General features: G+C 41.5%; 2 long non-coding RNA genes across 2 annotated transcripts in view; one reads left to right on the top strand and one right to left on the bottom strand.

Moving 5' to 3' along the window:
• The first annotated feature begins 17,342 nt into the window (after positions 1 to 17,342).
• LOC137657868 (uncharacterized) lies at positions 17,343 to 108,727 on the top strand. Its single transcript, XR_011047231.1, has 4 exons — positions 17,343 to 17,755; positions 80,367 to 80,653; positions 94,460 to 94,597; positions 104,572 to 108,727. It is a non-coding gene; the product is annotated as an uncharacterized lncRNA (long non-coding RNA).
• A 12,456-nt stretch (positions 108,728 to 121,183) lies between these two features.
• The window catches only part of LOC137645270 (uncharacterized), an 86,678-nt gene continuing 82,958 nt past the window's right edge, over positions 121,184 to 124,903 (bottom strand). The window contains exon 3 of the long non-coding RNA XR_011045297.1: positions 121,184 to 121,864. This is a non-coding gene — a long non-coding RNA (uncharacterized lncRNA). The remainder of the gene's footprint in view (positions 121,865 to 124,903) is intronic.

Here is a 124,903-nt window from a genome sequence, read left to right as displayed (position 1 = left end):
ACTAATAAATTAATCCGAGTGAAACCTAGTTATCCCTACTTATCAGTGAACGTTAAGTGTTGTCCAATATCATTTCACAATTTTAATTTTGAATATTCTTAGTAAGTATCATTTTTCCATATTAGAATATTTTTATGGTAGATATCAAAAACAAAATATTTTGTGAATTTGAGTATTCTTTCTTTCTTAAATGTTTCGAAAGAGTATTTTGTTCCGTTAATTGAATCAATCATTTAGTTAAAATTCCTTGGACTTATTATTTGGACTAAAACTAAATTAATTGAGTTGAACGTCCTGCATGCATCAATTCACTATTGCAAAATCAAGATTTAAGTTTGTAAAATATGAGTATTTAGGTTAGTTTGTTTGTATTAAATGTTTTTTAATTTTTTTCTTATCTCAAAATCCATTACCTAATAACTTAGTAAATTTATATGGAGTGTTGCTAAAATTTTTTTTGAAGCTATGGTCAGTCACCATGTGTGATATAAATTGAAGCTACCAGAAGTGCATCCTTATAAAGTCAATCTTAATTGTAATTCCATATACTGTGCAATGGACTTCCTTTGATATACGTCTCCTTTCAGTAAAATTCTTCTACAAGATTTCTAAAACATTAAATGTCGCATATAAAACCGTTGAAGAGGTAAGAAATGCACCTTTTTAAGTGTATTATTATTGTACACAATCTGAATATATAGCCTCCAAATTATTTGTAAGTGTTCTTTCTACGTTAATAAGGTATATAATTTCCCTTACCCATTGATTATAAGAATTATTTGGAAATGGGGAATATTTTAAGGTTTTGGGGAAATTTTGACATTATTTTCGCGGAATTCTATGCAAACCGATCTGGCAATACTGAAACTCACTAAACTGCTGAAGCTAGAAAAGGAAGGATGTAAAGGTAAGATTCTTGGTTAACAAACCACGTTATCAGGTTAATCTATATTTAATTTATATTTGTGATTCTGTAAACGATAGTGGTTCGATTGACCATTTGGAGCCTTACAATTTCTTGAAATTCGAAAGTGTGGCCATTTTCGACAAAGGCTGGTTGGTAATCGGTGATTTCTCGTAATTTTTGGTCGGCCATTGTGACACTTTAAACAATTTCGTTTTTAATTCGTGTGAATTGGGTGTTGATAATCGGATTTCATATCACGTACTGTAGAATCGTGAATCAAAGTTAGAACGCTTTTATGCTTCACTTTATTTATTTTATTTTACGAGCGGTTTTCTGTGGTCCTATACAGCAGGGGGACCCTACTCAACAGGATCTCCACGGTCAGGCGTTCTAATATATCCTCCCCGTCTGTAGAAAATTGATCATATAAAATAACTTGATTAAAAAAAAATGAAACGTGTTCTATTGTATCTTCCCTATCTGTTGAGAATTGATTATGAAAAGTACCTTGATTTAAAAATTAAATGACATGCGTTGCCAGAGCCTAGATGGATCCTCCCTGTCAGTAGAGTATTGGTCATAAAAACTATCTTTAAAAAATTACGTGTGTTCCAGATGGATTCTCAGTAGCATTTCGTTTAGTATGAAACAATTTTGACGAAAGGGTGCGTCTAATAATCAGAAATTATATTGTTTGGAAATGTTCTTTTGCATAATGTTATTAAAATGCAGACTTTATTTGCATTTCCACTTTTATTCTAATAGCAGAACTATTTTTCAAGTATCATTTGTTTTTTCTTTATAACACGAGAAAAGTTATTGAAATAAAGTTGGGAGAAATAATTACACTTCTTGAATTGTAGCTAAAGATATTTTATGAAATATGGTAGCTTAATGTCTGTAAAGTGGCATGTGGCCCGACTAATTCATCAATTCTTATTCCCACTGCCCATTGAGATCTGGTATCACTGTTTGCCTGTTGGGCAAGCCCTGTAAAGTGGACAGGCTTTAAGGCATGCTCTACTGGGTACCCTTCTAGTTCTCAGATATGTTCAGATATTTTTTTACAGTAATTCTTCCTAATACTTTTTTGGGCTTAAGCCATGACGTCCTGATGGAAGGTTCCTTCAGTATCTTCCTGAGAGTATATTTGACTACAGTAGATATTCCCAGAGAATTAAACTAAAGGTTTCACATAATTCTAACTTCTGGCACGAGTACCCTAAAGGTTTCCCTTTAGGATATCGTTTATCAGCAGGGGACGTATGTTTGACACACCAAATTGCTATTTGCACCCCACATAGCGTTTACACTTCGAGGGGGATAAGAGGGCAAGTTATAGGAGGAGCCGTTGCAAAGTTATCCTCCGGCGTTACTGTTACTGTACCTCGCGACGTAAACAAACGGCAGCCATAGCTGTCCGCCATCTTGACTGATGTCACGTCCGCCCGCCCGCTTCATTCCTATTTTGTTGCATCATGTCACAATCTTCAGCCTCGGCTTATTCTGGAAAATTGAGTACCATGTTCTTGTATTGTTTAAATAAGCTCTGGCCGTAAAGTAACGATTTTTATTCTTAAATCTTATGTTCAGTGGCGGAGCTGTGCCTCGACCGGAGGCGTCATGTTTCGACACTGTTGTTCGTCTCGCATGCTTTATTTAGTTAGCCAGAACAACGTTCCCGGTCTAATAACTAATTAAATTATCATTAGTTATTTAGTCTTCATTGTTAGGAATTAGTTATATTATGCTGATAGTATTCTACGGCGATCTGCGTTAGCCGTATCCTATGCTAGCCTACTAGCCTAACCCTAGGCGCGACGCCTAAGTGTTCATGTTTACTTCCTACATGATATAATAAGTGTTCCTAGTGTTATTTTATTTACGAAATGAAGATTTAGGCATTTATTCATACAAGATTCAGTGATTGCACATGCGCTATTTCGCCTTCTAGGGACCGTACAAGGGGTTTTGGTGGTCTTACCATCGAAACACTTGCCCCTAACCTAACGTTGGGGCCCTTGTATGCTTCCTTACCTCCCCAGTTACCTTATTTAAAGTAATCTCCTCCCTCTGTGGTAGCCTAGGCTACGTCCTAGCCCTCTTTACCTCGAATAGCATTCGGGTAGGTTAGGCTAGGATTGTTCTTTCCTTCTCCTTGCCATTGTTCATGGCTTGAGTTGGGACAGAACCCCAGAGTACTAGTCGTTCACCCCAGATCATCTCAGGAGAACGTTTTTTCTCCTTCTGGTCCTTGCTGGAGGCTGAAGGTGGAAGGGCTCTGCCCTTCCCCCATAGTCTGCACTTGGTTGGGTCACGACCCTTCCTCCCTGTAGCCTAACGATTTTACCTACCCCTGTCTTGTCTAGTCTGGGAGAATGGTTCTCCTAGCCTAGGTTGGACAGTCAGTGGGATTCTGTTTATAGTTTAGGTCAGGACACTAGTGCTGTACCCAAGTTGAGCTAACCTATCCTAGGTTGGAGAGCGTTCTCTCCCCCCTAGCTAGGCTACCCTACAAACAGATTCCCTTCTCTTGGGAGTGTAAGGGGTGCTACGTCTCCCCCCCCCATCACTCCCTCTCATGACCCTTTCCCCTCCCCCTCTATCCCTTTGTGTTGGCTTGCCATCAAGGCTGGTAGTACGTTATGGTACGGAATGTTTTTCCGTACTCCGTACCTGGCTAAAATACCGTACCGTAATTTTGTACCGTACTATCAATAATTTTTCCGTACCGTACTGTACGGAAAAAATACCGTACCGTAATTCTGTACCGTACTATCAATAATTTTTCCGTACCGTACTGTACGGAAAAAATACCGTACCGTAATTTTGTACCGTACTATCAATCATTTTTCCGTACCGTACTGTACGGAAAAAATACCGTACCGTAATTCTGTACCTTAACCGTACTAATATGGCTGCTGCTAAGGATATTTGTAGTAATATTTAATACTGTTCCTTTGTTTTTAATACAAGACCAAGAGTATTCACTTTTGGATTCATAAAACATGTTTTGCCATGAAACTATACCTTATATTTAGTACATGAAATATAGTGTATGAAATATTATTCAAAATATTTCCCAGTATTATGACTCTTTGGATAATAATATTGTTAAAACCATCACTTCCTCTTTTAAGGATTTTATTATGAAAAAAATATAAAATAATCTAACCATTAATAGAACTTAAAAGCATTGCCTGGTGTTACCATGTAATAAAATAAACTAATTTTTTTCTCAACATTCAAAAGTTACGATGTAATAAAATAAAAAAAAAAATTTTCTCGACATAGATAAACTAAAGTTACGATGTAAGAAAATAAACTAAATATTTTTTCTCAACATTCATAAACTAAAGTTAAGATGTAGTAAAATAAACTAAATGTTTTTTCTCGACATTGATAAAATAAAGCTTGTAGCCTAGGCTATAGGAAAATATCTTGCAATAGCAACTTCTTTTAATCAAACATAAGAGATCAAATTGATTATGTATTGCATCTCAGAAACATAATGGCATCTATTATATCATCCTTCATAGGGCTTTTCTGGGGAAGACTTCCGAAGCACAATATAGGATTATATTTGTGATGCTTCAAACTTTTGTTGGTATTACTTCAAGAATTAGACACAGACGTCACATGTTAATTAAGGAATTAACACATGCATAGTATATTACAAACTGAAATATAAAATACCTTAGTATTCTACAAGTGAATTTTTTTTAGTCCAGTCAATTGCTGGTGTCCAAATATGCATTAACAGCAATTGCGTAGTGATAGATATCCAAGCCTAAGGTAAGGTACGGTACGGAATTTGCCTATTTTTTTCGTACCTGAACCGCACCGTACCGTACCTTGGTAAAATTACCGTACCGTAATTCCGTACCGTACTTATAGGCTAAATATCAACCATACCGTACGCCAGCCTTGCTTGCCACAGGCAACATAGCCATCTGCCGGCTCTCTGCCGCCGGATGAAAAGTGTATCCTCCCCTTTCATCTGAACACTCCTTCCGGAGGAAGACTAGATTGGGTACCGGGTATTACCCTTCCTTCTCTTCCCTCCTTGCCTATCTCTCTTTCTAACTTGATGTCGGTCCACTGCCGCCTCTGTCCTGTCGGCGCTAGCCGCCGGCATCTTCGGTAAACCTACCTGTCTCATTGAATGATGTCAGTGATGGTCTACCATTGGCAGTTACCTGCCGGCAAACTGCCATTGCCTGAAGTGTCCGCAGTTCACCTACAAGGATTCCGCAACGTGACGGCGGACGCTTTATCGAGGACAAGCCCCATAGAGTCGGAATGGTCCCTAGACGCAAGATCATTCTCCTTCATCTCCTGTCAAGTCTCGGAATTGCAGATCGACCTCTTTGCGACGAGCGACAACAATCAGCTTCCTCTGTACGTGGCCCCATACGAGGACCCCAAAGCGGAAGCAGTGAACGCCATGTCCCTGGACTGGAACAGATGGTCCAAGATTTACCTGTTCCCTCCACCTAATCTTCTGCTGAAAGTCCTCTCCAAACTGAGAACCTTCCAGGGAACAACAGCTCTAGTGGCTCCCAAGTGGTCCCGGAGCAGTTGGTTCCCCCCAGTCTTGGAGCAGCAGCCCAAGCTGATCCCTCTGCTGGGCACAGTTCTCTCCCAGCAGGTGCAGAAGTCGACTGTCTTCGATTCATCAAAGAAAGTCCGAGACCTTCATCTCATGATTTTTTCTCCCTAGCCGTGAAGAAAAGGTTTGGAATCTCAAAGAAAAGTTTAGACTTCCTTGAGGAATACAAAACGAAGTCTACCAGAAGGCAATATGAATCATCCTGGAAGAAGTGGGTGTCCTTTGTCAAGGCGAAAAATCTTACGTAAATCTCCATAGATTTTTGTATGTCCTTCTTTATTCACCTTCATGGACAAGGCTTAGCAGCCAACACGATTTCCAATTGTAAATCGGCCTTGACGAGACCACCACTGTACGCCTTCCAGATAGATTTGTCCAACGAAATCTTTAAACTTCCGAAGGCATGTGCTAGACTCCGTCCTGCACCCCCACCGAGATTCATCTCCTGGTCTCTGGATAAGGTGCTCCATTTTGCCTCTAGCCTGGACAATGAATCTTGCCCTCTGAAAGACTTGACTCAAATAGTGATTTTCCTTTTTGCTCTCGCCTCGGGAGCCCGAGTCAGTGAAATAGTGGCATTATCAAGAGAAGAGGGCCAGATACAGTTCGCCGACACGGGAACTTACCCTCTTACCCGACCCTACGTTTCTCGCTAAAAACGAACTCCCCACCAAGAGATGGGGACCTGGGAGAATCTGCCCTCTGAAGGAAGATGTCTCTCTATGCCCAGTGGAGAGTCTTAAGGTCTATCTTCAAAGAACTTCAGACTTTGGCAGAGGACAGCTTTTTAAAGGAGAAACATCGGGCAGTGACCTGTCACTTGAACAACTAAGGGCGAAGATCACCTACTTTATTCGCAGAGCGGATCCTGACAGTACACCCACAGGTCATGATCCTTGGAAAGTCTCCTCTTCCCTAAATTTATTCCAAGGTATGGATTTCGAAAGCCTCCAATCTTTCACAGGCTGGAAATCCTTGAGGGTGTTCTTCAAACACTATGCGTAGCAGGTGCACGAAGTGAAGCGATTCGTGGTAGCCGCAGGTAGTGTATTGAAACCTGCTGCTTAGTGCTGCATAGAACAGCGAGTTATTTCGGGACTCTAACTCAACGGGTGCCTGTGTTGACCCTAGTGCGATACATAGTGATTTCAGGGACACTTAGTGTCAAAAAAGACTGTTCTTCCACAAGGTAAAGTGACATAGACTCTAACACGTGTGCCACATGTTTATTGGACATGAAGTGTATTGTGACTCTCAAAGACTTTAGTTCCCCTGGAACTCATGTGTATAAAGGCAAGTTCTTCCCTTTCAGATTCCACATCATCGTCTTTTTCAGTTCATAGTCTATGTCTATTAATCAATAATTTTGTTGTAAATTAATTACCTTATTTTACTCTATTGCAAATTTTCTTGAATAAGATAGAAAATTTAATTATCATATGCATCTTATTTTGCCCTTCCATATAAAAATAAACTACTGTTACAGAGTTATAATGCCCCTCATTATTCTTTATTATATTCATGTATAATATTACTCCTGTCTGAGATATGCTCACCAAGCAAGTGAAATAATGTTCCTACACAAATATTTAACTTTCTGATCTGTCCACGAGACCAGCACGATCCTCACATCCAGGTGAGTTTATCTACATCAGGGTACTTCGAGATGTTCCTCTTGTCCACACAGGACCTCCCTGCCAGGGGGTCAGGAAGCCATGTCATTGTTTATGCCACTGGTAGTGACATATAACGGAGATGTCACGGACTCTAAGGTCACCAGACCAAAGGAATATTGTTTGAAGTAGAAGGCACTTTTGAATTTGGGAAAAACCACGATACACTAATTCTCTGGTACACTTCCATCAGGACGTCATGGCTTGAGCCCAAAAATCTATTTGTTCCGTAACTGAAATACAAACCACGCTATTTACATGGGGTAATTACTTCGGCGTAGCTGAACGTCGAGCCCTAAAAGTTTTAACGAGGGTTTCCTACCCCACTGCTAGTTACTGCTAGTTAGGGGAGGGGTAGCTAGCTCCCCGCCCCTCACACACACCGGTGAAAGGCTCACTTTACCTTTGGCTTGGAGAGACGTCAGATGTGTCTGCGCTCTCCTTGTTTTTGACTGCCATAATTTTGTTTGCTTTCTCTTTTCAGTGTGTGTGAAGTTGGCCTCTATTTCTCATCATGCGTACGTGCCCTGGATTTTCTGGCCGCCCTTGTGGGACCTTTATGTCGGCCTTGGACACGGATCCTCACTCCTTATGCTCGCAGTGTAGGGGCCAACGGTGTGATAGGTCTAACGTGTGTATTGAGTGTAGGGAGTGGTCTACCTCCCAGTGGGAGAGGTTTGCCCGGCGACGCAAGAAGGAGGCTAAAAGGGATCTTTCTCCTTCGGAGGTGTCTCGGAAGAGATAAAATCCCAAGACTTCTTCTTCCGTCGCCCTTTCCTCCTCCGAAGCTCCCACTCGAGCGGCCTCTCCCGAGAGGCCGGCGCGTGGTAGCGTAGACCGCAGTGCTGTTAACCGATCCCGGGGTGAGGGAGAGGTAGTTGCCAACCATAGCGAGGCGGCTGCCCCTCCTCCCCCGGAGGAGGAATTTGTGTCTAATAATGATCTTTTGCAGCTTTGGGCTTCCTTGGGGCTACAGGGTTTGCCCTCCAAGGAAGCTCTGTTTGACATGATCAAACTGGGTGTGGCCGTCAAACAATCGCCAACTTCAGCGGAGATAGATCCTCTGTCTGTGGTTGACGTTGTGGTGACGGAAACATCCCGTGGGTCTAGTCAAACGCCCGTTCCTGTGGCTGAGGTAGCTGAAGGCTTGGACTCCCCCTACGAACATCCTTCGAGTGAGGAGCTAAGTCCCACGGTCTCCCCTGCCGGTGTTTCTCCCTCTCGGGGGAGTTCACTAACAGAGACTCCTCTTCGGAGGCCCATCGATGGTCAGCTTGCTGATCCCACGGCCCCTCGTGGGCGTATAAGGCGTAAGGCTCATCCTCCCCTTCGCCGTAGAGGCCTTCCTTCCCCCTTCAAAGGGGTTAAGAGGCGCCTCTTCAGCTCGTCGTCGCCAGTCCTCTGCGGAGGAGACGAATCGCCGTTCTCCTGTCCTGCCAGCTACCAACTTAGACCTCTCCAGGGATCGTTTGCGATCCCCTTCGGAGGATGGTCGTCCTTCGGGACATTGTGACCTGGCCCCCAGACCATCCTCTTCCCGTGACGTGCCACCTGATACTGCCACTGCGCAGTCTCCAAGCCCTTCGGGGCTGAAGGGTCTTGAGCGCAAAACTGCGCCTCTTGCCCTCAAGCGCTAGGCACCGCCTGAGCGCTCGCCTGCCGATGTTACTGATGTTCCTGATTTAGCTCCTCGGCGCTCACCCTCAGGCGTTCGCGCCACCGTTCCTGTTACGCGCCAGGGTCCCCCTGCGCGCCCACGCCCTTTGGCACCCCGGCGCCCTCCAGCAGTTCCTGAGGTAGCGCGTCAGCGCTCACCTGCACATACGCGCCCAGTTCTTGATACGGCGGTCCAGCGCTCACCTGCGCATACACGCCCACCGGTGCCCCAGAGGCCACCTGCGCCATCGCTCCCATCAGCAGTTCCTGATGTAGCGCGCCAGCACTCACCTGCTCATACGCGCCCAGTTCCTGACACGGCGCTCCTGCGCTCACCTGCGCATACGCATCCACATCCACCAGCGGCCACTTGCGCTCACGCGCCCTCCAGCGCCTCGGTGCCCTCCAGTTCCTGCTTCGACGCGCGTGGTCCACGAGGCACCTAAGCTGGCGCACAGGCGCCCACAGGTTCCTATGGACTCGTCGCGCCCGTCTGGGGAGACGCGCGGTTCCAGCTCCAGCGCCCACGCGCTCACCAACGCGCCCTCGCGTTTCTACATCTCAGCGTGTCGCCCAGGAGGCTCCCAAGTTAGCGCACGGGCGCTCACGGCCGCCTCTGTGCTCTCCCTCTAGACAGCGTGAGCTTGCATCTGATGCAACCGCGCACGACGCTCCAGTAACGCGCCCCGTTCCCGCTACACTCCCCGTTCCTGTATTCAAGGCGACTAAGGTTGCCCTTCAACGTACACCAGAGCGTTATCATCCAACGGCGCGCCCTGCGAGGCCGCCACAACAACGCACTCCGGTGCGACCGCATCCTGATACACGCCATGTGCGACCAACGCGCCCACAGGCGAGTATGCCGGTCTTATCCGACCAGCGCCAACCGCCGCGACCCTGCTCCAGCGCTAACGCGCCCTCGGCCGGTTCTTCCGGACACGCGCTCAGGCGCCCCCGTTATCTCGCGCCCTTCAGGGCCGCACCAGGTCGCTGCGCGCTCGCACGTTCTTTCGCCTCGTGCTCCTGCTCGCCATACGCCCTCACCTACGCGCTCTAGCGACGACGCTCCCGCTCCATCTGCTGCGCGCCCACGCGCCCGCACTTTCACCAGCACGCCATCGCTCCTGAATCCCCGCCTGCGCACCCGCCCCCGCCCGCGCGAGTTTCCAGTATCGCACCAACCATTCACGCGCGACCCTGACCAAGGCCCGGCTTACGAGCCCCAGCACGAGCGCCGCCAGGCAGACTCCTCGTCGTCGCGTTCCCCTCCCCGCAAGCGCTGACCTGCGCGCTCGCCGGAGGAGGGCCGCTTCCCGGACAGGTCTAGGGACTCTATTCTTTCAGCCCTGCTGGCGAACCCTCGTTTGTCGACTCCTCCTAGGGATCCCTCGATCCCCTTCCCTCCAGAGGGGGTGTCTGACAGCACGACTGTCAGAGCAGCCCAGGTTCGGCACCCTAGTCAGAGCCCTTGTGCATGCTATTAAGCCCGCCCTCTCTGCTCGAGTCCTGTATCCCGCCCAGGAGGGAGCCTAAGGACTCTAAGACGATTCCCAAATCGTCAGCGAGGATCAGGCAGGAAATGTCTAGAGCCGTCGAGGATGTCCACGTGTCCCCCCAGGAAGAGCCACTGGGGACGGGAGACTTCGCTGCAAGTCCTTCGGGAGGAGAGCACCAGGAGTCAGAACATGCGTTCTGGCAAGTCCTGACCCTCATGAGGAACCTTAATGGGATCCCTGCACTGAGGTCCCACCCCGTGAAGGGAAGGACACGGTCCTGGACCGCGTCTACAGCACCCAGAAACCCTCTAGGGCCAGTGCAGCTTTGCCCTGGTCTCAAGGGACGAAGAGTGCCAGAGACAAGGTCGAGAGCCAGCTCTCTGAGCTTGCCTCCTCCAGCAGATCGAGTGCCGGTAATAAGCTCCTCCCTCCTCCTCGAGTCCATCAGAGGAGGTACTTCGAGATCCTTGAGGAGTCTTGTCTGAGTCTTCCCTTACACCACTCCGTGGAAGAACTCACTGGGGGAGTCCCTCTTGAGAGACTCTCCAACCGGCACGTGTCCTTCTCAGCCACTGAGATCCTGAGCCAGGAGAAGGTCACCAAGTGCGCCATGCAGGCGACTTAGTGGCTTGACATCTGGCTGGGGTCTCTGGGCATCCTGGTGCGGTCCGAGGACCTCTCCAAAGAAAGCACCAGGAAAGCGCTGGAAACCTTTCTTCTCTGGGGCACACAGACCATTGAGTTTCTGGCCCACCAAATCTCGAGCTTGTGGGCCAATACGATCCTCAAGCGTCGGGACGCTGTGGCCGAGAAGTGCAGAAGCTAGCAGGCTCACACTCTTCCGTTCTCGGTAAGAGCCTGTTTGAGCCTAAGGACGTGGAACTCACTGCTGAGAGGTGGAGGAAATCCAACCAGGATTCTCTCATCCACAAGGCCCTGACATCGAGGCCCTACAAACCTCCAGCAGTCCAGCAGCCCCGTCCGGCTAAGGACACATAGAAGACGACCACCGCAGCGAAGCCCAAGGTGTCTAAGCCCTTTCCTGCCAAGAGCAGAAGGGGCAAGAAGTCCTCCAGGGGAGGCAAAACCCCTAGAGGTACCAGCCGAGGCCAGAAGCGCTAGGGTTGGCAATCCCCCTGCATGTCCACCAGTGGGGGGGATGCCTACAGAGTTGCGCGACAAGGTGGCAGCAACTCGGGGCAGATGCCTGGACGGTCTCCGTGATCTCTCTAGGTTATTGCGTCCCATTCACAGACTCTCTACCTCCCCTGACATTGAATCCAGTGTCGTTGAGCTCTTTTGCCATGGGATCGGCAAAGGGGCAGGCCCTCCGGGCCGAAGTCCAGACCATGTTGGAGAAGGACGCTCTCCAGGAGGTTGTAGACGGGTCCCCAGGCTTCTACAGTCTACTCTTTCATGTGAGAAAGGCGTCTGGAGGCTGGAGACCATTCATCGACCTCTCGACCCTGAACGGGTTTGTCAAACAGACTCCGTTCAGCATGGAGACGGCAGACACGGTCAGACTTGCAGTGAGACCACGAGACTTCATGTGCACACTGGACCTGAAGCACTCGTACTTCCAGATCCCAATCCATCCGTCTTCAAGGAAGTACCTGCAATTTTGCCTAGACGACAAGATCTACCAGTTCAAGGTGCTGTGTTTCGGTCTCTCCACAGCCCCTCAGGTGTTCACCAGAGTATTCACCATCATCTCTTCGTGGGCCCACAGGATCGGCATCCGTCTCCTTCGTTATCTGGACGACTGGCTGATCTTAGCGGACTCGGAGGCAACCCTTCTTCGCCACCGAGACAGACTCCTCGAAGTTTGCCAGGATCTAGGGATCGTGGTAAATCTCGAGAAGTCCTCCCGGCAGCCCTCTCAGAAACTGGTATATCTAGGCATGGTCATAGACACCAATCTCCACAAAGCCTTCCCATCAGACGGAAGTATAGCAAGGCTGAGGAAGGTTGCTAGACCTTTCCTCAATCGAGAAGAACTCCCAGCCCAATCGTGGCTTCGTCTCCTCAGCCACCTCTCCTCCCTGACCCGTCTTGTTCCCAACGGTCGCCTCAGAATGAGATCCTTCCAGTGGCGACTCAAGTCTCGGTGGAGTCAAGGACACGACTCCCCCGGACACCTTGATCCCGATGGGACCTGCGGAACAGGCGGACCTCGGTTGATGGGTGGCAGACGAGAATCTATAAAAGGAAGTGGATCTTATCGTCCCTTCCCCGGATTTGATGCTGTTTTCGGATGCATCAAACAAAGGGTGGAGGGCCAACGTTCTGAGCCACAGGACCTCAGGCCTATGGTCAGAATCAGAAAAGTACCTTCATATAAACCTGCTAGAAATGAAGGCAGTATTCCAGGCTCTTCAGAAGTTCCACCAAGTCCTGGCGGGCCACTCGGTGGTGGTGATGAGCGACAACACCACAGTCGTGGCTTATATCAACAAGCATTGAGGTACCTGTTAATATGCATTATTATTATTATTATTATTTTTTTTTTTTTAATGTGCCAATTTGAACATTCATCCTCATTTGCTTATGGCTAAAGTTAAACAAAAAATAATATATATATCCAGTCACACTCCTAGTAAACATATTTTGACGTGTTGTTAATATTTTTTTTTTTAAATTGAGATAGCTGGCCGTGCTTATGTAATAATTATATATTACATGTTTAAAACACATGACCTAATAGGTCACTGTGGAAGTAGAAGCGAGTGTGAGAAGTGCTGTAGTCATATCATAGCAGGATGCGAATACCAAACCTCAGCGATATAACATTTTTCATGAAGAGTAAACACTAACCCAGTCCGTGAGAAAGTTTCCCAACTGAGTATCTTCCGGTATTAATGTGGTGTTTACATAAATCATTATGTGCTGAAATAACTTTAACATGCATATGGATATTTGTAGCAGTTTACTCGACGATGTCATACGGAATGGTCATCCGACCAAACCAGCTATACTCCTGTGATGGAGATGTTAACACTGTTGTTCTTAAAGAATAAACCATTTTAAAGTTAACTTACTTCGACTTTACTTGAAGATGTAACATACCAACTCTAATAATTAACACATTTTATATGACATTTGAAGAGAACCCAAATGTGTGTTAACAACAGTAGCACACTAATATATATATATATATATATATATATATATATATATATATATATATATATATATATATATATATATATATATATATATATATATATATACCACCTCACCAGAAAATGACTACTCCCTCTCTCCCTTGAGTGTGACACACACATATATATATATATATATATATATATATATATATATATATATATATATATATATATATATATATATATAGAGAGAGAGAGAGAGAGAGAGAGAGAGAGAGAGAGAGAGAGAGAGTGGTGTGTCACGCTCAAGAGGGAGTAGTAGTCATTCTCTAGTGAGGTGGTATATGTATATATATATATATATATATGTATATACATACATACAGTATATGTGTGTGTGTGTGTGTGTGTCACGCTCAAGAGGGAGAAGTAGTAGTCATTCTCTGGTGAGAGATGGTAACCAGAGAGGTGCTCTCGGAAACCCCCCACCCTATCATTATGGAACCAGCGGATTGTAGTCAAGAGGGAGGGGCGGGAAGTGTTGGACGTTTTCGCAAGTGCGCATTTCTATCTAAATATTTAGATGTCATTTTCGACGGCTCGATAACACTAGTTCTTCATTTTTAAAAAAGGTATGTATTTGACTTTTTACATGTGGGCTTTCTCGTATTCTCATTTATTATTTAACGTATTATACTAGAGTTCCAGATTTTTTCATACTTAGGCAATCTCTTGTGCTTGCAGTGGATGCTGGAAATAGGGTACCAAGTTGCCATAGAACCTTGCAAACAATTATTTAATTGCCGTATAGTCCAACTTGCAAATTAACCAGTGTAGAAGTTTTATTCCAGCTGTGACCAAGTTGTGGAATGATCTTCTAAACGGGTAGTTGAATCAGTAGCACTTCGAAAGTTCAAACTCGCTGAAAATTTTATGTTGAACAGGCTTACATAAGTCCTTTTAGTTAATATATGATACTCTAATTTCTAGCGAAAATTGAATTCTCTACAAGAAATGAACGAGTGCTGGCTAGTTTGGTATTTTTCTCTATATGTATAATAACTTATGTATCGGGTCTATGAAAATGTGAAGTATGTTTTTCAATCATGAGTGTGTTGTTTACATCTGCGAGACTGGAGGGAACTTATTGTGCATGCGTTCTTTCCCATGGTTTGGGGAGCTTTCTGTCCATTTACAATGATGTATTTGTCAGGTTTTTTTTTCTTTTCTTTTTTTTTAAACCAATTAACAGCTTACAAGTACTTCCTCCCAAGTTCCCGGATGTTGTTCTACAACAGCCATTTTTTTATCACCTTCGCCCAGTGATAATTGCGTTTGTTTGCAATTGATTTTGGTGGAAATGCTCTGCGTCTTGTGTAAAGCTATTGTTTCTCACGTGAAATTTAAAATTTAACAGCGAAATAATGCCTCAAAGGTCCGATTCTGACTTAATTTTTGGGAAGGCCAGCACATTTCTACTGCAAAGCTTCTGTAAAATTTAGAGAGAGAGAGAGATTTTGCGTTTTTTAAGGTTTGTAGGGACGTCCAGGTAAAATAGTTGGAAATGTAGGGACTTTTCAGTTCTTCAAGAAAATATTTTTTTTTTTTTGTAAATATATTTATTTATTTACTTAATTAATAATTCATTTTTGCCCCCAAATGCTTTGTTTCAAAGTAAGCTGAGTCTCACTGGCATTCTCCAAGAAGAAAGCTTGAGAATGTCCAGACTCTTCTGCAAAAACTTCATTAAGCCACAGTATTTAAATGACTTATCCAAAATTGAGCCTTTCAGCTCAACTTATCTGCTCCCTCTAAATAAAATATGTTTAGGATCTGAATGTGAGAATATTCTTTCTACAGAGTCAGGAGGACTGGAAGTTGCAGATATAGATAAATTCAGAGAAAGGTGCCTTATATTTTATCAGGCATGTGGTGAAATTAAGGAAAGATTACCATTATTTGATCCCCTGTTTACTGACGTGAAATTCGTAAAGCCAGCAGTAGCACTAGATCCAGATACTAGGGACAAGTTACCTAGGCTGCATACTTTGATAGCGAAGTATAACCATTTGTTAGAGTCAGGAAATAATGTAAATAATGAGTGGGGAGATATACCTGCTTATTTTTATGTAGATAAGACTGAAATGTTGAAAAAGAAGTGATGAGGAGTTTTGGTCTTATTTAAAGAATCTCTGATCGATATGCATTTAGCAATATTGCCTCTCTTGCTGAATTAATTATAACTTTACCGCATTCAAATGCAGAGACGGAGATGAATTTTTCAGTTATGGTAGATTCCAAGACCAAGACACGTAACAGAATGGGGCCAGAACTCTTGGGCTCAATTTTGCTTGTCAATTCAAATTTAAATGCTAGAGATAAATCCTGCCTAGATTTTGCTAAAGAAATTGATGAAACTCATATTGCTTGTTATAATCAAGCAATGTATGACTTCAAATAAATCTTTCAGCGGAATTTTCTTGTTTTGTTTTTAAGTAATCCCGTTTAGGTTATCAGTAAATAATATTTAAAAGCTCTGTTTTAATAAGTTTGACAACCCTTATTATAATGATTACTCATGTAATTACGGTAGGGACAACATAGGGACATTTTCTTGTTAATGTAGGGACGTGTAGAGACATTTTGATGAATCCGTAGGGATTTTTCAAGCAATAATGGACATTTTAGTTGGCAACACTGCCTTCGCCTGGCACCTGCAGTTTCAACTCTACCACCATCATGTGACGACGTCCCCCAGGCCCCAGGGGGAAGTTAAGTGAAGCACATCAATTTATTTCAAAATTTAGTGTAATTGTGTTTGTTTGCAATTGATTTTGGTGGAAATGCTCTGCGTCTAGTGTAAAGCTTTTGTTTCTCACGTGAAATTAAAAAATAACAGCGAAATGATGCCTCAAAGGTCCGATTCTGACTTAATTTTTGGGAAGGCCAGCACATTTCTACTGCTAAGCTTCTGTAAAGATGAAAGAGAGAGAGAGAGAGAGAGAGAGAGAGAGAGAGAGAGAGAGAGAGAGAGAGAGAGAGAGAGAGAGAGAGAGAGAGAGAGAGACTGTCAATCATAAGGTAAGGATTTATTTGTGATTTGCTTAGTTTTGTGACCTGGAAAGGGGAGTCCAAGTAGCGGTTGTGACTTGGGAGGGTTTGTGACCTGGGAGGGGACCATCCGGACGGCTAGGGGTTGTGACCTGGGAATGGGGGTCCCGACGGCTAGGGGTTGTGACCTGGGAAAGGGGCTCAGGTGCTGTGACCTGGGAACTACTAGGTTAGGTTAGGTGGGTTTGTTAGGTTTTGTACCCTTTTGCAAATCTCAAAAGTTTTAATCACGTTTTGGCCTGTTTTCAGCCACTTACATTATTGCTGCAAATCACTCGTATATTACATTTCCCTACCAAAAAACCCCGGTTTCCCACTTAGGTCCCCCATAGTTGTCTTTATGTAAGGGAGTCCAAAAACTCATGAATGGGTGGTTTGCCCCAATAATCAAGGTCAGAAATGCATAAAACACAAGATTGTGAGTAGGAATAATATATGGTTCATGTATTTGGCTAGAAATTAAAGTCTCATATATTTACCGTCCTTTTATAGATTATATATCAAATATCTGTTTTAACGTTAATGTTTTTAAAATATTTTAATTTTCATTACTTCTTATATCGTTTATTTATTTCCTTGTTTCCTTTCCTCACTGGGCTATTTTTACCTGTGGGAGTCCTTGGGCTTACATCATCTTGCTTTTTCAATTAGGGTTGTAGCTTATAATTGGGCTTATCAAGTACATATTTGTTAATCAAAATGGTATCTTAAGTGAAACGTTAGTACATTTATAGAATTTGAGATTGCTGTAATCTTTTGTAATGATGACTTGTTTATTTTTCAGGTCTTGTAAGATCCAGGCACAACCAACCTCTTGGCATGTGAATGGGTGTCAGCGCATGGCTATGTAGCCAGAAATCATAAATCCACTTTATGGCTGTTGTGGCCTGATTGGTAACGTCTCTGCCTGGTGTTTGCCAAACGGGGGCTAGTCCTGCTCAGACTTGATAGTGCCTTTAGTGTCTGCAACCTTACCATCATTGTGAGCTAAGGCTCAGGTGTTTGGGGGAACCTATAGGTCTATCTGCTGAGTCATCAGCAGTCATTGCCTGGCCTCCCTGGTCCTAGCTTGGGTTGAGAGGGGGCTTGGGTGCTGATCATATATGGTCAGTCTCTAGGGCATTTTTCCGGTTTGCCAGGGCAATGTCACTGTCCCTTGCCTCTACCATTCATGAACGACCTTTAAACCTTTAACGGTGAGTTGACTACCTTAAGACAGTAGTGGTGGTTCCCAAGGAGACATAAAATGAATTTAGATAGTTAAAATCTCTTTAAATACAGTTGAAATCACTATGTTCAGGTTTCTCAATATTTCTATTTCAAATAAATATCATTTTATGTCTTCTGTGGCGGCTTCTGCATGCGGAAACCTGGCGGTGGTACATATTAAAGGATTTCGCCTCCTTTAATGTAACAGCAGCATGTGGCACCACTACTCTTTGAGGTAGCTTTTACTTTTGTTTTTGTAATCACAACATCTTTAAGAGATTCAATACAGTAAAGTGGCCATATACAAACTTTATATGCTATCGATTAGGAATGTTATGTGATTGTTGCAAGGATCCAGAATTAGTGAAGATTATATAAAATATTTGTCATTTTCAGATTTCATTTTTAGATTTCAGTTGATTTGACATTCTAAAGGTTAGCAATAGTCGTATTTAATGAAAAATTAGAATGGACATATTTTGTAATAAACAATGGGTTTTAAGGCAGTTGCCTTAAAGGGAGGAGTATATTGTGCAATGGGTTTTTAGGCATTTACCTTAAAGAAAAAAATACATTGTGCAATGGGTTTTTAGGCAGTTGCCTTAAAGAAAAAAATATATTGTGCAATGGGTTTTCAAACAGTTGTCTTAAAGATAAAATGTATTGTGCAATGGGGTTTTAGGCAGCTGCCTTAAAAATGTTTTGTGCAATGGGGTTTTAGGCAGTTTCCTTAAAAATGTATTGTGTAATGGGTTTCTAGACAGTTGCCTTAAAGAAAAATACATTGTGCAAATGTGTTTTTTGGTGTTAATGATGAAGGAAAAACAAACCAAAATGCTTTAGCCCCTTTAGTGGTTAGTCCTCATTGCACTGGATACTGGAGTGTCTTAGCATGTTTCTCTTGGCCCTTATCAACAGCCACTTTCTACCAGTACTCGTGTTCACACTTCATTCTTGAATAACTAGCTTAGATGGTCAGCACTCTTGAGTGATTTTTTAGTTACTTTTTAGGTTAAGCTAGACTAGATAAAAATTGTTAATCATGTGTTAACTTCGAGTTCATCTTCATTATGATATTAATCCTTTCAGCAGCTGCTGATGAATGTCTTTCACAAGCTCAGTTCTATTATTGTATTGCTGAAAGTCACAGTATTCATACTCTTGTCACCCTCCATTTCAGTAAAGTAACACTGAATTCCCATCTTCATTTGATTTCATGCAATGAGAAAACTTTTTCTAATCTTTTAAGTAGGGATTGATACTTTAGTAAAAGGAACAATGGCTTATTGACCTCTAAACTTTGGGCGGTATTTATTTTAATGGTTTAAGGAGTTAACTATGTTTTCCTCTCCTTTTATCCTGAAACTCACGAGTTGTGATTTTGTTAATCTAGGAATCGCCGTCCCACAACTTAAAAAGAAGAATTGTTTTTGTTGTTAGGAAAAATCAAGAAATTTTGGTCTGTCTCGAACTCTTTTAAGTATATCTGGACCTTTGGCTATAAAAGTTTTGAATGCTCAAAATGTTCTTTCTTTTATCCCAGTGGATCCATAGGTTGCTCTTTTATGGGAATAGCTGCCTTCTACTAGTATTAATATCCAGTCAGATCATCTTTGAGAATTTCCGATTATCTAGGTCATATCTGATCTAACAATATGCTATCCCCATTGTTTTCTGTAAGGTTGATGGGTTTTCAAACATTGGGAAAGTATCTGGCCTGGATTTTAAACCTGGTTCCCAAAGATGTTTGAAAGCTCCTATGTACTTCTCCCTTGGCTACCTTTAAGTGTGTATGTAGAACTGCCAAAGTGCTGAGTGTTGATGTTACTTGTATCATAACTGGGTCTAATCTAGTTTACCTCAGCTTAACTTGTAAGACTAAGGTATTTCTGCATGATGCATAAGGATCATCGTATATTTTGATATAAATATTTTCCTGTTTACCCACTTCATAGTAATTGGATATTATCCTTCACAGACACCTTTTTCTTTTATTGTGAGTATGATTTCAGTGAAGCTGAAAACTTCTGTTTAGATTTATAACAAGGTGTCGGTAGTTGCTGGCAGGTTAAAGGGATTCTCCGCCACCCACTAGTAAACCAAGAAGTCATTTTGACTTAGGCTGATGAGCAGTACAGATATACTCTTGGTCTCCCCAACTTGACTGGTTTAACTTTTCTTTGCTCCTACTCTTATACAAACCTTTTGGTCTTTACTAAGGATGTATTATTCTGGCATAGCTGGAAACTACCCATAAACTTTTTACACGATATAACAACCTGCTGCTTTTTGTTTGGGGTTGGTGGTGGGGTGGGGTTGACACACTCGCGTGCTTTATATCACTTTTGGTTTTGGCTTGGTGGAGTGAAGATGTGATGTATAGCTCTCCCGTAAACCCTAAAATTGGATTGGCTGTAAACTCACTTTGCTCTCTTCTTTCTCTCGGCTGGTGTCTGGTCTTTTGAGGGCTGCCAATATGCGGGTTTACCCAAGCATTGAAGGTCGCTCTTGTGGAACCTTTGTTGACTAGGGAGACGGATCATCGTTCTCTTTACCCCACGTGCAGACAGACGACGCTCCTGCACTTGGGGCTATCCCTATGGAAAGCGTCCTTTTCCCACTGGGCATGGTGTTACGTGACAGAAGGTCTAAAAGTGATTCTTCTTCCTCTGGGTCTAACTTCTCTGGTGCCTCATCCTCTCCCTGCTGACTCTGTTCATTCGGTCTCTTCCGGAGAACGGACAAGTAAGAATGATGACCGTTAAGACCCCCGGACAACCTCTGGGTATGGAGGGTCCTGTTGCTTTCCCTATCGAAGTGAGTGTCCACACCCAAAGGGTAGCCTATCTTTTGATGCTATGAGTCAACTCTGGCCTTCCCTGGGTCTTTTGAGTTCCCTCTTTAAGGAATGGCTTTTGGAGGTGCTGAAGCTTGGGGCATGGCGGGAGCACTCATCTGCCTCCACAGGTGTTAGTCACATCCTTCACTCGAGCCTCTGAAGTGGCGTTCCCTTAAGAAGGTCTCATGCCTTTTGCTTCTCAACCACCTGAGGATCCTGACCAGATCCTTTGGAGTGAACATGCCAGCCAAACTTGTTCAGCCAGCTGATCATACTTAGCTTGCTGTGTGTGTTCAGCAGGAGAAAATGTCTGTTGCTCCATCCTCTGAGGTCTCCCCCTTGATTACCTTACAAGCGGGCATTAAGATTATTCTATGCCTCCCTCCAGCTCTTTGGAGTTGAGTACTTTGGAGCATCCTGACTATAGTGTCAGCCCCTCGCCATTGTGCCCCTAGGGCAATGTGAGTTTCGACAAGTCTCATTAGGCCTGACCTTTTGGGGTTGTTGACTCAGGTTTCTACCTTTACAGGAAAGAACCCACTTGTTTTAATGTTCGTGAACGATGGCAGCGAGCGTTCACAGACAAGCCCCCTCAGCCTTGCTCGCTTGCCTATGAACGGCTGTCTCCTCCGGTAGGAGTGTACAAGGCTACTCATCAACCTACTGCATGTTCCCTGACAAGTGTTCGTGCACCTTTTCATGCTGCTATGGCTGGATAAAACTTGCCATCAATATAAAGTACAATCAGGTTTATTGACAATGTCGGTGGCAGTATCTGCAAAACATGATAGTGGTTAGGAACTGACACCATAGAGTAAATATGATTATATTAATGTGACTTAGTACTAGACAACAGTATACATTGACCACGAACAAATATACATACAGATTACAGTAATTACAATTTGGGTGTTATCCTTGGAATTATTGATATGATATAAAACATGGGCAGTAACAGCCCTGAAATATATATTATACATCAATAACCGTATTCACGTGATTTACACCCTTCACTCATACATATTAAATATGGAAGGCTGGATATACATCGACGGACTTAGTATGATCCCCGATACCTTAATGATAGTTGTGCATAGTTTACTAAACCTACCTAATAATCTAAAGTGAGCAGTAGGTGAAAGATGAGCGAGAGTGAGACTTGGCTTGGGCTTCATGTAAACAGTGCTTTCCCTGCTCAGTTTTACCAAATCCTTAACAATACAGTGTTACCATACCATAACTCTTGATCCCCCTCAAACCTTGTAATTACAGTTACAAGCTCAACTATTCCATTATTCAGTCCTGAGACACCTGCCAACTTTGTTTTTTGGTTACTTAATGAGGGCGTGAGGCAGGTAGTGGGGAGGGTAATGTTGAACACCATCATGTCCGGTATCACATGACTGGCTCCTGGTGGCACCAAAGCATGGGTGTTGCTTGTTGGTTTTGCCTCTTGCTACCTTGATGGGGGTAGCTTCATTCGCATTTGGTTGGGTGATGGCACACTCAAGGGTGGTGTTTCGCCTGTGAAGGGATATTTAGGGGTGCTTGCAACTGTAGTTTGTGTAGGAGGAGGGTGTGACATATGTTGGGTAACGGGGAATAGGGCACGGAGGTTTCTCTAGTTCCGCATACCTAGTTACCCTGCTAGAGCCATTAATCCTAATACTGTACAGTGCGTCTCATGGTCCAAAACCTCTGTGATTGTGCCAGTTCTATCCCAGCACTTTGGATGATAGCCTGCACCATTCTGAAAACACTTGTCCCCAATATGTAGTGGACGAGCAGGCCAAGAATGGGCATCAAGGGGGACTTTTGATTTGGCATACCTTGTGCAAATAGCCAACTCTATTTTCTAAGCCTTTGCTAAGTGGGTTTTCATAATTGTGTTGGGAAACATTTCTAGCTGGTTTACAAAAGCAAGCAAGTCTCTTAGGGTTCTTCCAAAGATAATTTAGGTAGTAGAGAGATCACAGTCAGGGTCTGGTGTGTCTCAGCTGTGGGAGGGCTTGTAGAAAGTGGTCATTATCCGGTTGGTCCTATGTTGGATCTCGGGAGTCTCTTTGTACTTTTGACCGCAACTTCTGCCCTGGCATTTAACTGTGAGTGTTATGGTGATGACATGTGATGTTTGATCTCCATCTTGAGGAAATCTTTAGTGATGTTGGCTGTAAACTCTGGACCACTGTCACTTGAGGGCTCCTCCAGGGCACCAAATATTGCAATTTAGCAAAGGCATCCAATAAAACCTGTAGCATTGGTGCGAGAGGATCCTGGTGGGCATAAAAACATTTCAACCAACCTGATAGGCAATCCCCTATCACCAGGTATTTCTGACCCTCAAATTCAAAACAATGAGCAAAGATTAACTTGAATGAAGTTGATTTGGGCATTGTTGGTGTTACTGGGAGAGGGGCCAGTGATGGCACATTAAGGTTGCAATCTGCACACCTTACACATATTACATGAATATCTGCAGCCATACGTGGCCAAAACACAGTGGCCCATGCATGTAGTTCCATCTGGTAGACTTCTTGGTGAGCTGATTGTAGGCTGTTCAAAACTTTTCGGCAAAGTGAGGGTGGAATGTCAACTCTTGATAGAGGCTGGCTCCATCTGATATGTACAGTGCATTCTGGTATTCCCAGTAAGGGGTGGCATGTGGCAGCTCTTTGTCGGTGTCTTGGAAGCTATCCTGAATTGTCCAAACAAGAGCCTACATATGGTGACCCTTCAGAGTTTCTTCAACAATGTGTGACCATGGGAGTAACATAACCGCAGCAGCTTCCCTCTTGTATGGCAGTAGCTAAGTGCATGTTCCATCTGGTTGCCAGTGCTCAAGGCACCTGTGGGCTGATGGTGAGGGTTGGCAGGATGTTGCTTCTGCAGCCAAATTTGATTTCCCTGGCATATGCATCATTCTGAAGTGCCATTGCAATGTTTGTAAAGGTATATTTGTGATCTCAGTGAGGGTGAGGTCAATAAAAATCTTGACCAGCTGTTTGTGGTCCCATTACTATCAAATTATTGCAACCGTGGGTGAAGTAATGTTTGTTCCAGACTGCAGGCAACTGCGAGTGCGTCTCCTTATAAGCTGTGTATCTTGATTCTGCACTAGAAAGGAAATGGGAGCCTTCGAGGTCAATGCACCATCCACCCATGCAACAATCTGGAGTCTCTGAGGTACAGGTGCAGTGTTTCTGTAATAGAAAGTATCCGATGCCTCTTGTCAATCAATCGGGTTTAAGGCAGGTCATTTTGGATATGTCAAAGATCTTCACATCCTCCTTGATTTCTTCAACGATGGCACCTTTCGAGGCTTGGAATGCCTCTTCAAGCATGGGGGTCCAGAAGAACTTTTATTTTGTGCTGAGGAATGGTTGAATGGAGTCATAAAGTCTCTCAGTTGGGCGTAGTTAGTGACTTAGGTTACTAGACCGAACCAGCTGCAAATATCGGTTGTAGAATTTGGATTAAGGAACTCTTGTCATCAAGGAACTCTCTGATGGCATCAACGAACTTGGCATGTGGTTCAATGGACGTCAATTATGTGGAAACCAGCAAAATCTACTTCACGGTCAGGAAACTGAAATTTGTTGGGGTCGAGTACAATGCCTGCGTCTTCAACAGTGTTCAAGAAATCTACTGTGCACTACCTGTGGTCCTCTAGATTCTTATCTTAAATGATGGTGTCATCAACGCATCTTTCTTTATGCTCAAAGTAGGAGAGGATGGCATCAAATTGTCGGTTGTATCCATCGCTGGACGAAAGAAATCTTTGAAGGGCTCTACGGTAGCGCCATCTGTCAAATGGGGTAATGAACGTAGTCAGATGCCGGTCAAATTCACACAGAGGAGCAGAGTGGTATCCATTCCAAGCATCTGCAAGTGGTTTCCACCCTTTTACTGATAGGCGTAGTGCTAGATGAAAGGGTGACTGCTGCAAATGTTTCTTGCTTACAGAATTTATTCAATGGGGAAAGGTCCACTGTCCTGCGTGGGGTACCATCATGTTTTTGTTTGACTACCATCCTGTGGTACCATGTTGCTGGCTCACGATAGGAGAGACTTTCTATAACACCCAATACCTCATCATGGAATAGGTAGTCATGTACTTTCTTTTGCCAATGTACAGGAATAGGTGCAACAGTGTGGTAAGCTTGAGGAATGGCACCTTCTTCTAGGTGTATTTCCACTGGAGGACGTCCATAACTGGTAAGGGGTGGTGGGGGTATGTGTTGAATGTTGATGATGCATACTGGTCAATCAGCCAATTCCTCATCTTTACATAGTTCGCAACAGCACAGGAATTGGAGCCCTTGTCATTTTGGGGCGAGTAGGCGTGCAAGGCACGTACAGTGGTCATTTCCCTTAGTTCCCTTCCTGCATCCCTTGTTCACTGTCCTGATAGTGCTGACTGACATTGGTGGTCCATTAGTCCATGGGCCAGAGGCCATTTTTTTTTTGACGATTGGTACCAATCAGAGGTACAAAACGAGACTTAATATTTTCTGAAAGCTGATGATGTCTACTTTGCAGACCTGTTTGCTGGATATCTATATTTTATAGCATTCTATGTGAAACTCGCAATCAAAAGAGGACCACCCTGTGCTGAAAATGTATCGGTTTGTGGGCTTTTCGGGAAATTATGCTACATTACAGTAACACCTATTATGATTGAAGAGTTCATATGAAGCACCGTGACTTTTGTGTCACCTAGATCTTTGCTATAATATGAAAATAACCTCTTTTGTGTAACTGAAGATGCCCATAAATCTTATGTTTGAATATAGTATTTTCCTGAACACTTAGGCAATTTATGATTTGCAGTACAGTACACTGTTGTTGTTCAATATTAATCATGTTGTATGTAATAGTATAGGCCTTTCACTAGAAAATTTTTAACAATTAATTGTTAAAAAGTTATTTTTTAATTTCCAGTATTATGTACATTACATAATTTGTATTTTGATTTCAGGAGTAGTTATCCTTGTCCAGATCGTCATTGGAGTTCTTAGAAGTCACTTATTTCATGTCTGTACAGGATTGCAACTTACTGTACACTCTTCTGTGCATGGGAGTCCAATAACACTTTGGAGGCTGACAGATTTTTGCATATTTGCACGAGATGAACTCGTGCAACTTTAGATGACGAGGTGCAGGAGAGCCTGTTAACCATTGTACTTCAAGCTTACCGCTGTCTTGTGTGCACCAACCATGACTATCTTGTGGATGTGATACATTTGGGAAACGAATCAAACTGTGTCGCCAGATGGCACTCTAGTAGTTGGCTCTGAGAGAGAGTTGTCGAAGGCTGTCCTCGCAAGGTGGTAATTCACCTGAATCTACTGTTCCTTTCTTTGCTTACCAGAGCTGGTAGCAAAGTTCATTTATGCAACTGATGTTTGTTCGGGCTGTCTATGCAGTAGATTGCGTGGGAACTCTTGGAGGGCGTCAAATAACTCATCAGTTATATGCCAATGTTCACCAAGTGTAGTGAATGCTTTCTGGAAATTCTGGTTCTGTTGCATGAGTTTCAATCCTTGAGTTTTCCTTGACCAGCAAAAGCACTGACTGAGTCGCAGCTTGTGAATGCATGGAGACCTATTGAAGCATTGCACATATCATGGCCCAGGCTTGCAACAAGTTTGTTGATACTGATCAGTCTTGATTGGTTTTTTGTTCCACATCTCATGTGCATTTGGTAACCAACGTCTGTGCATGAAGCAAGGGAGATGGACATGACATCTGTGTCCTCTGCAATCAGTAAAAGTGACTTGCATCCAAACTCAGCTGCATGGTGAACATGTAACAATAAGCGTGTGTTGGCTTCTTCATGCATGCATTTCAATTCATCAATTTCTGACACTGCATTAGATGTTATCTTGAAGCATCGTTCCTCGAAAGTTACAAAAATTACATTTTCATGAAGTTGGTCCCGTCTTGATTCTCTTGCCAATTGGTGGCAAAGTCATTGGTCAGTTTGGCTTAGCTCTCGAGGCATGCAATTAGGTGGTGGCAATTTTGAATTTTGTGGCCAGGAACAATTTGCGAGAACAATATTCCTCTTTCTGCCCCTCCTTCTGTTCTTTCAGCTATTTTTATTGTCGAACACTACATCGAATAGAGAACTTGATGCTGATGTTTGCAGTACAGTTCTGAGAAGGTGTTCAGACAACTCTGAGAATGTAATGTTGTCGTCTTGCATTTTGTGCACAATCCCCATGCCGTTGATTGCAGCCGAAGGTAAGTGTGTTCATCTGAAGTCACTCTTGCTTCAAGATTACGTGCCATGGCTGTCTTGGTCTTTTTTTTGAAGTGCCTTCTCAATTCACTAACTAGCACAGTAAAGGTCTGATGGGATCCTGGAGAACTTTCACGTCCATTTTCTGGCTACTTGCTATCGGCAGCATTCGAGAGAAAATTTGGTAATCGTCATTCAAGACAGTTTCTTTGTTTCCTGATTTAGCCTTTGCTTTTTTTTTTCAAACTGCCAAATGACTTCAGTTGCAACTTTTTCAATGGGTTATAGAAGCCAGTGCCTTTTATGAGTCTTGAATCGACAAACTCCTGGTATGCTTTCTCTCCCTGATCTTGAGCTGTGAGGAGATCGCTTGCAACACTTGTGGGTACTGGGATACCAGATGATATACTCGTCAGTAGATCGGAAGGCAGTTTGAAATGGTTGATCCAGTTACTTTCCAGCACTTCAATTACAGACTGGACATCACATTCATCCTTCTGAATGCGAGAGGCTACTAGGTCTGGATGGTTGACCATGATCTTTGAGTTCAACCAAAGCACACAATTTTCGTATGCATGTGGTTCGATGTTCTGCAGTCAGGTTGTACTTTGGTACTGCTGTTAGCTTCAACCTAAAACCTCTTTGCCCACCAGGTGTTTGTGTGTCAGGATTGATAGTCTCTTCCACTGTTTGGTCAACTGGGATACGTTCAAATGTGTGTTTCTTACTAAGCTGAATAGAGAATTTGCCTTCCAAAAGGTGTTGGTACCTCACAGGATGATCTTCCTTGAGTTTCGTGAAATCGAAGGGAGAGCAGAACAGTTTGAAAGTATTGATGATGCTATAGACCTACTGAATGGAACTCTTCATACAGCAGGAATCAATTCGATTCCCAAAACCACAGGACTATTCTAAAGGCGACCAGTACCGTGGTGGTCCTCAGAATTAACAGCCTTGCATAAAGCCACCAGAAAATCCCTGACTAGATTGCGCAGACGCCGTACGGATGAAAATTTGATATACAAAAAGTGTAGAGCACAGTTCCGTCGTGCCATGAAAGAAGCTAGACGCCAATCTTGGGTGGCTTTTGTTTCCTCCATTAATAGTAGAACACCACCATCTTCTGTATGGAGGAAAATATAAAAGATTGCAGGCAAATTTACCCCGAACCCACCACCAGTGTTGAAAGTGAATGGTCAGTATGTGACTGAAGGAAATGGTTAGCAGTGCCCTGGCTGACCATTTTTCAAATGTATCTTGCAAGAATGTAGCAGCTCCTGGTCACCAGTACAGGAGCATTGAAGAAAAGAAAATTTTTAATTTTGCAACATTAAGGGAAGAATCGTATAATTCTCCCTTTACTGAAAGAGAACTTGATTCCGCACTCGCTACTTGCAAGGATACAGCCCCTGGACCCGATGGAATTACATATGCAATGGTTAAACATATACATTTTAATACAAAGTTATTTATTTTAAGTATTATTAACACTTTTAACCCCAATCTATTTGGAACTTTCCAACCCTTAACCCCCAGGCGTTTTTTTTTTTTTTCCAAGCACATTTTGCAATATATTTTATTTTTAAATTGCTCTAACAGCCTTAATTTTTGTCAGGGAGAGGTCAGGTTGGTCTCATTCTTTTGGAAAATGCCTGAAGTTTCTCATAAAGTTATCAAAAATATGCAAAAAAAAATGTATAAAACAGTTTTTTGCAAGGACGTACCGGTACGTCCATGGGGGTAAAGGGATGAGTTTTGTGAAACGTACCAGTACGTCCTTTTGGGGGTTAAAGGGTTAATAGAATATGGCATGAGCATAGTTACCCAAGTGTTTGGAAACTAGCCATTATCTTAGCCTTTTTAAAACTCAGTAAGGACAAGTTTTTAGCAGCAAGCTATCAACCTATTGCATTGACTTCGTGTTTATGTAAAATCATGGAGAAGATGGTCAATGTAAGGTTGATGTGGTACCTTGAAAAGAAGGGTATTTTATCACCGATTCAATGTGGATTCAGAAAAATGTACTCAACAACTGATGTGTTAATAAGACTTGAGTCCTCTATTTGTGAAGCGTTTGCTTCCAAACAGCACCATGTGACAGTTTTTTTTTACCTTGAAAAGGCATATGATACCACATGGAGATATGGTATACTTAAAACAATTCATGAACTAGGATTAAAAGGAGAATTACCACTATTTATTCCGTCATTTCTTTCGCATAGAGTTTTTCAAGTGAGAGTGGGGGAAACTCTATCAGAGAGTAAGTGTCAGAAAGGAGTTCCTCAGGGGAGTGTGCTGAGTGTAACCCTGTTTGCACTAGCAATTAATGGGATATCCTCAGTCATTCCCCGGGATGTTCTCTCAACATTATTTGTGGATGATCTCTCAATATCATTTGCTGGCACTAGAATGGCAATGGTTGAGAGAAAAATCCAACACTCTATTGATAAAATTATCCAGTGGGCTGACATGAATGGATTTAAGTTCTCGACAAATAACACTACCATTGTCCATTTTTGTCGTATCCGGGGAGTACATCCAGACCCGGATATATACATTAAAGGTCAATGGATACCATGTGCTAGTGAAGCTAAAGTTTTAGGTTTGATATTTGATTGTAGGCTTACATGGGTTTCTCACTTAAAAGCATTAAAAGCTAAATGTGTTGAAGCTCTGAATATATTAAAAGTATTGTCCCATACATCCAGGGGGGCAGACCGCAATACTATTTTAAAATTATACAAGGCCTTGATTTTTTCCATAATTAGTTATGGATGTGAAATATATTTTTCAGCCACCCCAAGCCTGTTAAAAATATTAGACTCGATACATCATGCAGGTATTAGATTGTCTACAGGAGCTTTTAAAACCTCGTCTATCCCAAGTCTCCTTGTTGATGCTGGAGAGTTACCTCTAGACCTTTATCGAATGTCTTCCATTATTCGGTATTGGTTTAGATTGCAAAGACTCCCTAACTCTCTAGCCTTTCAGACTGCAAGCCTTGTAAGACATGCATTATAATTTGAGTTGCACTCAAAATCTCCTCAACCTTATGGCTTTTGGGTGAAACAATTATTAAACAGTCTAGATATAATTAGAAGTAAGGTACTTCCATTCAAGGTATCATCAACGCCTCCATGGAAGTTACCAGAGATATCTTTTTGTAAATATTTTATTGGAGATAAGAAGAATGTCAGACTTAGAAGCCAGGTCTTTTTTTAATGAACATGTTAAAGAACATAGAGGATCAACTTTTATCTATACTGATGGCTCCAAATCTGATGCTGGCGTTGGATTTGGAGTACATAGTAATGGTTTTAATTGTAGAGGTGCACTTCCTCTGACCGCTTCCATATTTACTGCCGAACTGTATGGCATATTAACCGCTATTGAGAAAATAGCGTTGGAGAAGGAGGGTAATTTTACAATTTTTAGTGATGCAAGGAGTGTCCTTCAAGCTATAGAAGTTTTTAATCCTAATAACCCTCTAGTTTTAAAGATTTTAGAATGGCTTTTTATTATTGGACGGAGAGGTTTAACAGTTCAATTTTGTTGGGTTCCAACACATGTAGGTGTGTCTGGGAATGAGAAGGAAGATTCACTGGCTAAGAAGGCTGCATCCGAGTTGCTGCCAAGAAGGTATCCCATTCCCTGTAATGATTTCTTACCTGACATCAAGAAATTGGTTTGCAATAAATGGCAACAGCAATGGGATAGCCTAGATGGGAATAAAATACGAGAGGTAACAAATGTCATATCTCCTTGGAGGTATAATATGATGCCCCGAAAATGGGAGACGTCTCTTTGTCGTCTCCGTATTGGTCACACTCGGTTGACACACGAGTTTCTGCTGAAGGGCCAACACCAACTGTATTGTGACGACTGTTTAGTACCCCTAACAGTGAGGCATTTGTTGACCGAATGCCCCAATTATAACAACTTAAGGAATAGATATTTGTTTGAGGCTCGAGGTGAGGGTGGCAGGTTCGTCTTTGCCAAGATTCTTGGAAATGATGTGTCCTACTATGCAAGTGGCATTTTTAGATTTATTTCAGAAGCAGGTCTTCTGAAAACTATTTAACTTTTATGACATTCAACTTTTATGATTTTAATTGAATACTCTTTTATTTTTTATTTTATTTTATTTTTGTATACATAAATTAAATGTTACCGGCGTCAATGACCTTAGATGTCAGGATGCTTGAAAACTTTAAATCAATCAATCAATCCTTGAGTTTCGTCATTTGAGCATGGTATGTCGATAGGTAGCAGGCATAATTTTGCTTGTCATAACCAAAACACCAAGGAGTCATGCTGCATATTCCATGAAGGTGTAGTACCCAATTGCCTTCCCTGGAGGCACGAATGAAAGCCAGCAGAATTTCCTAAAGATCCTGATAGGACATCCAAAATTATGCCACTGGTTCATGGATGTTTCGAGGTTCACCTTGATATTCTGCTAAACGGTCAATGATTTGCTTTGTGGATGTGTTGTCCAGGAGTGCAGATAAAGTTTGGTTGTTAGTTTGGGCATATACAACTACTTGTAGCAATGTTTATCAGGCATTGAAGTACTGTACTGGCAAATCTTTAGTGTGATTTTTTTCTATCCACTATTGGAAACCTTTCCACGTTAGGCACATCTATGTTTCATAAATGATCTTGTGGAGTCGAACACCATGGCTGTACTGTCGGCCTTGTCACATTGTTAATTGACCCTTCTGCAATGACTACAGCTTCGACTGCTAAATCTTGAAATCCAGCTTCTACAAATCGCTTGCCCAGAATGGACAGGAGATTGCATATTGTGTGAAAGGTTCCCATTCACAAGATCACGTTCTGGAAAGCTTCCTGATTCTGCCAAACGACCTCCACTGCTTTGGAGTACAAGGCTTGTTAAAAGATGCAGATGACTTCTGGAAGATTGAGTTCAGTCATTATTTTCTTTGTCTGTTCAAGTATTTGGTTCACAGTTGACACCCGAGTTGCTGGGGGAATTGATTGTCGCTAAGTACCTAACTGTCTGGCTTTATGTCCACGTTGTCACTCATCTGCAGTTACAACCATGATAGGTTTTTTTTCTTAACTAAAGTGGCCTTCTCCTGTGCATCCATAGGATGATCTGGAGTTATAGTAGGTGGGGATTTCCTCTCACTGCACTTATGGTGTGGTCGAATAGGTGCTATTGCAAAAAGTGATTGCTTCTCGTCCTTTTGTATGACTGTTTGGCAAGGGTGGGGAAAGGCTGTTGATAACTGTGGTTGTACGATGATTACATTCACACGATGGGATATACCAGCTTCACTGAGTTTCTTCTTGCCTATATTGTCATTTGTTAGTACTGTCAGAACACGAACACGTGTGTCGGTAATAAGACACCCAATCCAGATTGCTGATCCCGTTTCTGCAGACAAAGTGTTGTCTCTTTCTTCCAGTGTTTAGTATGATACTCCATGGTGCAAATGGTTCAGAATCTTTGATAACATTTCGTGTAAGGGTCTTCACAGCCTATGGAAGTAAGATGGGCTTTGATGTTTTCAGCTGTCCCATTGTCCATACATAAGATCTTGGGAAAAGACCATACTAGCTTTTGTGTCGGAGCCATAGTCGCCTCGAAACCTTTGCGTCCTGTCAGAAGGGTGCTTAAAATCATCTGCAACAGATCTGATGTGCTGACATTGCTCAAGCTCATCTGGGTGAGGGGGCATGGTTGTTAATGTTGTTCTGCCTTAATACCATTTCTAAGAAGTACTGCAGATTTGGTTATGGCATGTTCCATACTCTGATTATGAGATGAATATAGGTCAAGTTTTTCTCTTGATGTCATGTTTTCTCTAGCAAGTTAGTGATACTGCCTGGAATGACCAGGAGTCTGTTGTTATGCACAGTCCTAGTTCTATTTCAAGTCTGCGTCGTATGTGCTTCTTAGTATGTACTATATCAGTTACTCCGTTGGCGTGCATAAATGACGCTAGCTTCTCTGTCAAGTTTGTCATGTATGCTGTTTGGTGGTAAATTCTTGTCTGATATAGCCAAAGAGCTGTTGGTAAGCATATGACTCGGATAGTGTGTGCTTTTTCTTCATTGTTTTCATGGTCCTCACTGATGGGAAGTTGTTTTGGTCAATGTCTCCTGTATTCTAGATACCATGATCTGTGGTAGTTTGCTACTAATTTACGTGATATGTTGGCCAGGATTTGTCAGTTTTCTTCTGGCTTTCAAAGCGTTTAGTCAAATATTTGCAGACAGATTCCTGTATTGTTTTATCTGGCTGGAGCTTAAACTGCCCGAGTCGGTTTTTCACGACTATGGCTTCTTCTAAGATATTTGGAGTGTCACAAAATATGCATTTTGCGGAATAAGTGCACGACTTAGTCCAAGGCTCTCGGGATGTGGATGTTGAGAAGTAGACAGTCCGAGATCAACACTTTCAGCTTCTAGCCTATACAAAGATTTGTGTGTGAAGTCATTATGGCATGCTGTTTCATAGTATGTGTTTGGAACTTCTGATTTTGAATCAATTATTATTATTACTTGCTAAGCTACAACCCGAATTGGAAAAGCATGATGCTATAAGCCCAGGGGCTCCAACAGGGAATATAGCTCAGTGATGAAAGGAAACAAAGAAAAATAAAATATTTTAAGAAGAGCAACGAGATTAAAATTAAGGGATTTTGACGAAGGAAAAATCTATTTCTGGGGAGAGACTGTGACGCCAAGTGAAAGGGGTCCATCTTTACACTTTTCTGATATAAACCTTCCAAATATACCAGAGAAAGATAAAAGCATGGAATGCAGAGGTTACTACCCTCGCGCGAGCACCTTGTGGGTGTCGTGTATAAAGCAGGGGCGTGTGAAAGCCACTATTCACAGGCTGTCTTCCATTTAGATAATTCCTTCATCAAAGGGAAGGGCCGTAACAGAGGCCCTAGATACCACACTTGAACCACGCCACCGACGCCTAACACGAGCGCCCTCTAGGACATCCTTCTGCAAGAACACATGGCTTGGAAAGGAAAGGGTGGGAACGTACAAAATAACAGGGAATGGTTTCACCGGGCGTCACAGGTCTCTCCCCAGAAATAGATTTTTCCTTCGTCAAAATCCCTTTTCTGGGTCGACCTGTGACGCCCGGTGAAAATGTACCAGAGAATGCCTTCCAAGCCCAATAAAGTAATACTGTAACATAATGAGGAGAATACAAACACCATGTAACAAAATATTATAATATAATAAAATAGATAAACATAAAATTACAAACTAGCCAAAGGACATAGTGAACGTAAGGCTAAATAAATATGAAGACAAGGAATCATCCGAGTGTCCAAACGCAAAACGCATCAAATCTTACATGTCTAAGAATATCCAAACACTAAAGTAACAGTAAATACAATAACAGTTGAACCATAGGAATTAAACATGGTAATAATCTTAGGGCTAACGAACCACCCAGGAGAGTGGCGACGTGGTGTGATTGGCAGGTAGGAGGGAGAAGAGAAGAGATGGAAGAAAGGAAGAACAAGAAATTAATGGGGAGAGATAAGACTCCCAGCTGCAACCGTTGGGTATTGAAGGGCCTGTAAGTTCTTTAGATAGTGGCGTTTGAAAACCATAGGAGATTTCCAACCCGTATATTTTTCAAGGTCATCAAAATCCATGTTCTGGAAGTAATTGATGGAGGTAGCTACTGACCGGATATCATGAGCATGGGGAAATGATTCCGGATTAGCATGTTTAATGAAGTAGAGGATTTGTTGTCCGATACCTTGAATGGAAATAGTACCTCCTTGTTCCCTGATAAACAAGGGGCCAGACGAGCGGGTGGCAGTTCTAGCTAAAAAGGCCCTGAAAGTAGTGACTGGACACAGAGAAGTATCCTGGGGAAGAGGAATAATCTTCCAAGGGGACCACCTATTTTGTGGGTCCTCATTTTTAGCTAGGAAAGCTCTGTCTGGAGAAAGAAGTACTTCACCTGAAGGGAGGAAATCTATGTTTTCTGAGTTTCGTGAGAGAGCTGCTAGTTCTGAGATTCTAGCACCTGAGGCCAAAGCCGTTAGAAATAAAGTCTTCCTAAGAAGAGTGATATAGTAGCAGGATTCATTGTCCGTGTCTGACGCAAGTTTGAGGACATCGTTCAGAGACCAAGAGACCTTTTGTGGACGAACCGAAGGTCGAAGCCTAGCACACGCTTTTGGAATAGATGAGAAATAGGAATCAGCTAGGTTAATGTTAAACCCAATAAGGAAGATTTTCTTCAAAGCTGACTTGATGGTGGTTATAGTGCTAGCTGCTAGGCCTTTGTCAAATAGGAACCTAAAGCAAGAGATGGCTAAATTCGGAGTCATACGAGTATGGTCTGAATTCTTTAGGAAATCTGCTAGTTTCTTAACGGCCGAATCATATTGACGAATTGTCGAGTCCCTTTTGTCTGATTCTATGAAGAGGACGTTTTCCGGGTCAATGTTTGCATCTCTAAGAGCTGCAAACTTTATGAAATCCACAAAGTTAGGGTTTTGGCTATCCTTGAGGAATCTGACACAGTCCGAGTTTGGACGACTTGGGTCAGTTTGGGGAATGGGATCCGGAAGGGACGGAGTTTCAACTCGAGGAGGAGAGGAAACCAACTGCTCTTTGGCCAGTGAGGTGCTACTAAAGCCACTGCCCCTCGGAAGGAGCGTAGTTTATGTAAAACTTTCATTAGAAGATTCACTGGAGGGAATAGGTAAAACTTCTTCCAATGTTTCCAATCCAGGGTTAATGCGTCCATGGCCTAAGCCTGAGGGTCCAGGTTTGGGGTCACATAACAAGGAAGTTTGTGATTCAGCCGAGTTGCGAATAGATCTAACTGGAGGCCCGGAACCAGCCTGATTATCCACCGGAATGAATTTGTCTAGAGACCATTCTGATTCCAGTGGTTTCGTCCTGGATAGTGAGTCCGCTATCACATTCTGGACTCCTGCTAGGTGAGTTGCTGACAGGAACCAGTTCTTTTCTGTTGCCAAGGCGAAGATAGTGACCAGGACCTGATTCAGGTTGGGTGACTTGGATGATCCTCTGTTAACGCAGTGTACTACGGCTGTGCTGTCTGAAACTACTCTGATGTGGGTCGTCCTCGGAGGGGAGAGTCTCTTTAGGGTCAAGAACACTGCCATGGCTTCGAGAACATTGATATGGAACTGTTTCATGGCGGGTGACCAAGAGCCCTGAAACATATTTTCAATTTAAAATAAATTTTTGAATATACTTACCCGGTGAATATATATATAGCTTACGTCTCCGACGGTCGACAGATTCCAAAAACTCACGAGCGATCGCCATGAAGGTTGCTGGGTGTGCCCACCAGCGCTGACTATCGGCCAGATACCGCATATACTTCTCAACCAATTCAGTTCTTCTCAGTCCGTAGGGTCTCTATCGGGAGGAAGGGAGGGCCTTTAATTATATATATTCACCGGGTAAGTATATTCAAAAAATTTATTTTAAATTGAAAATATCATTTTTAAATATTAAACTTAGCCGGTGAATATATATAGCTGATTCACACCCATGGTGGTGGGTAGAGACCAGTAATAAAACAATAAAGGCATATATGCTCAAGAGTTTTTGACAAATATTAAAAAACAAACTTAAGTATAGGTACCTGATAAAGAAGCTGACTCTGATGATTACTCTGCCTCATTAGTCCGCTATCCTCACGAAGCCCAGCGATCCTCTCAGGATGCTGAAAGACTCCCAGGAGCTGTTATAATCAGGGTGAACACCCCTACAACAGGACCTCATCAATACCCTTAATCTGGGCGCTCTCAAGAAACAATATTTTGACCACCCGCCAAATCAAAAGATTGCGAAAGACTTCTTAGTCTCCCGTACAACCCAAAACAAGATTAAAAATTTCAAGAGAAGATTAAAAGGATATTGGGATTAAGGGAATGTAGTAGTAGAACCTTCACCCGCTACTGCACTTGCTGCCACGAATGGTCCCAACTTGTAGCAGTCCTCATAAAGAGTCTGGACATCTTTCAAGTAATATGAAGCGAACACCGACTGGCTTCTCCAAAAGGTCGCATCCATAATACTTCTAAGGGATCTATTTTGTTTAAACGCTACTGAGGTTGCTACCGCTATAACTTCATGAGCCTTAACTTTAAGCAAATTACGATCCTTCTCACTTAAATGAGAGTGTGCCTCTCTAATCAAAAGTCTAATAAGATAAGACAACGCATTCTTCGACATGGGCAAAGAGGGCTTTTTAACGGAGCACCATAAAGCCTCTGAAAAACCTCGCAGCGGTTTAGTTCTAGATAAATGAAATTTAAGAGCTCTAACGGGGCACAGCACTCTTTCAACTTCATTCCCAACAATCTCAGATAGACTGGGAAGCTCAAATGATTTAGGCCATGGATGAGACGAAAGTTCATTTTTGGCCAAGAAACCAAGCTGAAGAGAACATACTACTTTATTAGCGGAGAAGCCGATATTCTTGCTAAAAGCATGTATCTCACTAACCCTTTTCGCAGAAGCCAAGCTCACCAAGAAAAGAATCTTGAGGGTAAGATTCTTCAGGGAGGCTGAATTTAACGGTTCAAACCTGTCTGACATAAGGAACTGCAGGACCACGTCCAAGTTCCAAGCAGGAGTAGAAATATGACGCTCCTTGGAAGTCTCGAAAGACTTAAGAAGGTCTTGAAGATCTTTGTTATTAGATAGATCCAAATTTCTATGCCTGAAAACAGAAGCTAACATGCTTCTGTAGCCTTTAATGGTAGACGCAGAAAGGGAGCGACCGTTTCTCAGATAAAGCAGAAAATCTGCAATCTGCGCTACAGAGGTACTGGAAGAGGAAATAGAGGAGGACTTGCACCAGTCTCTTAAATACCTCCCATTTAGATTGATAAATCCTGATGGTAGAGGATCTTCTAGCCCTCGCGATCGCTCTAGCTGCCTCCTTCAAAAACCCTCGAGCTCTAGAGAGTCTTTCGATAGTCTGAAGGCAGTTAGACGAAGCGCGGGGAGGCTTTGATGAAATCTCTTTACGTGAGGCTGACGCAGGAGATCCATCCGCAACGGTAGACTTCTTGGAATGTCTACTAGCCATAGAAGTACCTCTGTGAACCACTCTCGCGGGCCAGAGGGGAGCAACCAACGTCAACCTGGTCCCTTCGGGAGAGGCGAACTTCTGAAGCACCTTGTTTAGGATCTTGAACGTTAGAAAGGCATAGATGTCTAGGTGAGACCAGTCCAGAAGGAACGCGTCTATGTGGGCCGCCTCTGGATCTGGAACAGGAGAGCAATAAGTCGGGAGCCTCTTTGTCAAAGAGGTCGCAAAGAGATTGATGGTGGGTCGACCCCAACTCATCCATAGTTTTTCGCACACATCCTTGTGCAGCGTCCACTCCGTAGGAATCACCTGTCCTCTTCGGCTGAGACAGTCCGCTAAGACATTCAACTCCCCTTGGACGAATCTCGTCAAAAGAGAGATGTTTCGATCTTTTGACCAAGTGAGAAGGTCCCTTGCGATGACGAAAAGGGAGTGGGAGTGAGTACCTCCTTGCTTCGAGATGTATGCCAAGGCCGTAGTATTGTCTGCATTCACCTCCACTACCTTGTTTCGAACCAGACTCTCGAAACTCCTTAACGCAAGATGGACTGCTAAAAGCTCTTTGCAGTTTATGTGAAGACTCCTCTGGTCTGTGGACCAAAGACCCGAGCACTCAGATTGTCCAGTGTCGCTCCCCAACCCAAATCCGATGCGTCTGAAAACAACACATGGTTTGGGTTCTTGATTGCAAGAGAAAGACCTTCCCGAAGTCTTATGTTGCTGTCCCACCAAGCTAGACAAGTCTTGACTGAATCGGAGATTGGAACCGAGATCGTCTCTAAACCCTTCTCCTTGTTCCAATGGTGGTTTAGGTGAAACTGGAGAGGGCGCAGGTTGAGTCTCCCTAGAGAGATGAACTGCTCCAGCGACGAAAGAGTCTCTAGGAGACTCGTCCAAACTCTCACAGAGCAACTGCTTTTCTCTTGCAAGAGACGGACTTTGAGCAAAGCCTGCTGCCTCCTGGTGGAAGACGGAAAAGCCCGAAAAACTCGACTCTGTATCTCCATCCCCAAATAAAGAATGGTCTGGGGTGGAGTCAGTTGCGACTTCTCCATGTTCACCAGGAGACCTAACTCTTTGGCCAGGTCCAAAGTCCATTTGAGGTCCTCCAGACAGCGATGAAGGAACTATGCCCTGAGTAACCAGTCGTCCAAATAAAAGGAGGCTTTGATCCCCGACAAATGTAGGAACTTCACTACATTCCGCATGAGCCTTGTAAAAACAAGAGGAGCAGGGCTGAGGCCGAAGCACAGTGTTCGGAATTGATACACCACCTTCCTGTACACAAACCTCAGATAATGTTGAGAGTTTGGATGTACTGTATCGGAATGTGGAAGTACGCATCCTGCAGGTCGAGAGAGACCATCCAGTCGCCCTCACTGACTGGTGCTAAAACGGATTTGGTGGTCTCCATCGTGAATTTTGTTTTTACAACAAACACGTTGAGAGCACTTATATCCAGCACTGGCCTCCAACCTCCTGTGTTCTTCGTAACCAGGAAGAGACGGTTGTAAAAACCTGGGGATTGAAGGTCCGAGACTTTCACCACCGCCCCCTTCTCCAACAACAGAGAAACTTGAAGATGCAACGCCTGTCTCTTTGTCTCCTCTCGATACCTGGGAGAGAGGTCTATCGGAACTTTCACTAGCGGAGGTCTTCGTACAAAAGGAATTTTGTAACCCTCCTTCAGCAACAAAACAGACTCCCGGTCTGCACCCCTCTTCTCCCAGGCCTGCCAGAAGTTGGTCAATCTGGCCCCTACCGCTGTCTGAGGACGTGGGCAGTCAGACTCTGCCACGTGAGGATTTGGATCCTCTTTTCTTACCTCGTTTGCTATCGGAACGAGAGCTTCCCCTACTGGGGGCTCTGCCACGAAAAGGTGGGATAAATCTCGCCGCTGGCGTGTCAAACTTGGGTCTGCTGACATGAGAAGGAGGCAAAACCTTTCGAGCAGTCTTGGCCTCTAAATCGTGCGTGTCGTTCTGAACAATAGATGCCGCGATATCTCTAATAAGATGTTGAGGGAACAAAGTAGAAGATAAGGGAGCAAAAAGAAGTTCTGACTTCTGACAGGGAGTAAGCCCTGCAGAAAGAAAAGAACACAGAGTTTCTCTCTTCTTAAGAACTCCTGCTGTGAACGTAGCCACAAGTTCATTAGAGCCATCCCTTATTGCCTTGTCCATGCAAGACATTATCTGAATAGAGACATCATTGTCCGATGAAGAGACCATCTTACTTGAGGCTCCCAGGGACCAATCCAAAAAATTGAAAACCTCGAAGGCACGGAAAATTTCTTTAATGAGATGATCCAGATCTGTGGAGGACCAGCAAACCTTCGAGTGTCTCATGGCTAGACGACGAGGAGAGTCTACAAGGCTTGAGAAGTCTCCCTGGGCAGAGGCAGGCACTCCCAAGCCGAGAACTTCTCCCGTGTCATACCAGACGCTCGCACGAGAAGCCAATTTGAAAGGGGGAAAGGCAGAAGAAGACTTCCCTAAACCTCTCCTGGTTACTAACCAGTCTCCCAACAAACGCAAGGCTCTCTTAGAAGAGCGAGAGAGAACCAACTTCGTAAACGACGGAGTCGATGAAGTCATGCCTAAAGTAAATTCAGACGGCGGCGAACGTGGGGCCGCAGTAACAAAATGATCGGGAAAAACATCCCTAAAGATAAGCATAATCTTTTTAAAGTCAAGGGATTGCTGGACAACCCTAGGCTCCTCCCCATCTGAATGGATCCCCAAAGGGACATCAGCAGGAAGGGGATCATCAACTTCCTTATCCGAAGGAACATCATCCAACAAAGGTAAAGTCTTGCGACACGGGGAAAACACAGCATGCCGAGGCGGCAAAGCTTGACAGGCCACATCAATATGCAAAGGAGCCGCAGCAAAAGTCGAGGGGACGACGTCACGTCGAGACTGCAAAGACTGAAGGTCTTGAGGTTGAGAGTCAACACGAGACTGCGGCGACAGACAGTCGACATCATGTCGGGACAACGGAGTCGGCCGATGAACGTCACGTCGGGACTGCGGAGACTGCAGTTCAAAGTCACGCTCTGACTGCGGAAACTGAAGTTCAACGTCACGTGACTGACGCTACTGATGAGGAACACGATCAGAATCACGTTTAACAGCACCGCTGACATTAGCGATAACGTCAGAACGACGAGACAAATCTCGCTTAGGAGGTTGAAGACCTGAATCACTCTTGCTGGACTGACAAACCGCAAGCAAAGGTTCCTTACGAACCTGGACATGATCATAAACTTCCATTAAGGATGAAAGTTTTAACTGCATGTCTTGTAAGACACTCAACTTGGGGTCAACAGGACTCGAAACGGACCGTGATGTCGGCAACGTCTGCGCATGCAAGTCATCGTACCGAACGGGACCCTTGAGCTCAATGTCACGTTTGCGCTTAACAGGCGAACAATCATCCGATGACTGAATACGGTCGGAGCTGTCCCAATGACTACAGCCAGGACGCTGGACCTGTCCTGAAGGGACCGACTTGCGTTTCAAAGGTCTTGAAACCTTACGCCAAGGTTTCTTATGAGATGAATCATCGGAAGACGAGAACTTCGTTTCTCCCGTCTTGTGGTAAGGACGTGCTTGAAGAGCAACGTCTGATACCTTTGAGGGAACGTCTGTACGTTGGTTTACACCTCTCACTCCCTTAAGTCCTACGACATACCTTCTCCCTGGGGCAGGGGAGCTTGAAAGAGGTCTCGGACTAGGCAAGTGACAAGCACGAACAGACGAACCCTCCGGCAAAACACTAAACACATTTGATGCACTTTCCACTTTACCACTTTGACCCTTAAAAATTTTAACGTCGGACATAAGCTGATTTCTGTCCGAGGCCAACGATTCGACCTTCTCACCCAACGCTTGAATGGCCAATAACATGTCACGCATAGAAGCTTTATTAGTGCCAATAGGGGGTTCTGAAACTACCACTACAGGAGAAGGATTAGGTTCAGGGGCATGGAAGAGGAAAAATCTAGAGATCTAGAAGAGCTTCTTCTCACCCTATCTCTTTCGAGTTTCCGAGTATATTTCTCATACTCCAACCACTCGAATTCAGATAAAACAATACATTCCTCACATCAATCCCCTAATTGACAAGATTTACCTCGGCAATTAACACAAATAGTATGAGGATCGATGGAAGCTTTAGGAAGACGTTTATTACAGTCTTTCGCACATTTACGATAGACAGGAGAAGGGTCAGCCATTATGAAAATTTCAAAGAAAATCCAAAAGAAAGCCAAGTTCAGCAACAATAATCAAAAAAGGGTTTCAAGAGTTTTATCAAAGATAACCAACACAGCGAAAGCAATAAAACCATGAACAAGTACTTCACCAATCGGTAGAAACTTGAGGTTAAGCGCGAGCGGAACCAATGCTGTCACTACCACCGACAGAGAAGAACTGAATTGGTTGAGAAGTATATGCGGTATCTGGCCGATAGTCGGCGCTGGTGGGCACACCCAGCAACCTTCATGGCGATCGCTCGCGAGTTTTTGGAATCGGTCGACCGTCGGAGACGTAAGCTATATATATATTCACCAGCTAAGTTTAATATTTAAAAATCTGATGTTCGGAGTAACCCCCCCATCCACTCAGAGATGCGTCTGTATGAACTGTCACTTGTGGAGGTGGGAATTGTAGAGGAACTGATTTGGAGAGGTTCCTCGGTTCGGACCATGGGCGTAGTCTCATTTTCAAGACAGAGGGGAGCTTCGAGGTCTTGTCTCTTAAAGGTACTGTAGCTCTCTTTCTACCTCGACGACTGGCTGGTCTGGTCGACATCGCCAGAAGAATGTTAGAGAGCTTGCAGCAAAGTGACCCAGTTCCTGGAACATCTAGGTTTCAAAATAAACACCAAGAAGTCTCGCCTCGCTCCAGCTCAAAAGTTCCAATGGTTAGGAATCCATTGGGATCTTCAGTCACACCGCCTTTCCATCCCACTGAAGAAATGGAAAGAAATAGCCAGGTCTGTCAGAAGACTTCTCAAATCCAAACAGATCTCAAGACGACAGCAGGAGCAAGTACTCTGCTCCCTACAGTTCACCTCAGTGACAAACCCAGTGCTACGAGCACAGCTAAAGGATGCCTCAGGAGTCTGGAGACGAAACGCATCCGTCGCTCGAAGAGATCTCAAGAGACCCCTACTGAACAGACTTTGCTCCCTTCTAAGACTGTGGTCAGAAGCAAGAACCTTGAAAAGATCCATCCCTCTCCAACCTCCGCCTCCATCGATCAACATCCACACGGACGCTTCTCTGGAGGGTTGGGGGGGTCACTCCCATCAACGGCAAGTTCAAGGAACATGGTCTCCCCTATTCAAGACGTTTCACATCAACATCTTGGAGGCCATGGTGGTTTTCTCACCCTGAAGAAATTATCCCCGCGTCCCTCGAGACACATCCGTCTAACTCTGGACAGCTCGGTAGTAGTCAGATGTCTCGACCGTCAGGGCTCGAGATCGCCCCACATAAACCAGGTGCTATTACCCATCTTCCGCCTGGCGGACAGGAAGAAGTGGCACCTATCTACAGTTCACCTACAAGGATTCCGCAACGTGACAGCGGACGCTCTATCAAGGACAAGCTCCATAGAGTCTGAATGGTCCCTAGATGCAAGATCATTCTCCTTCATCTCTCGTCAAGTCCCGGAACTACAGATCGACAACAAGCAACTTCCTCGATATGTGGCCCCTTATGAGGACCCCAAAGCGGAAGCAGTGGACGCCATGTCCCTGGACTGGAACAGATGGTCCAAGATTTACCTGTTCCCTCCACCCAACCTTCTGCTGAAAGTCCTCTCCAAACTGAGAACCTTCAAAGGGACAGAAGCCCTAGTGGCTCCCAAGTGGCCCCGGAGCAACTGGTTCCCCCTAGTCCTGGAGCTACAGCCCAAGCTGATCCCCCTGCCGGGCCCAGTTCTCTCCCAACAGGTGCAGAAGTCGACTGTCTTCGCTTCAAAGAAAGTCAAAGACCATCTCATGATTTTCTCTCCCTAGCCGTGAAGAAAAGGTTTGGGATCTCGAAGAAAAGTTTAGACTTCCTAGAGGAATACAAAACAAAGTCTACCAGAAGGCAATATGAATCATCCTTGAAGAAGTGGGTATCCTTCGTCAAGGCGAAAAACCCTACGGAAATCTCTCTAGATTTCTGCGTGTCCTTCTTTATTCACCTTCATGGACAAGGCTTAGCAGCCAATACGATTTCCACCTGCAAATCGCCCTTGACTAGACCACTTCTGTACGCCTTCCAAATAGATTTATCCAGCGAAATCTTCAATAAACTCCCGAAGGCGTGCGCTAGACTCCGTCCAGCACCTCCACCGAGACCCATCACCTGGTCCTTTGATAAGGTGCTCCATTTTGCCTCTAACTTGGACAACGAATCTTTCCCTCTGAAAGACTACTCAAAAAGTGATCTTCCTTTTTGCTCTCGCCTCGGGAGCCCGAGTCAGTGAAATACAGTAGTGGCATTATCAAGAGAAGAGGGCCAGATACAGTTCGGCGACACGGAGGAACTTACCCTCTTCCCTGACCCCACGTTTCTCGCTAAAAATTAACTTCCCACCAAAAGATGGGGCCCTTGGAGAATCTGCCCTCTGAAGGAAGATGTCTCTCTATGCCCAGTGGAGAACCTTAAGATCTATCTTCAAAGAACTTCAGACTTTGGTGGAGGACAACTCTTTAAAGGAGAAACTTCGGGTAGTGACCTGTCACTAAAACAACTAAGAGCGAAAATCACCTACTTTATTCGCAGAGCGGATCCTGACAGTACACCCGCAGGTCATGATCCTAGGAAAGTCGCCTCTTCCCTGAACTTTTTCCAAGGAATGGATTTTGAAGGCCTCCGATCCTTCACATGCTGGAGGTCACCTAGAGTATTCTTCAAACACTATGCGAAGCAGGTGCACGAAGTGAAACGATTCGTGGTGGCAGCAGGTAGTGTGATGAAACTGGCTGTTTAGTGCTGCGTAGAACAGTGAGCTTTTTCGGGACTTTAACTCAAACGAGTGCCTGTGTTGACCCTAGTGCGATACATAGTGATTTTACAGGACACTTCGTGTCACTAATAGACTTCTTCATCAAGGTGAAGTGACATAGATTCTTACACGTGTGCCACATGTTTATTGGACATGAAGTGTATAATGATTTTAAAGACTGGCGTTCCTCCGGGAACTTGTGCTTAAAGGCAAACTCCACATCACAGTCTTACTGAAAATCTATGTCTATTATCCAATATTATTGTACATAATTTTCCATATTTCCATGCAATTTTCAAATAAAATATTTATTTTATTTACCATGCGTGTCTGATTTCGCTCCTATCTTTCATATGAAAATAAATTGCTGTTATTGTTTTATTGATCCTATTTCCATGGTTAATTATAATTAATATACTTACTAGCTAATATACTCACCTAATGGTATAAATTTGTTCCTACACAAATATTTAACCTTCTGATCTGTCTTCGAGACCGGCACGATCTCTTCATCCAGGTGAGTCTATCTTCCTCAGGTTACTTCGAGATGTTCCTCTTGTCCAATTAGTACTTCCCTGCCAGGGGGGCTGAAAGCCAGGTCATTCTAATGCCACTGGTAGTGACATTTAACGGAGATGTCACGGTCTCTTCGGTCACCAGACCGCAGGAATATAGTCGAAGTAGAAGGCACTTGAAATTGGAAAAAATCCACGATACATTAATTTTCTGGTTCACTTCCATCAGGACGACATGGCTTGAGCCCAAAAACGCTCAAAAATCTATTTTTGGGTGAGATGGCCATGTCGTCCTGATGGACCCGCCCAACTGTTCCAGTTCAGCCTGCTAGGCCCCTCCCTGCTATACTGTATCGCGGAAGCCGGTAGGAAGCTGGACTCAGGAATGAGGATGGACGTGACGTCACACAGTAGAGGACGGACGTGACGTCACACAGTATGGCGGACTGTTTGTTTACGTTGCGAGTACCGTAACAGTAACGAAGGAGGGTAACTTTGGAACGGCTCCTCAGTTACCTCGCCACCTTTCCCCCGCAAAGCGTAAACGCTATGTGGGGTGCAGATAGCCATGTGGCGTGTTTATGCATGCGTCCCCTGTTGATATACGATATCCTAGAGGGAAACCTTTAGGGTACTCGCACCAGAAGGTAGAATTCTGTGAAACCTTTAGTTTAATTCTCTGGGAATACCTATTGTAGTCATATATACCCAAAGGAAGCTACTGAAGGAACCTTCCATCAGGACGACATGGCCATCTCACCCAAAGATAGATTTTTCGCTTCGTTCAAAATCCGTTTTTCATTGATTATTTCCATGTGCTTTTTGACAGTTTCTGTCACTTGTCAAAGTTCATGTGTCTGGTAGGTTTAGCAGCCTATGCGATCTGCCAATATTACCTGCCATTTTTTTTAGCTTAGCTGTTTTTTGTTTGTTTTTTTAACAATGATTACCACCCTAACCTTAGTGGAGTCAGGGATCCCTCTGCCATCCAGTGTTAACCAGTCATTCTATTCCCGTCTGTTGAAGCAGCAGAATGCATAGGCGTTGATCCCACATTTGATGGTCTTTAATAGACATCTTAGTGTTTCTCAGAGCACTTATTTTTTCGATTACGACCTTCAGCCTTAACCTGGATTCCGGATATATTTGATGCTTTTGCTCTTTGCATTTGGACTTGGCCTTGAACTTAGATTATGATGTCAGATCATGCCTTGGATACCTCTGCAGTCACATGCCCTGAGTGTTCTATCTTCCCAATCAGGATAATTAGAAAGCTTAACTTTGACACTTACATATATGATACGTAGAGGAAGAAAAGTGATTTTGTTTTTTCTTGTTTTGAGTGAAAGTCTTGGTCTATATCAGTCAACACATGAAATTGTTGGCGAATAAGCAATCTTAGAGTGACAAGAAATTACCTATGTAGGTTATGGCTGATGAGGAATTTAGTAGAGATAGGTTCACATATTGGAAAGTTACAGATAGGCCTTCTGCATAGAGGGTTGCGTCGGATAAGACAGTTAGTAAGGATGGGTTATCCAGCATGACATCCTACAAGTAGATCAGGCCTGTATTGAATAGAACCATGCTTCTGGTAAGTCCAATTCTACTACTCGTTTCTCCGATAGCAATTCAAGGGAGATTGAGTGCTCAGAGTCCGGATAGACAGCAGAGACAGGAGGCTTCCTTGTTTGTGAGGGATATAGGGAACACTCCAGCTTTTAAACATTTAAACTTACCCGCTGGTTATATATAATAGCTTTATTCTTTCTGACCGGCAGAAAATTCAAAACTCGCGTCCATCGCATCTATATGCCAGGTATACACTAGCGCCACCATGGAGCTAGGCCGAACTATCCCTCCTAGTCTAAGATTTTTTTCTGCCGCCATATTGGCAAGAGCTTTGGAAATTCACTCGCCGTTTATCAGGAATTAACAGTGTTCTTGGTGATGTACAATTGTTTATTGGTTTTGACTTGAGCATTTATTGGACTAGCTTACAGATTCTCTTGGATATCTACTGATTTGAATTATTTTGAATTAATTTTGACCCTTGTTTGAATTGATATCTCTATTTACATTATCAAAATGGCTGACCCCTCCCCTTCATATGGGAAGTGCATTAAAGGGTTAAAACTCGACTTACAAAAGCCTCGGTGAATCAAAAGCCTCGGTGGATCCCCATTCAATTTGCATTAAATGTAGGGGTAAAATATGTAATTTTGAGGATAGATGTCAAGAGTGTTTTGAATTATCCGAGAGTTAGTGGTTAGCTTATGATCGCTACTCTCGTAAATTGGAAAGGGATAGAATTAGATGCAGTTCCTCCCGTTCAATGGATGTATCATTTTCAAATGTCATTGAACCTAATTCCCGATAGTGGTAGATCCTGAACCTAATCCTATTCAATCTGAACCAACAATGAAGGATATGATGACAGCTATCCAGGCTCTTGGTTCGAGAGTGGAATCGCTGGCAGCGGACAGACCAAATTTTGTCCGATGTGAATCTGCTCAAAAGTGGTAATATTATTAGTGATGTGGAGGGTGCGTCTGCGCGTTCTTGTCGTTCACCTAGCCTTAGACCTCTTGCAAGCTCCCGGACCCATGGGAGAAGTAAAGTCAATCGGCGAAAGGGAACGAGAGGCGTCATCAAGCGCGCAGACGTAACTTCGATCGTTCCTGTTGAATCTATTTCTCAGATCGCTCCCCCTCACCATGGGAAAGGTGAGGTTAGTTTTTTATCCTCATCCTAGGATGAGACTAAACAAGGAAAGGGCTGGCGTCAAGCTTCCAGACCCCTTAAAAGAAAGGCGGGTGAAGGCGCGCAGGGTCGCGATCCTTCACCCCAGAGGCCTGGCTGTAGTCATTGGGACTCGCCAGAGAGCTTTCAGCTGCATACTCAATGCTCTCCGCCTAAGCGGTCTAACAAGACGTCAGATATTGACAGAACGAGTCAGACTGAATCAGAAATTATTCCTGAGTCTGAGGTTACGGTGCATGCACCACCGCTTCCATCGGACTGGATTCAATCTCCCACTTATGAGGAGCGTTATGAGAGCGACGAAGAGCGAGAATTCGCTATGGAAGTTTCGCCCCTTTTCACAAACTCTGTCGCACAGGCGACCTAAGCATGATCCTAAGTGGTCTATGCTGCTTGATATGAGACAACGACTATCTGCTTTCATGTATTCTTATCAGCCCGCAGTCGACAAAGCGTTGGTTCGTCACGATTCCGATCGTGACGTGATGTCGCACAGGCGGCCTACCTTTACACGCGATGTTGATTGGGGTGATAGAAGTGCCGCCTTCAAGTCTGCTAGTACTCTTGCAGTACCTGTTTCTGTTGAAAGTAAACGTCAAGCGAATGAGCGTGACGTCGGAGGTCATCATTCTAACCGCGATGACAAGCAGCTGAGCGCGAACTCACACGCCAGGCGCCTGAACTTGACGCGACGCGCATAGTAAAGCTTGACTTGAAACAGAGACCGTGACGTCTCCTGTCAAGCAGACCATGACGCCAAACGTCAGTCTATTTCAGTTCAGCATGCGCACGAACGTGACGCCAAGTGCAACCTTAATGAGCACCAAGCAAGGAAACAAGCTGAGCCACTTGATCACGCGCCTGACGCCCACGTGCGCGAGCGGCGCTTTTCAGAACTAGAAGTAATTGCTCCTGCTGCTATTATTTCTGAAGAGGATCATGATGATCATTCATCCTTGGGTGAACCATTGGACATTGCCTCTGAGGATGAAGGAAATAAAACAACACAACACTATTGATTTCAGGAAAATTATGCTGATTTTCTCAATTATTTCCTGACAATTTTACTCCTTTAACTCTTCGCTCCCCTCCATCGGAGTTTACAGTTGGTTTATCTTCAAAAACATCAAGGTTCACGAAGATGGTTCTCTCACGCTCTTCTAAGAGCATTAAAATTAATGGAGAACTGGATGCGGTCTAAGAGAGTTGCAGGAAAGACAAACTTCTCTTTTCCACCAGCCAAGTTAGCTTCCAAGTCCAGTATTTGGTATGAAACTGGAGGTGTCTTAGGTTTGGGAGTCCCTGCCTCTGCTCAGGGCGACTTCTCAAGTTTGCTGGACTCCTCTCGACGCTTTGCTATGAGGAGAACGAAGATCTTCTGGTCCATAACTGAATTCGACCATCTTCTTAAAGGCATGTATACTGTAGAGCCTTTGAGATTTTTAATTTTCTTGACTGGTCTATGGGTAACTTGGGAAAGAAAGTCTCTGCTCTAAAGGACCCTGAGACTCCTAATCTTATTCATATTATATCCTGCATGGACAAAGCTGTGAGAGACGGTTCAAATGAATTGGCAGCCTTATTCACAGGAGGGGTGGTCAAGAAGCGAGAGACCATGTACTCTTTTCTCTCTGTGGGGGTCACTCCGTTCCAGAGGTCAGAGTTGCTCTATGCCCCTCTTTCTCCTTCTCTTTTCCCTCAGGAACTGGTAAAGGAGGTAGCTTCTTCCCTCACTCAAAAGGCTACTCATGATCTGGTCGCTAAGTCGGCAAGGAATGTCCTTCCAACGTCCTTTTCTACTCGTGGGTTCAAGGATGATTCTACTTTTCCACAAACAAAAAAGTTTTTTCGAGGAAAGACAGTCGGCAGAAGCAGCTTCAGACCTGATAGTAGAAGGACCAGAGCAAGAAGAGGTTCTAGGTCAGGCAGGAGCAGAGTCTGACTGCCTGTACCTTCAGACAGCAGTAGGGACCAGGCTGCACAAATTTTGGCAGCCCTGGTAGGAAAAGGAAGCAGACCCATGGTCTGTCCAAGTTTTAAAGAAGGGTTAAAAAATCCCTTCCATCTCAAAACCCCCGTGATTTCAAACCCGGTGGATCTTTCTCCCAAATACAAAGAAGAAGTAAAGAGGCAGGACATGCAACTCCAAATGTTCATCTTGCTGGAGAAGGAGGCGATAGAGAGGGTGAGGGACTTGGAATCACCAGGCTTCTACAACAAGCTGTTAATGGTTCCCAAGAGCTCGGGAGAAGGGAGGCCAGCCCTGGACATAAGTGCCCTCAACAACTACGTCCAAAAGATGAAATTTACAATGGAATCCCAAAGTTCAGTTCTTGCGGCAGTAAAGAAAGGCGACTGGATGATCTCATTAGACCTCCCGGATGCTTATTTTCATGTTCCAATTCACCCAAGTTGCAAATGTTATCTAAGGTTTTCTACAGGAAGGAAGTATTCCAATTCTGGGCCCTATACTTCGGCCTTACTACTGCCCCTCTGATATTCACAAAGATCATGATGAATGTGGCAAGCATGCTCCACTCAAGAGGCATCAGGGCCTCCCTGTATTTGGACGATGGCTACTATGAGCCCCATCATTCAATCGCTGTCTGGAGGATTTGCGTCTAACAATGAGTCTGGCGAAGGAGTTAGGACTGCTGGTAAATGTAGAGAAGTCTCAATTGATCCCTTCACAGAGGATTCTTTATTTGGGGATGGAGATTCAGGTTTTTCATCACCCGAAAGGATTCAGTCAGCTCTCCTAAGGATTCGTGCGTTTTTAAAGGAGCTTTGTTCGGTAAGGGAGTGGATGAGTCCTAGAAACCCTCTCCTCACTGGAACAATTCGTGTGTCTGGGGAAGTTGAATTTACGACCCCTTCAGTTCCATCTCAATTGTCATTGGAACAAGGGGAACAGTCTAGACAAAGAGAGCATTCCTCTTACGGATCAGATAAAAGAGTGCCTGTGTTGGTGGAACAACTTAGACTCCAGGAGGGTCTCTCTTTGGAACAGAAGAGCCCAGACCTAGTGTTGTTTTCCGACGCCTCGGACTTGGGGTGGGGAGCAACACTGGGAAAGTCAGAGATTTTGGGTCTGTGGACAAATCAACAACTAAGTCTCCACATCAACCAGAAGGAACTGTTGGCAGTCCTATTAGCTCTCAAGGGGTTCGAGAATCTAGTACGAAACAAAATTATCCAAATCAATGCGGACAATACCACAGCTTTGGCATACATAGCGAAGCAAGGAGGAACGCATTCCAGGCCTCTTTAAGAGTTAGCAAAAATGCTTCTCATTTGGGCACATCAAAGAAATATTTCCCTATTAACAAGATTCATTCAAGGGGAAAGGAATGTGAGGGCAGACAGCCTCAGCAGGAGGAACCAAGTTCTCCCCACAGAGTGGACACTGCATTTAGAGGTATGCAAGAAACTTTGGCGATTATGGGGTCGTCCCCTGATGGATCTATTCGCAACCTCAAAGAACAAAAGACTAGAGAATTACTGCTCCCCAGTTCCGGATTTCGAAGTGTCACACATAGATGCGTTCCTTATGGACTGGTCACATCTAGATCTGTATGCCTTTCCACCTTTCAAAGTTCTGCTAAAGTTCGTGTTTCACGCGGGAACCAGATTGACGTTGATAGCCCCATTCTGGACGTCAAGAGGTTGGTTCACAGAGGTACTGGAATGGATGGTGGACGTCCCAAGAAGCTTGCCATTGAGAATAGATCTTCTCAGACAACCACACTTGGCAAGAAACCATCTAAATCTCCCAGCTCTACGTCTGACTGCCTTCAGACTATCGAAAAACTCGTAAGATCTAGAGGATTTCCGCAGGAGGCAGCCAAGGCTATTGCTAGAGCAAGGAGAACTTCAACTATCAGAGTGTACCAATCCAAGTGGGAAGTTTTTAGAGCATGGTGTAAAACAAACTCAGTTTCTTCTTCCAGTACCTCTATAGCTCAAATTGCCGATTTCTTTCCAGAACTTAGAAGAAAGAACAATTTCTCCTCCTCTACCATTAAGGGATATAGGAGTATGTTAGCAACAGTCTTTAGGCATAGACAATTAGACCTCTCGAATAACAAGGACCTTCAGGATCTGCTTAGATCCTTTGAAACCTCTAAAAAAACGTCAAGATTCACCAGCCTGGAATTTGGACATACTTTTAAAATTTCTTATGAGTGACAGATTTGAACCCCTGAGCTCTGCTTCTTTCAAAGATCTGACTCTAAAGACACTATTTTTAGTAAGCCTAGCAACAGCTAAATGGGTCAGTGAGGTTCATGCTTTTAGTAAAAACGTTGGCTTTAGAAACGGGAGAGCAATATGCTCCCTGCGGCTTGATTTTCTAGCCAAAAACGAACGTCCTTCTCACCCTTGGCCAAAATCTTTCGAAATTGCTAATCTCTCTGATTTGGTGGGTGACGAAATAGAGAAGGTTCTTTGTCCTGTTAGAGCATTGGGAGTATTTTTAGACAGGACTAAAAGTTCAAGAGGCAGTTCAGACGCTCTTTGGTGTGCTGTAAAAAAGCCTTCTTTACTTTTGTCAAAAAACGCTTTATATTTTATAAGAATTTTAATTAAAGATGCTCACGCACAGTGTGGTGAGGTGTATCTTAAACTCGTAAAAGTTAAAACTCATGAAGTTAGAGCAGGGGCAACTTCTGTAGCCTTTAAACAAAATCGTTCTCTGCAAAGTATAATGGATACAACGTTTTGGAGAAGTAAATCTGCATTTGCATCACATTATTTAAAACATGTCCAGACTCATTATGAGGACTGCTACACTTTGGGACCATTCGTAGCAGCGAATGCAGTAGTAGGTGATGGATCTACCACTACACTCCCTTAAATCCCTAGTACCCTTTTTCCCCTCTTGGAACTTGTATATATTTTTAGGATTGGGGGAAATTGTTAGACAATCTTTGATCGAGTCAGGTAGTCAATTGTTCCTTGAGAGCGCCCGGAACAAGGGTATTGGTAGAGGTCCTGTCATGTTATAGGTTAGTCACCGTTTGACAGCTCGTAGAGTTCTTCAGCCCCCTGGGTGGGTCGCTGGTTCTCAAGGACAGCAGACTTATGATTGCAGAGAGCCATTGAAGTCAGCGTCCTAAATAGGTACGAACCCTTAAGCTAAGTTTTTGTTTTATAAACTTTTAAGTGAAATTCCATTAATCTTGCTGTCTCTGACTCGCCACCAAGGGTGTCAATCAGCTATTATATATAACCAGCGGGTAAGTTTAAATGTTTAAAAATTATATTTTCATGCTAAAATAAATTTTTGAACATTGTACCCGCTGGTTATGTAACTTAAAATCCCCCCCTTCCTCCCCTCTAGAGACTTATGGGCATAAAAAATTCTGAGACTAGGAGGGATAGTTCGGCCTAGCTCCATGGTGGCGCTAGTGTATACCTGGCATATAGATGCGATGGGCGCGAGTTTTGAATTTTCTGCCGGTCAGAAAGAATAAAGCTATTATATATAACCAGCGGGTATGTTCAAAAATTTATTTTATGAAAATATCATTTTACAACAAGGTGCATCGGCGGTGACGGAGGACCCATGAGCATACTGTAATTGTTTCTTTCCCCCAGTGCTTTCAAGCAATATTCGCTTTGGAATATGCGTTTTTCCTCAGTTTCATCCACCTTAGAGTCTGTTGTTTAGTGTGTAGTAGATTGTTCACTCTCATCAGACTCGGGGTGAGTAGCCTCTCTGGACGACAAGTTTGCTTCAGGAATCTGGCTGTTGAAGCAGAAGATAACTTAATCAATTGGAGGGGAATTCTGCATGATAGGAAAACTCTTCTAGCTTTTTTTGTTCCAAGAGTGTTCGTCAGAGGTGGTGACAGTGGCAGTCTGAGATAATTCAAAGGCGGTATCCTACTTTAGGAAAGAAGTGGGAACCAGATTCTTGAAGCTGAACAACCTAGTGCTGATACCAACACCACCACTACTTCTTCCCCAATTTGTGGTTAGAAAATCGAATGTGCTAATAGATGTCATGAGTAGAAGGGATCAAGTCATCAGTATGAATGGACTTTGTCACAGGAAGTAGTCAAAAGACTTCTTCGCCAGTGGTCAGCCACAGTAGATATTTTTGGGATGTCACAATATTTTGGACTTCCCTCATACTTCAGTACATGGAGGGATCTACAGGCAGTAGAGTGTTACAGGGAGTTATTCGCAGGCCTATGCATTTCTTCCAATAGCAATGTTGAGGGATTTAATTAGAAGACTTTGTATTTTGACTGGATGCACTGACTTTGATCGTCCCCTTGCCTGGCTTGAACAGTGGTAATACGTTTGCCTAGCATTCACTGACAATAGGTCAAGCCTGGCTTGGGACCATGAATTCAAGCTGTTTACTGTGGAGAGTATTAATGTGGTTGGACACCGCAATGGGTGATTGTGCTTGCCCAGCTAACATTCTAGTGCACATCTTTTTGGATGATACTTGAACTGGCACCAGACCCCTTTACTTTTACTTTACATCTTGCCAAAAGGAGTGAAGGCTAGAAAACCTAGCACCAATATAAATTACCAGCATCATTTACTATTATTGATATTATTATTATTATTATCACTATCACTAACACGGGCAGAAAGTCTAATGTCGATAAGGTGAGGTACTCAAGGGTATCTCAATAGGTTCCTATTTTTATCTCCATAAACAAAATTGGGAAGAAGTTATGTTTTCGCTCCAGTTAGTCCATTTGTCTTTTTGTCCATGATTGTTTGTTTGTGAACAACTTCCTGGCCTCAACTTTAATCATGGAGTAGTGAGACTTTCAGGGATTAATTTTTATGTTGAGACGTGGAAGTGATTCAATTTAGAAAGTCCTAGGTCAAGATCAAAATTGAGCAAAAGATTGACCAAAATACCCCTAACCTTAACCTCAAGTTTACAAATGGTTGTCACACGGACTTCAAATACGCCTACGGTCTAAATTGATTCTGGGAAAGGCAAGCTGGTTTCGAGAAATAAGGTGCTGTGGTGGTGTCTGCACTCCGAGTGCTTTTCCAGTTAAGTGTTGTACACTATCTAAATTAATGATTGCTTATACCCACCGGCCTGATAAATGTTGGGAACCAACATCATTGGTTATACAGGAAGAGTATGGAGCAAATTAATTTTGGTATTAGAATTAATGTTTGAAATCCTACCAGTGTAACTAATAGGCAACCCACCTTCCTGTCATACTAGATAAGCATTCATATTGGAAGGATATACTGCTTACAGACATGAACAGAATGACTGGGTAACAGTAGATGGCAGAGGGGGCCCCTCACCTTACTGGGGAGAGAGAAATACTAGTACTTTAGAAATAGAAAAAGCAGTTCCTCAAACCCTGCAGGTAACAGGAAGATCACGTAGGCTGCTAGACATTCCCGCAGACAAAAATTTTGATGGGGCAAAAGCTCTCAAAAAATCTACGGAAATAGTCAAATAAAAATTCCCTTTACATAATTTATGCAGAAATTAATAAAAAATAAAATCTTTAATATTATAGTGGTTTAACCCGGAATTTTACTAGGGAAAATAAGTCAAATAATCGAATTTCCATCTGTGAGTAGCTTTTACAGAGTAAGTGCCACAATATGCTATACTGGTAAGTATTGAAATTTATTTCAATGTTTTAATTCATACTTATCATAGCTGGTGTATACTGAATAACTTAAGATACGAATATCATAATGTTTAGAAGTCTTATCATATTCTAACTGAAGTAGCAGATTGAATTACACAATGGTGAACAGGATTAGAATCTACATTGCTATAGTTTCAGTTCTTGGCTTCATCATTTAGACTCTGAACAAGCTCTATTTGTAAACATGTATGAGAATGAAATTAATTATTCACATTTAGTTGCAGTAAGAATGTTATTGTTTTGTCTAATTGTTGATAGTGGGCAAACCTTGTGATAGCAGGAACTTGTAGAGTAGCCATATTTTCTAAGGGTCTGCGGCAATGTTGAGATGATTTCATAGGTTATCCAGCAAGAATTAGGAACTGAAATTCTTTGCCCATTCTTGCAGCCATTGTTTAATCCTATCGGTTTTAAATTAGGAGCCTTTATCAGTCCAAAGCTTTAAATTGTGTAGTTAATAGGATTAGTGTAAATTTTTATCTAGCACACTACTTCATTGTGGAAAAATAAACTGTTTTCATGAATCAAGGGAACAAATAAAACTTTTAAGGTTGTTTTAGTTTAAAAATGCCACAAACACTTCATGATTTTTCAGGAAAATTACCCAGGAGCTTACTTTTAATTTACATGGGCTCTCTCAGGCCCAAAGGTTACGCAAAGATATCATATACTGCATGTTTCTTCTGGAGATTCTTCTGCTATACTCAGCAGAGATAGTATTTTTGTTCGTTTTTCCTCGAACTATGTCCACCAGCTGCATATTTCCTTGGCTAAATTACATAGTGTAGAAGCAGATCACATATGAATTTGTGGTAAGGAATCGCTCAATCACTAGTCTGCTGAAGATTGTTCTATCGTAAAATTTTCTCAGACTCGCGCAATAAGGACAACATGCTGCTGTTATCCAGTCTTAGGTAGTGCCATAGCCTCAATACTATGGTCTTCCACTGTCTTGGGGTAGAGTTCTCTTACTTGAGAGTACACTTGGGCACACACTTCAATCTTTTTCTCCTTGTTTTGTTCAAGTTTTTATAGATTATATAGGAAATATTTATTTTGATATTGTTACTGCTCTTAAAATATTTAATTTTCCTTGTTTCATTTCCTCACTGGGCTATTTTTCCTGTTGGAGTCCTTGAGCTTTTGCATTCTGCTTTTCCAACTAGGGTTGTAGCATAGCAGGTAATAATAATAATATGTGAAGTTAGAGCCATTCATTCCTATTTGATAATGTCAAGCTTTTTTGTACACTGATCAGAAAAAAAGGTAAATTTCCAGAATACTGCATCACTTTGCTTAAGACAGGGTATGTACCATGTCTAATGTATCATTCTTTAAGTCTGTAGATAATTAAGTACTTTCTACTCCAATAGTAAGAACTTGATAATTCCAGTCTACATTTGCAGAATCTCCTCTGTGGGAATGTTTTACACCATATGACTGCTAGTCTTATCAGGTTAAGTTTTACCTGCAACTGGATAGTAGTAGAGTCAATATTTTCCACCACCTCTTAACTCGTACTTCATGCATGCTCTCAAGAGATGGAATTTTCTAAAATGTAATGGACCTATGACTCACAGAGAAGCTGCCAGTCGATATTCTTAATCCCGTGAAATTTTGTTTTACTCTTATTTTCCTATTCACAAAGTAACCCATAGAAATACCTGGTTCGTGATCTTAATTATGAAGTTTCTAATAAGTCTCCTATATCCATCAGACACAAAGACAAAAATTACCCCATTATTTGACCTCCCACTTAGATTGTAGATAGGAAAGGGAGGGGGATGAGGATGCAACCTCTTCGACGTAGAGGACCTTCTACTTTTCCTATCGATCTTTGGAATATGTATAGAATAATCCTAAATCAGCTGGCTAACAGGACATAAGCTTAGTGAGACAGATTGGCATTGAAACTCGCATACAGTACAGCGTACACATTACCTTCTTTCCTAGTCCCGCATTTTGAGGTATTTTGCATCTAGACCCTATAGCATAAAGGGATTTTGACGAAGGAAAAATCTATTTCTAGGGAGAGACCTGTGACGCCCGGTGAAAAAGTCCTTCTTTCCACTTTTTCTGATATAAATCTTCCAAATATACCAGAGAAAAATAAAAGCATGGAATGCAGAGGTTACTACCCTCGCGCGAGCACCTCATGAGTGTCGTGTATACATCAGGAGCGTGTGAAAACCACTATTCACAGGCTGTCTTCCATTTAGATAACTCCTTCATCAAAGGGAAGGGCCGTAACAAAGACCCCAGAAACCACACTTGGACCACGCCACCGTCACCCACACGAACGCCCTCTAGGTCATCCTTCTGCAAGAACATATGGCTTGGCAAGGAAAGGGTGGGTCCGTACAAAAATAACCGGGAAGGGTTTCACCGGGCGTCACAGGTCTCTCCCCATAAATAAATTTTTCCTTCGTCAAAATCCCTTTTCTGGGTCGACCTGTGACGTCCGGTGAAAATGTACCAGAGAATGCCTTCCAAGCCCAATAAAGTAATAACATAATGAGGAGAATACAATCACCATGTACGACAATAACATAATATAATAATGTAAGTAAACGTCCAATTACCAACTAGCCAAATGACATAGGGAACGTAAGGCTAAATAACTATGACGACAAGGAATCAACCGAGTGTCAAATCGCAAAAGGCATCAAACCTTACATGTCTAAGCATATCTAAACATTAAAGGAACGGTAACTACAATAACAGTTAAACCATAGGAATTAAACATGGCAAATATCATAGGGCTAACGAACTACCCAGGAGAGTGGCGACGTGGTGTGAGTGGCGGGTAGGAGGGAGAAGAGAAGAGATGGAAGAAAGGAAGAAGCCGAGATTAATGGAGAGAGATAAGGCTCCCCGCTGCCATCGTCGGGTATTTAAGGGCCTGTAAGATCTTAAGATAGTGGCGTTTGACAACCATAGGGGATTTCCAACCTGTATATTTTTTAAAATCATCAAAGTCCCTGTTCTGGAAGTAATTGATGGAGGTATCTACTGTCCGTATATCATGAGCCTGGGGAAATGATTCCGGATTAGTATGTTTAATGAAGTAGAGGATTTGTTGCCTGATACCGTGAATGGAAATAGTACCTCCTTGTTCCCTAATAACCAAGGGGCCAGACGAGCGGGTGGCAGTTCTAGCTAAAAAGGCCTTGAGAGTAGTGACTGGACACAGAGAAAGGATCCTGGGGAAGAAGAATAATCTTCCAAGGGGAGCACCTATTTTGCGGATCCTCATTTTTTTAGCTAGGAAAGCTTTGTCTGGAGAAAGGAGTACTTCGGCTGAAGGGAGGAAATCTATGTTTTCCGGGTTTTGTGAGAGAGCTGCTAGTTCTGATATTCCATCACCTGAGGCCAAAGCCGTTAGAAATAAAGTCTTCCTAAGAAGAGTGATATAAGAGCAGGATTCATTGTCCGTGTCCGTCGCAAGTTTGAGGACACCGTTCAGAGACCAAGAGTCCTTTTGTGGCCGAACCGAAGGTCGAAGCCTAGCACATGTTTTTGGAATAGATGAGAAATAGGAATCAGCTAGGTTAATGTTAAACCCAACAAGGAAGATCTTCTTCAAAGCTGACTTGATGGTGGTTAAAGTGCTAACTGTTAGGCCTTTGTCAAATAGGAACCTCAAGAAAGAGATGGCTAAATTTGGAGACATACGAGTATGGTCTGAACTCTTAGGGAATCTGCTAGTTGTTAACGGCCGAATCTTATTGGCGAATTGTCTAGTCCCTTTTGTCTGATTCGATGAAGAGATCGTTTTCCGGTTCAATGTTCGCGTCTCTACGAGCTGCAAACTTCCTGTAGTCCACAAAGTTAGAGTTTTGGCTATCCTTGAGTAATCTGACACAGTGAGTTTGGGTTACTTGGGTCAGTTTGGGGAACGGGATCCGGAAGGGACGAAGTTTCAACTCGAGGAGGAGAGGAAACCAACTGCTCTTTGGCCAGTGAGGTGGTACTAAAGCCACTGCCCCCCGGAAGGAGCGTAGTTTGTGTAAAAGTTTCATTAGAAGATTCACTGTGGAAATTGGTAAATCTTCTTCCAATGGTTCCAATCCAGGGTTAATGCGTCCATGGCATAAGCCTGAGGGTCCAGGTTTGGGGTCACATAACAGGGAAGTTTGTGATTCAGCTGAGTTGCGAATAGATCTACCTGGAGGCCCGGAACCAGCCTGAGTATCCACCGGAATGAAATTGTCTAGAGACCATTCTGACTCCAGTGGTTTCGTCCTGGATAGTGAGTCCGCTCTCGCATTCTGGACTCCCGCTAGGTGCGTTGCTGACAGGAACCAGTTCTTTTCTGTTGCCCAGGCGAAGATAGTGACCAGGATCTGATTCAGGTTGGGTGACTTGGATCCTCCCCTGTTGACGCAGTGTACTATGTCTGTGCTGTCTGACACTACTCTGATGTGGGTCGACCTCGTAGGAGAGTCTCTCTTCAGGGTCAAGAACACTGCCATGGCTTCGAGAACATTGATATGGGACTGTTTCATGGCGGGTGACCAAGAGCCCTGAAACATCTGATGTTCGGAGTAATCCCCCCATCCACTTAGAGACGCGGCTGTATGGAATGTCACTTGTGGAGGTGGGAATTGTAGAGGAACCGATTTGGAGAGGTTCTTCGGTTCGGACCATGGGCTTAGTCTCATTTTCAAGATAGAGGGGATCTTAGAGACCTTGTCTCTTAAAGGTACTGTAGCTCTCTTTCTCCAAACTCGATTGATGTCTTTAAGTTTGGCTTTTAATAGGAGATCTGTTACTGAAGTGAATTGGAGAAGGCCGAGGATACTTTCTAAGGCTCTTCTGGACACCAGTTTGTGTTTGAGAAAATTCTTGATCTTGGAAGCTATTCCTCTTACCTTTTTGGAAGGGAGAGACAACGTGTGCTTCGAAAGGTCCCACTGAATGGCTAACCATTCTAAGTGGCCTGATGGTTGCAGGCGAGACTTTTGGAGATTGACCCGAAATCACAGGTTGTCGAGAAATCGAAGTACTTCCTTCGTAGCTCTGTTGCCTTCTATGGCCGACCAGGCCCAAATGAGCCAACCGTCCAGATAAGCAATGATCTGTATCCCTTGGTTCCTGAGTTGTTCTAACACTCTCTCTCCCAATTTCGTGAATATCCTGGGATCAATGTTGAGGCCGAAGGGCATGACTTGAACGCAAAGGCTTTCCTGCCTAGGCAGAAACCCAGATAAGAAGAGAAGTTTCGAGCTATAGGCACATGATAATAGTCGTCGGTAAGGTCGACAGAGGTGGTGACTGCCCCACGGGGAAGTAAGGTCCGTACCTGAGAGATAGTCAACATCCGGAACTTGTCGCTGAGAATGTAAGAGTTTAGCTTTGACAAGTCCCGGTCCACTCTCAATGCCGACAAGCCTTTCTTCGGAATTGTGAACAGGCGGCCTTGGAACTTCAGTGATCGATCCCGTTTGATTGCTTTCTTCTTGAGTAACTCTGTGGTGTACTCTTTCAGGATGGGAGTGGATTTCTGGGAGAAGGTCACTGGTGGAGGAGGAGAACCTTGTGGCCATTTCCACCTCAAACCTTTAGAGATTATGCTATGAGCCCACGGACCAAAGGTCCAATGGTCTCGAAAGTGGTAAAGTCTCCCCCCTACCAGGACCACCTCGTTGTGAGGGAGTGAATCTAGGTCCTTTCCTTCCCCGAGCCCCCTTTTTCCTAGGTCCGCCTCGATGGCGGAACTGTCTTTTACTCCTGTAGCTTCCTCTCTGGTGTCCACGAAAGGAACCTGAGGATTTAGAGCTAGGGCTGTATGCAGGCGAGGACATCCAAACGGGGTTGGGCTGTGTACCTGGGGAATCATTGAGGTAGACCACCTGATGAGGGGGATTCGGATGCATAGACGTCGAATCAGAGGAAGATTGTGATGACGAGTGGGTAACTGACTATTGATGGCAGTGACCCCGGTTCGGTTTGTAGGGGGTAACTCTCTGCTTCTTTTTGAAGAAAGCTTGCTTTTGGTCTTCGACCCTCTTTTTGGCAGTGAGGCCTTGCCTCACCTGCAATTTTGGTTTGCTCTCGTATCATCTTGTAGAACCTTGTTCACCTCCTCCTGAGGGAAGGAGGTTTTACCCCAGCAGGAGGAAGCTATCAGCCTGCTTGGTTCATGTCTGATAGAGGCCTCAGACAGAACGTATTTCCTACAACTAACCCGAGCAGACCACAAAGCGTGTAGGTCGAATTGGTAGGACAAAGATAGGTTCTTCGTGAATATCCGAAACAAGGTCTCAGTGGGATAAATCGAGGCTAGGGACTCCCCGAGGTGGGGTCCGTCTCTTTAAGAGCCGTCAATTTATCCGTAATAGGCAAGGTAATAATGAGAGCAGTTGTAGATATGGCGTAGGCCCCACTGTGTGGGGTGAGCTTGGGATTAGCGTACCCCCAGACCGACAACATCCTGACCCAGACAGATTGGGCCTGCTCTTTAGGAAATATTACCGTTACCTTCGGTACCTTGTCTAACCTAACCAAGGCATGCTCTTTCAATCGAACGAATCCGTTGAATGGGAATTCTAGTCCCTGAGGGTAAATTCTAGGACCTCCAGAGGTCGGACGCCTATGCCATCCAGAGTTATGGTACCATCTATATATGGGACATGTAAGGCAAATTTCTATGTGTTGTTTTTATCGAAGGAGGTTACTTCGACGCGGCTGGGGCTGTAGGGGGAGTCATCCGAGTTCCTGAACGGATCAGATTCGCCACCATATCTTTGAGCTCCGTCATAGCTCCTTGGCTTGCCCTAGAATGTGTTGTATCTGCTCTTTAACCCTATCCCTGATCAGGTCGGCGGGGAAGGAGGGATCCTGAGCATGACCCGTTGTCGAAGCCCTGGACTTATCGGACTTCGTCTTTTAGCAGTCACTGTTTTATGCAAGGTAATATGAACATCAGGATCCTTTGAGGGTCCTAGGCCGGTGACGCAGATAATGGCAAAGCTGAAGGCTCAAAACTCATCACCACCTACCTGCCTGTCCATGGTGTCGACATCCAACCCTAGAGAGGACACGCCGAGGAGATAGGGTCCGCCAGATGGAGCATTCCTTCCAAATCTTGATACCCAAGGGCGGAGAGCCGCTCTTGCAGCCCGGAGAGATTCATCATCATCCTGAAAGAAGTGAGGGGATTAGTGATAAAGGAGAAGACCGTTCTCCTCAATAAGCGATGTATACATAAATCAAAAACAAATTAAATCATCGCCAAAGGATACCAAAAAGAAACAAATTAGAACAAACTTACATCATCGTTCAGGAGTAGGGAGGACAGCTCGTAGCAGAGCGTGCATGACTCCGGGAACCATACCATGTAGGCGGACCTTCTGTAAAAGAAAGGAGACATAAGTCTGGATGTTCCTTGAAACTCTGGTTAGTGATCCTATTCACAGGCTGGGATCAACCAAAGTATCTATAAATAATATATATGTTTATGTATATATTTGTACATGTATATAATACATATGTCTATATTTATGCATACAGTGGAACCTCTACATCCGATCGTATCTACATCCGAATTTTCCAACATCCGAAGTAAAATTCGAGCAAATTTTTGACTCTACACCCGAATTTTATTTCGACACACGAAGTAAGCAATTTTCGTCGTACCGGTTGTATCCGAATTTTTCGACACGCGAAGTACAATTCGAACACGTTCCTACTCTACACCCGAATTTTTTTTTCGACACCCGAAGTAAACAATACTCGTATGCGTAGTCGGTGCTCATAGCGCCTGATGTGTTTTTTATTTCCGCCAATAGAAGGCAGCACTTCAACCTCAGAGGGACCCTCAATTAGCGTGGCTTGGGTCAGTCCTCTGTTCTCGTTGGTTTTCTGTGGTTGTGCCCTGTGCGTTCTGCTATTAATTGTGTTTTAATCGTGATTTTTTACGTTCATCCTTTTACGGTATTTTACGAAAATCATGGGTCCTAAAAGGCTTAGTTTCGCAAGTGGTAGTGGTAGTGGTGAGAAAAGGAATAAGGGAATGCTTTCTTTAGAAGTAAAGCTAGGAATTATTGAAAAGCATGAGCGTGGCATCCGTATGAGTGAACTTGCAATAAGTTCCGCGCAAATAAAAGAGGTGTTAGGAAAATATCAAGACGTGGTCGACTTCATCGACAAATACCATCCAAAGAAATTGCAGGTTTGTCGTGTAGTTGCGCAGTTTGATGATGTTTCCCTAACTTATTTTCGAAACATTCTGAAAAGCTGTACCAAGCAACTTTCTATCGATAGCTTCTTTAAAAAAACTACGAAGCGAACTCGTGATGAAGAGGAAGGAAGTGGTTCAAAGAAAACAGCAAAGAGTGAAGAGAAAAAAATTCAATCAATTTTAAGTGTAGAGAGTGAGTGATTAAAATTAATCATCAAAAAGAAAAAAAGAAAAAGTAAAAAAAAATATAAATTATAAAAAAAAAAAATAAGCTAAGTTATGTTAAAGTTCAGTTAGTGTAAGTTAGAATAAGTTACGGTAGTGTACGTTTATCGTAGTTAACCTCTCTACCTCCTCGCCGCCCGTCCGTCTCCTCTCTGCGTAGCAAGACTAACAACACCTGCGCTGGAGTTTCTAAGGTAAAGTGACGCTAAAAACCCGTTTCTTATTTATCATTTTTTGCTAATTCTTCTTATTTACATGTCTATTCTTCTTATTTACATGTCTATTATCTAATTTAGTGTTCATTATTCTCATGGGAAAATTATGTGTAGTAGTTTATTAAGAAGTTATCATAGGTTTTTGGGCTCAACCACGGATTAATCCTATTTCAATGTATTCTTATGGGAAAATTCGTTTCGACATCCGAACATTTTCTACATCCGAAGTTGGTTCTGGAACGGATTAAATTCGTATGTAGAGGTTCCACTGTATATTTAATTATATATATGGATAAATATCCATACAACATCGTGTTCAAATAGAAATAAATTTCTACTCCGTACTTGGGATCGAACGCTAGCCCCTTCTAATGAAAAGCCAGGTCGAAACCAACCATGCCATGAAAGGCCATTTACTGTTCCTTGAGACTCTGGTCAGTGAACAGATGAATCAATAGAACTAAATAACATTAATTATGTGTGACTAATATGGTTTTCAAAATTGTTAGCTAGAGCTACAAATTAATGTACTAAAATCCAGTAACCACGTAACATGTAACTATAAACCTCATCGGTAAAATAATGTTAACCCCGGTTCTGAACGTCTGAGTGATCTCTGTTGCCACCGGAGATCTGGTGACAAAGGTCCGTCATAGTGAAAACGTGAACATCAGCCGTAAGATAATATTAACCTCAATGCTGAACGTCTGTGTGATCTCCGGTGAAGCCGGAGATTCGATGAAAAAGGACCGTAATAATGAAATTGTGATTATTCATGAAAAAAGGTTCGTGTGCATAAGGCCGAAGCCGGAGTCTGAGCGCCGGATTTCACCGTTGCACTCCAAATATCTGACTAGTTCCCAACCCAATGAGTATCCATTGTAGCGGAGTATAACTCAAGGCGGTGATTAATCATGAAAAAAGGTTCGCGTGCATAAGGCCGAAGCTGGAGTCTGAGTGCCGGGTTTCACCGTTGCACTCCAAATATTTGACTAGTTCCCAACCCAATGAGTATCCATTATAGCGGAGTATAACTCAAGGCGGTGAACGTTCCGAAGAGAACGGAGCTACGGGTGTTGGCATAAAGCGATCCCAAAATAATGACTCATACACTAACGGAACCTATTAATAATGCTAGCTATATTAACAGTAACCACATCAATAAAACGTAAATACCATTAAACGTAATATCATAAACCCGGAGAAGAAGCGGAGGCAGGAATAACTCGTGATCGTATAAAACGGAAAACGGGAAATCCACCTCTCCTTACTCGAGCTTAAGAAAGAAAACGAGAGAAAGGGTAACTCGTAACTGTAGTAACGGAAAACGAGCACTCTATGCTCACGCTCTCATGGTTACATTATAAAGAACCAAATCACACAATAATATGATAAGAATAATGATAAAATTGTAATAACGAAGAATAACGACAACGTAACAAATAAATATAAAGATAGTCTAAAACGAGCACCTTCCTTAGGCGTGTAAATAAACTATAACCAAGGCCAGATCGTTATTTTTCGTTCGTCCAAATTGGACTTGCTAGCAAAAAAAAACCATAGTAAAAACAATAATGAAATAATGATAATAAAAATGGTCATAAAACGTAAGTGATATAACCTAGATGACAGAGTACCAGATGGGCAATATTAACTTGAGAAACTACCGAAGCGAACAAAACCAAAATGGCTGCTGTCACCGAGGAAGGCCAAGCCGCTTCCAAAATTAAAATCCACATTACTGGAAAGAGAACAAATGCCCGGTACTGAAAAAACTGTCAAAACAAACTATGGTACTTAACATTGGTAAAGGTGAAGTAGCAGCGTCAGTCATGTTGAATTAACGACAATCACTTGCAAAAACACCGAGCACAAAAAAATTACGACTTTGCGGGCAAGTCCAAAACAGAAGGATGACCTAGAGGCCGTTCGTGTGGGTGACGGTGGCGTGGTCCAAGTGTGGTTTTTGGGGTCTTTGTTACGGCCCTTCCCTTTGATGAAGGAGTTATCTAAATGGAAGACAGCCTGTGAAAAGTGGTTTTCACACGCCCCTGATGTATACACGACACTCACGAGGTGCTCGCGCGAGGGTAGTAACCTCTGCATTCCATGCTTTTATTTTTCTCTGGTATATATGGAAGATTTATATCAGAAAAAGTGGAAAGAAGGACTTTTTCACAGGTTGACCCAGAAAAGATGGTAGTTAGACTATTGGTGGATTGAGGTGAGATGTTTGATTGGTTCATTCTCATCTTCTGTATAGGAAATAATAATTATCTATAAAATTCTTTTACCACGAATATGGGTGTTATTTGAGTTTGTATGAAAAAAGTTGGTTTTATTTATAGGAAATTTTTAAATATAAAACTTACCCGCTGGTTATATAAGAATGGCTAAAGTCCCTGACGCACCGGCAGAACTATTAAAAACTCGCGGCTAACGCAGATATGCCAGGTGTACACTAGGGCCCTGGTGGACTACAGGTAGAACTACTCCAACTTATTCAGATTTTCTCTGCCGGCCATACTGGCCAGAACGTTGAAAATTCACTCGCTATTTACATTCAATTGGATGGTTTATTTGGTGATGTACTCTGTCTTGGGGTTATTTAGTTATTTTGACCTTTGTTATTGTTTAATTTTCTCTCGTCACTTTTCAATATGGCCGACCCCTCCCCTGTATATAGAAAGTGTAGTAAGGGTTGTCAGACTCGCCTTCCTAAAGGTTCTGTTAATCCGCACACAATTTGTGTTAAATGTAGGGGAAAATCGTGTGCTTATGGGGATCGGTGTGAAGAATGTTCTTCGTTAACGGAAAGTCAGTGGGTAGCTTATGAGCGTTACACTCAGAAATTAGAGAGATAGGATTAGACGTAGTTCTTCCCGTCCTGTGGATTTATCTGGGTCTGATGTCATTAATCCTATTTCTTCCCCCGTAGTGGTAGATCAAGAGCCTAAAGAACATACGATGAGGGAGATGTCCGCAATTCAAGCTCTCGGTGTGAGGGTTGAATCTTTAGCGGCGGAGAAAAAACAAATTGTCAGAAATTAATTTATTTAAAGGTGGTCGTACTAGTGATAAATTAAGTGTTAAAAGTTTGACGAATGTGTCAAGTGTTGTGGAGGGCGCGCCTGCGCGATCCTGCCGTTCGCCTAGCCTAAAACCTCTGTCAAGCTCCCGGAAGGGGAGAAGTTATGTCGAAGGGCGAAAGGGAATGAGAGGCTTCATCAATCGCGTAGACGTTCCCTCGAGTGATCCTGCTAACATAGCTCAGGTCGCTTACCCTCACCATAGAAAAAGTGAGGTTAGTCCTTTGTCCCCTTCTTCAGATGAAGGGTCACGTGACTATAAGTGGCGTAAAGCCTCTAGACCGATTAAGAGGAAAGTTAAGTCAGTGGAACAGCAGCACGTTTCCTCCCCGCAACAGCCAGGCTGTAGTCATTGGGAGACACCTGAACGTTTTCGGTCCCTTAACGAGTGTTCGCTTGCGAAGCACTCGAATGTGGGTTCTGATGGAGATAGAGTAATTGATTCAGATGCGGAGTTAATATCTGGTTTGGGTGTGACGGTTCATGCTCCGCCTCTCCCTTCGAACTGGTACTCTTCTCCCGAAAGGGGTGAATGATTGGAGAGCGATGAAGAGGGCGAATTCGCTATAGAAAAGGCTGCACAATTATCTCCTCAAGGTGATCCAAAGTGGTCTTATGTTGTTGGACATGAAACAGCAGCTCTTGTCGATGATGCAGTCTTATTGACCAGCTGTTGGCAGTGCGGCTGGGCGTCAGTCTTCGGTGGTAGACCCGTTGTTGCACAGGTGGCCTGTTGTCTCTGGGACTGACGTAATATCGCACAGGCGGTTTCCCAGCTTCACTGCTCAGCGGCAGGTTGAGGTAGATTTGTCTCGGCAGAGCTCTGTTTCACAACAGCTATTAAAAGAGCATAGAGCCGATCGTCAGTCCAAGCGTGATGACGTTCGCCAAATGGCGGAACGAACCGCGAAGCGGCAGGATGGGAGCAGGCGCAAGGCGGAGCGTCAGCGGCAGCAGTAAGCGGAGCCTGAGCAGCAGCGTAACGAAGCTCGGAAGTTAATTGATGAAGGGGCAGAGCGTCAGCGGCAGCACCAGGCAGGCGCCAAGCGTCAACGTGATGACCCACGCCAGTCGAGTCATGAATGGGCAGAGCGTCAGCACGAGCATAGCGTGCCAGGACGCCGCGTAGCGTAAGCGCAAGCATCGCGTGAGCGCGGCGCACCAAAACGCCGCAGAGCATGAGCGCAGCGAGCCAGGATGCCGCGGAGCATCAGCGCAAGCATCGCGTGAGCGTGGCGCGCCAGGACGCGGCGGAGCGGCAGCGCCAGCTAGATTCTTCCTATTGTAAAATCAATCGTGACAGCAAACGCAAGGCGAGTGGCTGTCAATTGGATGTGGATATGGAACAACGCAAGCGCGCCCATGTCGCCACTGATGCGCCTGCACAGGAAGGTCAACGTGTGGATTAAAGCACAGCTCCAATCTCTGATTTGTTAGAAGAAGATCCGGATGAAGTTCGCTCTCACGAGGAACAATTGGAGGATATCTCGGAGGGAGAAGAGGAGAGACCACCTCAACATTCGGTGGACTTCAAAAAGCTAATGCTAGTCTTCTCGGAATTATTTCCAGACAATTTTACACCAGTTGCTCCTTGATCTCCCCCTTCTGAGTTTACCTTAGGCAAAGCAGCAAAGACAAACTTTTATACAAAAATGGTGCTTTCCCGCTCTTCTAAGAGAGCATTGAAATTAATGGGAGCATGGATGGATTCAAGAAAAGCTCTGGGCAAGACATGTTTCGCTTTTCCACCAGCCAAGTTACCTTCTAAGTCGAACGTTTGGTATGAGACGGGGGAGGTCTTGGGTTTGGGAGTTCCGGCGTCTACGCAGGGAGACTTCTCAAACCTGGTGGACTCTTCCCGTCGCCTGGCCATGAGGAAGACTAAAGTGTGGTGGTCAATGTCAGAATTTGACCATCTCTTGAATGGATTGTTCAGGGCTTTTGAGGTATTTAATTTGCTTGACTGGTCACTGGGAGCCTTAAGCAGAAGAGTAACCGGAATGAAGGACACGGACACAAGTAATCTTATCCAACTTATGTCTTGTATTGACAGGGCAGTTAGGGATGGTTCTAATGAGCTGGCTGCTTTGTTTACTGCAGGGGTTATAAAGAAGAGAGCTACTTTGTGTTCCTTCCTCTCTGCGGGGGTCACTCCATGTCAGAGATCGGAGTTGCTTTTTGCGCCCATGTCTTCGGCTCTTTTTCCACAGGACTTAGTTAAGGAAGTTGCTGCAAATTTGACTCGGGAGGCTACTCAGGATTTGGTTACTAAAACAGCCAGTAAGGTTTTGCCTAAGTCCTTCTGTTATCGTAGAACTAAGGAGGGGACATCATATTCTCATTCTGCTCAGCCCTTTCGAGGCAAACCTGCAGGGAGAAGTAATTTCAAACCGGAGGCAAGGAAGTCAAAGAAAAGAGGAGCCAAGCCCAGTCGAGGCAGGGTCTGACTGCTCTCCCCTTCAAGCAGCAGTGGGAGCCAGGCTAAACAACTTCTGGCAGGCCTGGGAGAAGAAGGGAGCGGACCCTTGGTCCGTACATCTTCTAAACGAAGGATACAAGATTCCGTTCGTATCAAAACCTCCTTTAGCAGCAGATCGTGTGGATCTTTTGTCCAAATACAAGAGAGAACCGGAGAGGCAAGCCATGCACCTTCAGGTGTCGCTTCTGCTCGAAAAGAGAGCGATAGAAAGGGTACGGGACTTGGAGTCTCCAGGGTTTTACAACCACTTGTTCCTAGTCCCCAAGAGTTCAGGGGAATGGAGACCGGTTCTGGATGTGAGCGCCCTCAACTGCTACATCCAGAACTCTAAATTCACCTTGGAAACTCAGAAGACGGTGCTGGCAGCAGTGAGGAAAGCCGACTGGATGGTATCATTGGACCTCCAGGACGCTTATTTCCATGTTCCGATACATCCAAGCTGCAGACGTTATCTGAGGTTCGTATACAGGAAGGACGTCTTCCAGTTTAAAGCCCTATGTTTCGGCCTCTGCACAGCTCCTCTGATTTTCACGAAACTAATGATGAATGTGGCGAGCATGCTGCACTCGAGAGGCATCAGAGCCTCCCTGTACTTGGACAATTGGTTGATAAGAGCTTCTTCGGTCGATTGCTGTTTGAAGGACCTTCAGTTGACTCTGGATTTGACAAAAGAATTGGGACTTCTAGTGAGTTCAAAGAAGTCACAGCTGACTCCATCCCAGAAGATCCTATATTTGGGGATGGAGATTCGGAGTCAGGATTTTCAGGCTTTTCCGTCGCCTGCAAGAGTTCAGTCAGCACTTCTAAGGCTGGAGGCCTTTATGGAGAAGAAAGTCACTTCAGTAAGAGAATGGATGAGTCTTCTAGGAACCCTTCCTCTTAACGAGAGAATGCCTTGATGAAGTCATTGGGCTTCAGCACGGCATATCATTCCCGTGCTGAAGGCTTGTGACGGGCAAGAGGGCTCTCGAACTGGGGAATTTCTTTTCCTCAGTTTGACTCTAAATTTCTCTCATTCTTTTTCTATTACCTCTTATTGCTTATTCCTCCTTCATAATTATCAGTTGTCTCCAACCTTGCTGTCAAAACTCTCTTACCCATTTCACTGTCCAGGATTTTTAGAGGGGACATTGTATCCATGATCGGTTTTTATTTCAAAATCAATTGTGGGAGCTGTGGTGGTCTTGCCAACTGCCCGAAAATGTTTGGACACCTAGGAGTGTCAGTATTCCCATACTGGCACGCGGAACTATCTCGTAGGAAATTTGGCCTTCGGATTCCAGGGGTTGGCGTTTTTATAGAGATAGGACTCTCGGCATTCTGTCCGGTTTGCCTGCCACTATGATTAGAGTGGGGATGATTGTATTCTTGAAATGCTCTGTCCCATCAAGCGGGTTTGGCATACACTTGAGCCACTCTAATCATAGTGGTACCATCCCTTTGTGGTAGGGTAGGGAGTGGACATTTGGTAAGCAGCTTTCACAGGTGTCATTGGTGGAGAAATTAATTCCAGGAAAGGCTAACGGTGTCTTCTTTGGAATTTCAGACCGTCTTAATTTTTTCTCTACCTTAAACTTTATTTTTTTCCATTGGTTTTTTTATCATTGTTATTATGACCCCTTCCCCCCCCCTGAAAAAATAATTAATGAGTAAACTTAATATTCCCCGTACCCCTGGATCAAATGGCGAACCCCAGACACTGTTGACGACTTCTGCTTGTTTAAATAGGGAAAGCTCTGTTGACAACCTCGGCAATAAAAAGGATTCCTCCAACAATACATCTCTGACCAGTGTTGTTAAAGACAATTTATCGGCACTGGTGGAAAATGATGCTTGTAATAACCGTAATACTTTACTCTCTGGGTCTGGCTCATTACCAGATCCAACAAAAAATCTGAAAATTCTCCACTTAAAAAACATACCAATTGGTTGTAGCTATGACATAATTCATGAAGCCTTCTGTAGATTTGGGGCAATCAAAGAAATTTTAATGGAGCTTAATGGTAGTAAAGGCTTTTGGGAAGCTTGGGTATCATTTTCAAGTTTTGAGATTGCTTTAGAAGCAAATAAAAATTTAGAGCATAAAAATTGACATTTGTTTGATTTCTGGGGCTCTATGTGATAAAGCACCAAGACACCTAGAGGTATATAAACCAGAAGAATGGATGGAAAAAGAAATAGAGCATAGACTTCCAGAAGTAAGAACCCCCAAGCCCCCAACATGGATAATTGCATCTGGGAAGATAGATAATTATAACTATTATAAGATTAGTAAATTTATAAAAAAAAAGTTGGTTTAATTAAAAGTAAGGATATTAGTAGATACGGTAAGCAATCTGTTTTGATTAATGCAAAATCAGATACTCAAGCTCACATGCTTTGTGGCATGAAGATTGCAGAAATTGATCCTATTAAGGATATTAAACCACATATGAGCTTCAGCTATGGTAAAGGGGTAGTTTTTGATAAAGATCTATATGAATTCTCAGAACCAGAAATTCTGGACATGTGCCCTGCTAATGTTTGGAAAGTAAGTAAGATCCCTCAAACAAGCATGGTAGTTTTAACATTTGAAACCCCTGTTATACCAGATCATATAATTATTGAGAATGAAAGAGTACGTGTTTGAGAATATAAACCTAGGCCTTTACAATGCTTTAATTGTTTCAAGTACGGTCACCCTTCCCGGTACTGCAATAATACGAAGATCTGTATTAACTGTTCTTTGTTAGAACATGGCCAATGCAACAGAGATACAACCTGTGCAAACTGTAAAGATCATCATAAATCAAATGATAAAAGATGTAGAGAATACAAGAAAGAAGAAGCTGCAATCTTGAAAGCAAATGCTGAACATATAAGTGTAGGTTATGCAAAGCATTTACTCAATCGGCAACTTAATTTTGCTCGCGCGGTTAAGATGCCAACAAAAGATTATAATCCACTACCCCTTACTACCACAGGGGGACCAGTGGCAGCACCTGGCCCGTCAGGTGCATCTCCCTTAGTGGTAGTAGCCCAGCCATCTGGGTCAAGTGCTCTGCCTATAAAAGCCAGAGCACAAACCTCCAAAGAGGTCAATATGGTTTCCAACACACCTAAAGTGTTGTCACCGATAGGAGCATCTCCCCTAGAGGTAGTAGCCCAGCCTTCTGGGTTGAGTGCTCGAACTGTTGAAGTTCTAGCACAATCCTCCAAGGAAGCCAATGTGGCTTCCACCACCTTAAATGTATTGTCTCAGGCAGAACCTCTACCTGATTTGATGGAGATTGGAAAACAAGATCTTCCAAAGAGGAAAAGGTCCCCATCATCCTCACCTTCATCTAAGTCAGGTAAGTGCCCTACTGCTCATGATCCTAAGGTTGACTCTTATAAAGATCCTAGAAAGAAAGAAAAGAAGAGTGGTGGCCTAGTAAAGCCTTCCATCTCCAGGCCTTACATGGCTTCATCTGAAAAGTCCCAAAAGACAAATGAGACAAAGAAAAATAATAACAAAAGATAATGTCTATCATCCAGTGGAATTGCAGAGGTCTAAGTACTAGCATTGAGCAAATAAAAACTTTAACCAGGGACTCAGACACGAAGGTAATTTGTCTACAGGAAACCAAGATCAGTGACAAACCATTTAATCCTGGACTCAATTATCATTTTTGTAGATCCCCTCCTTTGCAAGCTGCAAGAGCTCAAGGTGGTACAGGTTTTATTATTCACAAATCTGTAAAATTCGAAACAATCCCACTCAATACACCACTACAGGCATGTGCAGTTAGAACTCATATCGGGAAAAAAAATTACTTTATGCTCGCTATATATTGAACCATCCTTAGAACTTTTCCTCTTAGATCATGCTGGTAATCCAAGAAGGCTTAGACTTTCTGACCTCCAAGACTTGATCAATCAGCTTCCTGCCCCTTTTATTTTAATGGGTGATTTTAATGCAAAGCATACTTTATGGGGTGGAAATGTGTGCGATAGATGGGGTAATCTTGTTGAAGAATTAATCGACAACAATGATGTAATACTAATGAATGATGGTTCTCCAACTAGGTATGATGTATTCCACAACTCTACATGAGCCATTGATTTGTCAATCTGTTCCTCATCCATTCGATTGGACTACCTTTGGTCAGTAAATGAACACCTACATGGCAGTGACCATTGGCCAATAATGTTAAATTATGTCCATAATCTTCCTTCTCAGTGTCCACCAAAATGGAAGATAGATGAGGCAAACTGGGCAGCTTATGAAAACTGTTCACACACTGATAAAGAATATGATGAATTTACATCTCCAGTGCATGCGTATCAACATCTTGAAAATATTATTGATGATAATGCTAGCAAGTTTATACCTAAAACATGCGGTTTACCTCATCGCTCTGTAGTTCCTTGGTGGAGTAAAGAATGTGCCAACGCAAGAAAAGTGACCCGAACTTGCTTCAGAAGATACTTGAGGACAAACTATTTAGCAGATAGAATAGCATATCTCAGAGCCTGTGCCAAACAAAAAAGAATTTTTAAAAAAGCAAAGAGAGCGTCTTGGAAGAAATATATATCTAATATTAATACCAAAACTCCTTCAAAGGAAATATGGGACAAGATTAGAAAACTTCTAGGTAAATTCGTCCCTAAGCCTCTACCAATATTAAGGGAAAATAATAGATATATATCTAATCCCAAAGATGTAGCAGAGGTTCTTGCTAAGCACTTTGCTCATGTATCAAGTGCTGACAACTATTCCCCAGCATTTCAACAAATTAGAGCATCAACATCTGTTGTTCCTCCTGCTTCTTCAAATACTGAAGCTTTTAACCTGCCTTTTAGTATGGAGGAGATGCAAACTACTATCTCCAGCTCTTCTTTAACTGCCCCAGGTGAGGATGGCATCCGGTATGAAATGATATCACATCTTCCAGTGGATACCAAGGAATTTTTATTAGAAACCTTTAATGGTCTATGGGCTTCCCATACATCTCCTGATTCCTGGCATACTTCAATTGTAATTCCAGGCCACAAGTCTGGTAAAGACCCAGAACTGCCATCTAGTTATAGGCCCATATCCTTGACCAGTTGCATATGCAAATTATTTGAGAGAATGATCAACAACAGACTTGTGTGGTATCTAGAATCAAAAAATCTTTTATCTAACAGACAGTTTGGTTTTAGGAAGAACCGAAGTACTCTAGACCCTTTGCTGATGTTATCAAGGGAAATTTCAAATGCGTTTTCTAACCAAAACCAGGTGGTGGGTGTTTTTTGACCTCGAAAAGGCATATGACACCACCTGGAGGGGTGGTATTTTAAAGCAATTGGCCTCGTGGGGTATAGGAGGACATATGTTCTCTTTTATTGAAGAATTTTTATCAAACCGCTCAATTAAAGTGAGAGTAGGGTCAGAACTATCTTCATCCTACATGCAAGAAGAAGGTGTCCCCCAAGGCAGCGTATTGAGTGTGACCCTGTTTGCTGTTGCTATTAATAGTCTCATTAGTCACATACCTCCTGGCATACAAGGATCACTATTTGTCGATGACTTTGCAATTTATTGTAGTGGATCATCTGCACTACAAGCATGCCAAAATCTTCAAATTGCAATAAATGCTGCTTCCACATGGGCAAATTCTCGTGGATTCATGTTTTCTCCTCAGAAGACCAAAGCCATTCGCTTTACTCGTACTCGTAAAAGGGAAGAGATCCCCACCCTTTTCTAAAATGATTGTATTTTGCCATATGAGGATAGTGTCAAGTTTCTTGGAGTCATTTTCGACAAGAAAATGACATTTGGTCCCCATATAAATGACCTATCTATCAGGGTTAAGAAGTCACTGAACATTCTGAAAGTGATATCGCATTTTGATTGGGATGCTGATAGAACAACTTTGCTTAGAATTTATACATCTTTGTGTCTGAGCAAGTTAGACTATGCATGCCAAATATATGGGTCAGCTACAAAGACTTTCCTTTGGAAAACTTGATATTGTTCACAATGCTGGGCTTCGCATCTGCACAGGTGCTTACAGAACATCTCCCATTGACAGTCTCTATGTTGATTCTGGCATACCTCCCCTTTCCATTCGCAGAGAGGAGTTGAGTTTGAGGTTTTTAGCTAGGTCCCTTGCTGTGAGAAACAATCCTAACTGTAAATATGTTAGGGCGCCTTTAGATCGGGCTCCTAACAGATCTAGAGTGCCTAAGCCTTTGGAAGTACAGCTGAAAAATGATGCTAGAGAAGTAGGCTTGTTAACAGCACAGATAGCAGAGGTAGGATATCCCAAGTCTCCTCCTTGGTGTAATCCACCTGTTAAAGTATGTTTTACGGCAGGAGGGAAAAATACCTTACCTAGTAGGGTAATGAAAAGTGAGTTTTTAAATCATGCTGCTCAACATCATGGGAAACATGTTTTTACAGATGGCTCCAAATCGGCTGCAGGAGTTGGAAGTGCAGCTGTGGTGGGGGATATTGTTATTCGAAGGAAACTCCCATCCTCTTGTTCAATTTTTACTGCTGAGCTGTACGCAATAATTCTCGCAGTCCAACATATTTTTAAAAATGGCAACCAAAATAGTTTTTATACAATTTTTACGGATTCCAATAGTGTTTTACTCTCATTAAAACAAATTATGCCAGGCCATCATCTAGTACAAGAGGTGCAGGACTGGTTAGTACTTCTGCAGTCTAGGAAGAGTATCAGTGTTCACTTCTGTTGGGTCCCTGCCCATGTTGGGGTGGATGGGAATGAACAAGTAGATAAGGCAGCAAAGGAAGCTTCAGGGCTAAGTAATCCATCCCCCTTGAGTATTCCTTACAAAGATCTTAAAAGTGAGATTCATCTTTACTGTAAAAATAAGTGGCAAGCTCGATGGTCTGAACTGACCACCAATACAAAATTGAAACAAATCCACCCATTGGTGGATAAATGGTCATCTTGTAATTCTACAAGTAGAAGGGATACCATTATTATAACTAGGCTGCGTATTGGCCATACACATGCAACGCACAATTATTTAATGAAGAGTGGGGAAGGGAGACAGGCCCTTCTTTGTAATACCTGTCAAGTGACAATGGATGTTAAACATATTTTAGTCGATTGTCCTGTTTTTAATCTTCAGAGGAGGACACATTTACTCCAGGACAAACCTTTAAGAGATATACTGGGGGAAAACTGTAATACCCTGAACTTGAGAAAATTTATACAAAGTATTGGGTTATATTACGAGCTATAATTGATTTTATTAATTTATTTATTTATTTTACCCTTTTAATCCCTATTTATTTCACATCTAGATTTTATTGTATGAAAGTGTTACGATTTGTATTAAAGGTTAAAATGATACTAAATGGTGTGAGTGTACAGATATGATTGAATGATTTTAGTTATATAGCGCTGAATGGCCTTTGATGCCCCAGTGCTTGGCTTAATGCCTAAATCCTATATTCAATTCAATTCTAGGAACCCTCTCGTCTCTAGAGAAGTTTGTATCTCTGGGGAGACTGCACCTACGGGGCCCTTCAATTTCACCTCAATGCTCATTGGAAGAGGGGAGACAGTCTCGACAAGGAGAGTATTCCCGTTACGAGTACGATCAGAGCACATCTTCGATGGTGGAACAATGCTCACAAACTCAGCGAGGGCCTCTCGTTGGAGCAGAGGAACCCAGACCTCGTGTTGTTTTCAGACGTCTCAAATTCGGGGTGGGGAGCAACATTGGGAAAAAGAGAGATCTCAGGGCTTTGGACAAAGGAACAGAGGGCTCTTCATATCAATCAGAAGGAGCTCTTAGCGGTGCACTTAGCCCTCAAAGGATTTGAGGATCTGGTCCTAGACAAGGTGGTTCGGGTCGATGCGGACAGCACCATGGCCCTAACGTACATAGCGAAGCAGGGGGGGGACCCACTCGAAGTCTCTGTACGAGTTAGCGAGATCTCTACTCCTTTGGGCAAAGGAAAGGAGGATTCTTTTATTGACTCTATTCATTCAAGGAGCCAAGAATATGAGTGCGGACAGGCTCAGCAGGAGGGACCAAGTTCTGTCCACAGAATGGACGCAGCATTTGGATGTTTGCAAGAAGCTGTGGCGATTATGGGGTCGTCCTCTCATAGATCTCTTTGCAACCTCCAAAACAAAGAGACTGGGAACATATTGCTCTCCAGTTCTGGATCTCGAGGCAGCTCACATAGACGCGTTCCTGTTAAATTGGACACACATGGATGTTTACACGTTCCCACCCTTCAAGATCCTATACAAAGTGGTGCAAAAGTTCGTATCTCACAAGGGGACCAGGATGACCCTAATTGCTTCTTTCTGGCCGTCGAGGGTCTGGTTCACGGAGGTACTGGAGTGGATAGTGGACGTGCCGAGAAGCCTTCCGTTAAGAGCAGATCTTCTCAGACAGCCCCATTTGGCAAGAAATCACCAAAACCTCCAACCTCTACGTCTGACTGACTTCAGACTATCAAAAAACTCGCTAGATCTAGAGGTTTTTTGAAGGAGGCAGCCAAGGCTATTGCAAGAGCAAGGAGAACCTCTACCATTAGGGTGTATCAGTCCAAATGGGAGGTATTCAGAGAATGGTGTAGGGCTAACTCGGTTTCTTCGTCCAATACCTCTATAACACAGATTGCTGACTTCTTTTTAGATCTGAGGAATAAGCGTAACTTCTCTGTCCCGACGATTAAAGGATACAGAAGTATGCTGGTAACTGTTTTCAGACATAGGAATCTGGATCTCTCCAACAATAAAGATTTACAAGGGCTACTTAGGTGTTTTGAAACATCTAAGAGATTTCATCAGGTATCACCTGCCTGGAATTTGTATGTAGTACTTAGATTCCTTATGAGTGACAGGTTCGAACCTCTGCCCTCGGCCACTTTTAAAGATATGACTTTGAAGACCCTTTTCTTAGTGATCTTGGCGATGACTAAGAGTCAATGAGCTCCATGCTTTCAGCAAGAACATTGGATTCAGAAACAGCAGGGTTTTCTGGCCAAGAATGAACTCCCTTCTCTTCCATGGCCCAAGTCTTTTGAAATTACTAATCTCTATGACATAGTGGGCGATGAGATAGAAAAAGTACTCTGTCCTGTTAGAGCTTTAAGGATAGATTTGGACAGAACAAAGAGCTTGAGAGGCAGCTCGTAGGTGCTCTGGTGTACAGTCAAGAAGCCCTCGCACCCTATGTCGAAGAATGCTCTATCCTTTTTTTATAAAGCTTTTAATTAGAGAAGCTCATTCACAGTGTGATGAGGCAGATCTTGGACTGCTCAAGGTGAAGGCACATGAAGTAAGATCAGTGGCTACTTCAGTAGCTTTTAAACAAAATCGTTCTCTGCAAAGCATAATGGATGCGACTTTTTGGAGAAGTAAGTCTGTATTTGCATCCCATTACTTAAAACATGTTCAGACTCTTTATGAGGACTGCTACACTTTGGGTCCATTCGTTGCTGCGAATGCAGTAGTAGGTGAAGGATCTACCACTACGTTCCCCTAATTCCTAGTACCCTTTTCTTTCTCTTGGAACTTTGTTGTTTTATGGTTGTATGTGGAGATTGGTCGACAGTCTTCCGCAATCTATTTATTTGGTCAGGTGGTGGTATTAGTTTAGGTCCTGTCATGTTATAGGTTATGGCACCATTTGACAGCTCCTAGAGTTCTTCAGGCCCCCTGGGTGGACCGCTGGATCTTCTAAGGATAGCAGACAGAATGAGGTAGAGAACCATTGCAGTCTGCTTCCTTATCAGGTACGAACCTCTTATATTAGTTATGTGTAACTATTAAGTGAATTTCCAATTAAATTGCTGTCTCTGACCCACCACCAAGGGTGTCAATCAGCCATTCTTATATAACCAGCGGGTAAGTTTTATGTTTTAAAATATTTTCATAATAGAATAAATTTTTTAACATACTTATCCGCTGGTTATATAAGTTATAATCCCACCCTCCTCCCCTCTAGAGACCAAGGGGCAAGGAAAATCTGAATAAATTGGAGTAGTTCTACCTGTAGTCCACAAGGGCGCGAGTGTACACCTGGCATATCTGCGTTAGCCGCGAGTTTTGAATACAGTAGTTCTGCTGGAGCGTCGGACTTTAGCCATTCTTATACAGTATAACCAGCGGGTAAGTATGTTCAAAAATTTATTTTATTATGAAAATATCATGTTTAATAGATTTGTTTGTATCATAAGTCACACAGGCTAAAGGTTAAAGTGGAATATGGTTTAACATATTCAAATACGAATATTAAAACGACCATTTTTCCATTTAAATATTTATCTATTTTCAGCAGTAGGGCAGTCCCCAGAATAGTTATCAAACAGTGAGCAGTAAGCAATGATTGCATGACGGACAAGAACAGAATGACGTTGTAGCCCCCTCTTTCACAGCACAGACATCTATGGCAAACCGGAAGTACCAAGTGAAATGGCCATGTAAAGCCAAGGTTTTATACACCTAAAATCAGCTGATAATGTTGGAGAAACGATTCTGTACACCTGGAGCTTGGCCATAGTCTACATGATGAAACAGAGCAGAAACTACAGCACTGTAGTCCCTGGCCTTATACAACATTGTGTAATTAAATCTACTATTTCAGTTAAAAATTGATAGACTTCTGCTTTTGTTAGTATACATTTACAAAAATTTTCAATTTTAACTAACATTATGTACATAAGTTAATTTCTTCAAGACAAATCTTACTTCCAAATCAGGATGTAGGAGGAATATTTAGAATGGTCACTACTTCCTTGAACATTTCACTTCTGATTTTCTTATCAATCACTCTAAGCTAGTCTATACAAAGGTGTATGTTTATATGAAGCAGGGAATACAACGAACCAAAATATAATTACTAGACACTTTTTATATTAGATGTGCTCAAACTTTAGGAGAATCTACTTTTCATGTGGAAATAAGGACTTAGGATATCTTTATTTTCATCACTATATGCCAATTATCTCCACAGTTATTCTGGAGTTGTCATTTCTATTTTTTTACTTCGGTTTTAAATGTTAGGACTTCTAATGTCTTTCTCTCAACTAGTTCAAGATTATTCTTGAAAGGGTTAAAATTAACATTTGTTCCGTAACTGAAATACAAACCACGCTATTTAATGGGGGTATTACTTTCGGCGTAGCTGAAATGACGAGCCATTAAAATTTAACGAGGGTTTACTACCCACACTGTTAGTTAGCGGGGGTAGGGGAGGGTAACTAGCTACCCCCCCCCCCTCACACACACCTGTGCTTGAACCCACTTTGCTCTCAGCTCGGATGGTAGTCGGACGTGTCCGCTGTCATCCTCGCCGCTCTTGGCAGCCATTAATGCTTTTTTTTACTTTCTCTTTTTGACAGTTTTGTGTGTGAAGTTGGCCTCTGCTATTATGCGCACCTGCCCTGGATTACCCGACCGCCCCTGTGGAACGTTCATGTCGGCGGTCGAGACAGACCCTCACGCCCTTTGCCCTGCCAGTAGAGGTCAACGGTGTGATAGTGATAATAAGTGTAGTGAATGCAGGGAGTGGTCTACCTCCCAGTGGGAGAGGTTTTCACGGCGACGGAAGAAGTCCAAACGGGATATTTCTCCTTCGAAGGTTTCTTTGAAAGGAGAAAAACCCAAGGCCTCTTCTTCCGTTGCTCAAACCTCCTCCGAAGCTCCCACTCGGTTGGTCTCTTTCGATAGACTGTCGATTGGTAGCATAGACCGTGGTACTGTTTCCCGAACTCGGGGTTCGAGAGATGGGGTTTCCTCCCTTAGCGAGGCAGCTCCACCTCTCCCCCCGGAGGAGGATTTGTCTAACTCATCTTTTTCAGCTTTGGTCTTCCTTGGGGCTCGAGGGTTCGCCCTCCAAGGAAGCATTAATTGACTACATCCGATTGGGTGCCGCTGTCAAGCAATCGCCGCCTCTGACAGAGGTTGATCCTCTGTCGATGTTGTGGTGTCAGGTATCCAATGCTGTATCTTCTACTACCTCTACCTCTTCTCACCGCACAGTAGCTGAAGGCTTAGTTTCTCCCGTTCCTGTTCGACCAACGAGGGAGAAACTAAGTCCAACAGTCTCTCCTGCTGGTGTTTCTCTCCCTTGGGGGAGTTCACTTACAGAGACTCCTCTTCGGAGGACTGCAGAAGGTCAGCTTGCTGATCCCACGGCCCCTAGAGGGCGTATTCGTCGCAAGGCTCGCCTTCCTCTTCGCCAGAGAGGCCTTCCTTCACCTGCGGTGAGGAGGCACCTCTTTGGTTCTACATCTTCGTTGCAGTCCCCCACAGAGGAAGCTCGCCAGCGATCACCGACTGTTCTTGCTTTGGTCCTGGACCTCTCAGTGGATCGTTTGCGATCCCCTTCGGTGGAAGGTCGTCCTTTCAAAGGACACGTCGACCTTCCACCCGTCAGACCTGCAAACCTGCCATCACCGTTCCTGAGTGCTGATGCGCGCTACATGCTGACGAAACCTGACCTTCACGCTCGTCAGGCATCATCTAACCCTAATACAGGGCATCAAGGGCGTACATGCCAACGCGCGCATACTTCCCTCACGCGTTGTGTCAGCAAAGCAGAGCATACACGCCCACGTTCTCCTGTGCAAGCTCGCCCACGCCCAGCCACGCGCCATCCCTCACCTGCGCGCCATCAACCTCCTGCGCGCCAGAGTTCCCCTGCACGTCAGTGATCCCCTGCCCGCCACCGCTCTCCCACACGCCAGCGCCCTCGGACAGCAGTCTTCTCTCCTGCGCGCCCACGATCTTCGAATGTGGCCACTGTGGGGAAGTCTATTCTGACTTCTCTCACACACCATCGCGCAGACACGCGCAGTCCCCTGCACACGTCCACGAGGATACGCGCCCTCGCCCTCGCCCATCCTCTCCTGCACTTGCGCCACCATCCTGACGCGCACCCACAAGAGGCTTGCCCACGAGCGACACAGGCTTCATCTGCGCGCCCACTCACCAGGGTTATCTTTCCTGCGAGCGCTCGCCCTACGGCTTCTTAGGGGCCGCGCGGCGAGATCAACGCTCTGATCCTGCGCACCCACGCTCTGATCCTGCGCACCCACGCGCGCGTGCCATCAGTCTCCCGCCTTCTCACCTGTGCGCCCATAGTCTCCCGCGCGCAAGCCCGCCCATTCACCAGCAGTCTCCCGCGCACGACCCCTGGTATTCTCTATCGCACGAGCACCATTACGCGCCCCCGCACGCAAGGCTGCTGGACAACGCACGGCAAGGTCACCATCGCCGCATTTTCCTCCCCGCAAACGCATAACAGCGTGTATTGCGGCGGATGGGAAACATCCAGAGGGGTCCAGGATTCCTATTCCTTTTCAGGCAAACCCACCTTTGGGAACTCCTCCCAGGGATTCCTCGATCCCTGTCCCTTCGGAGGGGGTGTCTGACAGCGCGTCTGTCAGCCGACAACCTTGATTCAGTGCACTAATCAGAGCTGTTACACAGGCGTTCAAGCTTGTTTTCTCTGAATTAGGGCACAGATCCTTGGCTGTCTCTACCCCTCTGAAGAGAAAAAGAGGAGTTCCGGACGCGGCAGCTTCTCCAAGGGCTAAGTTGACTCCACGTAAACCTTCGAGGCAGGCTCCTTCACTCCCCCAGACTTTCTCTCCTTCCCTGTCGGACGAGTATTTCCCGTCCTCAGGGGAATCACGTGAGGTGAGACTTTCCCCCATCGCACCAATAAGGGAAACCCGGCCTCGCGATGAGAAGTCTTTCCAAGTGGGGGCTGGAAAGAGCTTCCCATCTTCCATGTTGGAGTCCTACATCCTTCCCAGGAAAGAGTCGAAGGACTCGAAGACTTTACCAAAGTCCTCTACAAGACCAAGGACGGAGCCAACTAGTCACTCGGAGAACGTCCGCGACTCTCCCCAAGAAGAGCCTTTGGGGACAGGAGACTTCACTGCAAGTCCAATGTCAGGAGGGGAACAGCAAGAGTCAGAGCATGCGTTTTGGCAAGTTCTGACTCTAATGAGGGCTCTCAATGGGTTTGCCGACCCTGAGATCCCTCCTCGTGAGTGCAAGAACACGGTCTTGGACCGCGTATTCGGTACTCAGAAACCATCTAAGGGCATTGTAGCTCTGGCCTGGTCTCAGGGGGTTAAGAGTACCAGGGACAAGATCGCTGTACAGCTCTCCGAGTTGTCCACCTCCAACCGTTCCAGTGCCGGCAACAAGCTCCTCCCACTTCCTCGCGTACAGCAGAGGAGGTACTTTGAGGTCTTGGAGGAGCCTTGTTTAGCTCTTCCTCTCCACCATTCTTTGGAAGAGCTTACCAGGGGTCTCTCTCTTGAGAGAGACTCCAACCGGCAGGTCTCGTTCTCGGCAACCGAGATCCTTAACCAGGTGAAGGTGGCGAAGTGTGCTATGCAAGCTACTTCGTGGCTGGACATCTGGTTAGGGACCTTGGGTATCCCGATACGTTCTGAGGATTTTTCCAAAGAACATACCAGGAAAGCTATGGAGATGTTCCTTCTCTCAGGCACACGCACGATCGAGTTTCTGGCCCACCAAGTCTCGAACTTGTGGGCAAACACCATCCTGAAACGTCGGGATGCGGTGGCTGAGAGATTCCATCAGAAGGTCCCTAGCACCGAGATCAATAGGCTCAGGCATTTTTCTTTAGAAGGAACGATCCTGTTTGAGCCTAAGGATGTGGAACAGGCCGCTGAGAGGTAGAGGAAGTTGCACCAAGACTCCCTCCTTCATAGGGCTGTGACATCTTAAGCCCTATAAGCCTCCAGCACCCCAGCAGTCCCGTCCGACTAAGACCGCAAAACCATTGACATCAGCGAAGACAGTGGTGTCTAAGCCCTTTCCTGTCAAGGATAGAAAAGGCAAAAAGTCCTCCAGGGAAGGTAAGAATCCTACAGGGAGCAGCCAAGGCCACAAACGCTAGGATTGGCAGTTCCCCTGCATGTCCACCAATGGGGGGATGCCTACAAAGTTGCTCAGATAGGTGGCAGCAACTCGAGGCCGATTCCAGGACGATTTCCGTAATCAGTGAGGGATATCGCGTCCCGTTTACAACATCTCTACCACCTCTGACGACGAATCCAGTGTCATTGAGCTCCCTTGCCATGGGATCGGCAAGGGGGCAAGCCCTTTGGACAGAAGTCCAGACCCTGTTGAAGAAGGACGCTCTCCAAGAGGTCCTCGACGGGTCTCCAGGCTTCTTCAGTTGACTCTTTCTTGTAAAGAAGGCGTCTGGAGGCTGGAGACAAGTTATCGACCTCAGCTCAGAACAAGTTTGTCAAACAAACTCTGCTCAGCATGGAGACGGCAGACACGGTCAGACTAGCAGTGAGACCGCAAGACTTCATGTGTACACTGGATCTAAAGGACGCATACTTCCAGATCCCAGTCCATCCGTCTTCAAGGAAGTACTTAAGATTCAGCCTAGACAACAAAGAGTACCAGTTCAAGGTGCTGTGCTTCGGTCTCTCCACAGCATCACAGGTTTTCACCAGAGTGTTCACCCTAATATCTTCGTGGGCACACAGGATTGGCATCCGTCTCCTTCGTTATCTGGATGACTGGCTAATCCTAGCAGACTCGGTGTCATCCCTTCAACACCGGGACAAACTTCTGAGACTTTGCCAGGATCTGGGGATACTGGTAAATCTTGAGAAGTCCTCACTGCTTCCCACTCAAAGACTGGTATATCTAGGCATGGTTATAGACACCAATCTCCACAAAGCCTTCCCATCAGACGACAGGATAGCAAGGCTGAGGAATGTTGCAAGCCCTTTTCTCAGACGAGAAGAGCTTCTAGCCCAATCGTGGTTACGTCTCCTCGGTCACCTTTCATCATTGGCTTGTCTAGTTCCCAACAGTCGCCTCAGGATGAGATCCCCCCAGTGGCGACTCAGGTCCCGGTGGAATCAAGGTTTACGATTCCCCGGACGTCCTGATCCCTATGGGACCTGCGGAACTGACGGACCTCCAGTGGTGGGTGGCAGACGAGAACCTACGGAAAGGAGTGGACCCTCTCGTCCTCCCCCCGGATTTGATGCTGTTTTCGGACGCTTCAAAGGAACAGGGGGGGGGGCACTTACTGCACCACACGACCTCAGGCCTATGGTCAGAGTCAGAGAAGTATCTCCATATAAATCTCTTAGAGATGAAGGCTGTCTTCAACAGTTCCAACAATACTTGGCGGGTCACTCTGTGGTGGTGATGAGCGATACCACCACAGTAGTGGCTTACATCAACGAACAAGTAGGTACTTTTTCGCAGCAGCTATCCCATCTAGCAGTAGAGATACTGAGATGGGCCGAAATCCACTCGATACCGCTATCGGCACGCTTCATTCCAGGCAAAAGGAATGTGCTCGCCGACAATCTGAGCAGAGCGTCTCAGATAGTGAGTACCGAGTGGTTTTTGGATCATCTAGTAGCCAACAAAGAACTGACTTTGTGGGGTTCTCCGATTGTGGATCTGTTCGCAACAGCCCTGAACTTCAGGCTCCCGCTGTACTGCTCCCCAGTCCCAGACCCCAAGGCTCTCTGGCAAGATGCTTTCTAACAACAGTGGGACAACATCGACGTTTACGCCTTTCCCCCCGTTCTGTCTGATGAGGAGAGTGCTCAACAAGACCAGAACATCGGTCAATCTTTCAATGACCCTCATAGCTCCGCTATGACATCACGTGGAATGGTTCGCAGACCTTCTGCAACTCCTAACGGACCTACCTAGAGAACTCCCTTCACGGCACAATCTGCTCAAGCAACCACATGCCAACATCTTCCACAAAGCCGTAGCTTCGCTGCGACTTCACGCCTGGAGACTATCTAGCATCTCCTCTCTGAGAGAGGATTTTCGCAACAAGTTGCAGTCAGGATGTCTGGACATCTGCGAAAGTCATTCGCAGCAGTCTACCAGGCAAAGTGGAAAGTCTTCTGTGGTTGGTGTCGTGGAAAGGGTATCTCTCCACTCGATGCCACTATTCCAGCAATAGCGGAGTTTCTTGTGTATTTGCAGGAAGAAATGAGCCTTTCAGTCTCGGCAGTGAAAGGCTATCGCTCAGCCTTAAGTCTAGCTTTCAGGCTGAAAGGAATGGACATTTCTTCATCGCTAGAACTTTCTCTACTCATACGTTGTTATGAACTTACCTGCCCTCAGTCAGAAGTGAGACCTCCTCCATGGAACGTGGTTCGAGTCCTCAGGTCTCTTAAGAGACCTCCCTATGAACCATTACGCCAGGCATCAGATCGCCACCTAACCTGGAAGACGGTGTTCCTGCTAGCTTTGGCTTCGCCCAAGCGTGTTAGCGAACTTCATGGTCTCTCGTATGACATCGCCCATTCAAGGGGATGGGGGGAGGTAACATTCAACGTCGTCCTTGAGTTTATGGCTAAGACTCAGAATCCTGGAGTAGCGGACCCTCGGTTCGATTCCTTCCGTATTTCTAGTCTCCGCTCTGTAACAGATGACCCAGACCATCTATTACTATGCCCAGTAAGGAGCTTGAGGCTATACCTCAAAAGAACAGCTGCAGTCCGTCCTCATGTGCCGGCATTATTCGTCAGCACAGGGAGAACTAAGAGGAGGGTCACCAAGAATACCACCTCTGCATGGATTCGTAGGGTCATTCATCTGGCCTTGAATCCAGATCCTCCTCCGCCACGTCGCCCTAGAGCACATGATATCAGGGGCATAGCTACGTCCGTGGCCTTCAAAAGAAATTTCTCTGTGAAGCAGGTCCTTCAAGGGGGGGTGTGGAAGCGTCAGACAACGTTCACAGCCCACTATCTGCAAGACATGACCCACAGGAGGCTCGATACGTTCTCTATCGGCCCTGTGGTGGCTGCACAACAGCTGGTTTAAAACCTCAAGCTCCTTATTGGACAAGTAGCAGAAGGTTGAGGGCATTGTTACCCGGTTTTTAGTCTGCATGAATGAAAAGGTTTGACTGGCCCTTATTCTTTTCTTCATCATCCCCTCTCTTGGGGAAAGCAGCATCCTGGGTTCTCTGCATAGCTGACCTCAAACCACTGCAGGTAAACCATGCTCCCTTGTGTTCCTAGTATTAAGTTAATACTGTTACGTCCCCATACCCTGACGAGGTGGTATTAGGAAAGTCCTTGTCTACAAGTTTCCATCTAAAGAACTTTAGAACAACTTCCTAGGACGAATCACACTTCTTCATACCTTCACACACAGCTTGTGTAGGCCGCGATCCTTGCGTAGCAAGGTTCTAGCGAGGTGCAGGGACTCCTTATTTTTTGGGTGCTTACACACTCAAATATCGAAGCCCCGGGTAAAGCCAAAAGCCAGTACTGGCTGGGACGTCCACCCTTCTTAATGGGTGAGTCACCCCCTATTAAATAGCGTGGTTTGTATTTCAGTTACGGAACAAATGACAAATTCGTAGATAATTTGTATTTTTCCTAACTATCTAAACCTTAGCTATTTAACCAAACATACCTGCCAGCCCTATCCCCCTTGAAGTCCTACCTCCAAGCAAAGTGAGTTCAAGCACAGGTGTGTGAGAGGGGGGTGTGGGGTTTAGCAAGCTACCCTCCCCTACCCCTGCTAACTAGCAGTGTGGGTAGTAAACCCTCGTTAAATTTTAATGGCTCGTCATTTCAGCTACGCCGAAAGCAATACCCCTATTAAATAGCTAAGGTTTGTATAGTTAGGAAAAATACAAATTATCTACGAATTTGTCATTTTATAATAGGGATGCTAATGACCAGGTAATGGTAGGTAGACGTGAAGGTAATTAGGAATGGAGGAATTACACTTAAGACACTGCTTCAGGGGTAAGAAATCTCAGATCCTGATCACTTATTTAGAACAATGAGAGGACTACTTAATTATACGGAAGCTTGATGTTAAATTTAGATGGTTTTTAAAGGTATAAGGAGATTTGTTTGATATAGTATCTATTGGACAGGAAAAGTCTCGCTCTCCAATTAGCCATAGTGCTGTCCAGTGCCTTTTGGGGGGGGGTGAGTACTGGAGAAAATATTATAGCATTTTAGCAATCAACACATGCATAAGCATTGATATTATGAATATATTATAGATGTAAAAAGATAATTGATGTTGGTTCATATGTATCAAAATTACTGCCCTATTTCCTCCCTTTCTTATAACAATGACCAATATTTGGCTCAATGAAAATTTCCTGAAAAGCTACAGTAATAGAATTATTTCTTAAATATTCTATTTAGACAAAGCAAGATCTAAGTAGATAAAGCTTCAACTTTTTATTCATTAAGTAGGTTTATTTATTGAGCCAGCAACTAATACAAAATTGGGAATAACAGGAAGTATAGTGGAGCAGATCACTGTAACAATCATTCATTTCCAGAAACTAGCACCAAAAGTGGCACACGTACTCCTTGTGAATTCCGTTTTTTGATAAAACCCATTAGCCACCTAAAAGTTCAAGATGGGAAACGTTTTTCAAGATAGACGACATTGAATTGCAGGAATATTGCATTTTACAGTAAAATAGCCAAGACTTGTCCTATTTGAATGATGGTTGGTGTTATACAGAATGGAAATTGGAAACTATGTAGCTAGCCACTAGCTTTCTTGTATTTTATTATCAGTCCCTAAATCATAAACAGTAAAAAGGGTCCATGTAATAGGTACCATCTGTCTGATATGGTATTGAATTTACATGTAGGCAGTAAGCCTATATTTGTTTGCCACATGCTGTTTTGGTGCCTGGATCAGTATACTAAACCCTTCTAAATCTCACATCTCCAACTGCACAGTATGGTATAGGTAAAACCAAAGCAGTAGCATTTGTATCATCCGCATTCTGACTTGCATCCACACTTATTCAGCTGCTGGCAACTCTCTGTAACAGGTGGGAGCTTTGTACAAAAGATCTGCCCCAGATGTCCATTCTTGGTTCATCCCCAGTTGGCAGGATTCTGCATTTCTGGTTGATATATTGACAGATTCCAGATGTAGCCCTCATGGTAAACAACACATTTCACATGTTGCTTTAGCATTACTTGGGTTAGAGGGTTGGCTTCTGCTTCTGAGGAAACATGTCCAACCCTGCATCAACAATGACTTAAGCTGTGTTGGATTTGTCATACATTATGACTACATAATTCTCAAAGGTCTCCCGGTCTTTATCATCCACTACCACTGGGTATTGGCCGAGTGTACTTAAGACACCAGAAGCCTCATCACAGACTGGTGTCTGGGTGTCACTCCACTCCAGTGAGAGAGGGGTTTTATTCTTGGTGAAGAAGGTATACCAGATATTAATGGAGTCGGGAAGTTCTGGAACTATCTCCACTTATGCTCCCTCAACTTTAGGTGCTCACACACTTCATCTTGTCTACTTATGGATGCAAGAGAACATAAGCGTTTGTTCTATGGAAAATAGTGGTCATTGTGGTTGCAGTGGGATTGGGGTATATATTGTCATTTCCTATCGTTTGAACAGCCCTATTTACTGATCTGGTGAACAGACCACTCCATCCTCCCTGTACTTGCTGACTGTTGCATCTCCTACCTGTGCAGACAACCACCATCTCGTAGGAACTGCTGTCAAGATCATTAAGCATTTCTCCCCACATTCTATTTCTGATCTTGTGTACACAGGCAATCCCATGTAAACAGGAAATTGGGTCTCTATCTTTGAAGTGTCTGTGAGTTTCTGCTCTTTGTACCTTGCATATCAGTTGTACTGAAGCAACTGAGCAATTGCAACCTCTGTTTTTTATGTGCCAAACCTTAGTTGAGATATGATGTCTACTCCATGTTCAGGCAAGGCTATGAAAAAAAAAAGTATCTGGAATGGATTGCTTGAATATGGAGTTGTTGTCCTGCATACGTTTTTGCAAAATGTTAAAGGCTTTGCTAAGGCTAATAGCTTTACCATGATAGTCAACTGATTTTGACAAGACAGAGTCCACATATTTCTGGAGAGGCAAAGCATTTCCTCCCTGATTATGACCTTTCAAGTTCCAATTCAGGTATTACTGACCACAGCTTTTCCTCAAGTTTTTGACTGCAAGTCCATCAACGGTCAGAAGGCTGCAGGACCCTCACCTAATCTGGTGGTATCCACTAGATATGTGACTAGCTCTAAGAATGCCTGTGGGTGGGCATTTTCTTTCATTGCACTTTCCTTTTCTGGTCTCTTGGATGCTTTGAGGTATATCCTCTCTCTATTGTACCGGTCTATCAAGTATACAAAATGTTATTTTAGCTTCTTTGAAAAAGCTTCTCCACTGCTGAATCTTGCCAGAAGTGTTCCATCATTTAAAGTTTTGGTATTCAAAGGTCCATCACAGAGGTTTACCATCCTAACGTTTCAGAGAAAGGGGTCCCCTTTTCACATAAGAAACATATATTGTCTTCAATGAAAGTTCTACACAGCTTGGTGTAGCATTTTACTGAAAGAGTGCACACTGCTCATCTTGTCTTTTTCCGATGCTGCAGTTTCTTGTCATTGAACATGAAACGAGAACTTTGGTGAAACTGCACCTTGTTCTTCCACGCTGCAGTTTCTTGTCGTTGAACATAAAACAAGAACTTTGGTGAAACTGCACCTTGTTCTTCCACGCTGCAGTTTCTTGTCGTTGAACATACAACAAGAACTTTGGTGAAACTGCACCTTGTTCTTCCACGCTGCAGTTTCTTGTCGTTGAACATAAAACGAAAACTTTGGTGAAACTGCACCTTGTTCTTTTCCAGTTTTTTTTTTAATACCACCACTATCAAATCTGGCTCCATCTGGAACAATAGGCATTTTGTCAATTGTGCATGCAGTGACTTGAACTCTTCACTTTTCATGTTCTAACTAACATAACATTGTTCCAGTCCGTCAGAAATTTCTATGGTCCTAAATCTGTATTTGCCATCTTAGTGAATGGTATTCAAGGTATCACAGTTTTATCATTGTGTATTCAGTGAATCTAGAACACAATCGTGCACAATGATTTATGTGGTAGGATTAGGTTTTGCAATAAAAATAAATTATCTGCACCTAGCCTGATGACTAGTCCAGTATCATTTACGTCCTATTTCATCTTTACATCATCCAGGTAACTACAAGCAAAGCAATGTTAAGTTCTGTTACCTTGGTTGAACTCTCCTACCATGGCACATCTTGTGAATTCATGTGTAGCTGTCTAACTACTATAAATATCTACTGTATGTTAAAATACATGTAATATACAGTAGCTAACTGATACAGGATTTATTTGACTGTATTTGGAACAGTAATTATTTGTAGGTACAGCAATTAATTTAGTTAAAGTTAGTAAGTCTATGGTCCCAAATCAGAAGTCCACGTGGTTGAAAAACGTATGATTTTGCACCAAGATTATTCAAATAGGACAAGTCTTTGTTATTTTATTACGAAGTGCAATATTTCTATATTTTAAACGGAGATCATCGTGAAAAATCGGTACAATTTTGGTGTTTTCATCAGGAAATGAAAGATTCTCATGAAGGTCGAGACATGGTGGATGTCAAAGGGAATAAATTGGATTTTTTTTTGAAGGGTTGCGTAACATCAGTATAACTAACTCTCTCTCTCTCTCTCTCTCTCTCTCTCTCTCTCTCTCTCTCTCTCTCTCTCTCTCTCTCTCTCTCTCTCTCTCTCTCTCGAAGTCTTTTGATATATCTTTCAATAACAATCATTTGTTCTATTACTATCAACATCACAATTGCTAGTTCTAGTTCCAGTTTATACTAGCAATTCAGAGCAGATTTTAATGAAATATGATGGTCAAGATCATTGAGATTAGGGAATAAATAAGTGAAAAAAAATTTAAATTTGGCTGGATATTATTGGAACCTTTTTTTGGGTGTCAGTTGGAGCAGCAATGTCTCCCGTCACTTGTTTCTTCTCCCTGTCAACAAGGAATGATTATAAATATTGAACTGTGCTGTGAATTTTGTGAAATTCTTCAGTTTCTCGTTACTGTGAAGGTAATGCATAATAATCTTATTGATATTTAAATGATTTTACACTTAAAGTGTTTTTTCTAGGCGTGAAACTAATGTGATAGAAGTGTATTTTATAGCCTAGGTCTATCTTTTCAAGATCTAGCAAATTCTTGCTAGATTGGGCCTATCTTCAGTGTAAGGGTTAGCAATATAGATTCGTCTAGGACGTATCTTGGAATTTTTAAAAATATGATTAAAAAAGGTATTAAATCAGAGACTTAAACCAAAGTTTACAAAATAAACTTTCTTTACCCTTATCTTAGCTACTTTACCTATCCTTACCTTGCCTACCATCATTATGCCTATCCTCACCTTGCGTACCCATACCTTGCCTTACTTACCTAACCCTGTGCTATATACCCTTACATTACCTAGCCTCACCTTGCTTGTCGTTACCTACTTCTTTATCTGTTCATACTTAACCTGACCTACCCCAACTACTTTTATTTTACCAATCCTTTCCTTCCTTACCACCACCTTACCTGCTCATACCTTACCTGCTCATACCTTACCTGCTCATACCTTACCTGCTCTTATTTTACCTACCCTTACCCCACCTACTCATACCTTACCAACCCGTAACTTGCCTTACCTTACCTACCCGTACCTTACCTTACCTACCCGTACCTTACCTTACCAACCCGTACCTTACCTTACCTACCCGTACCTTACCTTACCAACCCGTACCTTACCTTACCAACCCGTACCTTACCTTACCTTACCAACCCGTACTTTACCTTACCTTACTTTAACACATGCATACTCCTACCTAATCTTACCATACCTCATTCTTACACCTACTTTAACTTACCTTACCTTACCTTACCTTACCTTATCTTATCTTATCTTATCTACCCTTACCTATCTTTACCTTACCTTACCTACCCTTACCTTACCTTACATCTTATTTACCATAGACTTCCCTACCCTTAGCTTACCTTTCCTACCCTCATCTTACCTTTCCTACCTACCATTGCATAACCTATCCTTACCCTAACTAACCTACCCTTACCTTAGGTAACCTACAATTACATTAGCTAACTTACCCTTACCTTATTTAACCAACCCTTAACTTAGCTAACCTACCCTTATTTAACCAATCCTTAACTTAGCTAACCTACCCTTATTTAACCAATCCTTAACTTAGCTAACCTACCCTTATTTAACCAACCCTTAACCTAGCTAGCCTACCCTTATTTTACATTACCTTGCCTTACCTCACATTAGCTAACATACCCTTAGCTTAGCTTGCCTACCTTTTCCTACAATACCGTACCATATTTGAGCTTTTAAGTGTGTAGTAAATATAGAATTAAAATATGTAAAGGACTCTGGTCTGTATAGTTAAGGAAAAAATACAAATTACTTCCAAATTTTAATTTTTGTACCAAATATTTTTTCATCATGTTTGGCTTTTATACTTATGGAAATATATTAATTCAACAGAACAAGAGGCACGGACAGCTACACAGCATTCTGCTGGAAGCAGCTACAATATACCTTCACCTAACAGTAAAAAGTGCACTCCAATTAATGGTCCCCATAGCTATGGAAAGACCTCAGTCCTCGATCTCCTAGACATAGGTAAGAAACAATTTAATTTTGTTACATGGGCCAATGTTTTAATTGTAGGTTTGTATGTGAAAGAGTTATGGGATTGGAAGGGCTATTACAGGTAGTTGAAACCCATTCGTAAGTAAAGAAAAAGACCTGGAATCCAAGGACAGGTTCCATGAGTTTGGTTATGCTATCTGAAACCCTTTGTTCTTACACGAATACAAACATTCATCCTTTAATGTGAGAATCAATTCAAGCGCAGCTGGAACTCTGCAGCTAGAATCTTATAACTTAAGATGGGGAAGTCCTGCCGGTACACGGAACAGTCACTTTGATTCTTGCTGTCGAATAACAGAGAAATGCTTTGGCTTCTCTTCTTACTAGGCTTTTAGGATTTTCTTTAACCTATGGACACTTGTTACCATTGACGACAACGTGCTTCAGCGTCTTATGACATTGTCATTGGGTCTGAACTTGATTGGCCAGTAATATTCTGCCCTTGAGTCAACTTTGCTGACTGTCCAACCACCTAAGAGTTCAAAAAGAAGAGGGTATAAGGAGGAACAAGTTTACGTTCCCAATAGAGAAACCATGAGCAATGCGCCTCCAATTGCACAGGTGGTTGGAAATTGGAATCGTTGTTTACCAATGAGCACGCTGCTTTGTGTGCTCAACATTCTCTGACTAGATCAGAAAACATGCCTCACTAGACCTTATCTGTGCTCAACCAGTTCCTGATACCTTCACACATCAGCCTCCACTCACACATTAGCCCACTCTCACATATTAGCCCACTCTCACACATTAGCCCACTCTCACACATTAGCCCACTCTCACACATTAGCCCACTTTCACACATTATCCCACTTTCACACATCAGCCCACTTTCACACATCAGCCCACTCTTACACTAGATCACTCAACATACTAGTGAACCTCTGGAGCATATAACGGTGTTCTCACACTCTAGCACTCTTAACACTACCGTGCTTAAAACTAATGTGATTAACACTACTGTACACCCACAGAGACAGAGCTTCATGCGATCCCATAGATCTTTGCACGCTTCATATTGCAAGCTTTCCCCAAGGGGAGATATTCCATTATGTCCCAAATGTGTGATTGCGATTGTGTGTGTACATTCAGTGATCACAAAGCTAGCAATGACTACAGGCACTCTCATTTGAAGAACTTTCCTTCCCAGACGGACAGAGGATAGCTGATATAGAAGTGTGAAAAGGCGCAACAAATCTAACTTACACCTTATCCTCCTCCCCATCAACAAATTTGAGGGTGCCACGCCTGTTGTGCTGTGCGGCGTTGTTCTATAAGACAATAAAAATTTTGACACATGCAAAAATATATTACCTGAATTTGCTTTTCTACACTTCATATTGTGTTTAAACGTTTGGACAAATCTTTCAGCCTCTCCATTAGTAGATGGATGATATGTAGCTGAAAATGTATGCTTTATACCATTGACATTACAAAATTCTTTAAACTCTTGTGAGGTAAACTGTGGACCATTATCTGTAACAATTCTTTCTGGAATACCATGCGTTGAAAAAATTTGCATTAACTCTCTTATTGTGGCGTAAGACGTTGTTGTCTTCATTGGGATAATTTCTGGCCACTTACTGTAAGCATCTACTACTATCAAAAACAAATAATTCAAAAAAGGACCTGCAAAATCTATATGCACTCTTTGCCATGGATACCTGGGTAACTCCCACGGGTGCATTCTAGCAAATTGAGGATTGTTCTGTTGCATAACACAATTCATACAATTCTTTATATAACATTCCATATCTTTATTTACACCTGGCCACTATACAAAAGTTCTCGCAATTGACTTTGATCTTACAATACCTTGGTGATCAGCATGTATTTCAGACAAAACCTTATTTCTTGGTGAATTAGGAATAACTACCCTGGAACCTCTCATCACTATTCCTTGTGTCACACTCAGTTCATACCATATATCCTTATACAGTTTACAATTTTCCTCTTTTCCACATAAGTCCCTACCTGTCATTAAACTCTCCAAAACCTTACTAAGTACTGGGTCCTGCTTGGTACTGTGTGCTACATCTTTCGCAGTTATTGGTACATCATATACAGAAATTAACAGAACACTGTCATCATACTCTTCTGGAGCTTTGTCTACGGGTAATCTGGATAAAGCATCTGCATTACCCATATTTGATGTTGGACGGTATTCTATATCATAGTGGTACGCTGCTAACGTAACTGCCCAACGTTGTAGTCTTGCAGCCACCAACGTAGGTAAACTTGCTTTTGGACCCAATATTGCTAATAAAGGTTTATGATCTGTAACAAGCGTGAACTTTTTCATACCATAAAGATACATATGGAATTTTTTAACTCCATAAACTAATGCTAAACCTTCCTTTTCTACTTGAGAGTAATTCCTTTCTGCCTTGTTCAATACTCTAGAAGTGAATGCAATTGGTTTTTCTGTTCCATCTGGCATCACATGAGATAATACTGCACCTAAACCCATGTTTGATGCATCACATACTAATTTAACTGGTAAATCCATTTGATAATGTACTAAGAATGTAGGTGATGTTATTTCCTGCTTGATTCTTTCAAAAGATTCCTGACACTCTTTTGTCCACTTCCATTCTACACCCTTATTCAACAGATTATACAATGGATGTGCAATTGTAGACAAATTCTGAATGAAATTTCCATAAAATGTTACTAAGCCTAGAAATGATTGTAATTCCTTAACATTTTCTGGCACTTTTGTTGATTGTACAGCTTTAATCTTCTCTTTAGTTTTGTGAATACCCTTGCCATTTATTACAAAACCTAAGTATTCCACTGAATCAACTTCTAAAATACATTTGTTCTTATTTACTCTAATATTATGTTCCTTCAACTTCTTCAGAACTGTTCGCAATCTTTCTCTATGTTCTCTTGTGTCTTTACCCGCAATTAAAATATCATCTATAAAAATGAATACTCCTTGCATTCCTGAAAAAATCTTATTCATAGTTTGTTGCCATATAGCTGGACTACTTGCAACTCCATAAGGTAATCTCTTTGGCCTAAACAAACCTAAGGATGTATTTACTGCACATAATTCTTGTGAAGTTTCATCCATGGGAAGCTGTTGAAATGCTTGTCTTAAATCTAATTTAGAAAAAACACTGCATCCTGACATAGTTGCAAACATGTCTTTCGGATTTGGTAAGGGATGTTGAGCTACTTGCAGTTGTAGATTTAACGTTACTTTGTAATCTCCACATAACCTAACCTGTCCACTTTCCTTCACAATAGGAACTAATGGTGTAGCCCAATCTGAATATGTAACCTTTTTCCAAGAACCTTCACTTTCTAATCTCCTGATTTCTGTTTCAACTGCACTTTTCAATGCATACGGTACTGGTCTCGGAGCAAAAAATCTAGGAGAACTGTCAGGTTTCAAAACTAAAATTGCCTTTGCGTTCTTTACTGTACCTATTTTATCTTCAAATACGTCTTGAAACTCTGATATGATGTTATCCATAGACATTTCATTTTTGTTTTCATCTTGTCTACCTGCAACCTTCAAAATACTAGGCCAATCTAACTTCAAATACTGTAGCCAATCTAAACCTAGCAAAGTTTGTCCATTACCTTTTACTACTGTTAATGGCATTCTCTCTAATTTCTGTTCTTTGTACTGTACTTCTACGTTCAAAGCACCTATTACCTGAATATCAAAACCATTATAACTTTTCAAAACTCTATTTGTACCTTCTAATAACAAATTAGGAATGCTTTTAGCCATTTTTTCAGACATAATTGATACATCGGCTGCTGTGTCAACTTGCATCAAAATTGGTTTACCATTTATGATTACTTCTACCATGATATGTTTCTTTGCACCTTTGTTGACTGAGTTTATGCGAAACGCAAAATCAGTTTCTGAACTAACCTGATTATCATGAACATTTTCCTCATTATTCTCTTGACCCATAGTATCAACTGTAGCATTTATTTTCTTTGCGTACTGTTTAGGAAATCTACAAGCAGTTGCAAAATGACCCAGCTTTCTGCAATTTTGGCATGTCTGTCCAGTAGCAGGGCATTTCTTTGCTTCGTATGCAAGATGATCAGCTTTACCACACCTAAAACACTTGGGTTTTTCCTGTTGTTTCTGTGTATAAGCCTGATTCTTATATTTATGAACATTAGTGTTAGGCACTTTTCTATGACTAGGCTTTGTCATATTCCTTCTCTGATTCTCATTGGTTTTCCACTTAGAACCTACTGTATTAATTTTAGAATTTTCCATTCTATTGCTTGTAGAACTACCTATTATGTTACTTTGCCTATGTGATGTTTCTAAAGCTCTGCCTGTTATCAATACCTTTTCTAATGTTAAATCTTTATCTTGCAATAATTTCTTTCTTAGCTCTTCTGATGTGCAATTACTTGATCTATGATAACATTTTCTAACTCTAGAAATTCACATGAAACGGCTAAATTCTTTAGTCTAGTCACAAATGCATCTAAACTTTCATTTTCTTTCTGATAAGCCTGCGCTGAAAACTGGTATCTTTCAAAAAATTTATTGACCTGAGGAGCAAAATATGAGGTAAGAGCCTTAATTGCAGCTTCACTTGTGTCATCTGTAGGCTGCAAAGTCTTAAACACTTCCCGAACTTCCCTACCTGCTGTATGAAGTAATAATGCCTTCTTTTGGGCATCCTTCATGTTCCCTAATGCTTCTAAATAAATCTTAAATTCCTCACACCACTGTTGCCATTGTGTTGCAACAGAATTAGGCTCAGCAGTGATGCTGAAACCTTGTGGGTGTTCAATATTAAAAGGCATTTTGTTTGCTTACCTTAATAACTGTGGTAGGTTAAGCTACTGTTCTGCAGTCACAAGTGTACTTCCTACCTACCCAACTTTAAATTTCACCCTTGTGTGTATTTGATGAAATTCCTATTCTGCTGCTGGTAAAATCTTCATTGGGCGATTTTACTCTTGTCCCCTGATGTACATACGACCTTCTCTTGTGCTGGCCGTCCTTGTGCATAGGGTCCAATGTTTCTCCCTGCTTGTCCGTCGTCCTAAACGTCGCCACTGTGGGATATGGTACTTTGGTAGGAAGTTCTATTAACCATAATAATTACCTGGAACATAGATGAACAATTGTTAGTAATTATTTCTCAGCTGATCCCATCCTCGTCGCCACTGTGGGATATGGTACTTTGGTAGGAAGTTCTATTAACCATAATAATTACCTGGAACATAGATGAACAATTGTTAGTAATTATTTCTCAGCTGATCCCATCTGTAGTCGTCAATTTTGGCTTGATGGGTAATAAGACGTTGGTATTCTAAAAATACGTTTAATGTATAAAAGACTACATTGTACTGTGTTTACTCTGTGACAGCTGACTCCCAAGTGTATATGGAGCGTCTTACACAATCTGACAAACCAAAACATTGCTAAACAAAAGAGCATCGCTCTGAAAAGACTTAAATCCTACTCCAGTACAAATCATAAAGAATCACATCCTATCTTTGAGGTAATCAACAAATGTTTGAATCCTAATACCAAAACAAATCATTACTCTTATGTACAAAGCATAACATGTCTTATTCATGCAATATGATGCAATGTTGCGCAATACCTGCAACACTTGAAATAATATAGTACATTATTACAATAATACATAACACCACACACATTCAGCATAGAAAGGAGGAAAATTGTTCATACATCCAAGTGCCCTCGATCTAGGGATGTACTCGGCTAACTTCGTACACACTACCGGTCAGAATAAAATGAGGCTGCCGCCTTTCTTTTCCCATCGTGGGCGATTAGTCCTTGGAGTTTCACATAAGTCACTCTTACCATTTCTCTCCCCATGGGAGAAATAGTATTGGCCAATCCTTCACCAAGGACAAAAAAAGAGACTGTGAGATTGCATGCTACTTTTCTTTTTCCTCAACTGTTCGCGATCACATGCATCATGAGAGCGCCACCACACATGCTTGCGATCTTGCATCTGTTGGCTATTGTGTTCTCCAACAGGAGCGACATCCCACCTGTTCGCTCGTCCATTAGAGTGATACTAGGCATACTACTGAGTGTTCACATGCTCTTAAAAGAGTGCCATGTCATATTTTTGCAATTGCACACTGGCTGATGATCGAAGGTAACACTCGCTGGTTTACTGGTTATCGAACACACACTCGCCGGCCTATGGTTGATTGCACACCCTCTCACTTGCTCATGATGAATCACTTACCCTCTTACCTGCTTGCGATTAATTGCACATCCTCTTACCTGCTCTATTGAGCGCCCTCCTTTGGGACCACTTCTACTTGCACTTTTCATTATATTTTTTGTAATAGCACGGGTTGTGCCTATGTTTTCAAACTTAATTTGTCAATCAATTTGCACACAAGCCTGCTCACTGGTTTATGTGTGAGCTTCTGCTCTTTATGCGCTTTCACCCCCTTTAATCCCTGATATACATGGGATAGATAATAAAGATACAAGGAAACGCACTAATTCTGCTCCCTCAGCACAGTCCAATGATTGTTGGAGAATACAGGGAAAGTACTCCAGTGCAGTTAACTACACTTTGGTGTTAGATCCTCACCCTCAGAGGCATAGGCGATCAAGATCGCCAAGATGCATCTCTTAAGCTGAGAATTATAGATTGTCACCAATTGAATTTGTCTTTGGCCACCCATTTGAGAGCACCAAACCATCATTAGATAGTTTTTCCTTTAAACAACCACTTTCGGATCAAGAGTCTCCTGAAGGCGTTGCCCGCTCAGAAGGGAGAGGACCTTTGTTCTCCCTTTTAAAAGGGCTCCAAATGATGGGATAGAAAAGTCTAAAAAAAAATAAGGCCGAAGAGATCAACTGACTCCAATAGGTCTTTCCGTTGGAGAGATCCTGATGGTCCTTCTTCTCCTTGTCTCCACCTAATAGGCAGTGGAGTTCTCAGAAAAGGTAAAAGTTTTGTATGCGAGACACTTTTAGTTCCCAAAATAGGGAGATTAGAGATATATTTTTAATCCCTGACCCTCTTCGACGCCTGTTCGAACAGGAAGACAAGAAGCAGCATGATTCCTCACCAGAGAGGATCAGCCTCTCCTGGAGTAAGCCCAGGCTGCTTTTAGCTATTTCTTACTCAAGCACAGGAAAGTCATTTTGCCACAATCCTTATTAGGGGAAGTGTGGTGTAGTCAGGCAAACTCATATTCATGAGAAGTCTTCAAGTTGCAACGTTGTCAAACCCATCACATGCCAGGCCTACCAGACAAAGTATTCAAGCTAAACTATGATACTTTTACAGTCAGGGCCGTGAAACCCAGCTGGTTCTCTTGCAAGCATTCATGATGTGTAAGGAACCCTTTTCTCTTACACATCTGAGATTCTAGAGCTTTTGGTTCCTAAGCTAAGCTTCCAGCCCGTTGGGAAAGGGGACTTCCTTCCACCTAAGGACAAGTCCCCCATAAGTAAAGGATGATGGTTTGTATTCATATAGGAACAACTCACACTTTTTTTTAAGTATTTTGTATTTTTCCAAACTATACAAACCTGAGTCCTTTACTCAAACTTGCCCACCATCACCAGCTCCAGAGAAAGTCCCAGACATCGTTCTAACAGAATTGTCAGTGAACCAGCAGAGTAGGTGGGGAAGGCATGGTGGTCACTTCCCCATTACCAATATGTAATTACCTGTTGGTCGTTACAACTCGTTATAATTTTAACTGCCATGTTCCAGATTTGTTGTTTTCATCTCCAATAGTTAGAAAAAATACAAATTACTTTTAAAACTTGTGATTTCACAGTCACCTGTGTGAGAGAAATCTGCCTATACATGATGATACTGTAATTAAGTGATATACAGTATTCTACTCTGCTTAAGGTACACTGCCAAATCAGGTAAGTTACTTCAGATTTCATCACAATTCCCTTTTAAAAATGGGTTATTTCATGTCATGTAGATCTAATCTCCCAGTGGATGCTTTTGATACTACAGGGTTAAAGAATTTGATATAACTGTTTTTTGTGATAGATAAAAACTACACAATAGGAGTACATCTTGCCTTCTTTACTGGGTGTCAGGCGTTGCAGCAACCTGAAAAACAACAAGAGAGTCATGAGACAATAAGATGGCTGAGACAAAAATGTTTATAGTATAAATTAAAAACAAGAGTAAATATAAAGAAAAATAACTTCAACACCTACACCAAGATCCCCATAAATCATTTCTTCAAGAAAGTATCTACACTTTGGCCTAGGGAGCAAAGTCTTTCCATTCAAATTGCTTTGGGTTGTCCAGAGACCCCAAGATATTTACTTGGGTGTTCACGTTGGTGTCGTCATATTCCCATGCCAATGGAATTCATCTGATCCAGTACTTAAACAAATGGCTAATACTGCCAGACTCAGAGTCCAAACTTTATTATTGTGACAGGCTGTTCTCGTTTTATTCCGATCTCAGGATTATTACAATTCTGGAGAAGTCCAAGCTTCCACCCGAGCAAAGAGTGATAGAAATTGGCATGGACATAGACACAGTAATAGGGAGAGTTTATCCATATGAAAGAAGGTAACTCAATTCAGGAAAGTAGCTCATCCCTTCCTTCATCAGATACAGTCACGAGCACAACAATAGCTACAGCTAATAGGACGCCTGACCTCTCTAGAGAAACTAATGCCTCCCGGTTGCCTCCACTTATGACCATTACAATAATGTATAAGGAGACACCTGTCACAGATCACAGATTCTCCTTGAAATCCAGAAGCAATCAAGCAAGACACCAAATCTGACCTACTTTGGTCTCCCTTAGAGTGCTCCCATCCAGACATCCTTTATACAAGGACCCATCTCAAGGACCATCTGGCCTCAGGAAAGGGGGTGCTAGAGGACAAGTCTCTCCATATAAATGAGCTGGAGTTGAAGGCAAACTATCTACTACAGCCACTTGGTTACATTGATGAATGATAATTCAACTGTTGTGGCATGTCAACAAAGGAATATTTTTATACTGCCATTAGTGCACCTCATGTAGTGCACTAAGTGTATGAATTAAGGGTTTTCCCAATTTCCTTGTGGGGCCTACCTACGCCCTTTTCTTACTGTCTTTCTCCCAACCTTTTGTCCAACATCTATCAACTTTTACCTCTTAGCATATCTGAGAGGATTTCCCCTAGTTTCATTTTGGAGCTGAATGGCCCCCCGAATCCTAGCAACTTGCCATATAACCACTACCAATAAATCATACTGATACAGTACTCACTTTATGTACCTATTGGAAGATATAAATGGAAAAAACTCTGTCCAAGTGGACATTAAAAGATTTATACCCCTTGTCTACCAACTCGTATTTTGTGCTGTCATGAAACGATTACTTGACAGCACATTAATGGCAAGGTCTGGGAGTAGCTGAGAGGACCAGTTTATCCATAATTGGCTTTCTACTATCGTTCAGAAAATTAAATCTCACTGGCTCTGAATCCAAGTACGAAAACAGTGAGTTCAATTAAACCTTTTCAGATAGCTGAAGTATTTGAAAAGATTTTATTGTCCTCCATGTATCATACCAGAAAAATATACTTATACCTTATTACCTATTCACATATATAATTGTTAGATTTTGATCTTAGATTTCCTGATATTTTACATGCAATATTACCAATGCAATGGGGATACTTTTAACCTTATCAAGAATACTCATAAAATCATTGAACTTTGTCTTATTCGTGTTTTTTTTTCACGAATTCTTGTTATTAGCACTCTTCTTCTTTTGGATGTTTTCTTAAAAACATAAGAGCATGGTCAAGTTTAAGGTTCAAAAGTGTCTAAAAATGGAGTTGAATATCCCAGTTATTCTATTGAATAATCCTAAAAAGGGACTCTATGTATGAAATTAATTATCAAGAGTCAAGTTATAATTTGAATGTGAAGAACATTTGGAGTAAAGATATTTTTCTTTTATTTCAGATGGTGTTTATTTACCTTCACATTTGAAATCCAAAATCCGAAGCCAGTCAACAAAAATTACTAGTTGGCAACTGATTCCCCTAATAATATTGGAAGGAGATGGAAGCTAAAGGAATGTGGATGGCACAAGATTAAATTATTCATTTCTAAATCAAAGCTGATAACAGGAATGGAGGCTGTAATATTTAACCGTCATCAGTTTAAAGATAAGTTAAACTTTTCATCATTTAATTTTTTTTCAGAATTTTACACCTTAGGTTACAGAGTAGGTATTAGATATCTATGGAAGGTAGCTTATGTACACTGTACAATATAATTTTGAGTATATACTATCTGAAAAAGTACTGTATCACAGAAATTCCCTTGAAAGGGAGATTTTTCTCAAATATTTTTTTGTGATGTGGTCATAATAAATTGATGTTAATCATTCATTTACTTGAAACGTACCTTATAATTTCTAGACAATTTTGGGTATACCAATTCATACCATAATTTCCATCTGTTAAAGCTAAATTACTTTCCATCTAAGGATACTATTTTTAGCAAACTTGAGAGCCAAATCTGTTATATGAAATGTAAATTATTCATTTAGATCACATGATCAAACATTTTTATAAATGAATCTACTGAACACACTTGTGCTTGTTTCTGTTGATGTTCATGAAAGAATAACTATGAAAAACTAAATATTTTTTTTTTACTATAATCATTATTTAATAACAGTTTTTATATAACATTTTGTTATGTTTGTTTTCCTATCAACGTTTTTTTATTTGTTCTAAATTCTAAGATAAGTAATTCATAAAACTTTTTGTTTTTTTCAGGATACAGTTGGTCCCTTGCTTGAGATCAACAAATGACTGGCGGCAGATATAATTGTGATGTCCATCAACCACAAGAAAACTTCTGTTCTGTGCTATTGGATTTTAGGATCTGTGACCTCAAGGAAAAAAATACAAGCCATAGTTTTTGGTGTGGGGTGAATTAATAATTTTTTAAATTTTTGTGTAGGTCTGTTTACTGTGAGGCTCTAAGTACCTTATTACATAATTAATAATGTTAAAGTTAGCTGTTAGAATTCAACTACAAAATTATTTTATATAAATCCTAAAATCTGCTGCTGTCTGCGCCATATACAGTAATTTTCATTTTACATTATACTTATTAAGTCTTAATTATCGTAAATGCTACTGTCACTTTTTTATTTGGAAATTTCAACAAAGAACAAAGCGTAAAATTAACTTGTAGGTTTTTGGAACTTGAAAATAGGACTGAATCACTTCAAGAACTTTGATCACGATCTCAGTTTTTTTCGCTATCTTGTATCATACTAAATTTACCAGAAGGCTCAGTATTGAATTTCACTCTAATGTATTGTCATCTGTGGAAATTTTTACTTAAATAAATTTTTTCGTATTTATACGAGGTATAGAATGTGGGTAATATATTGTTTTATCAAAACTATAGAAAAAGATCATATATTTATCTGTTTTGTGTCACTTAATTCAAATTTGATTTGACCACAATGCTCGCATGTTTGCCATAATATATATATAGCATTTGAAGTAACATAAACACTTGATCATAGTACTATTAAGAATCAGAAAAAATATCGGCTAAAATTTTTGCTACTTGCATTAAATGACTCGTGTTTTTCACAAAGAAATATTGTGGTGTATTCCGATAAATTTTCTCTCTTTTTTGACAAAAATTATGTGGAAAGTCTTCAATCTGATTATATTGTATAATGTGTTTTAAAAAGGTATATCATCTCAAGTCCAGATATTTGATCTATACTTTACTTAATGTATTTTTGTGACCAGGTCCTCCATCAAGTCAGGTCTTACTGGGCGAAGATCTTTTCTACCCTGTGATGTCTATTCTTCATTGTATTTCTATGCTACCATGCTCTTAGTCACCTACAGATATTGGACTAAGTCTGATAGATTGGAATTTTACTTAATCATTCTGGGGGTTTTACCCTGTTTTAGTTTATGATTTCAAAAGGTTTTGTTTCCATCCTTACTGTCCATTAGGCCTTCCTACTCTGTAGATATTTGTTGGTCATTAAGCTTTGCCTTTAAGTAGAACACAACTTATGCACCTTGATGACATCATCATGATGTCTTATCACGCCAATGCCGAACTCACAAGAGAGCTTTGATGTTTGCCTCTCTGAGTCTTTATCTGAGCAATGAGGGTCCAGTTGACACTTGGCACCCTTTTGGTGTTACCCCACATGGACATTCAGGGTTTGTGGCGCATCTCCAGTTTTGCCCACTTTAACCCTTGTTCTGTTTAGGGTTAACCAGTCCTTCTTTCCTGGTAAGGCTTGATCTGCTGTGTAGGCCTTTTGTTTGGGCTGGGCAGTTCCTCATTGGGTCACTTTCTCGCCACTTCTCTAGCCTTTGAGCAGCTGCCCGGATTAGTTCCAGTCCATCCAATATTGATGACAAAACCTATGACGATTGTTAAGGTGTTCTGAGTTTTCTTCTTATGTGCTACTTTTGTTGTGAATAACTCAATTTTCAACCGCAGTAATTTAGTTCTACTTTTTCTGCTTTGTTTGATGTAAAACATACTTGTGATGTTGAATTTAAGAGATTAAAAAATTTTCCTTGACTTGTCTTTTGTGAGGGGTGATACGGCCTGGTTCAATGTATCCCCTTAGAGTAAATTCTGATATCCTGTGTTTTTATTTTTGGTCTGTTGGATTGTTTTGAGCATTCCTTGCTCTGAAGAGCTGTTTGTGAACAATCATTGTTTACATTTGCTTCAGATAATTGTTTTAAAGATACATTTTTCCTTCATTTGTTTTAAAGAGCTTTCTTTTTTATTCATGATTATATTTGAGTACTTTCTGTTTAAAATTGTCTTGCAGAGTTCCCCTTGTTTTATGAATTTTCGAATTTTCTCTGGGCAAAGATTGGCTTTTGGGTAATGCCTTGATTTACCAAGCTTTCGTGATTATACTCCTTAGTTCAGATTTGTTTGGAATATCTTTTGTAGCTCTTCTTGGTCTATGGAGTTATTGGAAGAACTCCTTAGCCATGGATTGTCGAGAAATTGAGGCTCTACATTTTTTAGGGTACTTGGAATACTATTTAGTCCATCAGTAATATTGGAATCCTTTATCTATGGAGTTATTCAAGGTGTTTCTTGATTCAATAAGCTATCCAGGGTGCTTATTTGATTTACCAGTTTTGAATATTCCCCTCATTTGAAGAACTTTTTTGTAGCGCACAGTTGTTTATTCAGGAGTCCACTTTGTCGAGTTATTTGGGCCTTATTCTTTTGTCCATTCAGTTATTCATGACCTTTTTTGGTCTTTTTATGGTCTTGGAAGTAATTCTGGAAATTTTTGTCTTTAGTGTCAGTTAGAACACCTTAGGGGGGTTGTCTCAGGCACTCATTGGATACTAAAGTGATCTATAAGTTATTTGGAGCTACTGTATAGCTTATGGGGTTACTTAGAGCAATCTTATGTGTATGGAGTCATCTGCTACACACCTGGGTCTAAGGAGTTATTTTGTGCAATCATTGGATTGTTTAATCATGTCATCCATTGTTTCCTTGTTTCTATTCAAGTAATTCCTTGTTTCCTTAGTTCAATCTTGTTTTCAAGAGTTCCAGTTTTCTTGTCAATCTTTAGACTCCGGAGTTATTTGGCATTGCTCTGTGAATTAAGATTAAATTGCCAAAATCTTTTTGATTGGTGGATTCAAGATATAAATATATTTCTAATCATTTTGATTTTATCTTTTGGGGGATATTTAAAAGAGAACTTCTGTATCAGTGGATTTCATGGTATGTTGCTCACATGTAGCACCTTAAGCTTTTCTTCCTATACTATGTGCAAAGCGATCATAAAACTGACGAGAAATTTGCTTTATCCGTTTTGTTTCTTAATTAAGAAAATATTAAATCATAATATCCTGTAAATATCTTACATATTGTTAAAGGGAGTTCATTTATAATAATTAATCTTTGCTTTCCTTTTATTGAGAATAATGTGTTCCACTTTTCCAATTATGTTTTCTAAGAATGAAAACAAATTAGAATCCTTCTTTTGATTTATAAATTAAAGGTAAAGAATAGCATCGTATCTTTTATTTCTTATTCTTTAATGTGAAAATAATTCTTGAATATTAGTTGAATTTCGTCCCAATATCGTTTATAAATATTTCTTAAATATTAGTCAAATGTGAGGATAATTCTTAAATATTAGTTAAATTTCGTCCTAATACAATGAGAATAATTTTTAAATATTAGTTAAATTTCGTCCCAATATCGTTTGTAAATATTTCTTAAATATTAGTCAAATTTCGTCCTAATACAATGTGAGGATAATTCTTAAATATTAGTTAAATTTCGTCCTAATACAATGAGAATAATTCTTAAGTATTAGTTACATTTCGTCCCAATATTGTTTGTAAATATTTCTTAAATATTAGTCAAATTTCGTCCTAATACAATGTGAGGATAATTCTTAAATATTAGTTAAATTTTGTCCTAATACAATGAGAATAATTTTTAAACATTAGTTAAATTTCATCCCAATATCGTTTGTAAATATTTCTTAAATATTAGTCAAATTTCGTCCTAATACAATGTGAGGATAATTCTTAAATATTAGTTAAATTTCATCTCAATACAATGAGAATAATTCTTAAATAATAGTTAAATTTCGTCCCAATATCGTATGTAAATATTTCATAAATATCAGTTAAATTCTGTTCTAATACCATGTGAGAATAATTTTTAAATATTAGTCAAATTTCGTCCTAATATCATGAGAGAATAATTATCAAATATTAGTCAAATTTCATCCTGATACACATTGTGAGGATAAGTATAAGTCAAATTTCGTCCCATTACCCATCTACCTTTTGACCGTTTGTATTTCTTTACAACAGTTGGCGTTTCTCTCTCTCTCTCTCTCTCTCTCTCTCTCTCTCTCTCTCTCTCTCTCTCTCTTCTTTTGGGGCTACATGAATATACCTTGAAGAATTATATGCTAATTGTTAAAAGTAAAATGAAATCTATACACATTTTCAAATACTTTTGAATTAAGAAGTTCTCTTTTATTTCAACCTGATGCTCACCTGCAATTTCAGAATTCCCACTCCCCAACCTTGATCCTTCCTTTATCCCAAATTTGGAAATGTTTAAAAAACTAATAAGACTCGCCTCGTATGGCAGATGAGTCTCCCTCTGCCCCCCTCCTCTTTGAGTATCAGAATTTGCCATTTTATTCCTCGCTACAAAAAGGGCTGAAGGGTCCATGAGATAGATCCTGATCTTAACTAGAGTAACCACTTGTTCTTTTAGACTGTTATTTAATCCCCATGTACAGAGCTTGTTCATTCTTTTACTTGTGTCTTGAGAGCTGTAGGTTAATGTGTTAGCTTGAATATATTGTACTTGTCAAAGGCCGACAGCCTGTTCTGGTAAACATGTTGGACTTTAGTCTGCTTATTGATTCAGCTGTCTTGTCAGTGCAGGTTTTATCCTGACAGCTAAAGTCATAAAAATATGGTTGTGTTATGCTATTATTAATTTGCTCAGAAGCCTCAAATTCTTGAAGTTTTTAATAATTATCAGATTTTAGAATTTGCTATAAAAAAATATTTAAATCAAATAAATCAGAATTTTTAAGAAGCTTCTATTGTAGGAGGTTATAATGTCAAATGTACAGGTTTTTGGTACTACTATTTTCATTCATTGCAAAGTTGTATACACTTGTGTCAATGACAAAAACATCAAATTTGTAATGAAATGTGTAATGTAAGTAGTGTAAAATCTCTCTAATGTAAAAGGATTGTGATTTAATGTGCTCCAGACATATTTCTGCTCTTTTTGAAGTTGATGTGTAATTGATGGTAATTTATTTTTAAATTTTTCATAAAAATTCAATACATTTAAAATATTGTATTAAAGATAAATGATAAGTGTACTTAACGTAAGCGTTTCAAGGAATCAGGTAAGAGGGTCATTTTCAAGTCTTGCATTTCAGAATTTTTATTATGGCGAGATACCCTGGCTCTGTGAAAAGGTGCACAGCTCGGCTCAGAAATTCCATTTTGTTTCTTGGTTCGTGTCGTTTGTGCATTTGACATAAAGGAGGGATAAATAACACTTTAATCCTTTTTAGACGAATTGTGTAATAAAGTTCTTAAATATGTTGTCGTTGACGTGAAAGCTGTATTGTTTAAAGGGTGGGAAAATTTATTTGATATGAAGAATAGGGCAGAGAATATTGTCAGGTTTGCGTATTCTTGGTGAGAAATTTCCTGGATTTATGGCAAAGATTTTCTTATTTCATAACATTGCTCAGGGTATGAAAGTTCCATTTCCTTAAAATTTGCTTCGTTAGCGTACCCCCATAATCTCTCTTTTAAATATCCATTGATTTCTGGGTAGCTTTTTCGGTTAATGCAATACTGATGTGCAGTAGTAGTCCTGTCTTTAAACTATCTTTCCTTTTGGAAAAATTCATAATATTGTAAGAGACGTAGCAATTTTTTTTACACCCTCAAAATTCACAATTGAAATATCATACTCAAAAGTTCGTTAATACCCTAAATATGAAGAAGTCGTAATCTGCTTTACTCCTTTTTTAATCCCTTCACTACTTTGTGGTCAGATATCTTGAAAATAAATTGAAACTCTAAGAATATTAGATTACACACTGGATCGTGGGCAGGTTCATAGCCGACAATTTTTGTGTAGATATTTTAGCTTTTGTTCGTTCGTTAAATTGCCTGGCCTTTCGGCCAATTTTTTTAAATTCATTAGATAAGAGGTATAAGTTAACGTATTTAAAACGCACGAGCTTTGATTAACATTGTAATGATTAAAATACTTCACATGGAGGCATGGATAGTTAATAAAGTAATAAAATACCTAATTTGTAATTGGTGATGATTAATATACAAATTGTCATATAGAATTAGGGTACAATTTAAAATTTTACATTAAAATATTAAAGGTCATGTGTCTCGATGTCTCTTAAGGTTTTAAAATTGCCAAAAAACAAAGTACCCACTACTGACCTAGTAAATAATTATATCTTTGCCCAAACCCTTAGTTTAGTTATTTGCCCTTAGGATATCATCAGAGCTCACTCTAGCTAGAGTAGTTTTAGTATCAAATTGATAATTACAAGATTAGATTAAAAATGATTGATGGAGCTTCATAAATAATTAAAATGAAATATGGAAAATTGGATAATGCTTAACCTAGCTCCCTTAGTATTATTTTTTTTTCAACCACGCAGTGAAATAGGGTAAATTGCACCTTTCTCTCTCTCTCTCTCTCTCTCTCTCTCTCTCTCTCTCTCTCTCTCTCTCTCTCTCTCTCTCTCTCTTTTGCTGAAATGTCTCACAGGTGTCAACGCTTGGTTATATTTCTAAATATAATCCAATTTCCCTTTTAAACGCTAATCACAGGATTTCCTATCGGATATTTTTTTTAAAATGTATTAATGGTAACGAGATCAATTGTTTTTAAACCACTCTTAATCTAATATAGCTATTCATCGCACATCAGTAAAGCAAAGATATTAAAACCCAGTAAATTTTGATCCCTGATATTATTGTCTGAATTTGCAAATATTGAATGTTGGAACTTTGGGCTATGAAAGTATTGAGAATTTCACTGTAAGGAATGAGGAATTGTTGTGCTAGTATTGATTGACTGGTGTGAAATTCTCATGGAGGAGTTAGGCCTAATTGCTTTGAATAGAGCAGGTTCTAAGGTGGACAAGGGAAGTCCGTTTTTGGGGCAGTGTTTCCTTTAAGAAGTCAGACTCAAAGGGTTTTAGTTACCGCTTTTTGTAGATGGGTTTGCATTAGGATTACAGGTTTTTCATGTAGAATTAGGGTTGTATTTGCTTTTTAGTTTACCTAGCGTAGTTTCTGAAGAAAATTAAGTCAACTATGTGAAAAGATGAAAATATTCTCTATCCATTTAGTCATTGTCAGCCAATTGGCAAGCTTCAAACTCGAGTTTCTTCAAAAACGTATTTCCAAAAGTGTAGAATCATTAGCTTCATTACCAGAGCATATGAAGAAAATTATTTTTAAGATTTTGAAATAGCCCTTGTTATTATCTTAAAATTGTATTAGAGTAGAAACAAAAAAAAAACACGTGAAGTTTTGGTATGTCCCCGAATATTAGATTTTCTGAAATAACTATGCACTTAACCCTTGTTATAATCTTAAAATTGCATTAGAGTAAAAAAAAAATCACGAAGTTTTGGTATGTCCCTGAATATTAAATTTTCTGAAATATTTATGCACTTAACTTACAAGTTTAATTTTGTATGAATTTATATAAGAAATTCTTAAGGAGCAAATTGTTTTCTTGATTTTAGAGCTTTGAGATATTAAGTATGTGATTTTCTGAATTATCTAATTAAAAAATTTTAAAATTTTGTCACGGAAAAGTAAGCAGATTATAATTTGTCATTTTGTTCAGTGAGATTTGAGTTTGAAGCTTCACTCTTTATAATTATATAATTTTCTAACAATAATTAACTTGTATATAAGTTATAATTCTTGGTCCTGTGTTTCTCTATTACGAAAACTATTTGTTTTATTTTATTCAGAATTAAAGGCGTAATGAATTCATTATTATAGTCTTCAGATTAGTGAACTTTTATTCATAATTAAAAAGCGTAATGAATTTATCATTACTAAGTCATCATATTAGTAAATTTTTATTCAGAATTAAATCGCGTAATGAATTTATCATTATTAGGTGTCATCATATTAGTGAATTTTTATTCGGAATTAAAATGCTTAATGAATTCATAATTATTAAATGTCATAATTTTAGTGAACTTTTATTCAGAATTAAAACGCGTAATGAATTCATCATTATCAAGTGTCATCATACAGTATTAGTAAACTTTTATTCAGAATTAAAACGCGTAATGAATTTATCATTGTCATCATATTAGTGAACTTTTATTCGGAATTAAAATGCGTAATGAATTCATAAATACTAAATGCCATCATTTTAGTGAACTGATGGGTATTATAGATAATTAAATATTCAATAACAAAGATATATTTGCCTTCATCGGAATGTTTTTCAACCACCTTACGGCGAAAGATATTTGGGAGCTCAGAGACGCAAGCGTTACGAACAATACTAAAATCATATCTGTTATTTAATATTTGTTATTTAAAATTTGTTCATCTTGTTCCGATTGTCAGTTGAGAATATCGTACACAGCGGACGTAATCTTCGTCAGTCTGTCTGTCTGTTGTATCTGATTTAATTTTGTTAACTTTGAAAAGGCAGTTTAAACTTTAATTAATTTTGAGTTATTCTAAAATCTTTTATGGATGACAATCCAGAAAATAAAAACTTATTTTATTTCTAAAAATAACTTAATCATCATAACTATTTTAATGGTAATTTGTAGTGATATATCAAGTTACACAGGACCAGCGTAATATATATATATATATATATATATATATATATATGTATATATATATATATATATATATATATATATATATATATATATATATATATGTATATATATATATATATATATATATATATATATATATATATATATATATATATAATGTATGTGTGTGATCATCTGATTGATTCTTGGTTGAACATATCTTAGGGAATTAATGCTCTTGATAGTATACCAAGGGATTGTGAACATAGAATAGTATAGAAAGAGATTATAAGGTAATAAGTGTATTATAATTAATTATAAGATGACGATAGTATATTAAGGGCTTATTGCTGATGATAGTATACTATAGTAAGGGAGTATAAGCTGAAGATAGTTCATTAAAGGTGAGGATAATATCTAGTGGGGTTGACTTTCTTGGTAATTCTATAAGTGTTTAAGATTTATTCCTATTTCTGGAGTATTGTATATATTTTGGGGGTAGGTCTATTGGTTTACAATCAGGAGGTATATCAACTTTAAATTAAAACTTAATCTACCTCAAATTGTAATTAAATATTCAATTTGTATCATGTTTCATTAAGTATTTTCATAAGGTTATTCATTTTTAATAGTGTCGTTAGCCAAGTGTTTCGGGTTAAACTCGTTTTCCAGGGTCACATTTTCTAGGGTTTACATTTGATAACTTTATTACACAACTAAGCCAAAGTGATTCAGGTGTCCACGTGTAAGGTGAATGTGTACTTCGGTCCGATCTGACTGTCTGCTGGGAGGAGTAGCAAGGATGGTCAGGGCAGTAGTCTTGCACGGCTCTTCTCTTTTACCCGACTCAATCATATACATTAAATGGGACGAGACAGGGAGGCATCTTGGCATTTGTGAGTCTTGTCTGCTTTTGACCGAGCTTCAGGTGTCTGTAGTAATGGATCGTTCTGAAATTGCACAAAGGCTTGGAAATGACACTAACCTCTTTTAAATTTGTGCCTGGTTTTCCATTCTAAAAATATTCACGATTTTTCTTGTCTGAATGTATAATTTCATGTTTCATTAAAGAATTAACGTAACTATACTGTAATCTGCCTTTTAGTAATGTAAATAATGTCAATTCTTTTACCATTTAACTTCAGGAGAGCTCCAAAATATTCCTTAAGTCTTTAAATTACAATCCTGATATCATTGTTTGTAAAATTATCAATAAAAAAAGAAAAAAAAAGAGGAAAAGGAAAGCATTCAAGGACCTAGTAACATTGCTTCCTCAGAAGAAAACACTGCATTAAGTTTCTGGTTACTAGGTGGGACAGGGGATGGCCTTGGTGGGCTTTCCTTTTCCTCTTTTATTTATTAATAATTTCACATTTAGAGAAATCACTACTTACTTACACAATCATGAAATGTGTAACCTCAAATGCCGAGCTTCAAACGCAGCAAGTGTGTTGTTAAAACAAAGAAAACAAACACTCAGGAAACAAAGAAAACGGAACATTGTCATATCGTGCACCATATTCGATGAAGGGTGGACTCGCCTAGAGTCTTTCTTGGTCGAATCATGAGCTTCATGTATGACAAACGTTAAGTTGTCTTTGAATCTAAGGCGTTTAAAGCTTTCAGAGAATGGGGTTTCATGAATTTGATATATGTCATTGACTTCATAGTGTTTGTATTTGAATTATATAACTAAACTGATATTAAAACCTGTCTCATGTTTGACATTCTATCTTCTACAATAAAAGACTTTAACGAATTTCCATGTTTGACATTCTATCTTCTACAATAAAAGACTTTAACGAATTTCCAAGTTTTTCTTCAGCCATATTGTGTTAATGGGAAGCTTTAATTATATAATTAGAATATATCTAAGTATAAAAGTATAACTAAGAGCTTAAAGTTTGAATTAAATTCAGAGGCTTTTGATGCATATTAACCAATGGTATTAATAAGGCCGTTATTTATGACTTTAGTCAGGAAAAAAAAATTACAAACTGCTGAATTAAGAGGTGGACTTGGGCCATCTTGACTTTCTTCTTTATTTTCATAGAACACTTGTACCACTGCTCTCTTCCCTCCAGTGAGGGAGTGAACGAACTCTGTATGGGGGGTTTCAATAACATGTACTAAGAACAAGTGGCTAGTTAGTCTTTTCATGAGCCTTTTGGCCCTTTTATTGTGGGGGAATATGGCATTTTCTGGTGCTAGAAGGGTAGGGGGGCGTTTAGGGAGAATACTCTGTCATACGAGGTTTAATATAGGAAGTCGGGGAGAATACTCCATCAAGTCTTAAATTTTCTTTTTTTTTTTAAATTAGTTTTCTTTTTGTATACTAGGGTGACTAAATTAAAAAGTATAATACTGTATAGGCATTTTATTTTGTTTTTCTTAAAACGTTACAATATTTGAGTATGGCAAATATATTTGCTGTGTTGAACAGCTTATGCCAAAAATAAAATATTTCATGCTAAAATTATTTTAAACATCTTTTTGTAAATAATAGATGCTACTTGATAAGGTTTATTGCATAAAAATAATTAGAATGTAGGAAAATGCTTGTAAACAAGGGTCCTGAATGATAATTTATGGGAAAAAAAAGTGACATACCAGTGTTAACGGTAAAACTACAGTTGTTGAATAAGTCAAGGTAGATGGTCCAACATTTTGACATCAGTAATATGAGCATTGCTGACTATTCGTCCAAATACTGGTTCATCATCTTTACTGATTCAATGTATGTAGTTTTACCATTAACACTGGTATGTCACTTTTTGTCATAAATTAACATTCAGGACCCTTGTTCTTGCATCCGCAAGTATTTTCGTCCACACTAATTTTTCTTATGCAAGAAACCTTATCAAGCAGCACCTATTTAAAAAAAAAATTATACAATTAACATAACCAATATGCATTTGAATTATACAAGCATCTCATGTGTCTTGAATTGTAATGGCTAATTTGCATTTAATAAAATCGTAAATGACAAAACAGTATTTTATTGTATATAAAAAGCAACTGGTTTTAAGCATTGGATATCTGCTTAATAGAGTAACTAACTTTACTTCACATCCTATTTGTATCAAATTATATTCTAAATTTGCAAAGCAATTCTACCTATAAAACCACCTTTGATAGGTTTAAAAGATGCAATCTGCCTTTCTATTACAACTGAAATTTTCAATCAAATTATCCCTTTAAATCTGTAAAAATTTTAAAATTACTAACATTTAAAATATCCCTTCAAAATTCTACGTAAAAAGTTATCTCGGGCATTTAAAAAAAAAATTAAAATCACATTTTTTTTTAACTTCCCTATAAGTAATTATTCCTCCCATTATCCTAAATAGTTGAACACGGCCCCATTATTTTTTTTTCCTCCAAATTAGTACCTTAGATGCAATTTCTAAATCCCTTTAAGTTTGACCTACGTATCAAGAACCAGGTGTGTCTGAGCATTCTCTTTACAAAATATCAATCTTAACCTTTTCATTAGGTATACCTACTCCTCGAGGTAAAATCTTGACCTTTTCATTAGGTATACCTACTCTTTAATACCTAGAGGTAAAATCTTGACCTTTTCATTAGGTATACCTACTCCTTAATACCTAGAGGTAAAATCTTGACCTTTTCATTAGGTATACCTACTCTTTAATACCTAGAGGTAAAATCTTGACCTTTTCATTAGGTATACCTACTCCTTAATACCTAGAGGTAAAATCTTGACCTTTTCATTAGGTATACCTACTCTAGGTAAAATCTTGACCTTTTCATTAGGTATACCTACTCTTTAATACCTAGAGGTAAAATCTTGACCTTTTCATTAGGTATATCTACTCCTTAATAACTCTGAGGAAGAATCTTGCAAGTTTTACATAAAAACCACTAGTGCTTAGAACATCTACTTTAAGAAATATTCCCCAAATGTTGATTTTAAATTACTTCACAAGTGATTTCCTTCTCTTAAATCTATCATAATTCAAATTGAATTCCTAATCCAAAACCATTTAATATAAATCTAATTTGTAAAATACCCCAAAACTACAACCATAATTAACTATATAGGATTTATTCTACACTAGAGTACGAGGCAGTTAAGTGCAATTTTTGTATAATATGCAAAGCTTAAAACCAGTAGACAAGATATATTCTTTTAATAGCAATTTTGTCATTCCCTTATTATAAAAAAATTCCATTCACTATATTTAAGGAAAATAGATAGAACCTTCTACTGCAAACAATCATTTGGAATAAGGGAGGCACCAGAATAATGAAAAGATATTAAAAATATATTAATGTAATGAAAAACTTGATATAAAGTAAAGTTATGAGATTAAACTTTCAAAAACCTTGAAAAAAAAAAGTTTCAAAACAATCTAACCTTATTTAGAAACAGGTACATTATTTATTGTGGATATAACCTTAATTCCAAAATATATATGAGAGAGAGAGAGAGAGAGAGAGAGAGAGGGAGAGGGGGGGGGGAAGGGGAGGGGGTTTAACCTTCTAATGCTTAGCAATACTACAAGACCATTCAAATGATTCTATTCACGACTTTCGTTGCTTCAAGTTACACACAATGAAATAGTTAACCTATCTAATAGATAAAAAACGAAATTTTAACGAGGCATACTTGGCTCTCCCTTTTGTTAACAAATATGTGAAAAATAACTCTAGTACTAATTCTTTATAAGAAATTTTCAGTTAAGCTGAATGTAGCCATTGCAAGAGGGGAAGGAAATATGACTTATTTTGAAACATACAAGCCAAAATCATGTATTCGAATTTTTACTTCTTTAGTATATTCATGATATCAGTACTTATAAGAGAGAGAGAGAGAGAGAGAGAGAGAGAGAGAGAGAGAGAGAGAGAGAGAGAGAGAGAGAGAGAGAGAGAGAGAGAGAGAGAGAGAGAGAGAGGGGGGGGGGGACTGGAAATTTTGAAATTAGAGATTGGACTGGGTAACAGTGGAAAATATCTGGTTGGATATGAAAGAAATGTGTGTAATGGAAATGGAGGAGTTAGTGGCCAGAACCAGCGGATATGGTGTGTCGAAAGAAGAAAAGTGGCTGTGGAACAGAGAGGTGCAAGAATCAGTTAAAAGAAAATCAAAGGCATTTAAAGACTGGAAAGTGTGAGAGATACAGGGAGCAGTGGAACGGTACAGACAAGAGGAAAAAACTCTAGGAGGAAAGTAGGTATAGCTGATGGAAGAGCGGTAGAGCAGTTAAATGAAAAACTAGGAACCAAGGAAGGATCTATGGTTATCTATAAGATTTCAAACTTTAGGAAAATGCAGATAGGATTTGGGGCGACTGATAGTCATCAGGGATGTAAATGGAAATATGTTGCATAGGGATGATGACAAAGATGGAGAGAATATTATGAGCAATTATTAGATACTGAAAATGAGAAAGAGGAGCTGGGAGACGCACAAAGGGTTGAGGGGTCAGTAAGGGAAATACAAAATATAAAAGGATGAATGGTAAAGCACCAGGCCCATCAGTTTCAAATTGAAAGGTCAAGATACTGGCTAAAGGGGGGGGGGGAAATGAATGATTGATTTATTGAGAGAAATATGGGGAGAGAAAATAATGCCTAAAGACAGGGAGAAGAGTCTAATGGTATCTATAAACATAAAGGGGACATCATGGAATAAGGTAACTACAGGGGAATCAAAGTGACAGAGCATGATCTCTAAGTTTTAGAGATGGTACTAGATGAGAGACAGAGACATTGTAAAGGTTGGTAAACATCAGTAAGGATTCATGAGGGGGGAAAGGGACTGTGTATGCCATCTTTATAGTAAGGCAGTTACAGGAAAAGAGACTAGAGGGAACCCAGAATCTATTCTGTGCTTTTGTAGATTTAGAGAAGGCGTATGACAGAATACCGAGAGAAGTGATGTTTTGGTGCTTGAGGAAGAGGAGAGTCCAGGAGAAGTTGGTTAGTATAGTAGAGATGATATGCAAAAGAACAAGGACAAAAGTAATAACAGCTGTTAGATTACATCAGGGGTCAACATTAAGCCCGTTTTTATTTGCGTTGGTTTTGAATGTGTTAAGTGAAGGGATCAGAAATGAAGAATTGTGGGAGTTGCTATATGCAGATAATTTGGTGAATACCACTGAAAATGAGGAAGAACTACAGAGAAAGGTGGCAAAGTGGTAAGAGACTTTGGAAAGGGGTGGCTTAAGGGTAAATGTGGACGAGACCGAAGATTTGGTGAGCAGTAAGGAAGGTAGGGACAGGATAGCCATACACGAAAGTAGAGGAGCATTTATAAAACAGGTGGAACAATTTAGATACTTGGGATCTACTATAAACCAGGAGAGAGAATGTGAGGCTGAGTTCAGAATATGATAAAAGCAGCATAGGGAAAGTGGAGGGAGGTAGAAGGAGTGGTATGTGATAAGAAAATGTCAACCAAAGTAAAAGTCAAGATCTTTACCACAGTAAGAAAAAGTGTTAATGTATGAATCATCAGGACAAAAAGAGGATGCAAAACTTGAAAGAACAGAGATGAGAATGCTAAGGTGGATTATGGGAATATCACTGTTTGAAAGATTAGAAAATAATGAAATAAGAACAATAGCAGGTGTAGTGAAGATTACAGAGGTGATAAGAATGTCAGAACAGATGGTGTGGCCACGTGTTAAGGATGGATGGTGGGGAGGGAATGAGGAAGCTTGGGAAGAACCTGTTTGGGAGATAAGATCAAGAGTGAAGAAGAGAATTAGATGGCAAAATATAGTGAAGGATGATATGGAGAGAAGAGGTTTGGTGGAATAGGATGCCTTTGATAGAAGGCATTGGAGAGGGCGCATCAGGCAACCGACCCCTTAATGTAGGGATAACGGTGGGGAAGACTTGTACACGTGTTGATTGCTAAAATATAATAAGCTGCCATTTTCTTCCCAACCCGCTTCAAGAAATGAAGTGACTTGAAAAGCACTGGCAAAATGTGGCTAATTAGAGAACCACACTTTTTTTTTATCCAATAGCTACTATCTTAAGCAAATGGGCTAATACCTTTTAAGAAAACACAGCCCTACTATAGATTCCATATTGTGTAAGAGAAAATGTAATGACAGTTGAAAATAGATGAGTCTCGAAAAGGACGAAATAGTAGACAAAAATGATATTCATAGCTAAATAATTAGTTGTAGGTTATATTCACATGTAATTAATGTACTTTGATATACAGATTGTAGAATGAATCTGAATAAGTTGATAAAAACGTGATTAATATAAATTTCCCTTCAGTCACACATTCAAATACCTTGTTTGCAGTATTTTACACAATTCCACAAATTATATGATCTAGAAGTTATGTTATTAGAGGTTCAGAGAAAACTGGTATTTAATTTAAGTTAATTAATGAAAATGGAAAACATGAGTGGAAAATTTCTGATAACATCTTTGTTGTAAAATATCATATCACTTATTTACTTTAACTAAACTCACTTTATTTTCATCTTCAATTGAACCTATGGGATATAAATGGAGTGACCATTGTTACACACAAACCCCAAAATCTCAATAACTTTAGTCAATTGAGTATTTGTGATATTTGAAGTACTGTAATGGTGTTTCTCCTAAGGGCATTTCAATACTCCAGAATAGTTGGATGATAGATTGGCCGTTTCAGTTGAGACAATGTGCCAGTAATCCTTTTGAAATCAGAAATTAATAAAATTAATCCATTGTTTCTTTGTCTTCCTTGGAAACCATTTAGATTTTTTTTTCTGTGGTAAATCCCGGATTATTTGTTGTTGTTCGTGTTGCTGTTCTTCATTTGCGTTTAATTTCTTGTTTTGAGCAGGAGGCTATAAAAATGCCCTCTCTTTTGATGATTCTAGTCTGAAAAAGTAAATAAAAACATTAATTTTACAGAAATATCAGTTTTATTCAAATATATTACTGTAGGCTTCAATATCGAGACTATATTTTTAGTAAAATAATCTACATAACTATAAAGAATACAAAACATTCTAATGTATTATAAATAAAATAGTGGAAATAATGAAAAACTAGACATGCCCATGACATTTATAACAGCAAATATTACAATTGAAAATATATCTGGAAAAGTTACCTCCTAAATCGTAAAAAGGAAATATTTCTCTACAATAGTTGAATGACCGGCCTCTAGTAATCCACTGATTAAGAGAACCCCCTTATCCCTCAATTTTCTTCAAGAGATATTCAAAGCACAATTTCCTAAATAAAACATCCTACCTTACATCACAGAGGATACCTGATCAAATCCACACAATACTTATAAAGTAAGTAATCATAAACAAAATGTATGTATAAATTCTATGGAATCTAAGGAAAAATAGTTTTTACTGACACGGTAACAGTTTCAGGTGCAAAATGTTACTTATACAGGAGTATAGTGCTTTGTAAATGAATAATTAGTGGTGTTTTCACTCTCCTGAAAACAGAAAAAACGACCTGCAACTTCCTAGAATTTATCAAGTAATTATATCATTCACGTAATTGAAACGTTAAATTTTTAATAATATATTAGACGGACTTTCCATAAATTAACTCCAGTTATCTTATATTAATTATTTCATCTAGGTGGATTTTCAGGTTAACCTTTAATCAATATTCTACTCATCTTCCTCTTCTTGCTTAACTAACCTTAGACTATGGAAATAATTATAATAAACCCACTGGGTATACTTCATTCATAGAGTAACCCATCCAACAATAATTACCTGACAACCTGGTCTTACTCAGTCACGTCTTTAACTTTAGTAAACACAGAAGAATAATGTGTGTGGTTTGCTAATGATTAACCAATGTTATCTTAAATCAATAGTAATCTATTCAACCTTATTGATTGTATAATCCTACCTTTATCCACCATTGGCAGTCCTATCCTGCCTTTGTCCCTGGACAGACCTATCATAGTCTAATCGAAATGACAATTATTGTTTTTACTATTATAGTTAGGGGCTAGTGCCCTTGTGCCAAGAGCCGCTGCTCGGCTTTTCGGGCAATCTGAACGAATGAACTATTATAGTCCATTTACTTCACCGAATCTTTGGCAGGAGTCCCTAGGATATAATTGCAAGTTCCGAGTATTTAGTGGTTTGTATGAATCTAAGGTTTGTGCATGTATTGTACCACTATATAAGGGTAAGGGAGATGTGCATGAGTGTTGTAATTCAAGAGGTATTAGTTTGTTGAGTGTAGTTGGAAAAGTGTATGGTAGAGTATTGATTAATAGGATTAAGGATAAAACAGAGAATGCAATCTTGGAAGTACAGGGTGGTTTTAGAAGAGGTAGGGGTTGTATGAATCAGATTTTTACAGTTAGGCAGATATGCGAGAAATATTTAGCAAAAGGTAAGGAGGTGTATGTTGCGTTTATGGATCTGGAGAAAGCATATGATAGAGTTGATAGGGAAGCAATGTGGAATGTGATGAGGTTATATGGAGTTGGTGGAAGGTTGTTGCAAGCAGTGAAAAGTTTCTACAAAGGTAGTAAAGCATGTGTTAGAATAGGAAATGAAGTGAGTGATTGGTTTCCGGTGAGAGTGGGGCTGAGACAGGGATGTGTGATGTCGCCGTGGTTGTTTAACTTGTATGTTGATGGAGTGGTGAGAGGGGTGAATGCTCGAGTGCTTGGACGAGGATTAAAACTGGTAGACGAGAATGACCATGAATGGGAGGTAAATCAGTTGTTGTTTGCAGATGATACTGTACTGGTTGCAGACACAGAAGAGAAGCTTGACCGACTAGTGACAGAATTTGGAAGGGTGTGTGAGAGAAGGAAGTTGAGAGTTAATGTGGGTAAGAGTAAGGTTATGAGATGTACGAGAAGGGAAGGTGGTGCAAGGTTGAATGTCATGTTGAATGGAGAGTTACTTGAGGAGGTGGATCAGTTTAAGTACTTGGGGTCTATTGTTGCAGCAAATGGTGGAGTGGAAGCAGATGTACGTCAGAGAGTGAATGAAGGTTGCAAAGTGTTGGGGGCAGTTAAGGGAGTAGTAAAAAAATAGAGGGTTGGGCATGAATGTAAAGAGAGTTCTATATGAGAAAGTGATTGTACCAACTGTGATGTATGGATCGGAGTTGTGGGGAATGAAAGTGATGGAGAGACAGAAATTGAATGTGTTTGAGATGAAGTGTCTAAGGAGTATGGCTGGTGTATCTCGAGTAGATAGGGTTAGGAACGAAGTGGTGAGGGAGAGAACGGGTGTAAGAAATGAGTTAGCGGCTAGAGTGGATATGAATGTGTTGAGGTGGTTTGGCCATGTTGAGAGAATGGAAAATGGTTGTCTGCTAAAGAAGGTGATGAATGCAAGAGTTGATGGGAGAAGTACAAGAGGAAGGCCAAGGTTTGGGTGGATGGATGGTGTGAAGAAAGCTCTGGGTGATAGGAGGATAGATGTGAGAGAGGCAAGAGAGCGTGCTAGAAATAGGAATGAATGGCGAGCGATTGTGACGCAGTTCCAGTAGGCCCTGCTGCTTCCTCCGGTGCCTTAGATGACCGCGGAGGTAGCAGCAGTAGGGGAGTCAGCATTATGAAGCTTCATCTGTGGTGGAAATGTGGGAGGTTGGGCTGTGGCACCCTAGCAGTACCAGCTGAACTTGGTTGAGTCCCTGATTAGGCTGAAGGAACATAGAGAGTAGAGGTCCCCTTTTTGTTTTGTTTCATTGTTGGTGTCGGCTACCCCCCAAAATTGGGGGAAGTGCCTTGGTATATGGATGGATGGGATGAATCTAAGTTTCAGGTCTTATACTGTATTACTGTATCTAATAATTTATTAAAAAAAGCAATAGCTTAGGTTATGCCATCTATCCTACAACCCTAAGAATTAATAAAAATAGCATCATAAGATCATGATTTAGTCTTTTACTGTATTAATCTTACCGAGCTGG

Source organism: Palaemon carinicauda, chromosome 1 (assembly GCF_036898095.1).
Source record: "Palaemon carinicauda isolate YSFRI2023 chromosome 1, ASM3689809v2, whole genome shotgun sequence".
Classification (NCBI taxonomy): domain Eukaryota; kingdom Metazoa; phylum Arthropoda; class Malacostraca; order Decapoda; family Palaemonidae; genus Palaemon; species Palaemon carinicauda.
This window is presented reverse-complemented; position numbering and strand designations above follow the sequence as displayed.